The sequence below is a fragment of the Biomphalaria glabrata genome, chromosome 6, assembly GCF_947242115.1.
Source record: "Biomphalaria glabrata chromosome 6, xgBioGlab47.1, whole genome shotgun sequence".
Lineage (NCBI taxonomy): Eukaryota > Metazoa > Mollusca > Gastropoda > Planorbidae > Biomphalaria > Biomphalaria glabrata.
Window position 1 is genome coordinate 13,946,000 of NC_074716.1, and position 130,980 is coordinate 14,076,979.

At 37.8% G+C, this 130,980-nt stretch overlaps 4 protein-coding genes across 7 annotated transcripts in view; 1 reads left to right on the forward strand and 3 right to left on the reverse strand.

The window, feature by feature from the left end:
• LOC106073086 (arrestin domain-containing protein 3-like) overlaps positions 1–48,542 on the reverse strand; it is a 209,833-nt gene extending 161,291 nt beyond the window's left edge. The window contains exon 1 of one of the 2 annotated variants that reach the window (XM_056032067.1): positions 48,358–48,542. The gene's annotated coding sequence lies outside the window, so the exon portion shown is untranslated. Of the gene's footprint in view, positions 1–2,186; positions 2,531–48,357 lie in introns of those variants that run through there. The other variant, XM_056032066.1, reaches the window with a different exon arrangement.
• LOC129926682 (putative uncharacterized protein ENSP00000383309) lies at positions 13,153–14,394 on the reverse strand. Its single transcript, XM_056032203.1, has one exon. The coding sequence runs from the start codon at positions 14,392–14,394 to the stop codon at positions 13,153–13,155; it is 1,242 nt and encodes a 413-aa protein (XP_055888178.1).
• Positions 48,543–75,323: 26,781 nt separating the features above from the next.
• On the reverse strand, positions 75,324–113,539 carry LOC106062959 (15-hydroxyprostaglandin dehydrogenase [NAD(+)]-like). Of its 3 annotated transcripts, none has more exons than XM_056033432.1 (8): positions 113,351–113,539; positions 90,521–90,685; positions 89,411–89,534; positions 86,932–87,044; positions 82,011–82,107; positions 79,334–79,410; positions 77,942–78,093; positions 75,324–75,857 (listed from the first exon to the last, which is right to left on the reverse strand). In XM_056033432.1, exons 2-8 carry the CDS (start codon positions 90,611–90,613, stop codon positions 75,749–75,751), a joined length of 765 nt encoding a protein of 254 aa, XP_055889407.1. In that variant the 5' UTR covers positions 90,614–90,685; positions 113,351–113,539; the 3' UTR covers positions 75,324–75,748. The 3 variants fall into 3 exon arrangements, with proteins under 3 accessions (XP_055889407.1, XP_055889406.1, XP_055889405.1); XM_056033431.1 differs by lacking the exon at positions 113,351–113,539 and adding an exon at positions 109,726–109,913; XM_056033430.1 differs by lacking the exon at positions 113,351–113,539 and adding an exon at positions 91,154–91,192.
• Positions 108,505–109,053, forward strand: LOC129926683 (uncharacterized). The gene has a single exon (XM_056032209.1). It carries the CDS (start codon positions 108,505–108,507, stop codon positions 109,051–109,053), a length of 549 nt encoding a protein of 182 aa, XP_055888184.1.
• Positions 113,540–130,980: the final 17,441 nt, after the last annotated feature.

Below are 130,980 nucleotides of genomic sequence, written 5' to 3' on the forward strand. Positions count from 1 at the left end.
GAGCTTTCGAATTCTTCAGGCGTTCCAATTTCAACTGAAACCGTACATTAGTGGCGGGAAATACAATTGCCCTGGCCACATGACACCCTCGCCAACCATCGGTCAAAGAACACTTGAGATTTACATCATCAGCCCCCAGTGACAACAGGAGATAGGTTTACATCATCAGCCCCCAATGACAACAGGAGATAGGTTTACATCATCAGCCCCCAATGACAACAGGAGATAGGTTTACATCATCAGCCCCCAATGACAACAGGAGGTTTCGTGATGTTGATCAGAAGACTCGCTATGACATTGTATTTGACATCTGCACATTTGTCTCAAGTCACTGACCCGATGATGCTCCTAGTGAAAGACAGACTTCTGATCAATGAGACCGAGCAGTTTATCTTTAGGTATCGATCTCCAATATTGATAAGAACAGAAATAGAAGAAATACGGCAACACCAGCAGGCGGTCAAACAATGGGGGGGGGGGAAGGGGGGACACTTAAAACAAAGACGGAATCAATCAATCGAAAAACATTATCAATAAAAAAAAATTAACAGGACTAAAACCTGGGAGACAACGTCACGGTTCACTGATTTGTCAGTCCTGACGAGCCAGGGGCACCTTGACCATCAGGCGAAACAGTCATTAACTTAAATTATGTTGGGACTTGTGATAAATATGTATCATACATTTACTAGGTAACCCTGAATTAAATCAGTCATCAAATGTGAAGGAACTAAACTAAAGAGTTCTGAATCAATACTCGTCAGGTACAAAGGAAAATCCCACGTTAAGCCAAGATTTAAATCCACTCACTGTTAAGGGAATAGCTTACATTCAATCACTCACACTCAGTCACACACACACACACACACACACACAATCACACACACACAATTACACACATATACACACACAAACAGTCAATCGATCAAAAAAATGTATGCCTGTATTGAGAGCAGATAGAGGAATCTAATTATAGAACAGAATACACAGCACGTGCAGCTGGTAAAGTGAGGTAATGAGGACAGTGGCATAGAAGTGTCCTCAAAGTTAGTAATACAGAGGTCAAAGTTAGTAGCACAGATGTGTCCTCAAAGTTAGTAATACAGAGGTGGAAGTTAGTAGCACAGAGGTGTCCTCAAAGTTAGTAATACAGAGGTCAAAGTTAATAGCACACATGTGTCCTCAAAGCTAGTAATACAGAGGTCAAAGTTAGTAGCACAGAGGTGTCATCGAAGTCAGTTACACAGAGGTGTTCTCAAATTTAGTAGCACAGTGGTCAAAGTCAGCAACATAGAGATGTCCTCAAAGTTACACAGATGTGTCCTCAAAGTTACACAGAGTTGTCCTCAAATTCAGTAGAAAAGATGTCAAAGTCAGTAGCAATGAGATCAAAGCTAGAAGCAGTGGTCAAAGTCGGTAGCACACAGGTCTAAGTCAGTAGCAGATGTTAAAGTCAGTAGCACCGAGGTCAAAGTCATTTTGCGTGTGTACGATTTGGTATGTCGCATACATCTCAAGTTCAAAGTCAGTAGAGCAAAGGCCAGAGTCAGATGCACATAAGTCAAAGTCAGTAGAGCAGAGGCCAGAGTCAGTTGCACATAAGTCAAAGTCAGCAGTACAGAGGTTAAAAAAAATAGACCTATGACATGACGAGAAGAAACGTGTCATGTCACTCAACTATGTATTAGTCGTGCAGATTTGAAATGGAGTTGGTCCAATCTTAAGCTATTCTTTTCCCTTGTTATTTGGTTTAGATTGCGGACATTTCATTTTATTCCATACAGTGCTTTCTAAATTGTATTAATAGTTACGTTGATCTGGACGTATACTTTCTTTTGTAAGCTAATCGAGAAAGAAATGGTCACAGATAATTGATGCAATAAATCGATTTATACAGTTTATATACGTAAGTAGTTCACTTTGATTGATTTCATCTTATGGAGTTGTTGTTTTTTTTGTGCTTCACTATGTTTCACTTCAGTGTAGTATTAAACAAATCCCAATGTGTGCATTACATTGACAAAACTAACTCATATTCATACAATACTAAACTATCAAAACATACTCATACTGACTACAAAATATGCACATTTTTAAACTCCTTAATGATGGATAGGTAAAGCGTTAATTCTAATATAATTACTTTGTAACAAATCACCAACTAAACATGAGTTACTGCTCCTTACCTTGTCCAGTAAGTAAGTGAGTAAAGGCTGTTACATAAAGTCTAGATCAATGGTGTGATCCAGAAGTTATCCACTAGTAGAGAAACTGAATGAATGAGAAAAGGGCAATCCATGAATCCACTGAGCTAAGTCCTTCCCCGCGCCACATCCGTCAAGGGAATGAATTATGACACAGGTCACAACATTATCTCCCCTTCTTTTTTTTTTTTTTAAATCATTCAAAACATTCCTCTGCTCACCGCCTCCTCCACGTGAACAGTGTGAGGAAGTCAGGCACGTGAGTGAGCGGCTCTTGGGCTCTGCACACACTCGCAATGCACGTAACTCAGTCTAATGTTGCGATTTTTTCTAAACTATACGGATATCACGTGAAAGTGATGGTCGGTGGGGGGTGGGGGGAGGATCTACGACGGGGTGCCAGGACAAAGGGAGAGAGACCTGTTTAGAGTAGGCGCTACCTGTTGCTACTTACAACCTTCTTTTTTTTTTTTTTTTGCTGTCTTTTTTTTTTTTGAGCATCCTTGGATCTCAACAAGTGCTTAGACTGTGCATCCTTTTTCCATCCCATCCCCCCCCCACACACACACAATTTCGCCGTCTCTATCCTTTCGTCTCCCCTACCCTCCATTACACACACACACACACATGCACATAAACCTCCCACCAACAGAGAGTGAAACTAACAAAGCGCCCGACGGCGGAGAAGGCGTACTAGCCGAATCAGGTCGCCAACTTTGCAACGTATCAAGCGTGCGCAATCACTACGGAACTCAATGAAGACCATGTTTTATATTTTTTAATCCCCCATAGAGATCTGAACCAGTCTTAATTTTCTTTTAACTTTTTCTTTTGTTTTATATTAACTATAATAAACTTAATTATAATGGACGCAATTATATAAAAGAAATGCTTGACTTAATATATCTACTTAGTTCATATTTTAAATCAGAAACAAAATCACATTAAACGCAAATACAGAAATTAGCTGGCAGTATCTTTAAAGTAGAGATACTGAACTTTCATTTCATATGCATATTAATTTGATATCAGCTAAGAAATACAAAATATCCAAAGTTCTAAAATCTATCCTATGTAATAGTCCTCATGTGGAAAAGGATTTTTTAAAAACATTTTTATATTATTACACTCAAACGAATTAACTTTTATTCGGATTTTTAGCTATTTCATCTAAAATGGCCAAAATCCTGAATCTTTTTTTTTTTATATAAACTTTAAAAACTTCAGTTAAAGAAAAAAAAATTCTTCCGCAGACCTATAAATATTATATCTAGACTGGAAAAAGAGAAACAAATTCTTATCTGCAATTCATCAACTCACAGACCTAGATATATAGATTGTTATGTATTAATTACAGAACTATATATTCACGCAGATTCACGAAATAAAGTCGTTTCCTGTTTCCGTTAAGGTAATGTATCTCGAAATCCTAGATCGAACTAATTCACGTCTATTGATTTTAGTCATCTTATGTACATTTCAATAGATTGATTTTTTTATGTATCTAAAAATTGTAAAATAATAATTATGAGACGAGAGTGCTCATATTTTCAGTGTTTCATTACTAGATCTAGATCTAAAAACAAATTGTATGTTACATAGGTTAGGGTTGAAAAAAACCCTTTACTTCTTAAAATTACTTTACAAAACAACGCGTTGTTTCAGCTTTTTAAAACGTTTTTTTTTCCCCACATGTTTTTGTAGTGTTAAATATATATATAAGTCTGTGGTTTCTTCTATGAATGTATAGCCAGATTTTGGCACATTTTTAGTTTAAAGAATTGAATTTCAACCAAAGATATTTAACTTTTTTATTCTGAAGACAGAAATATATAGAGGCTTTTGGTGAGTAAGTAATCAATAATTTTTTTCTTATATATTCATTTATAAATCTTAACATAGAAAATGTCGAGTAAGCGAAATTGTTATGCCTAATAGTTCTACACGGAAATTATATATATATATAAAGTTTGTGCCGTAGCTTGTTGGCTCTACTGGAGAGAAAACACATTTTGTAAGGCAATTATTGGATTATCCCAGACAGTAGTAATTTGAAAATAACATTAATTATAAAGCGGACAATAAACTCAGGGTTTAGACAAATTTAACTGGATTATCCCAGAAAAATGTCAGTTGTTAAGAGTAACAAAAAAAACTAAAACAAATTAATTCCACTTATCTTATTCATGGTAAACCAGTAACACAGACTAAAAACGCAAAATACCTAGGTGTTATAATAAATGAAAAACTGTCATGGAATCCACATATTGATGAAACTATAAAAAAAATCAAACAAAGCATTAGGATTTATTAAAAGAAATTTCTATAAATCAAATAAGAACATAAAACTAAAATGTTATTTAACCTTGGTTAGGCCAATAATAGAATATGCATCCTCCATTTGGGACCGCTCAACTCAAGAAAACATTGGGAAACTGGAACAGACACAAAATAGAGCAGTGAGATACATAACAAACGAATTTTCACATTTGACTAGAGTAACACCTTTAGTAAAATCACTAAATTTAGAAAGCCTTCAGGACAGAAGACTCAAAAGTAAAGTAGCAATTATACATAAAACACTGAACCATAATCTTCAACTACAAAAACAAAATTTAATAAAATACTCTGAAAGACATAAAGATACAGGTACACTACTCATCCCATATGCTAGGACAAATTTGTACAAATACTCCTTCTTCCCTAGTGCTATTAGAGCATGGAATGGAAAACCAGTGACTTGACAGAGTTTAAGTCGTTGGTTAATATGCATGACTAAATGCATGAATGCGTAGGACGTAATCATCTTCTTTTTTGAAGTAACGTCTGTATTATATAAGATAAGATCTCCGCAGTCTAATTTATTGGACTTGTCTTCCAGACTTTGGAAACTTTCAAACTTTTGTATTAAGATTTAAAATTTAAAAACAATGTAAAATAAAAAAGGGTGGAAGCAATGACTTTCCCAATGAAAACCTGAAGTACAGAATTCAGAAATTATCATAATATATTATTTTCTTCCGTAATTATATTAAGCAGCAGAGATTCTATCTATATTAATTAATAAACTTTCATTGTCAAATGTAACGCTCTTTGAATTCAATTGTGTTAGTCGTCACAAGGAGAACAGAAGGGACAAAATAGAGTTTGCATTAAACTCATTCAGCGGACACAAAATCGAGTCTGCATTAAACTCAATTCAGCGGACACAAAATAGAGTCTGCATTAAACTCAATTCAGCGGACACAAAATAGAGTCTGCATTAAACTCAATTCAGCGGACACAAAATAGAGTCTGCATTAAACTCAATTCAGCGGACACAAAATTATTCACGAACTAAAGAAGAGTATGTTTATTATCTTGTAATTGAACTTTGACCTGTGTAGGAGTATGTAATGGTTTGTGGAATCAAAGATTCCCACTCCTTCCGATCAGAGAGCATCTGCCTATGAGTAATAAAAACAAGCCAGTCCCCTCCTCTACCATGTCCAGCCCGATTTTGTTTCTAGCATCGCTGTCAGCATGATCCATGAGTCCGGGGTTTTATGTAGGCGTTATAACACGGCCGGACTCGCTATATGGCCATTTGGGCTAATGCCAGGTGGGTCTCTTTGAATTGCAATAAAACCGTAATACACTAAAGATTTTTAAAATATTCTCTTGTCAAATAGGCTCATGTAGAATCGTGATTGGTTTTCACATTATATCCGTTTACATTGCTTTAGAAGAGCCACACTCCCTTGTACATAGTTACGACATAGTATGTGAATAACTAACAACAAAGTCTTTGTGTGTTGATAAGTCATATGTGAGTAACTAACAACAAAGTCTTTGTGTGTCGTTAAGTCATATAGAACATGCACGTATCATAATAAGCAATTCAACACAGACTTTGTTGGCTGGATAGTATGCCAGTTAATGCCAGGGCCCATATTGTCAGACGATTCGCATATGTATTAAAATAATCCTAAAAGTGACTCAACTTTAACTAAATTGTATGTAGGAATGTGTTAAAATGAAAACTGCAACAGAATTTATGTTCTTTTTGGCTTGTAGTTCACTCACATTCCTAATACGTTTTGTAAAGCTGCTTCATCAAGATACGAGTTCTGACACTAAATGAACTGTAAAAAAAATACAGTTTCTGAAGGCTGTATCTCTCAAAAAGTATCTGTCCTGTCATTGTACAACAAAGGTTAATGATGAATCTAATTGTCAATGTATTGAATGGAAACGAAATGCTTGGGGCTGTTTGGTAAAAACGTTTATACAAAGATCTAAAGATGATTTGATTTTTTTTTCAAACCCAAAGGAAGATGTACGCATTATGGTTAGGCTAACACATATACACATATTCATACAAATAAAAGATGGCACACGCGCATATAATTACAAACACAACATTTATACACACATACACAGTCAACAGACACACAGATGCACAAGTAAAGACAACAGACAGACACATTCACCCTTCAATAGAGTGTATGTGTGTGTTTCCAAGGTCACGATGGGGAAAGGAGAGCGAATGTTTTTGGTTGTGTAGACCGAAGACTTTCTGATGAAACCATGAGATGGTCTGTCATAATGGATGTTAGTGTAAGTCACAGGTGTGAAAGTTGAAGGGAATCTTGCCTTGAGACCTGAGACAGAAAAAGGCATGTTTTTGTCATAAGTTCTATCTTCTTTTATTTATCATTTCACATATAGATCTATATATCCTCAAGTTGAGTCTGTTCATATAAAGAAATAAATGTCATTCAAGTTTGTTGAAAAAGATTTCTGTTTGAGTTTATTTCAAGTTTACTTCATTAAGAATTTAGTACGCCTTCATCAGTTAAGATGTACTAGCTGTTTAGATGTACTAGCTGTTTAGATGTACTAGCTGTTTAGATGTACTAGCTGTTTAGATGTACTAGCTGTTTAGATGTACTAGCTGTTTAGATGTACTAGCTGTTTGTATGTACTAGCTGTTGGATGTACTAGCTGTTTGGATATACTAGCTGTTTAGATGTACTAGCTGTTTGGATGTACTAGCTGTTGGATGTACTAGCTGTTTGGATATACTAGCTGTTTAGATGTACTAGCTGTTTGGATGTACTAGCTGTTTGGATATACTAGCTGTTTAGATGTACTAGCTGTTTAGATGTACTAGCTGTTGGATGTACTAGCTGTTTGGATATACTAGCTGTTTAGATGTACTAGCTGTTTAGATGTACTAGCTGTTTGGATATACTAGCTGTTTAGATGTAGTAGCTGTTTGTATGTACTAGCTGTTTAGATGTACTAGCTGTTGGATGTACTAGCTGTTTAGATGTACTAGTTGTTTAGATGTACTAGCTGTTTAGATGTACTAGCTGTTTAGATGTACTAGCTGTTTGGATGTACTAGCTGTTTAGATGTACTAGTTGTTTAGATGTACTAGATGTTTAGATGTACTAGCTGTTTGGAGGTAAAACAAAACGACGAGCATCAACACGCAGATAAAAACAAGAGAAGCACTCATACACATCATAGAGCACACATAAAGACGCCTAAACACTCAAACACATCATAGAGCACACATAAAGACGCCTAAACACTCATACACATTATAGAGCACACATTAACACGCCTTAACACTCATACACACCATAGAGCACATATAAACACGCCTAAACACTCATACACATCATAGAGCACACATAAACACGCCTAAACACTCATACACATCATAGAGCACATATAAACACGCCTAAACACTCATACACATCATAGAGCACACATAAACACGCCTAAACTCGTATACACATCATAGAGCACACATATCACGCCTAAATACTCAAACACATCATAGAGCACACATAAACACGGCTAAACACTCATACACATCATAGAGCACACATAAACACGCCTAAACACTCATACACATCATATTGAACACATAACCACGCCTAAACTCATATACACATCATAGAGCACACATAAACACGGCTAAACACTCATACACATCATAGAGCACACATAAACACGCCTAAACACTCATACGCATCATAGAGCACACATAAACACGCCTACACACAGAAACAAAATGTGCACATGAACCATTTTAAAAAATAAAATAAATGTTAACAATAGACTGACAAGTTAGAGATAAAGAAATGCAGCTGTTAAACCGTTGACAGAGCTCACTCCCTGAAAGTCTGCACACACAATTACAATCTTATTGCTGAGGTTTTTCCCTACATCTACATCTATTTTATTAGAAAAATTAAAATTACTGTAATTGAAGTTTAGTATAAAACTGACTTTTAATTGATTTTTAACACCTAAACCTTTTCCCTCAACCATTTAGCACTTCCGGAATGTAAGCAAACTTCTGCCTGGTTTATTGACCTGTAGGAAAACGATTTTCTTTTTGCGCAATGTAGTTCCCAGAGTGCTCGAGTCAAGGTCATAGTGAGAAGTAAGTCGTGGGTTGTAAAGACAGGGACGACAACTAGAGTGAGCACCTGAAGCAAGGGAGGCAAATAATGTAATTATAGTTCGACAAGCTAGTGAGTACGTGCTTGTGGGGTTTCTCAGCTTTCTACACTTATATTTATTCGCTTCGAAGCAGTGGCGTCGTCAATATCTGTACTCACGCAGGGGATGGGCCCAGTTCGACCGAATTATCTTATAAGCAATATATGTTAATCTAGTCCAAAGGTAAAGAAGGTGTGTAGTATTGAATGTTGCTTCGCAAACCTAGCTGCAGTATACATACGTACATGGATATCAGTCCATCCATGGAGGTGGCAATCCATAAAATACAACTCTGAAGTGGACAATATCATATGGAGCTCACTTTGGATGGTTCCGTGCACCACCCGCATGGGGGACGACCATATGCCAAAGGCGATCTTATTATTTTTTGGGCGAGCTTAACGGAGGAGTAACAGAAGTGCCCCCCCCCCCATCCTCTAAACGCTATAAAGATCAACTCGGGCGTCATTTAGCCTTCGCTGAATAGAGAAAAGTAGCTGTCAGCAGATGACTACTGAAACTGACAGTTGGAGAGCTCTCAAAATGGACACACATTTGGTGCAGATGACGTAAATGAAACTTAAAAAAAAACACTTACGGACAACGGCTTTACATTTTATAACGAAGTCTACATTATTCATATTTGCGTTACCTGATTTGTAATTTTTAAAAAAGAGGCCAATACACCATACGGAGTAGTGCAGAATTGTACACATCGAAACCCTAAAGCAACACTAGAAACCTTATACCTCCACATGGCTACAAAAGTGATTGGACCAAAACACAATGTAGTTATAAAGATGGGCTAAGCAATTAAAAAATAATTTAAAAAAAAAACAACATATTTGGATTGGCTGAATGATAATCTCTAGACAAAAATTTAAATCAACTTTCTGTCAACGAATATTATTAAGGTATAAAAAAAACAACTAGTGTGCCGCCCTTGTAAATGTTTTAAAATAGTCAAAGTACGTGTGGGTGTTTGTGTGTGTGTATGTGGAGGGGTGTGTGTGAAGCTTTTTAATAGTTCAATGACGAAACAATTAGACCTGGCTTCCGTTGACAGTAGTTAACTATGAATAGGTTTTAAAAACAGAATAAGGAATCTTATTTTTAGTAACATAACGGTGTCGACCTGAAATTGTAACCCTGAACTTCGATCCATGTAAAAATAGTTAAAGCTATTTTGGTGCTTCTGGTTACAGAAAATAGGGAATGGTGATAAGCTTATCATTTTTAAATGGTGGTAGATCTTCACATCAACTTTTTGAAGTCATTGAGGAATTGTCAAATCAAATTTCTAAGCTCCTTTATGTGTAGTTCAAAGTCATTTGTAATATTTCAACATAGTTTCCATGAGTTTCTTAAGTTTGTCTATTTTTTTAGAATCACTCAAAATCTGACATTTTTTTTTATATCCTTAAGGTTTTTCTTTAGGCTACCTTATATCGCCTCAGCATTTCTCCATATGAACTTCTCTCTTTTTTCTATGCTGCTCTATTTTAATAATAAAAATAATGTATATCAATTATTATCAATTATCAACACTTGAAATTTAAACAAGGAGGCGACTGTTTTTTTTTTAAATATTTTAATGAAAATCTCCAATAAATGCATGGTTTCTATTCGATAATTTCAATTTTGAATATGAAAAATACCAAAGGATAGGATTTGTTATTATTTCTAAACCTTTTTACAAACCCTCTTATCAGCTTACAAATTCAAAGGTAGAAAATGGAGGAAGGAAGAACCTGGACACGAAGCTGGAAAACTGCTTTAATAATTTTCCTACAAATTTGCTAGCTAAAACAAGCTAATGTGTCGCACAAGGTAAACTCTGGTTTGACCTTTATAATTATGTACAATATCATATTCTAAAATTAAATTTTGGTCTGAAGGTCTGGAGATCTGGAGGTCTAGAGGTCTAGAGGTCTGGAGGTTTGGAGGTCTAGAGGTCTGGAGGTCTGGAGGTCTAGAGGTCTGGAGGTTTGGAGGTCTGGAGGTCTAGACAATCTTTGGCCTGGACACACATACGTCAGCGGAGATGTTCAGAAAAATTTTGCGCACCATCCTCTAATTCTAAATCAATAGGCCTATCACCAAACTAGAATTTTCCATCTATATTATATATCTAGATCCAGTATTATAGTGAAGCCGAATGTTACACAGTGTTTATAGTTTATAGTATATATAGACTTAGTCAGTTAGCATCATTAGTCATTAAAAGGGAAGTAATCCTATCATTAAAAGTAATCAGCTTCATAAAGAAGTTATTGCCTTAAAAAAATGTATCTTTTATATTCTCTGTATTTCAATTAAAGTAGTCACAAGACATCATTTAGGTAGAATAAGTCCTAAACTCTACTGTTAATGCAATCCTTTAATTCAAATAAAAATCTCGCACTTAGAAGTAAGGCTGGAGAGCTAAGTTGATAGTTCGCACTAATAACGCGAATGTCGTGGGTTCGATCCCACACTGGCCATTTGTTTGTTGTTGTTTGGCTCTTTATTTTTCAATGACAAATAAAATATACATTTTGAGTTATTATAAGATATTATTATTATTATTTACATTATTAGAGCACAAAGTAGGGATGGATTTTCTTTAGATACATTTTTGTGTAACTCTTTTTGAATTACCGTTCTTGGACAACAGTAAGAGACGGGGTGTGTGTGTGTGTGAAAGTGTGTGTGTGTGAGTGACTGTGTGTGTGTGTTTGCATGTCGGCTCCTAACACTCAAGAGGTTTTGGGATCAAAGTATTCATTTGACCTTCTGGTTTAAAACAAAGAGAAAAAAAAGGGCGATAAATAGTCTCCATAATTGATTGCCACTTAACGCGCAGACGAACTTAATTATTATGTAAATGTAAGTTAATCTGGCGACCATTAGTAAGCTAAATATTGTAATGAGCCTGCCACACACGCATAGATGTAGAGGCAAGCCAGTGTAAAGCATCAGTGGGCCATGTCGAATGTAGTCTGCAAAATTGAATAGCGTGAATGTATTGAAAGCTGACAAAGAAATACATCCATTTCTAAGCTGTGAAAGTTGTTATATTTTCATTGTATGTGAGGTTTGTATGCGTTAGTCTATATATCTTAACACCTTCGACAGATGTTATAGATCTGTCATTTATATTGCGCAATTAGTAATGAATGCACTGTAGCAGTAAGAAAACCAAACGGCCTGGGTTCCAATTTGAAGCACACCGCTGCTAGTCTTCCTCTAAGATGAAATTATCTTTCTTCCTAATGCCATTGGAGGATTAGAACGGGTTGCCAACTTTTTGCATAAGTTCCAGTTTGTTTGTTTTTTCGAGTTAAGGGATCCAAAACCAGATTGAAGCTCAAACATTGCAATCCTGATCTAACCAAATAATAGCATTCTAGTTTCATGTTCTTATTTCATTTTTTTTAAACATTTCTATTAACAAAGTTTCATGACTTCTTTGAATTTTAAATTAGTTCCTCAATATATGCTGAGTCATCCAGGAAGATAAGATAAGAAAGATAAAATAAGAAAGATAAGATAAAATAATTGTATTGGTATAAACAAATGGACATTCAATGGTCCATGTCATCTCATTTACTTGAACATTAACAACATAAAGGCAAACACAAAGACTACAGAACCTACACACGCACGCACACACAGCCAGCGCTTGATGGATCAGGCTTCAATGTACTTCCTTGCTATCTACTAAAGAAAATTAATTAGCGATCTGAAGCTAGGTGTCAGGGGCGATAATCTCTGATATTTTTTTTATCATCTTCTTGGTCTTCCTCTCGTTCGTCTCCCTTTGTTGGTGTGAGCTCGCAGGACTGGTCGATTGCTTGGCAATCTTATTCGGCGTTCCAAGCATTTTATTTTTTAATCTGATTTTAAAAGAAAAGATTTGTCTCACTAAAAGCAATGGTAATATTTGCTCATTTCTCCCAGAGTCAAGATGACTTTTTTATTGACTCATCGTCAGCTTATGAATGACCGTGGAGCTACTGCGGTAAAAAAAGAAAATTTAATCCACGGGACCAGTCGGTAACGATTCCAGGATCAGTAGAGACAAATAGTACTCCCCCCTCACCCTTATCTCTCCATATCTTACAATGACTAGCAGCCCGTCCAATCATCAGACCCTGACCACAAAGTCAACACATTGCTCATTTGCTGAGAATATTTGACAAACAAAAGTGAACAAAAGACTCAGAATAACTCAGACTAATATTTAAATCAGATTCAAATGACTGAGTTTTGGAGTTTGCACAGTAGTCTAAAGTAGTCTTCATAAAGTAACAGTACACAGGAAATGCAATATTTGTTTCATTTTGAAACATTTCTCAACTACTAACAAAAAGTTCTAGATACAATTATGAATACAAACTAAATATTTAGAGTAAATCTTAATGCTAGAAACATTTTTGGGCATTTATGATAGGCATAGTTTTTAGCTTTTTATAGTTTTGGGCAACATCTTGCTTTTTATAGTTTTGGGCAACATCTTGCTATCTATAGTTTTGGGAAAAATCTTGCTATTGATAGTTTTGGGCAACATCTTGCTATTGAAAGTTTTGGGCAACATTTTTCTTTCTATAGTTTTGGGCAAAATCTTGCTATTGATAGTTTTGGGCAACATCTTGCTATTTATAGTTTTGGGCAACATTTTTCTTTCTATAGTTTTGGGCAACATCTTGCTATTTATAGTTTTGGGCAACATTTTTCTTTCTATACTTTTGGGCAACATCTTGCTATTGGTAGTTTTGGGCAACATTTTTCTTTCCATAGTTTTGGGCAACATCTTGCTATTGATAGTTTTGGGCAACATTTTTCTTTCTATAGTTTTGGGCAACATCTTGCTATTGATAGTTTTGGGCAAAATCTTGCTATTTATAGTTTTGGGCAACATCTTGCTATTGATAGTTTTGGGCAACATCTTGCTATTGATAGTTTTGGGCAACATCTTGCTATTGAAAGTTTTGGGCAACATTTTTCTTTCTATAGTTTTGGGCAACATCTTGCTATTGATAGTTTTGGGCAACATCTTGCTATTGATAGTTTTGGGCAACATTTTTCTTTCTATAGTTTTGGGCAACATCTTGCTATTGATAGTTTTGGGCAACATTTTTCTTTCTATAGTTTTGGGCAACATCTTGCTATTTATAGTTTTGGGCAACATCTTGCTATTTATAGTTTTGGGCAACATCTTGCTATTTATAGTTTTGGGCAACATTTTTCTTTCTATAGTTTTGGGCAACATCTTGCTATTGATAGTTTTGGGCAACATTTTTCTTTCTATAGTTTTGGGCAACATCTTGCTATTGATAGTTTTAGGCAACATTTTGCTTTCTATAGTTTTGGGCAACATCTTGCTATCTATAGCTTTGGGCAACATCTTGCTATTTATAGTTTTGGGCAAAATCTTACTCTCTATAGTTTTGGGCAACATCTTACTCTCTATAGTTTTGGGCAACATCTTGCGTTCTATAGTTTTGGGCAACATCTTGCTATTGATAGTTTTGGGCAACATTTTGCTTTCTATAGTTTCGGGCAACATCTTGCTATTTATAGCTTTGGGCAACATCTTGCTATTTATAATTTTGGGCAAAATCTTACTCTCTATAGCTTTGGGCAACATCTTACTCTCTATAGTTTTGATCAACATCTTGCTATCTATAGCTTTGGGCAACATCTTGCTATTTTAAAGTTTTGGGTAACATCTTGCTATCTATAGCTTTGAGCAACATCTTGCTATTTATAGTTTTGGGCAACATCTTACTCTCTATAGGTTTGGGCAACATCTTACTCTCTATAGTTTTGGGCAACATCTTGCTTTCTATAGTTTTGGGCAACATCTTGCTTTCTATAGTTTTGTGCAACATCTTGCTATCTATAGCTTTGGGCAACATCTTGCTATTTATAGTTTTGGGCAACATCTTACTCTCTATAGTTTTGGGCAACATCTTGCTATCTATAGTTTTGGGCAACATCTTGTTTTCTATAGTTTTGGGCATTATCTTGTTTTCTATAGTTTTGGGCAACATCTTACTCTCTATAGGTCTGGGCAACATCTTACTTTCTATAGTTTTGGGCAACATCTTGTTTTCTATAGTTTTGGGCAACATCTTGCTTTCTATAGTTTTGTGCAACATCTTGCTATCTATAGCTTTGTGCAACATCTTGCTATTTATAGTTTTGGGCAACATCTTACTCACTATAGTCTTGGGCAACATCTTACTCTCTATAGTTTTGGGCAACATCTTGCTTTCTATAGTTTTGGACAACATCTTGCTTTCTATAGTTTTGGGCAACATCTTTCTTTCTATAGTTTTGTGCAACATCTTGCTTTCTATAGCTTTGTGCAACATCTTGCTATTTATAGTTTTGGGCAACATCTTACTCACTATAGTCTTGGGCAACATCTTACTCTCTATAGTTTTGGGCAACATCTTGCTTTCTATAGTTTTGTGCAACATCTTGCTTTCTATAGTTTTGGGCAACATCTTGCTTTCTATAGTTTTGGGCAACATCTTGCTTTCTATAGTTTTGTGCAACATCTTACTCTCTATAGTTTTGTGCAACATCTTGCTTTCTATAGTTTTGGGCATTATCTTGTTTTCTATAGTTTTGGGCAACATCTTACTCTCTATAGTTTTGTGCAACATCTTGCTTTCTATAGTTTTGGGCAACATCTTACTCTCTATAGTTTTGGGCAACATCTTGCTTTCTATAGTTTTGGGCAACATCTTGCTTTCTATAGTTTTGTGCAACATCTTACTCTCTATAGTTTTGGACAACATCTTGCTTTCTATAGTTTTGGGCAACATCTTGCTTTCTATAGTTTTGTGCAACATCTTGCTTTCTATAGTTTTGGGCAACATCTTGCTTTCTATAGTTTTGGGCAACATCTTGCTTTCTATAGTTTTGTGCAACATCTTGCTTTCTATAGTTTTGTGCAACATCTTACTCTCTATAGTTTTGGGCAACATCTTGCTTTCTATAGTTTGGACAACATCTTGCTTTCTATAGTTTTGGGCAACATCTTGCTTTCTATAGTTGTGTGCAACATCTTACTCTCTATAGTTTTGTGCAACATCTTGCTCTCTATAGTTTTGGGCAACATCTTGCTTTCTATAGTTTTGGGCAACATCTTGCTTTCTATAGTTTTGGGCAACATCTTGCTTTCTATAGTTTTGTGCAACATCTTGCTATTTATAGTTTTGGGCAACATCTTACTCACTATAGTCTTGGGCAACATCTTACTCTCTATAGTTTTGGGCAACATCTTGCTTTCTATAGCTTTGGGCAACATCTTGCTATCTATAGCTTTGGGCAACATCTTGCTATCGATAGTATTTGCCATTGACTGGGTAGATATCGTTGTAGGAACTAAATAGTTGCACAGATCACTTTGTAACAACGAGAGTAATCAATTATCGAACTCTAATTATTCTATTTTCAAAATGTTAAAACGTGTGTACTGCTCTGGATAGCTAACAAAATGTACGAGTCAGTAGATCTTTAAATGTAGATCGAGTTTTATTAGTTTTATCTTTTTGGAAATCATGTTTTAAAAAAAAATGTGTGTTGGACTGTCATTTTTTTCAAGTGTAGATTGACATTCTCTGAGACATTTTAACTATTTCAGAAATATTGACTCGTCGTCAAGTTTTACACGTTCCTTAGAGATTAGTTCTTAGAGATTAGTTCTTAGAGATTAGTTCATAGATATTAGTTCTTAGAGATTATTACTACTTAGAGATTATTACTTAGAGATTATTACTTAGAGATGATTACTACTTAGAGATTATTACTTAGAGATGATTACTTAGAGATGATTACTTAGAGATTATTTCTACTTAGAGATTATTACTTAGAGATTATTACTTAGAGATGATTACTACTTAGAGATTATTACTTAGAGATTATTACTAGTTAGAGATTATTTCTTAGAGATGATTACTTAAAGATTACTACTTAGAGATTATTTCTTAGAGGTTATTACTTAATAGGAGGTGCGGTGGCTGAGCCGTAAAGCACTTGGCTATCAAACCGGGGGTCCCGGGTTCAAATCTTGGTGAAAGACTGGGATTTTCAATTTAGGGATCCTTTGGCGCCCCTGAGTCCGCCCTGCTCTAATGGGTACCTGTCATAAGTTGGGGAAAGTAAAGGTCGTTGTGCTGGCCGCATGACACCCTCGTTAACCGTGGGCCACAGAAACAGTTGACCTTAACATTATCTGCCTTAAAGATCGCAAGGTCTGAAATGGGAACTGAAATGGGACAGCTAACTTTTGGTAATTCGACGTTGTCAGAAGTCCGACACGCTGGACTCTACTGTATAGCTAAATGGTTAACGATATCATATAGCTTTAGTGTTTCTCTTATTATACAAAAATATTCAGATTCTATATGTCAGTGAATTTTATTTTATCAAGTCACGTGCTTGACTTCGGGGGAAAATCGTGACAAACTGAATTTTAATGCAGCCGTATCCAAACGGGATCTATGCGTCAGAAAGTGGCATTCTGGGAAATGTAGGTCAGTGCATTCACTTCCTGTTTGCTCATTTTCATTCCCTGCTCGCATCCATCTCTTTATTAAGTTTTTTTTTTCTTTTATTTCATTTTCCTTTCCCACTTAAACTTATCTGGCAACGTATTGGCAACAATAACTATCACACTTTGATAACCCGCCCAATTTCCTTCAATGTCAAGGCTGAGAAAATTAGATTATGCAAACCTTTACATGTGGAAAGTCAATTATTCAAATCACGTGGCGCACTTCTGCGAAGAGATATGGGGAATTTTCTCTCGTGAATCAGCCCAGTCCACGCGAGATTTCCCAAATTTACAATTTTTTCTATTTCAGTCTACTCTGCATGCAGACGACGAATTAGAATTCCAGACGATTTAAAATCTTTAGCTTAAAATCCTTAAAGGGAAACATTTCAGAACCCCGGGGTTTAAAAGAAAAGAAGTACAATTTTAAATGTGTGTGAGTTTGTGTCTGAGCCTTTAGTGTGTGTTTTGTAGACACGTGTGTGTGTGTGTGTGTGTGTTTAAGATGCTAATGGAAAGAGGAAACAAAGATGATGTAGCACAATGTGAACAACCCAAGGTGGGAATCAAGTCTTTAGTTATGTTACAGAAGTCCAGCTTGTTCCAATGCCCAAGTCAATTAGTGTAGCTTCATAGCATATTGTTTGTATTTGCTTACAGCTATATCGCGATTGTTAAAGTAGTAATACTGAGGTGGACAATTATAGTTAAGCTGAATTTCCAATTGTTTGGACCAATATAAATATCTAATCTAATGTAAATGGCAAGCTTAAATTATGGGGTTAAAAAGACAGCGTAATAGAAACATGCCTAACAAACACTAGCTTAAATGGACAATCGATTAAGTGTATGTATAGATAGTACTTATGGCTTCCTTCAGTAGCGAAGTGACTATGGATCACCTGATAGAAATGTCTATGCATTAGCTACGGTCGAAACGATACAACCCAAACACCAGTTACCCCCCACCCACTCTCCAAGCAGCTGATATTTTCAAAGGAACGGTACGTTCTGATAGAGTTTAAGAACAGCAGAGTCGCAAAGCTCTGCCAGGGTGTAGCACTGTCGCCGGCTCCTGATTATTCGTCAAAGTTGACTCCCTAAGCCTTTAACATGTTTGGATATAGCTACAAGGCAGCAGAGGTTTGAATACAGAGTTTTCCTTCTCCTAGACGGATTTTCAGAAAATGTTACGTAGCCCCTCCTGCACGAAACTTACTGGTTTAGACGCTAATTACTAGCCTTTGCCCCTTCTCCTGTTTTTTTTATGTGGTGCCTCAACGGTATTTCAGACTAAGGCAGTGATGGTCAAACAACAGACACTGGACCTAACCCTGCCACTGAAAAGGTTTAATCCGACCTGCGACATGTTTTGTAATAATTATAAAAAGAAACACATTTCCCTTCACAATGTAAGAAATCAACTTTAATAATACCAGACGAACCATTGGAGTACTGTTGTGAATTTGAAGTTCTATGATTCACTCAAAGTTGTTATTATACAAGTAGAGTTTCACGAGTAAACCTAAACTCAGTTGTTAAATACGTCTTAGGACGCCTCTTAGGCCACCCCATTGGGTACCTAACATTTGTTGGGGAAAAGTATATGTGATTGGTCGATGTGCTGGCCACATGACACCCTCATGATCCGTGGGCCACATAAACAGATTTCCTTTACATCATTTGTCGCATGGATTGTATTTAAACACGTTCGTAAAACATTTCGCAAGTCGAATACAAAACGTAGAGCTCATAATAAATATATTTCTTAAGAAATGTGGGTGAAAAATGTGGGTGAAGTACTTTTTAAAAAAATATTTTTTTCAATGAAACCTTGGCCGTGTATATGGACTCTAATATATATCATCATATCATATCATATCATGTATCAATCATTATCATGACATTTTACTTTCCAACATAATACTCTTTATACTTCCATGATCATTGACAAAAGAAATCAAAACAAGGCAAAAGTCTCTGAAAAAGAATCATTAGGTCAGGGGAATAGCCGCTATTAGTTTTATGTGGTCTGTTCTTCCGTCCGAACATTCGTCTGTCCGTCCCGTTTAGATACAAAAAAAAAACAAAACTAGAAAAGATATTGAATATACGATATCATTATATTTGATATCTTTAAGAGTTCTAATGGCTACATTTTTCTTTTCTGAAATCAAAAAGTTTAGATTTGAAATTAGCAAATCACCATTTTTAGAACTATTCACTAATATTGGTAAACAAATAAATAAATAAAAAAAAGCCACCGGAGATACTACCACCACAAGCAATCACCGATTACATTTATATAATTTTATTTTTTGAACATATTTATGCGAACGGGGATAGTTTTTTTTAAATGTTTTGTACAAGAAATATGTATTGAACAAACTTGCTACTTAAAGAAGGCATCGATAAAACCTTTGATGTTACTGGCGAGTTAGCCATTCGTTCGTTGCTCAAATGTGGCATTATAAACATAAGGGACAAAGAATCTTTGATGCAGTTGTGGAAAATCCCAGTCTGCACCAGGAATAGAACCCGGGACCTCGGTTCGAAATTCAAGCGCTTAACCGCTCAGCTAGCGAGCCTCCATTTACTAGGAGTGCGTTCAGGAAACGAAGATCCGAAGAAAACAAAAAGTAGACTCTGAATGTAACATTTCGACGAGAAGTGGACAAGTATGGTCGGATGTCACAGCAGACGGTCAGCAAGAGTTATCAATTCTTTTTGTTGATGTGGCCCACGACATAAGTGTCACAAATTAAAATGGCCCGCGGAACGATCTAGGTTGGGTAGCACTTTTGTAGTTCGGATGTTTTCTTTCGTGAATATTATTTATGCTTTATAATTAATTTATTTTTTCAAGGTTAATATATGGTTGACACATTGTTGCTTAATTTTTAATAATGTCATTAATAACATCCATTTTCCAAATTTATAATAATTTAATTTAATATTTTATTACAAATCTCTAGTCAGCTTGCAAATTCTTCATCGAGTCAAAAAAAAATACATCTAAAAATAACTGGGTGGTCACGATTCTCGAAAACGACTCTGACGATTTTCATAGAAATTTGACAGTTGAAGTATATCTTTGGGAAAAGAATTAGTTTAATTGACCACACTGAGATAACTCTGGTTTGAACGTAAAACTTTTTGGAAATACTATCTTCTAAAAAAAGGTTTTGTCTTGACTATCTTTATTATCTAGGTCCTAGAATGATTACACTGAAAAGTATTCCGTATGTAGGCCCTAACCATTAAAGAGTTCACCCGTGTAACAATATTAAAGTAACAGCTACTTAGAGACATTGTCTATGCACCCTTTGTAACGCAAAACACTATATTCTACTAAATAAGGCCTCGATTGAAAAATGTATTACGTTAGAAACTTTTTTTTTTGTGGATCTTTTCAAAAATGTTCAGAAACGTTGTCATAGTTACATGTGCTAGATATCATTTATTACAATACCGCTATTCAAGTTACTCTTTTATAGAGGGTTGACGGACAGCTGATCTAAAAAAAATGGCTTTAACGATTCTCCAAGAAACTTAACAGTTGATGTATATCGCTGAGAAAAGAATTACTAGCTCGATGGCCTCATTGGGAAAAATCTAGTTTGACCGTTATAATATTTCATTGTAAAAATAAATAAATGCAAATTTGGCTAGAGACTAAATATAGGTCTAGATCCTACATCGGTTTTGAGAGGACTAATGCGTTAGGGAATCTCCGAATGTAAGGCTTTTATAATTAACAATTTTGCGTATCGTCTTTTCAGTCTAGATCTCAACTCGTATCATTGGAATATTAAAGGGTGTACTAGATCTCTACATTCTCTTCACCAGGAGTTTTCCTCGGGGAGAAGGGGTAAGGGGGCGGGCTAAGAAAATGTTCCATTGTTTTTTAATCTAACATTTATTAATTTTGAAGAGAAAAACAATCCCTCTATAAGTTGCATGAAGGAGGTATTGTCTTTTTTAAAAAGTATTTTTAATAGTTTTTCTAGTTATAGTTACAGATCTTCACACAAATGTTTTTTTTGGTCACCAAACTCGAATTCTATGTTTTCATTGCTTCCAGCCTTGGCAATTTTCTGCAACACCTGGTACATTCTTATGTGCTACTGATATAATAAATGATGAGTGCCTACAGCGTAAAATCCTTTTTTTTTTGTTGTAACAAATAAAATCAGTACACATTTCAAATGAAATCTATTCTTTGATTGAAGGAGCAAAGATCTTATAAATTACAAACGTTCTTCCTTAACAGAAGATAATTACGCCCTACGCGTATCTATGTGTAAGTCTACTGTATGTTTGTGTGGGTATGTACAGAAGATAATTACACTCTACCAGTATCTATGTGTGAGTCAGCTGTATGTCTGTGTGGGTATGTACAGAAGATAATTACACCCTACGCGTATCTATGTGTAAGTCTACTGTATGTTTGTGTGGGTATGTACAGAAGATAATTACACCCTACGAGTATCTATGTGTAAGTCAACTGTATGTTTGTGTGGGAATGTACAGAAGATAATTACACCCTACGAGTATCTATGTGTAAGTCAACTGTATGTCTGTGTGGGAATGTACAGAAGATAATTACACCCTACGAGTATCTATGTGTAAGTCAACTGTATGTCTGTGTGGGAATGTACAGAAGATAATTACACCCTACGAGTATCTATGTGTAAGTCAACTGTATGTCTGTGTGGGTATGTACAGGAGATAATTACACCCTACGAGTATCTATGTGTAGGTCTACTGTATGTCTGTGTGGGTATGTACACAAGATAATTACACCCTACGAGTATCTATTTGTAAGTCTACTGTATGTCTGTGTGGGAATGTACAGAAGATAATTACACCCTAAGAGTATCTATGTGTAAGTCAACTGTATGTCTGTGTGGGTATGTACAGGAGATAATTACACCCTACGAGTATCTATGTGTAAGTCAACTGTATGTCTGTGTGGGTATGTACAGAAGATAATTACACCCTACGAGTATCTATGTGTAAGTCAACTGTATGTCTGTGTGGGAATGTACAGAAGATAATTACACCCTACGAGTATCTATGTGTAAGTCAACTGTATGTCTGTGTGGGAATGTACAGAAGATAATTACACCCTACGAGTATCTATGTGTAAGTCAACTGTATGTCTGTGTGGGAATGTACAGAAGATAATTACACCCTACGAGTATCTATGTGTAAGTCAACTGTATGTCTGTGTGGGAATGTACAGAAGATAATTACACCCTACGAGTATCTATGTGTAAGTCAACTGTATGTCGGTGTGGGAATGTACAGAAGATAATTACACCCTACGAGTATCTATGTGTAAGTCAACTGTATGTCTGTGTGGGAATGTACACAAGATAATTACACCCTACGAGTATCTATGTGTAAGTCTACTGTATGTTTGTGTGGGAATGTACAGAAGATAATTACACCCTACGAGTATCTATGTGTAAGTCAACTGTATGTCTGTGTGGGAATGTACAGAAGATAATTACACCCTACGAGTATCTATGTGTAAGTCAACTGTATGTCTGTGTGGGAATGTACAGAAGATAATTACACCCTACGCGTATCTATGTGTAAGTCTATTGTATGTTTGTGTGGGTATGTACAGAAGATAATTACACCCTACACGTATCTATGTGTAAGTCTATTGTATGTTTGTGTGGGTATGTACAGGAGATAATTACACCCTACGAGTATCTATGTGTAAGTCTATTGTATGTTTGTGTGGGTATGTACAGAAGATAATTACACCCTACACGTATCTATGTGTAAGTCTATTGTATGTTTGTGTGGGTATGTACAGGAGATAATTACACCCTACGCGTATCTATGTGTAAGTCTATTGTATGTTTGTGTGGGTATGTACAGAAGATAATTACACCCTACGAGTGTAAGTCTACTGTATGTTTGTGTGGGTATGTACAGAAGATAATTACACCCTACGAGTGTAAGTCTACTGTATGTCTGTGTGGGAATGTACAGAAGATAATTACACCCTACGAGTGTAAGTCTACTGTATGTCTGTGTAGGTATGTCTAGTTACGAAATATTTAAGCCCCTTGGACGAACAGACGGTGGCAGAAAAATTGAAAGGCATGAGATCTAGATCTAGGAAAATTTTACTAAGCGTACTTTCTAAATAATAATATATACAATCTGGGTATATTCAAGACGTGAATACAGATTTAGGTAATTTTCCTTGTCGATAGTAGGCCCTAGATCTACAGTGTTGACAATCAATGTAATCAATGCTACTGACATATTAATAATCATATTGATAATAAATCTTGACCAGACAGACATTTAGACTAGCACTAGAATTCACTGGATTCTATTTACTTGATGCAGAGTTAGATCTAGTATTACTAATTTACTATAGACTACGGCATTTTACTTTGTAAAAACTGTAGATCTATTTCTGTTCCGTATAAAGTGTATGTAGTGAGTCTTCTTATGGTATTCGTGCAAAGAGTGCTAAAGTACCAGTTGATGTTTAACTGGTGCAGTATATAATGGTGTTCAGTTCATTTCAGTGAAGGATTAGTGCTAGGCACTATCAACTCAATCACATCACACTGATTGACTGTGACATTGACGTCAAAGCTGCTAGTGAGACTCAACAGAATATCTGACGGGTCTCGGTGTCACTGGGACGATTGACAGTTCTGGGGTGGTGGGCCTGCACTGACACTGTCAGGGGAGATTATTGGGGAGCTTGTCTCGATTTTCTCATTGCAGAAGAGTGATACCACAAATTCGCGAATGCTTTATTTTTTAGGGAGGAGGCTCAGGTAAGCAGATAAGATAAATCAAGACAGGTTGGCTGAGAGAAAGAGAGAGAAAAAAAAAAAGAAAGAGAGAGATTGAGAGAAAGAAAAAAACGGAAAAAGAAGGGTAACTGTCAGCGCACTATAGAGTAATTTTTTATTTATTTTTTAAATATTTTTTTGGTTGAAAAAAGAGGGAGATACATACTTGTGCAAAAGGAATACAAGGGAGACAATGACAATGTAAAATGTTAAATGTTTCAGCTTTGTTGTTAATATTGTTGTTTCATCCCAATTTTGACACGGGTGTAACAGTATAGTGTGTTTATCTCCCTTTGGATGTGTGCAATAAAGGTGGGTGCTTAGTGTTGGTAACCGTTGAGATAAGTATAACGCATTACATTTATTTCTTAAGGGAAGGACCATAAGTCGGCTGCAACCAATTCTTTTGAGAGATGACCTGATTGTCTACCCTACTGAGGATGTATATCTACATTATACAGCCTGGAGGTATAGTGACAGTATAGTCTACAAGTTAACTATCCAGCATATGATTCTTTAGACCAACCAGCGACCAAGATAAGCTTGATATTTTGTTCTTCAAGGTTTATCGAGTATAGAGCTGGCCAACAGAATGCAGTCCAAACAATGAAGGATGTCTGTCACACGAACCAACCAGATGTATCCCCATCAATGATTTCTAGCACATTGACCAACCCTAAGTAGCCCGAACGAAATTGAAATTGACTTTGACTTCGCTGGGTATTTATAATTAGCTACAGATTAAGCAACATGTTCCATTAAATGATATAAGATTAGATATAACATAATAATAAGGTTTGTCTTCATGTCCGAAGATTAATGAGGAGTGCAGTATTTCACATGGCTACGCAACCCCAGCTGCGACCTACATATTTTACCACATCCAGCGCAGACATTTCATTATTATATATATATATATATATATATATGTATGTATGTATGTATGTATGTATGTATGTATGTATGTATGTATGTATCTATCTATCTATCTATCTATCTATCTATCTATCTATCTATCTATATATATATATATATATGTTATGTATAGAAATCAAAACCATTTGACCAATGTCGAAAGAACTTAGCATTAATTTTTCTTTGGGTACTAACTGCAACCTGTATGTATGTATAGTAAACCGGTACTAAGTGATGGATTACCTAACTTTTAAGCACACACATTAATGATAAACGTTAAAACACAAGAAAGTAATATTTTATTTTCCCATATTGAAAAAGGTGCCGGTACGTATATATCACGTCTAAGATGCATTATTATGTAAATACTTAGACACCTATTTTATTTTATTATTTTTGTGTGTTACTTCTAAGCTTTCTTCTCTCTCCAGATGCCACTAATGAGATATAACCTCATACTCGCGCACGCACAATCAAGGAACTGGGTGTCGCGTATCACTAGCAAGTAAAGAAAAACCACCGACCACTAAGGTGCTTAATTAACCAATGGCTAGAGGACCAGGTACCATTATACCAACTACTTCGCTTTCTGGAGGGCACATCTTGTGGCCCCACTTGTAAAGGACGATGACCCGGGTAATGAGCAACTCAGGGAAAGGTAATGACGCTGATACAGCTAAATTAGTTGTTTGCCCCTTCCTACTACTGAACCACAAAGTAAGGGTTGGTTTTAATGGTCTTGCTGTTGTTCTCTCGATATACAATGCAACACTTTCGCTTTTGTTTCCTACTTTTAGAGTCTGTGTATCTAGCTAGCTAACGGTAGAGGTTATATACAGGGAGCAGAGAGTTGGTCTTAGTGTAGAGTAGACACTTTGACTTCAGGTCACTTTCATGGTTGTCCCTTCCATTCAAACTCGCTTATTTTATTTTTATATTGGGCAAAAAATGTTTGGCAGCAGTAGTGTTCCAACGCACGCTATGAAAGAGAATTTGATTTTTTTCTTTACAATACCTCTATTACAATACCTCTATTTACAACACCTCTATTTACCTCTATTACAATACCTCTATTTATTTCTATTACAATAATTTACCTCTATTACAATACCTCTATTTACCTCTATTTACAACACCTCTATTTACCTCTATTACAATACCTCTATTTACCTCTATTACAACACCTCTATTACAATACCTCTATTTACCTCTATTACAATACCTCTATTTACCTCTATTACAATACCTCTATTACAATACCTCTATTTACCTCTAATACAATACCTCTATTTACCTCTGTTACAATACCTCTATTTACCTCTATTTACAACACCTCTATTTACCTCTATTTACAATATTTCTATTTACCTCTATTACAATACCTCTATTTACCTCTATTACAATACCTCTATTACAATACCTCTATTTACCTCTATTACAATACCTCTATTTACCTCTATTACAATACCTCTATTTACCTCTATTACAATACCTCTATTACAATACCTCTATTTACCTCTAATACAATACCTTTATTTACCTCTATTACAAAAAATCTATTTATCTAATCATGATTACATATAGATTCTACATCTGTTTTTAGATTCTAGATCTAATTCTTTTTTAAAAGTCGTACAACCTCTGTTTATGCATTTAAAAAGCGATCACGCTAACATTCATACAGATACACCCCCCCCCCTTCTGCCCCTTTTCTTTCCTTGTCACAACTATCCAGACAAAAAAGCTAAAAGCATGACATTGCGCATAACAAAAACAGTTGGTAAAAATATTTGTAATCGCATAGACTTATTACTGTTAGTCTAGACAAAATGATCTATTACAAATGTATACGACTGATCCAAACTAATTGATACTACTACACTTTATATATGCATTTTTTAAAAGTGTTTTCATATTTCTCTTGTTTCTAACATTGAAACAATCACGAGGTTTCAACTAATACAACGAACGGTATTTAAAGTGTTCCATGGGAACATTTCTCAACCAAATGTTCAAATGAATGTCAAACGTCTGCCAATATTCAAACACAATACAGTATCCTAGAGAGAGGTCAGCGTTTGGAAACTATTGTACTGACTTAACTCAGGGATCTATTGGCCTACTTGTTGTAGATAAAAACGTCTGGTGGTTTCAGAATTGAACTCCAAGTCACATACTGCAACATCCAAATCAAACGGTTAACGTTGTATTTATCAATATCATGTAATGATTGCCAGCTACAATCTATCTCTTCATCTCTCTGTCTCTCTTTCCCTCCCTATCTATCTCTCTATCCTCCCTCATTCTTTCTCTCTCTCCCTCTCTTTCCTGAAATTCTGTTAGATCTACGAGAAACTCAAAAAAAAAAATTGATTGCTGAAGAATGCAAAACAAATATGTTTCAAATTATCAACCCATGATTGAACCAATTAGCCACCCACTCACACCCACCTAACGGTTAGCTCTAGCCGATACTGCAGCTGCTTTGCATGTCATTCATTGCACTGACATTTGACATGCAAAAAGGATCCACTCATATGCAAGCTTCGTATGGAAGCCTTTTTTTTTTCCTCCGAGTAAATTATTTGGTACTCTTAAACTGAAGAGACCCGCAGATAAATAGTCAGATTGATAGATCAAAGAGCCAAATCCTCATTTCCTATATTACTTATTATTCACACTTAATTAACATTTATTACTTTTACTGCAACCAATATGTAACAAGCACATAAAAGACTCTTAATATAACAAAAAAAATGTTTCTAGGGCAAAGAAAAACATTTAAAATCCGAATACATGGCTACTTGTCTACACCAAAGACGCTAGTCAACCTAATGATCGTCAAGTATTTACAGTATTATAAGGTCTGGACGTGGATGCGTTGACCTGATTGTCATGGCTGTTATTGTAAATGAAAGTTAACTCTGAATAAACCGTCTAAAAAAAATATACTTGTGATCAATGACGCAGTTTAGCGAATGAACTCTGTGGGCAGGATTTTTGTGGTGGCCCCTAGTCTAGTCAAAGATTCACACAAAATGCGCCTAATATTAAAAGCATGTCATATTTGTGAAGAAAGAGAGTAGTTCCTAATTTAGTCTCATTTCGTTGAAGTATTGAAGGTGAACAAGAAATACTAAAAGATGGTCGAAGAAATTGAAATGTGTATCATTTGCAGTTTTCTTTTAGCATACATTGATCATCAGTGCATCTATAACCATGAAATTCCCTCGGACCTTAGTGAACTGATCACTAGACATATCCATAAGAGAGCATTGCGATCCGTGGACTCTAGTTGTCCCGCGTATTTCCTTCAAAAGTTACGCTTTGAGACTTTTTTCGGTACATATGCCAAAAGTTTAGAACTACCTCCCCATTTCGACAAAGACTATTCAAGAAGAATATTAAGACCTACCTTTTCAAACCTTTTTTTAGACTAGTAAAGTTCATCTTTCATACCTTGCGATCTTGCATCTGTTTCTTTGGCCAACGGTTAACGAACAGGGTGTCATGTGACCAGCACAACAACCAATCGCCTTTACTTTCCCCAACTAAAGTCAGGTACCCATTAGAGTTGGGCGGACTCAGGGGCGCCCTAAAAAAATCCCGAAACTCAAGACGCGAGGTACGGAAACAAAGCGCTTAACCACTCAGCAACTGTGCATCCTTGTTTTTAGATTACTTTGTCCTTTTCATTCTCGATTGTGTGCGTCTTATGTTCCTTGTGCTTACATTTTGTTGGCTAACAACGCTATGTACATTACATGAAATAAGGATTGTTAATGTATCAATTTATTTTTTAAAAATTATATGAGTATTTCAATTCTGTTGGTATCTAACCTGACCTCTGTTAAAAACTCATTAAAAAAATCCCACACGCGCATTGAACTCACCCCCCCCAACATTATATAAGACTTAATACGTACAGCAAACATTGGTGGGGTGCTCACAAGTCAATGAATGAATCCAACTCTGTTATCTGATCTCCATGTCACATGGTTTATATACATCAGATTGCCACAAATATTGTTTGCAATTTAATGTGTCAATCCTAAGACTGATAATATAAACAAAAAGGAGCAGAAATCTATGGCAGTGCAAGACGGAAATGCTACAGGGTCGGCTCCTACTATCCCGACTGCCCATCACAACATGTTGACATTACAGAGAAGGGATTTCAGAGTTTCCCCCTCGAGGCGTAGCATCTTTCTCTGGACCGGAGTGTTTCGTCAATGATTATATAGGTATCCAAACATTAGAAGAACTGTTCAAACTATCTCATCAATGGCGTAGCGTCCATGGCGTGAAGGAGGGTTCAATGAACCCTGGGCCACGACATTACTGGCCCACAGTCTGAGGAGTAGCAACAATGGCGCAAAGGTGTTCATTGCACTTGGGCCCATGACTCTTAACTAGTTGGATCCCACGTGAGAACTTACGGATGACACTTAAGTCCTGATGTTCACGAATTAAAATTTCGACACAGCTGCTAATTATTCAATGTTCTCAAAGCTCAATCAGTTTCTTTACTTTTCTGTATTTAAAATGTTTTGTAACAACTTTAATTTGATGGAAAGAAAGAGTAACGTAAGACTTTATATAAGTCTGAAATCTTAACTGACATTCTACTTTGTTATATAAGTATCAAATTATCTCAACAGTTGTGATTCTAAAACTTTTGTATCCGAGCCAAAGAATTCGATACCTTGAAATGGTGACCTCAGAAGCCTTCATCCCATTGTTTTGTTGTCCCTTTATTGTATACAAAAATGTTAATGTAATCATTACAAAAGATTTTTTAAGAAAGGAGACATTATCTAAAAAAAAAGCTTTAATATTTAGCTACAAAACTTAACACCATAGTATGTTTCATTTGTCTCACTGAAGTTGAATAACTTGTTCCGCTAAAATGAACGGCGAAACCAGGCAGGCTTATAACAAAGATCTAGAAAATAGAGAGATGTCCAAATTAATCATGGTAAAGTGTCCTCCTCTGACCAATGCTCAGTATTTGGTTCATAATTCTTAAAGAAAGTTAACACCATTATATTTATACGAAAACGTCTGACCAGGGCCCAGGCTTTATTTAAAGTTGTTATGAATATTGAAATTTGACATGTCAAAACGACCTATTGGGCAATGCAGTTCTGTCTGCAGTTCTGTCAAAAATACCGTTAGTCCAATCCGGACCATTTTTCTCTTTCATTGTTGAGAGCACTCAAGACATAAAAGGTTGATCAAATTACCACCGTTTGTTTAAAAACTGTTTTGTGATCTCCGATGACGAAATACCCTACCCCCCCCCCCCCCAAAAAAAAAAGCAATTACAGAAACATTTCTAGGTTTTCGTATTTGTGAGAACTAGGCGTCTGCAGAACTATCTGAACAAAGGCTCCAAGTAATTAATGATTCCCATTTATCCTTAAATAAACGGCTAGGCTAAAGCTATAATAGTGCTTCCAACATAAGTGGATAGTAGGGCCTACATTGGTATTCGTGTACGGTTTCTTTTGATGAAACCGCTTGCGCAAGTTCGTTATGCTAACCAGGACTTAGAGTTGGTCCTAAATGATTCTGGCAGCTGTGTTCAAGACGTTGCAGATTTCTAGGACTTGGTATGTATTGGTTTTCTGCTCATTGCATCTCAAGATGGTCGCGTCTTGAATCCAATAGTACACTCAAATACTTGTGCCCGCTAGGTGGTCATCAAGGAACAATGAGATTCAAATAGTTCGATGTACTAAAACTGTTAACACAAATTACTTTGTGTTCCTCAAAGTAAAAAAAGAACACCTGGAAGCTGAAGCACTTAGAGAAAAATTAGAATTACTCGACAACATTGTCCTGCTTAATGTCAAGTACAGAACTGTTTGCGCAGTCAGCGTAGCGTTGAAAATGTTGGAAAGTGAGCAGCAAGATCAGAGCCGGTCTTAAGGCACTGCAACCTATGCGGCCGCAGTGGGCCCCGCACTTTCATAGGCCCCGCGCTAACACTAGTTGTAAATTAAATTAAATTAAACCATTAAAACATATAACAGGATTTCATGGTCTCCTCGTTCCATATGCTAGGACAAATGTGTACAAATGCTCCTTCTTCACTAGTGCTATTAGAGGATGAAATGGGTTGCCTGAGCTAGCTAGAAAACCAGTGACTTAGAATGACGCCTAGTACCTAATCATCGTTTTTTGAAATAAAGTCTGTATTTTAGAAGAAGAAGAAATTGCAAAGTATACCCAAAAAAAAAAATCATGAAAATCTCTTGAAATTATTAAATTATCCTGAAAACTCATACAAATGTCTTTAAAAATAGACACAATTGTCATTTTGGGGTGTCATTAAATGTTGAAAACTCTAATCCTAATCGCATTAAAAAAAACGGCATTGTCAACTTTCATTTAATATAGATAATAAAGCGAATTTAAAACCAAAATAGGAAGTTCCTACATAATAATTATGATAATAATAGTCTGGCATGTAAAATATGGATTGTAGATCTAAATCTGTCTTGATCTCTTAAAAAAATAAATCTAAAAGGCAGATCTGAATGTTTATCGGCTTTTAGTTGGAAAACTACCTTCTATTGTAGATGGCTCGTAATTTAATTTGACCGTGATTTTACACTAAGTAACATATGAATAAAATGCAATGACGAATTTAGTTTTTAAAATTCTTAATTTTCACTTATTATCCTTTTTCCTACCCAGACTAGGCCCCACGCTATTCGTTACGCATAGGGCCCCGCATTCTGTAGGACCGGCCCTGAGCAAGATCTACATAGAGCAGAAAGTAGTGGAATGTATTTTTGTGAATGTACCCATACATTCAGATTACTCACTCAATTGTTATGACGCACACTGCATTCGTTTTATTTGGAATAGGGGGGCCCACCACAATATTCTTGAACCCGGGCCCACGGATACCTGGCTACGCCACTGCATCTCATAAAAGTTAAAAGGATAAACAAAGTCACTGTATATGTAATGAACGATTGAGTTTTCGTAACACTATCAGAACAATGACTAAACTTAGAGACACTCCAGGACACTCTGTGATGGAGGACACAAATAAAACAATAAATAGAATACATAAAAAACTGAACCATAACTTACACATACAAAATCATAACTTAAAACAAGGTTACAAAGACAGCGGTCCAGCAGAGCAAAGGATAGGTGAAAGTGAATGTGAAGTTAAATGCGAACCTGGCCTACCTGATGTCTTATAATGAATATCCAATTGATCTAATTGTTTTTGTAAAGGGTTAATCTCTTATTCAACCAAAAAAAAAAAGAAAATGTCTAAAACCATATTTTTAAATGTGCTAAAAAATATGGCGAATGACGGTCTCCCCTACTAAAGAGCCTCCCGTGTTTGTTAGTATTAATAGTGAATAGTTGTAAAAGTGGTATATTTTTATGAGAAAACTGCTTGCATAAGGATTTTAAAAAATTGATTTTTTGCTTTAAGAAAAGAAAAAAGTAGCCGTTGCATCAGAACTTTGAATGGACTAAAATATTATTGTTGATATGGTGCGCAAAGGTGCACGCGTTCAATATAATAAAGTATCATTCTCCGCCATGACACTAATGGTTGTTGTTTGTTTATTGCTGACTGTGAACCTAGATCATAATTAACATGGTGGCAGCGGTATATTAATAATCAGAGGTAATCATTAATCAGTATATAAAGGTTAATTGTTTGCAATAATAAATAGGCAACAATTCAAGGCTACGCCGTGCAATGGCAGCTAGAAATTTTCTTCCTGTACCCGAGCCGCTCGAGGTAGAAGGAAACATGGCCGCTAATTGGCAAAAGTTTCACCGGAGCTGGCGAAACTATGAGTTAGCCACTAAATTGTCGGAAGAATCAGAGGAGGTCAGAGTGGCCACCTTTCTAACAATTATAGGGACAAAAGCGATGGACATATATGAAGGTCTTGAAATTGAGAAGAGAAAAGAAAGAAAGATGGAAGAAATAGTGAACAAATTTGAAAGTTTTTGCATTGGAAAAACGAATGAAACTTATGAGCTCTATGTGTTCAATACGCGTGAACAGCAAGAAGGCGAGGACATTGAAAAGTACATAACAAATCTGAGAAGACTAGCAAAAACGTGTTGTTTTGAACGCCTGGAAGATAGCTTGATTAGAGACAGAGTAGTTCTTGGTATTAGACATGAATGCCATAAAATGAAATTGCTACAAGATAGTAGTCTCACATTGGAAAGGTGCAGAGATATTTGCAGAGCATACGAGACCGCTAACAAACAGTTGAGACAAATGCAAGCCGACCCTCCAATCATTGAGAAAGTATCAACACCTTCAAGAACAAACATTCAGAAAGGTAAATGCAGGTATTGTGGAAAGATTCACGAATACATTAAAGAAAAGTGCCCTGCATGGGGTAAAATGTGCCTAGCGTGCAAGGGGAGACATCATTTTGCTGTAATGTGCAAAAAGAAAATTCAGCAGGTGTCAGATGATATGTCTAACGATGAAAGACAGATACAGTCGGACACAAGAGATGATGTCATGATGGTAAAAAATGAATGGGTGATGTCTTTGGAGAACCACAAAACGAAAAGGATGACAGCAGTTATGACAGTAAATGGTCACCGTGTAAGGTTTCAAATGGATAGTGGAGCTGATGTAAATACCATCCAGGAAAAATACGTAAATAAGAATCAGATAGAAAAGGCAACGCAAAGATTACTAATGTGGAATAAGACTGAAATGAGACCCTTAGGGAAAGCCACTCTAACGACGAGAAATGAGAAAACTAACGAAACATTTGAGGTGGAATATATAGTTGTACCAAATAATCTAGCATGCCTTCTAGGTCATGAAACTTTAACAAGAATGAAGTTAATCAAAGTCAATAAAGATAGGTTCATAGCATCAGTAGTGAATAACCAAGAAGAAGACTGTAGTCCAAAGTTTACTGGTGATTTGGGTGACTTAGGAGAAGTGTCTTTAAAGATTGATAGCAGCATTAAGCCCAAGGTTCTGCCGTGTAGAAAGATCCCTATTGCTTTACAAGAAAGAGTTAAGGAGGAGTTAAAGACCCTAGTGCAGAGAGGAATCATAGAACCAGTGATAGAGCCTACAGAGTGGGTGAGTCAGATGGCAATTGTGGAAAAAGCTAATGGAAAAATTAGGATCTGCATAGATCCACAAGCCCTGAATAAAGTTTTACTAAGGGAATTCTATAATCTTGCTACTTTAGATGACATATTGGCAGATTTGAACGATGCCAAAATATTCAGCAAATAGGATGTGCAAGAAGCTTTCTGGCATGTCAGACTAGACACAGCGTCATCTAATTTGACAGCAATGATAACCCCTTTTGGTAGATACAAATGGAAACGATTACCATTTGGACTGAAAGTGAGTTCAGAAATTTTTCAGAGACGATTAAATCTAGCACTAGAAGGACTGAAAGGCTGTTTCAATTACGTTGATGATATTATAGTGGTAGGAAGAGGAAGAACGAAAGAAGAAGCACTCAGAAATCATGGTATTAACCTAAGAGAGCTGATGAAGAGATGTCAAGAAAAGAAGATTAAACTGAATCATGAAAAGTCTGTTTTTAGAGCAGCTGAGATTAATTTTTTGGGTCATATTATTACAGAAGCAGGAATAAAACCAGCCCCGAACAAAGTATCTGCGAGTTTGAGTTTGAATGCTCCGAAAGATATTTCATCAGTCCGAAGATTCTGTGGCATGGTTCAATATCTGGCAAGATTTGTTCCAGACTTGTCGACAGATCTACAGCCCATAACAGAGTTGATCAGAAAGAACACACCATTTGTTTGGTCTGATCAATGCACACGAGCTTTCAACAAGATAAAACAGAAAATATCGACTCATGGCACATTGATATATTTTGACCCTAACAAAGAGCTTACATTACAAGCAGATAGTAGCCAAAATGGGTTAGGAGCAGCGTTATTACAAGATGGCAGTCCAATAGCATATGCTTCTAGATCATTAACTGATACTCAGAAAAGATGGGCACAGATTGAAAAAGAATTGTTGGCAGTGGTTGTTGGTTTGGAACGTTTTGACCAGTATACGTATGGCAGGACAGTTATAGTTCAGAATGACCATAAACCACTGGAAAACATCCTTCAAAAACCACTCAGTTCTGCTCCGAGAAGGCTACAAAGTTTAATGATGCGTCTTTATCGTTACGATATCCAGTTTCAATATGTCAAAGGCAAAAATTTGTTCATAGCTGATACTTTGAGTAGAGACCCATCAGAGGAAAAGAGTGATATCCCTGATGTTTGTGTCAATACAGTGGGACTGGCAATACCAGATGCAGTGCTGGAGAAAGTCAGAATCGAGACAGAGAAAGATAGAACATTGCAAACACTTATTCAGTATATCCTAAATGGATGGCCAGACAAACATAATAGTTTACCTGAACTCAAACAATATTTTTCACTTAGAGACATGTTAACATACGAAGACGGTCTCCTGTTGAAAGGAGAACAAATAATCATACCGATATCACTTCGCAAGGAAATAGAAGAAAAACTCCATGCAGCACATCTGGGAGTAGACTCAATGAAAAGAAGAGCAAAAGAAACAGTTTTCTGGCCTGGATTATCAGCTCGAATACAGGAAATAGCCAACTCATGCTACATTTGTCAGAAAAATAAACCAGCAAATCAGAGAGAAGAATTAATACAGCACGAAATAGGTTCTAATCCGTGGGACAAGATTGGAATTGATTTATTTCAAATGTGTGACCAACAATATCTAGCCATAGTGGACTATTATTCAAATTTCATAGAGGTAGAAAACATGCAGTTGACAACAACACACGCAATTATAAAGAAACTGAAAGTTTTATTTGCAAGATATGGGGTGCCCAAAGTTTGTATATCTGATAGCGGACCTCAGTTCACATCGGAATATTTTTCCAAATTTATGATGGAATGGGGAGTGACTCATTTTAAATCTTCTCCAGGACACCATCAATCCAATGGAAAGGCTGAGTCAGCAGTTAAAATTTTGAAGAACATAATAAAGAAATCTAGAGAATCAAAGTCAGATGCTTATGAAGCTCTTCTGGAATTTAGAAATACTCCAAGGCAAGACACAAATCTAAGCCCAGTTCAGATGTTTTTTGGTCGGATGACTCGAACACTGATACCAAACAAAAGGAGTAACATTAAGATTTCTACATGTCAAGAGAACATTGTGAGAAGGAAAGAAAAACGTCAGATGAGTGTAAAAACATCTTATGATAAGATGTCAAGAAATTTAAGTCAGCTGAAAACTGGACAGATGGTCTATTTCCAATCTCCTAATGACCCTACATGGAGACGTGGAAGAATCCAGTCTCAAGTCAATCAGAGAGCTTACATTATTCGAGGTGACAATGGTGCAGTGTACCAAAGAAACAGAGTGCATATTAACCCGAACAGAGAAACAGAAGAAGATATATTTCCCGATACTGATAACAACATACAGGACAATAGAACTCAGGATCAACACGTTCGCCACTCATCAACTCATCATTCCCTGCGACCAAGGGATCAGTTGAAGAAACCGACAAGATTCAATGACTATGTGTCTTAATGAACTATTGAATGTTGATTTTTAAATGTGATATGTTTCATATTGATTGAAGCGTATACATGTATGTTATGTTTAGTTGTTTATGTTGTGGTTTTGTTTTATTTTTTTTCTATGATACTCCCCGAAATGTTTTATTTTTTTTTATTTTTTTTTTAAAGAAATGGGGATGTTGATATGGTGCGCAAAGGTGCACGCGTTCAATATAATAAAGTATCATTCTCCGCCATGACACTAATGGTTGTTGTTTGTTTATTGCTGACTGTGAACCTAGATCATAATTAACAATTATGATGTCGGATTTTCACTATCTTTTCTAGTTTACGAAATCTATACGGGACGGACGGACTGACGGACAGACATTTCACACAAAACTAATAGCATCTTTTCCCCTTTCAGTGGCCGCTAAAATACACAAAAAATAGAAAAAGATCAAGGCACATTTTCTATTCCATACATGACACAAAACAGATCCAGATGACAAAACAAAACACTTAAACCTACTAAGCCGGAAAAGGCTATTGACTTAGAAAGTCATGCACAAACTATTATCAACTCGTGTTGATGAAGTGATACCGATAGTGTATCAGCGTATGGTAGATTTCATAAATGGCGGAAAATCTATAAATAGCAAGCGTTTTGGTGTATCCGGTGAGGAAAGTGAAGAAAGTGTTAAATAAACTATGATATTGAAAAGTTACGTGTTATATGGAGTGACGGTTTAGCACTGCACCACCAAATGTTTGAAGCTCCTTTTCTCGTCAATTACATTATGTTGCCAACTGCCTTATTTATTAAATATATATACACTTGTGTGTGTGTATGAACATATACAATCTTCTAAAGTGGATTTGTGTTGCTAAGATACTAGCCCACTATCTCCGGCATACTCTTAGATATTGTCTCACCAATGTTCCAATTAGAAAGTGACACATGGGCAACAATGTAGTTTCACTGTCCCTTTCTGGATGATATAGTCCTATAGATCGAAACCCTTTTCTAGGAGTCTGAAAATCGTAAATATTTTATTACGCGGATTGATGGATTGATTGAGAGAAAGAGAGGGGAGAGAAAGGAGTGAAAGGGGGGTGGAGGGGGTGGAGTAACACTGACAATGGAAATGAAAATAAAAGATGGAACTAAAAAAAAAACTATTCATTAAAAGCAAACATTTGTTCCATTCGTAATAAAATGTGCTGCAGTGTTTTTTGATCTAGGCTCCATTTTATCTTATTTTACTAGCTGGCGTTCGAAGCGCGAGCATCAAGCTACAGACTTTTAACTCAAGATAAGCTCTGCTGGGAAAACATTAAATATTGATGAAAGATGAGTCTACATCGTCTGCTGTAGACAACAGATGGCGCTAACGGCTTCGTATGCCATCGGCGGTGTTGTCATGGAGGTTCTCAAAGATGTTTATACCTGAGCTGTAGAAACTTGGCATTAGTGAAATAAAGGGTACGACACCCTCCCGAACAAACACACCTATGTCAATGACATAAGCATTGTCTTAGGCTACAATTATTAAGATCCACGTGACAACCCAGACTCAGTTGCGACACGCATCTATTTATATAATTCTCTTCGTGGCTCAACCTTGCGGGACACTAAGATGAAAAAGTCATGGAAAGATAATTCTTTTATTTCTGCAAGTCGGACTAGAGTTACCCGGTTTCGCGGTGACAGAGAACGAGGCTCAGAAAACAAAAAAAAAGGGGGGGGGGCGTATGCTGCGCCGGCTCGTACATTATATTTTACTAACCTGATACAGACAAAACTTTTGTCCCCGGGGAGGGGGTCTATTTACATTTTCTTTTCGCCGTCTGCCACTGTCTACGACTAAGATTTTATTTTTAGGTTTCAAAACCTGTGTTCCGCAACTTTGTAAGAGTTTAGCTGTTTCTTTCAGAAGTCATAGTCACCAAGATTTTAACTAGATAGATAGATAGATAGATAGATAGATAGATAGATAGATAGATAGATAGATAGATAGATAGATAGATAGATAGACTGAGATCAATACATGTACACTTGGGTCAGTCTAGGATCTAAATAAGAGTAGTAAGGTAAATATCTCCTTTAAGAGATTGTGGTCTTTAGGGCAGATGATGTTAAGTTCATCTGTTTCTGTGGCCTACGGACCGGTTAACGAGGGTGTCATGTGGCCAGCACAACGACCAACCGCCTTTACTTTTCCCCAACTAATGAGCTGTGTGAACTCAGAGCCGCCCAGAGATCCCGAAATTAAAAATCCCAGTCTTCACCAGAATTCGAACCGGGACCCCCGATTCAGAAGCCAAGCGCTTTACCGCTCAGCCACCGCTCCTCATACATGTTCACTTTGTCTCAGATTGGGCATTGTGCAAACACTAGATGTTACACAAACATTCTCAAGACTCGATGTGTTAGAAACAATTTGTTGATTGAAATGAACTGGGCACCTACAATGCTTAACAGTAATAAGAAAAAAAAGGCTGTAATGGTGTGATTCACTTGTATTTAGAACTGAGTGTTCTAGCTGCTCCAATGTGCTGTCTGTTTTGTTTCAATTAGGTTGACAGATTGCCTTGTCAAATATATGGGAGAGAAACCTCGACTGACGATTTCAGGATAGAGTGCATTGAACGTGTTTTGAGTTTTCTAGATTTAAGCTCGATAATAAACCCAGTTTAAACCCAAACCTGCCGTTTTGCATTTTATTGCCGTTATGGAGAACTTACGGTTCAGTCTCGTTTTAAGGACAATAGATATTAGATACTGACTAAAGACATGCAGTGCTTGATTTACTTATAGGTAGCATAAGGTATAGCTTAGAGCCGTTAGCAAAGGGGCCTTTTTACCTTTACCTATCCCTTAGTCTGTTGGACCGTTGGGCACCATGCAAGATTTGTCAACCGTCTTTCTCCATTCCTCTCTTCTTTCGCCTGAGAACGTCTTTGAATGGCAGGCCCGTCCAATCTTTTAAGTTGTCTTCCCATCGTTTTCTCTGTCTGCCTCTTCTTCTTCTCCTGGTACTGTTCCCTGAAGGAAGGTCTTTGCGAGCCCGAAGACCTTGTAATATGGCCATAGATTTTTAGCTTGCGTTTCCTTACGATAGTTAGCAGGTCATCATGGGGTCTAATCCCTGCGGTAACCCTGTCTTTAATCTCTTGGTTTGTGATGCGGTCTTTAAATGTGATACTTAGGATCCTTCTGTAGCATCTCATATCTTAAATAGCTTAGGGCCTTATCAAGTCTAAATCTGGCCCTGATTTTGTGTGAGACACATAGCTATTAAGGTGAAAACTTCTTTGAACCTTATTGTTGGTCGCTTTAACAATGTCGACGGCCCTTCATAAAGGAGGAATTTTCTTTCAGAAAAAAAAAGTAATTTTTATATTTTACTTGTTCAAATGAATGCTTATTTAAAAAGATGTAGTGCTCTCTAGAGATGGAGGTTTGAACACTGTATCTGACACATTGAAATAGTTTTCAAAACACGGCTTTGAACTAAGCGTTAGCCAGACTGATAAGAACTACTTACTGAGCAGAAGCCACAGGGAAAAGCTCTTGAAAGACAAAAATCATATTTACATCTCTGCAGGTAAAAAATATAATCTCTAAACTTTGCTCTAAAAGCAATTTTAATCTGAGCAATTAAAGATGAACTTTTAAAATATGTTGTTTTCGTGCCAATTTAAAATATTGAACGAAAAAAAAATCAATATTTTAAAGAGTTTTGATTTAAACAAAATTTAAGTGTTTAGTCCATGAGAAAATCAAAAAGGAGCGTAAAGAAAAAAAGATCAAAACGTCACTCTATAAACTTCTTTGCGTTTCAGGAATTTCTTATTTAGCAGTCAATAGTTATGTCCTATCAGCACGTAATAGAAGGGATGAGCCTGACTTTGTGGGTCCATAGACTTCGTTTATGGCATAGAAGAAGTTCTTCATGTCGTGCTTGTCAGCCAATTCCTGTATTGTTTCCACTTTCTTGCTGAGCCAGGTCTCTTGCATTTGGCGTAACTGTTTTTTGTACATTTTTTCGGATGTTGGTAAATGTATCTTTAATGAACTCGGAGTTTGGGCTGTTCAAATACTCTTACTCTTTTAGCTCTAAACCTTTTATTTTATTTTCTGTTTTGTGCCTAGAGCTCAACTAATCTCATTCTAAAATAACTCCCAACTTTTTCTTCACTAATTCACTCCTTCATTCACTTATTTCATCACTCACAATTTCAATTCCCAATTCTGTGCATTGGATTTAAAAACAAGGAAAACGAGGTTTAGAATCTGAAATCGCTGGAAAAGTTTCTTTTTTTTTTCTATCTATCTATCTATCTATCTATCTATCTATCTATCTATCTATCTATCTATCTATCTATCTATCTATCTATCTATTGTGATAAGTTTTTTTTCCTTTTAGTTATTGACGCCTGTCTGAGTTTCTTGTGCTGTTGTATTCAATGCGACTAACTAACAAGAACATAGACTCACACAAAGTAACAAGTAAAGAAGCTAAGCCCAAACCTTTGTAAAAACACAGATGATAGTTAAGTACTGGGAAAAGGCCACAGTCGAGTCTCTGTCTATAAATACTTGTTATCCCTAAGGAATCCTATCACCAACTGACTTGATGTCTCTAGGTAGTCTCCAACCCAACTAAGTCACTAGTCGCGTTCAAAGTTTGTCACTTATGGTGCGTCTCTATACAAAATACTAAGTGTCTCACACTTTCTTATCTATCTATCTATCTATCTATCTATCTATCTATCTATCTATCTATTTATCTATCTATCTATCTATCTATCTATAAATTTATGACCTTTTCTTTATTTCTATTTTAGATATTCAGTTAATTTTTACTTCTTCAAAATAATTCTTTGTCTTTCTCTCTATCTGCTTTTCACTAACTCCTCTCTCTCATTCCCTCTCTCTCATTCTCTCTCTCCCTCTCTCTGTTCCTTTTTTACTCAGATCCTCCTCTCTGGTCTGTGAGTGAGGTACAGAGATAATACCAACTTAATGGATATGAAGAGCACAGACAAAGTAAACACTGGCGCCCTCCCTGCCTCCACCCATCGCCGCTAGGGGGCGCTGAGATAAAGTAAACTTGCATCTTCTCTCTGCTTACATCAACATGTTCCTGTCTGAACACAGAAGGCAGGGGTGGCACCCAGAGGGGGAACCGGATTATCCGGATAAGTCACAAATTGACAGGGCCCTTCAGGCTATCACGATATCAAGATCCATAATAACATATTTACTTGTCGGAGGACTAAATACTTTCAGATTTATCTTCCCTTTCTTGCTCAAAGCTGGTCTACTCCTTTTTGATGTTAAAATCAGGAGCGTAGCAAATTTACGCGGGGCCCATTACAACATTCAAAGATCTATGCGTTGACCATAGGCGTAAATCTAAACCGACTAAAAGCACTCGTGCATGTCACAGAACCAGACAGATGAAGAGAGACTGACGACAGCCAACACTAATAATAATGTTGGCTAGATCTAGAATTAGCTCTAAAGTTTACAAGAATAGTAAAGGACGACGGACTTAAGTTGACGGTCCACATCGTAGCAGTGGCTGCATTCTGTAGGCAAACACAATTCAGATCAACTGTTTGGGTTCATTCTTTTTTTTATTGTCGCAACTTTTGAGACTAAATATATTTACCCAAACATATCTGTACTTTCTCAAAATAGATACGCGGTCATTAAAAACAGTGATTCCCAAACCAACGGCCCGACGGACATTTCCGATCCATTACGCGATGCTTTCGAACTTCTTGGAAACTTCTAATAGGGCAGAATGAAACCCCCAGAAGCTTAATTCCATTCAACGCAATCTTGATGATCATACGTCAGCCAGTAGTGGAGCCCATTACATCAAGGGATGTCAGTGTGTCTGCGTGTGTTTTGTTTTTCTTTTTCAATCTATATTGTTATTGTTATAGTAGCAAAGCTGAGGTGGGCTAGTGTGTAGTCAAGCTGAATGTCCATTTGTTAGGACAAATAAATGATCTTATCTTTTTATGTGATGTAGCGGCAAACAGTTAATTGAATCTTCCTACAGACAAGTTGGAATTTAAAAATTGGAAATTCTTCTTTACAACAAAATTGTCAATATCAGTGGAGTGATATTCAACATAAAACATTAAAATATGTTAGAAAATGTTTGATTTCTCTACCTACTCAAATCTAGCCGCTATCGCCATTTAGTTACTACAGGTGGTGGCTCTGATTTCATCACTTCTTGTTCAACTATTTAGGCTGAAAATTCAGTTTGACAAGGAAATGAAATTCTTTAATATGACAGTTCCTAACATCAGTTGAACTTTATAACATCAGTTGAACTTTATAACATCAGTTGAACTTTATAACATCAGTTGAACTTTATAACATCAGTTGAACTTTATAACATCAGTTGAACTTTATAACATCAGTTGAACTTTATAACATCAGTTGAACTTTATAACATCAGTTGAACTTTATAACATCAGTTGAACTTTATAACAATTACGTCCTTTTGTTGTCAACAGAATGCAGAGAAGGTTGGACGCTCACACTACTTACATTGGCATAGCTCTAGAAGTAGTCAGCTGTTAAAAGGTTATTGCTGAAAGTGAGTGTGGGATAAAAGAAAATACTGCAAGAAAAACATAGAAAATACTTTTTTGCTAGTCAATACCTCCTTTATACATCCTATAGAGCGATTTTTGGCTTTGAATAACTAATAAATGTTAAAAAAAAAAACGGAATATTTTTTTTACCCCGCTTCATTCATCCCCCCACCCCCACCCAGGAGATAGAATCCTGATTAAGCGAATGTATAAATCTATTAAACTTTATAATATTCTAATCATAGGCCTTTAGATCTAGACTTAGTAGACGATGCGCCAAATTTTCCTGAACATTAATTTATTAAACCATTGAAACAATGAGGAAATACTAAAAGACAAACTCCTTTCAAGATAAATATTTTCTAGTTCTCTAGCCATAGTCAAATATTTCTCTCTATATTTTGCTTTACTTTAAAAACTATTACGATTAAACCAAAGGTTTCCCAGTGTGGCCAACGAGCTAGTCATTCTTTTCCCAACGATATAAATCAGATGTCAATTTTGTATGCAAATCAATTGTTCCGTTTTCGAGATCCGTGTCCAGGTTTTTATGCCCACCCACCCACCCAGAAAGTTTTAATTTCTACGAAGAAGTATTTTTAGAAAGACAAATCCTGTTAAAAGAAACTCACTTTCCCCCAACTGAATATCGTTTATGTATGAACATTTCCTCACTTCTGACACCACCATCTCCGTGATGTTACAATAGTACAAGTACGTATGTTCTCAGACATAACGAGTGGTGAAAGTATATTGGCAGATGTTCAATCGAAGCCCGCGGGTCGCAGCTCAACTACCGCTAGTCTCGAATCAACAATGTATTATCTCCCGTCACTTGTGTGTGTGTGTGTGTGCGTGCGCGCGTGTGTGTCTTACTTTTAAACAGATGACACAAGGAAGAAAGTAAAAGTAAAGAAAATGAAGTTACTAGATCATTATGTAACATTCTGTTTTTGGACGCGGGGTGGTGAGAAAGTTCTGGGAAAGAGAAGGTGAGAGAGTAGATGGTAGAGTGGATTTCAACACTATCTCCCAGCAAACTTTTGAGTCATGTTTCATTTAGTACGTAACAGACGGCATGGGAAATGGTTTAGATCCAGCTTCCGCTTTCATTATGTAAAGGTTGTTTTGATACAAGCAACAAATTAGTAGATGTGTGTGTGTGTGGGGGGGGGGGGGTAAGTCATGGTGAAATATTTAAAAATTAAAATGTATCTAAAGGTAAGTTTCTTGGTGGTTGTTTTTTGTTGTTTTTTTTTAAAGATAACTCACATTGCATATTTTTGTTTTCTTTTTTCAAGGCATATATCAACTCACTCAGTCTGTCTGTCTGTCCAAAAGTTTGTACACGTTTTTCTCCCACACCCAATCTTGGATCAAATCGAAATTTTGCACAATTATTTCTTGTACCAGACAACACAAGAATCAATTTAAAAAAATAGTTAATTAACTATTGGTAAACAAAAATTTTTTTTTGGTAATGTACAAGGGAAAGAAATTCTACTTTACTAATGTGGTGGTATACATTGAATTAGTCCCCTTGAAGGGCCTTGAGCCTTGAGTAAGAAGTCATGTTGTACACGTCTTTTTTTTAAGCATTTAAAAAGCGATCACGTTAACATTCACACAGATGCTACATCTTCCCCTCCCCCCTTTTCCAACTTGTCCAGACAAGTGATAGGGTCATAGAGCATTGAGAAAGCTAAAAGAATGAAATTGCGCTAAACAAAAACAATTGGTAAAAACAGTTCTAATCGCACAGATTTATTATTGTTGTTGGTCTACTCTAGATCTTTTACAAATTTGATGACAATGACTGATCCCAAGTAATTGAAACAATGACACTTATAAATAACTTGTTTTTGTTATCCATTATCTCCTCTTGTCTCTCACTTCCTTCAATCATGGCAGGAAGGAGGAAGGATACAAAAACTTGATCAAAACGTCAAGTCTGGACATTCTCAAAACTGGCTTCGAAATTGATTGCGCTCGGAAAACGCAAATGTCGTGAGTTCGAAACCCAAACCTGTCAACTTTTTGTTTTCAATGACGATCCGATTTATTTCATTTATATCTTCCAAATGTCGGCATCCTGTTTAACATTAGCACTGCCGTCGCAATAGAGTTACACTGCTGATCCGTGGCAATGAGAGTACAATTACAAGCTAATCCAGAAATGTGTTCTTCATCCTCATTGCATTACAAAATGCTCCCAACACAAGTTGAATCTAGCCATTAATTACTTAACGTTAATTTATGCTTTTAGGTAAACAAAAAAAAAACAACTGAGGAAATTGCATTAATTTTTCTTTTTTTCTCCCGTTTAATAAAGCTCGCACATACACACATCTAGACAGAGCTACACACACACAGAACTACACACACACTTTAAACGTTGTGTTATCCAGGGAATGGTGGTCTATCCATGCTAAAAAGAAAAATGCAACTGTAGGTCTATTACATAATTATTGAACAGAATGGAAAAGACTTAATGCTGTGTAGAGTTAGTATTTGTGTGTTTAGTGTGGGCTAGTGTTTGGAGGTTGTACATGTGGGCTGGTGTGTAGATTTGGTATTTGTGGACTGGCGTTTGGAGGTTGCATGTGTGGGCTAGAGTGTGGATGTGGTACATGTGGGCTGGTGTGTGGAGGTGGTATGTGTGGTCTGGAAGTTGAGTTGGAAGTTATTGCTGTGTTACTGTATTATTACTGTGTTATTGCTGTCTTGTTAAATTGCTATTGCTGTTATTACTGTCTTATTGCTGTGTTGTCACTGTGCTATTGCTGTGTTGTCATGGAAAGATAAAACTCGTTCGTACTTTACTCGGTCAAACTATATCAACGCCATTCGTTAATTAGGAAAAATGAAGAAAAAGGCCTAACTGCCTGTGTGAACTCTTTATGTTGTGTCTGTTCTATTTATGTGTATGTTTCTGTTGTGTTATCTTTATATGAGAGAAGAGTCCTTGTAATCACAACAAATCTCCATAAGGATCAATAAATCAGTCTTAGTCTTTGTCTTAGTCGTGTTATTGTATTAGTATAAAGTTCATATTGTGCTGTTACTGTCGTGTTACAGATTTTATTTTTGTGCTGTCACATGACATGTTGAAAGTGCATGTGTTTGAGAACATAAGAATTACTTTTGATTAGAAATTAGAAGCTACTTTTGTAAGTACAGACATTGGAAAGTTTCTCGTGCTAGTGTAACCCGAACAAGTGTCTTGCACTGACCTATATTCTACATCCGTACACTGAGAAAGTAAGAGACAAAACATTAATTAATTGAACCTAATGTCTTGAGAGAGTAGCATGATAGAAAAAACACAGAATCTTGATCACATTGTTCACACCAGTCATATTGTTGAGAGTTTCTGTTGTACTGTGTACACTAGAGTACATGTTTCATGTCAGTCTACACAAAATTCTTAGAAGCAACCAAAATAAAGATAAGTTTACAGACACATTTTAATGTGCATACATAGCATGTAAGGGTTGATTGAAAGATAGTTGTTTATTACTATTATGATGTTCAAGCTTGTGATAAGTCGTTACTGAATACCTTGAAATGCTATTCAGTATTAACTAATACATACAGAAATACAATTGACTTTTGTCATACTCAACTCTTATTTTTAAGCTCGAGCTAAGTATCATCATTATTGTACAATAACGATTAGTTGCTTTATAAGTTTATTTGATTATGTTGACACGGAAAGCAAAGCCAAGTAAAATGTTACGTTATTGATATCTCTAATGTACACGTCCTACGTAGTAAAAGAGCTAGAAATAACGTACAATAGATAAGGGAAACATACAATTAAAAGTGGTAGAGAGGACTTGGAATAAATAAGGGGAATTATTGAGTAGAATAAAGAATGGAGAAAGGCGTGGAAAGTCTGAATGTTTTAAGAATGCACTTTTATGTTGGGTATTGGATTCTAAAGGAAAGTCAAAGACAAGGAGCTAAAGACACGATAAAGAAGAAGATAAGATCAAGGTAATTATCAAACACATAGTTTTTATTATCAAACACATAGAATATATTTTCTAATAAAGACTTTAGTCCGTTAATGGTACTGCTAAGCTGTTAATTTTATAAACTTTTTTCTCAATAGATACGTAGAAGGTTATAATTATTCCTATATTCCTAGGACAACGTTTACATGCGTTTTTTTGGTTAGCATTGCGTTTGTCACGGCCTGTTTGGTATGTTCCCACACATGCTTAGAGAGACAATCTTGTGCTGTTTGTAGCAACATCCGAAGATTAGGCTATATGAGGGTATTATATGCAATGTTAACCTATTCGTAACAAGTTCAAATAATTATAATTTTAAAAGCAACACTAGGCTTATATAATTGATAAGGGAAAGCAGCAAAAAAAAAACAAAAAAAAAACAGGCTAAGTGCGTACTGACCCTATTAAATGTCAATAATTTTGTTAGTACTAAAACAGGACAGAAAATCGAACGATTTTATCACAAAGAAATATCGACACTCAATTCCCCAGCAGCATACCTGCTATCATAGCTATCCCTGCTATCATAGCTATCCCTGCTATCATAGCTATCCCTGCTATCATAGCTATCATATATATCCCTGCTATCCCTGCTATCATAGCTATCCCTGCTATCATAGCTATCCCTGCTATCTTAGCTATCTCTGCTATCCTTGCTATCATATATATCCCTGCTATCCTTGCTATCATATATATCCCTGCTATCTGCCCCAGACACCAGACAAAACGACAGTTCAGACTTTGACTATTAGTAGAAAAAAAAATGAAAAGACTATGTCTACACTGGAAATGAAAAAATGTAGTTCAGAAAATCAAACCTAGTTTTTTGTAAACCTATCATCTTGGGTTTATTTTTTTTAACGAAGATACATTACTACGAACACGTCATTCAATGCCCCTGCTGGGGATTTTGAATATTTACATTGGGTTTTTACTTTTTAGGATCTTAAAAGAATGTTGACGTCTATTTACTATCAACATAAAACTTTCAAATCAAACGATGTCTTGAAATCATTAGTTTTTAACAAAGCCAATTATAAACAAAGCTAAAATTACTAGAGTCTTCATACAAACATCACAAACACAAACACAGAATGAAGGTGTTCACAACAAACAAAGGTTTGGCTACTCACAACTTATAAAAGTACACATTGAGTTGTTTCTTGAATCTCCTAAAGTTACCAGTTACTCCCACGGAACGAAATCGAAAACTGAAAACACTCACTTCTGAACGTAATCGTTACATGTTGATTCTTACTCCCTCTTTGTACCTCTCCCTCTCTCTCTCCTTTGTGAACCTCACCCAGCCCCCACCACCGTACCACCTTTCACAGCTTCATCCTCTCTCCCGCCTAAAAATTGTTTTTAAAAAAAGGTAGCAGGAAATGCTGGATTCTGCAGGAACTCTTTTTTCTTTTGTGTTTTTTATTTTCCTTTTTTAAACTTTTTTCTTTTTGTTTCCATTCATTTAATATCGTCTGCTCCGAACTTTTTTTTTCGTCGGTGGAGTATCTGCGAGAAAAAAAAAAGGGTATAGAGAGCAACGGGTGCCGATTTTCTGTTTTATTCATTCAGCGTAGTGATATTTCCAGTTTGAACAACTAAACGTCTGGCGATAAGCCAATGAATTGGTAGAAATTAGGCGCTGACAGAAAGTAGAGTTATCCGTGCGGTTGTTTCCCTTCATTTATTTATTTGTCTTTCTTTTGTTTCTTGTTATTTGGACGAAGGCGAATCATTTGTCGTGTCAAGCCAGCGTGTTCGTGTTAGGTTGGTTTTATAAGTTCCTGTTAGGTCATGCAATAGCTATTGCTTTACCTGAGATTTGTAAGGTCCTGTTAGGTCATGCAATTGCTATTGTTTGATCTGATATTTGTAAGGTCCAGTAAGGTCATGCAATTGCTATTGTTTGATCTGATATTTGTAAGGTCCAGTAAGGTCATGCAATTGCTATTGTTTGATCTGATATTTGTAAGGTCCAGTAAGATCATGCAATTGCTATTGTTTGATCTGATATTTGTAAGGTCCAGTCAGATCATGCAATTGCTATTGTTTATCTCAGATTTGTAAGGTCCAGTCAGATCATGCAATTGCTATTGTTTGATCTGAAATTTGTAAGGTCGAGTTAGGTCATACTGCTGATATTGTTACATCTGAGATTTGTAAGATTAATTTTATTCTGAATTGTGCAGGATTACTTTTAGCACAAAGATATTGAACGAAAACAAATATTTTCATTTGTAAATCAACAAAAAAATTATGAAGATGGAAGCTTTAATCAACACATCATGAACATTTTATCAACACTTCATGAACATTTTATCAACACTTTAGGAACATTTTATCAACACTTTAGGAACATTTTATCAACACTTTATGAACATTTTATCAACATTACATGAACATTTTATCAACACTTCATGAACATTTTATCAACACTTTATGAACGTTTGTTCTCTCTTAAAACACAATCTGCCACTCCCTAGACCTCGTGGCCGTGTTGAAGAAGAAATGGAAGGACAAATTATTGGAGTTAGTCAACTAAAGTGCCAGACCCTTCTAAAAGTACACGGGCCACACAGCAAGAAGAGGCGCGATGGATGAGAGGTAGAGAGCTTGGCTTCCTGGTGAAAACAAGGATTTTTAATATCGGTATCTTTGGGCGCCTCTGAGTCCACCCAGCTCTAATGGGTACCTGACATTAGTTGGGGAAAAGTAAAGGCAGTTGGTCGTTGTGCTGGTCACATGACACCCTCGTTAACTGTAGGCCACAGAAACAGATGATCTTTACATCATCTGTCCCATTGACCACAAGGACTGAAAAGGGAACTTTGCTTACTTTTACAAAGCAAGCTTAGTTCCAGACCGAATAAGAGCATGTCTATCTATGGCCTCCTTCGGTCGTAAATGGAAATGAGATGAATGCCTGGGCATTAGCTGTGGTCGGAACGATGTCGCCCACACATCAGTTCCCGCCTCTCAGCGGATGTGCATGTACCCACAAACAAAACGAATTTATTGTAGAATTAGGTGATGACGTCAAAAAAAAAGATCTCAAGCAAGTAAAACCAGCCACACAAATAGTTCTCCAGTAGTTTCACACTTCCCAAATGTTCATAGCTAATGACGAGGTACAAAATCTTCGTTTGACGCTAAAGAAAAGCTGCTGCAATGTTTGCAATGATTTTAGGGAAGCTAGATCGAAAAGAGGTGAAGGTTCTGTATCAACACACAAGAAAGAGTTATGGAGGGACCAAATTGTTCACGAAATAGTCATTCGTTTTGAGCAATCTCATCATGTCGCAGATAAATAAAAAGTGTTGCTGCCTTTCCAAATGATTGAATCCTCAGATCACATTCTCGAAAGTTTTGTTAGCGACATGGGCAAAAATAAATTTCATCTGGAGAGAAAAGAGATTTTAACGGTTGGTCGCGGTGTCCTCAGAGGACATCAAACTTACTAATTGAAAACAATTACAATAACAATAAAAAAATATATATATATTGGCTAGATGATTTAGTCCTGTATATTGTCTTCTTGATTTGCACAAGGAATGTTACTGATACTCAGTTCTAAGAAAAGTCTCAGAGGTTTTGACGGTAAATAAGGACAAGTATTGGTTAATTAATGCAGCCATCTTTCTGAAATGTAAACAAAAGTGTTGACACTTGGCACGATGTGCGAAATTTCAGCTCGATAGAAAAATTATGAAAGTGTATGTTTATAGGAAAGTGTATTTTTGTAAGAAAGTGTATGTTTGTAAGAAAGTGTATGTTTGTAAGAAAGTGTATGCTTATAGGAAAGTGTATGTTTGTAAGAAAGTGTATGTTTGTAAGAAAGTGAATGTTTGTAAAAAAGTGTATGTTTATAGGAAAGTGTATGTTTGTAATAAAATGTATGTTTGTAAGAAAGTGTATGTTTATAAGAAAGTGTATATTTGTAAGAAAGTGTATGTTTTTAAGAAAGTGTATGTTTATAGGAAAGTGTATGTTTATAGGGAAGTGTATGTTTGTAAGAAAGTGTATGTTTATAGGAAAGTGTATGTTTGTAAGAAAGCGTATGTTTGTAAGAAAGTGTATGTTTGTAAAAAAAAGTGTATGTTTATAGGAAAGTGTATGTTTGTAATAAAATGTATGTTTGTAAGAAAGTGTATGTTTGTAAGAAAGTGTATGTTTGTAAGAAAGTGTATGTTTTTAAGAAAGTGTATGTTTATAGGAAAGTGTATGTTTATAGGAAAATGTCTTCCTTATGTACACAGTAGCGACACAAACAGAGGACACTTAAACATAGATATTATTTTGTGCCACAAGTAAACAAGTTTAAGAATTTTGATGATGAGTTTCTAAAAATGTGCAAAAATATCATAAACCTTTTAAATACATCCATCAATACATTAACATTTCTTTTACACCGGATACACACATACAGCTCGACATTCTTAGTTATCCACCACATATGAAAATGTCCAATGTTTTTAAGTATCACTAATATTTTAAATGTTATTCACTGAATATATACTTGACAGAATCCAGATGACAGTGGATAACATTTCGATGGACATTCTTTGCTCTCATGCCATAAATATTGTTAGAACTACTGGAAATTACATGACGCGTGTTGGCTGAGTGGTACAGCGCTAAATTCAGATACCAAAAAGTCTTAAGTTCGAATCCCGATGAGGACTGGGACTTTGGCACGCCCCTGGGTCCATCCAACTGTAATGGGCACCCAATATACGTTGAAGAAGTTAAGGCGATTCTGCCGGCCACAGGACACTCTTGTTAACCGTCGGCCATAGAAATAGATGAGTTTTAGAACCTTTGCTCCCATAGATTGAAAAGTCTGAAAGGTGTCTACAAACTTATTTCAGTTCAACTTAACTCTAGACTCACGTTTAAAGCATTGACTGCGTTATAATCTCAGCTTCTCATATGTTCCAACTGGTCTCTATAAAAAGCTTGACGAAAATAACACTTGTTATATCTCAAACACCAACAGTGCATTGTAAGGTCATGACCCCTGGGTGTTTGAGCGAAATCATTTCACTTGAGGCCTAGACACTCTTACCTTGATAGAACTCTGATAGCGCTTAGTACCCCCAGTGAGAGAGACCAGAGAAAGTAAAGCGCTTAGTACCCCCAGTGAGAGAGACCAGAGAAAGTAAAGCGCTTAGTACCCCCAGTGAGAGAGACCAGAGAAAGTAAAGCACTTAGTACCCCCAGTGAGAGAGACCAGAGAAAGTAAAGCACTTAGTACCCCCAGTGAGAGAGACCAGAGAAAGTAAAGCACTTAGTACCCCCAGTGAGAGAGACCAGAGAAAGTAAAGAACTTAGTACCCCCAGTGAGAGAGACCAGAGAAAGTAAAGCACTTAGTACCTCAGTGAGAGAGACCAGAGAAAGTAAAGCACTTAGTACCCCCAGTGAGAGAGACCAGAGAAAGTAAAGCACTTAGTACCCCAGTGAGAGAGACCAGAGAAAGTAAAGCACTTAGTACCCCCAGTGAGAGAGACCAGAGAAAGTAAAGCACTTAGTACCCCCAGTGAGAGAGACCAGAGAAAGTAAAGCACTTAGTACCCCCAGTGAGAGAGACCAGAGAAAGTAAAGCACTTAGTACCCCCAGTGAGAGAGACCAGAGAAAGTAAAGCACTTAGTACCCCCAGTGAGAGAGACCAGAGAAAGTAAAGCACTTAGTACCCCCAGTGAGAGAGACCAGAGAAAGTAAAGCACTTAGTACCCCCAGTGAGAGAGACCAGAGAAAGTAAAGCACTTAGTACCCCCAGTAAGAGAGACCAGAGAAAGTAAAGCACTTAGTACCCCCAGTGAGAGAGACCAGAGAAAGTAAAGCACTTAGTACCCCCAGTGAGAGAGACCAGAGAAAGTAAAGATTTGTTTCCTTATTCTTCAGTTCAGAGGACACAATTTTTATATACCGCCATATTTATTTAAAAAAAAAAAACCACTTCCCTTCGTTTGCCTGTCTCTCTTTTGCAACCTATTTAGTTCAATCCATCATTCTCTCGTTTCTCTCTTTTGTTTCTATTTTCTCTTTTTTTTTTCTCTTCATTACGTTTTCTTTTATTTCTTTATTTTCCTCTGTTTATTCTTCCTTTGTGTCTTGTTTTCTCTCTCTCTCTCTTTCTCTCTCCTCTTTCTCTATTTCTCTCTCCCTCTCTCTCTCTTTCTCATCTCTCTTTCTGTCTCTTTCTGTCTCTCTTTCTATATCCCAATCTCCCTCTCTCTCTCTTTCTTTCTATTTCTCATTCTCTCTCTCTATCTCTCTCTCACTCCCTTTCATTTTCTTAATGAGTTTTAGATACATAAAAGCGGGAATGTCGACACATAAAATAAAGTGCAACTAAAAAAAAATATGATTTCGTGGAGTTTGCAAAAAGAAACTAAACAAAACAGTTTCCTTAAATCTTACAGTTAATTTCTTTTGCAGAAAATCTAGCAAAATTGTGATTTTGAATGCAGTATTGGGATAATATCGATTTAGAACAGTAACAAATATTTTCAAATCCGGCTAAATGGACCACCGGTTAATCGGACCAGCGAGTTATTCTGACCTATACCTAAAGTAGCGTAACTAATCTTGTTATAAACGTATAATGCTGTTCGCTTATTCGGAACACAATCTGGTTTCATTGGACTAAAGAACAAGAGAGATAGAAGCAAGTAAAATAATAAACAAAAATACTTTAAAAACAACAAAGCTTACATTGAGTGAAATTACATCCAATTATTTGGAATTAATCTTGAAATTATTTTTTAAAAACTAACAACGATAAATTTGTTCGATTGGAGATATTTCTACTTCATTGTTTTGTTAAGCGCAACTCTCGTGCTTCTAGAATGCTCACTGCTTTATGGTCCGATCACAAGTCAGAATTTGAACTCAAGGTTTCGAGCGTCCATGATGGAGGCCGACGCGTTACCTACTGGGCTATTCCCTCACTAATTAAAATAGGTTTTATAGTCTACAAAATTATAGTCTAAACTGCAGTGGCGTAGAAGGTTACGTGGGCCCGCTTTTAGGTAGTTGGGCCCCCTCCTTTAAGTTGAGTGTGACTGAACCCAAACTAGGCTCTACTGTATCTAATGAGAGAGTACATGTCAATGAAGACAAGCTTCTACGCCAGACGGTCCACAGGGTACACCTGTACCTCAGGGGTAAGGGAGAACAATTTCCTCAAGCTTTGGATCTGTCCTGTCTTGTCCTGTCTTGTCTTGTCCTGTCTTGGATTGTGTGTGTTGTTTTACACTACTTCACTTAGTCTAATGCGAGTCCAAACACATCCAAGGGACACAACAAATATCTATAACATACTTAATAAAACTTGTGAGGACTTTAACGGATGTTTATTTACAGATAGGGATGATCCGTCGTTTCAATAAGTTGTCTATTCACTCTACATCTTTCTACAAGCCCGAGCCATTCGTCTGTCTGACCACGTCATTACTTTTACCATCGCTGAATAGTAAAAACAACGTACAATATATACATTTAAAAAACTAGTATAATCTCTATCATGGGCGTAGCCAGGGGGGGGGGTTGGGGTCTTTGATTTTGTTTATTTTAGGTGAGATTTTAATACTAAACCATCAATAGCCCCAGCACAACCAATGGGGTTTTGAGTTTAAAACGAGGGGTTTTGAGTTTAAAACCCCCTACTAGGGGTTTTGAGTTTTAAACCCCCTACTTGGGGTTTTTGCAGTTAACCCCCCCTCTTCTATAAAACAAAACAAAACAAAAATGCAAACGAAAATACCCTAATTCCAAGAGCACAGTTAAGGGAGATTTTGATTTTAAAACCCCCTCCAAAATTTACGATAAACCCCCTCATCAATATAAAAAAAAGTTAATTACGCACTCAAAATGTTATGAGCGTAGCTAAATGGGTTTTGACTTAGTTTTTAGTTTAAACCCCACTTCAGCGGGGTTTGAAGGTAAAAAAAATACCTCTTTAATAATAAAAACAAAGCAAATTATACACTCAAAATGTTTTGAGTGTAGTCAAAGGGGTTTTGAGTTTAAACTCCCCTCCAGTGGAGTTTGAAGCTAAAAAGTACCTCTTCAATATAAATAAAAGCAAATTACTCACACTAAAATCTATGAACGCAGCCAAAGGGGTTTTGAGTTTAAACCCCCCGCCAGGGGGGGTTTGAGGCTAAAAAATACATCTTCAGTGTAAGAAAAAAAGCAAATTACGCACTCAAAATGCTATGAGCGTTGCCAAAAGGGGTTTTGAGTTTAAACCCCCATTCAGAGGGGTTTAATTCTAAAAATACCTCTTCAATATAAAAAAAAAAGCAAATTAAACACTAAAATTATTTGAGCGTAGCCAATCCAATCGGGGGTTTTGAGTTTAAACCCCTCTTCTACAGATGGCGTTTGTTTAAAGTTTAAAACCCCTCCAGATGGTTTTGAGTTTAAGATCCCCCTACAGAGCATTTTGAGGTGGAAAACCCCCAACAGATGATTTTGACGATAAAACTTCTCTTTTCGATATAAAATCTAAAGCAAACTACAGTCACTTAATTCCAAGAGCGTATTCAAGAGTGGTTACACATTTTTACCAGTGGCAGGGCTCCCTTAATAAACTGTAGTGAACAGTCATCTGCCGAAATTGAAAAACACTAAATGTGGCTCAACAAAGGTGGCTAAGACAGATTTTAGTAGTCAGTTATAGATATCGGGTTTAAATCAAGGAAATCCTATGCCGAACTGGGAGTCGACCCTTTAGTAAGATTGTGAGAGAGCGACGCATGAGGTTTGCGGGACATGTTCTCCGACAAAATTAATTACGCATAAGAAGAGTTGCAATGATATCCTAGTACAACTTGACGCCACTAATTCATTGAGGTCCTCATGGCAGGTGGGAAGAGGCTTCAGACATTACCAGTGACAGATATTTATGGAAACAGCTTGACGTCAAATGCACCGAACGTCGCGGTAGGGTCTAAGTCAGTAAGAATAGCACATTAGGTTTTTGAAATAAAATTTTTTAATAGCAGGAAAATGCACTGTAGATACCTCAGAATATGCATTTTGTTGGCTTTCAATATCAGAAATAGTGCTTGGCGTCGGGGCTTCGCCCCGCGCTAGCGCTCCCCAGACCCCATTGCTAGTAATGGCAGGGAATCTAAAATTTTATGGAAACAGCTTGACGGCAAATTCGCCAAACGGCGCGGGAGGGTCTAAGTCAGTAAGAACAGCACATTAGGTTTTTGAAATAAAACTTTTTAATAGCAGGAAAATGCACTGTAGATACCTCAGAATATGTATTTTGTTGGCTTTCAATATCAGAAATAGTGCTTGGCGGCGGGGCTTCGCCCCGCGCTGGGGGAGCCCCAGACCCCCTTGCTAGTATTGGCGGGGAATCTACAATTTTTCCACTAACTCATGGAAGAACCTATTCTAGGGCACAATAAACGTCTTCCGAAAGAATGAAGGGTCAGAATGCAATAAAGATTATGTACACACACACATACACAAAAATACAAATAATAAAAAAAATTCGCTGGGGGGGGGGGGGTCCTGGGGGGGAATCCCCCCCTTCCACCCCCCACCCCCCGAAAAAAAAATCCTGGCTACGCCCATGATCTCTATACTGATCTAAGTCACTACAGATCATTTTATGAAGTCTTTTTCACGTAATGTACGTTTTGAATGTACAATTAATACAATTCTAAATAACAATCACTTCACATCTACAGTTTACTCATACAATTAATTCAAGTATTTCAATTAGTCAATAGGTATTGTAATATTAAAGAAATAAATAACACGCCAACCAAAACAAAAGCAAATATAATTCGTCATAAGGAACATTTTCACAATGAGTAGGCTTACATGTTCCTGTTGTTATTATTATTATTATTAAATAAAAAGTTAGATTTAAATGAAACGATGTACTGACAATTTAAATTGTTACTTTGCTCGGACACCAGTAATAAAATTTAAGAAAAATAAACATGATTTAATTAAAATAATGTAATAATGTGATGCATTTAAACTTTTATAGTCAACAAATTCCCTTATATAGACCGTTCGGGCCCCTAGTGATCGTGGGCCCTTCGCGCCATGGTTGCTACGCCACTGGTCTAAAGTTTGTAGCGAATGATCTAATCCTCTACACAAGGCTTATCTCTCCTTAGATTAATACATTTTCTAAAATTAATTAATTACTAACTAATCGATTAACTATTTGGTTATATTTTTTTTTATTGATTCATGTATTGTCATTGAATTATTGTGCGAAAGTTTCAACTTGATCCGAGAATGGGAAGTGGGGAAAATAACGTGTGCAAGAATCTATCCAGAGAGAGAAAGAGTAATTTGATAGAAGCTTTGTAGAGAATAGAAGTCACAAGTTGGTAAGAAGCATTTGTATCCATCGTCAACAATGCTACGCTAAAAATGACAACGACACTTAATTTTGCACGAATCGCAGAAAAACACGTGCTGACAGCATTGGATGACCAGGATGACAATGATGATGACCCAAATGAGTTGGTGCAAGTGACTTGGCAGGATGCAGTGAATACATATGGCGCTGCTATTTCATGCAAGAAGAACATGAATGCAAGTCTCGTTGCTGAGTTACATGAGTGTGGAGGTTTTGGGTGCAGTCTCGTTGTTGAGTTACATGAGTGTGGAGGTTTAGGGTGCAGTCTCGTTGTTGAGTTACATGAGTGTGGAGGTTTTGGGTGCAGTCTTGTTGCTGAGTTACATGAGTGTGGAGGTTTTGGGTGCAGTCTCGTTGCTGAGTTACATGAGTGTGGAGGTTTTGGGTGCAGTCTTGTTGCTGAGTTACATGAGTGTGAAGGTTTTGGGTGCAGTCTTGTTGCTGAGTTACATGAGTGTGAAGGTTTTGGGTGCAGTCTTGTTGCTGAGTTACATGAGTGTGGAGGTTTTGGGTGCAGTCTTGTTGCTGAGTTACATGAGTGTGGAGGTTTTGGGTGCAGTCTTGTTGCTGAGTTACATGAGTGTGGAGGTTTTGGGTGCAGTCTCGTTGTTGAGTTACGAAGTGTGGAGGTTTTGGGTGCAGTCTCGTTGTTGAGTTACATGAGTGTGGAGGTTTTGGGTGCAGTCTTGTTGCTGAGTTACATGAGTGTGGAGGTTTTGGGTGCAGTCTCGTTGTTGAGTTACATGAGTGTGGAGGTTTTGGGTGCAGTCTTGTTGCTGAGTTACATGAGTGTGGAGGTTTTGGGTGCAGTCTTGTTGTTGAGTTACATGAGTGTGGAGGTTTTGGGTGCAGTCTTGTTGCTGAGTTACGAAGTGTGGAGGTTTTGGGTGCAGTCTCGTTGTTGAGTTACATGAGAGTGGATGTTTTGGGTGCAGTCTTGTTGCTGAGTTACGAAGTGTGGAGGTTTTAGGTGCAGTCTCGTTGTTGAGTTACATGAGTGTGGAGGTTTTGGGTGCAGTCTTGTTGCTGAGTTACATGAGTGTGGAGGTTTTGGGTGCAGTCTTGTTGCTGAGTTACATGAGTGTGGAGGTTTTGGGTGCAGTCTCGTTGCTGAGTTACATGAGTGTGGAGGTTTTGGGTGCAGTCTTGTTGCTGAGTTACATGAGTGTGAAGGTTTTGGGTGCAGTCTTGTTGCTGAGTTACATGAGTGTGGAGGTTTTGGGTGCAGTCTTGTTGCTGAGTTACATGAGTGTGGAGGTTTTGGGTGCAGTCTTGTTGCTGAGTTACATGAGTGTGGAGGTTTTGGGTGCAGTCTCGTTGTTGAGTTACGAAGTGTGGAGGTTTTGGGTGCAGTCTCGTTGTTGAGTTACATGAGTGTGGAGGTTTTGGGTGCAGTCTTGTTGCTGAGTTACATGAGTGTGGAGGTTTTGGGTGCAGTCTCGTTGTTGAGTTACATGAGTGTGGAGGTTTTGGGTGCAGTCTTGTTGCTGAGTTACATGAGTGTGGAGGTTTTGGGTGCAGTCTTGTTGTTGAGTTACATGAGTGTGGAGGTTTTGGGTGCAGTCTTGTTGCTGAGTTACGAAGTGTGGAGGTTTTGGGTGCAGTCTCGTTGTTGAGTTACATGAGAGTGGATGTTTTGGGTGCAGTCTTGTTGCTGAGTTACGAAGTGTGGAGGTTTTAGGTGCAGTCTCGTTGTTGAGTTACATGAGTGTGGAGGTTTTGGGTGCAGTCTTGTTGCTGAGTTACATGAGTGTGGAGGTTTTGGGTGCAGTCTTGTTGCTGAGTTACATGAGTGTGGAGGTTTTGGGTGCAGTCTCGTTGTTGAGTTACATGAGTGTGGAGGTTTTGGGTGCAGTCTCGTTGTTGAGTTACATGAGTGTGGAGGTTTTGGGTGCAGTCTCGTTGTTGAGTTACATGAGTGTGGAGGTTTTAGGTGCAGTCTCGTTGTTGAGTTACATGAGTGTGGAGGTTTTGGGTGCAGTCTTGTTGCTGAGTTACATGAATGTGAAGGTTTTGGGTGCAGTCTTGTTGCTGAGTTACATGAATGTGAAAGTTTTGGGTGCAGTCTCGTTGCTGAGTTACATGAGAGTGGAGGTTTTGGGTGCAGTCTTGTTGTTGAGTTACATGAGTGTGGAGGTTTTGGGTGCAGTCTCGTTGTTGAGTTACATGAGTGTGGAGGTTTTGGGTGCAGTCTTGTTGCTGAGTTACATGAGTGTGGAGGTTTTGGGTGCAGTCTCGTTGTTGAGTTACATGAGTGTGGAGGTTTTGGGTGCAGTCTCGTTGTTGGGTTACATGAGTGTGGAGGTTTTGGGTGCAGTCTCGTTGTTGAGTTACATGAGTGTGGAGGTTTTGGGTGCAGTCTCGTTGTTGAGTTACGAAGTGTGAAGGTTTTGGGTGCAGTCTCGTTGTTGAGTTACATGAGTGTGAAGGATTTGGGTGCAGTCTTGTTGCTGAGTTACATGTGTGTGAAGGTTTTGGGTGCAGTCTTCTTGCTGAGTTACATGAGTGTGAAGGTTTTGGGTGAAGTCTTGTTGTTGAGTTACATGAGTGTGGAGGTTTTGGGTGCAGTCTTGTTGCTGAGTTACGAAGTGTGGAGGTTTTGGGTGCAGTCTTGTTGCTGAGTTACATGAGTGTGGAGGTTTTGGGTGCAGTCTTGTTGTTGCGTTACATGAGTGTGGAGGTTTTGGGTGCAGTCTTGTTGCTGAGTTACATGAGTGTGAAGGTTTTGGGTGCAGTCTTGTTGCTGAGTTACGAAGTGTGGATGTTTTGGGTGCAGTCTTGTTGTTGAGTTACATGAGTGTGGAGGTTTTGGGTGCAGTCTTGTTGTTGAGTTACATGAGTGTGGAGGTTTTGGGTGCAGTCTTGTTGTTGAGTTACATGAGTATGGAGGTTTTGGGTGCAGTCTCGTTGTTGAGTTACATGAGTGTGGAGGTTTTGGGTGCAGTCTCGTTGTTGAGTTACGAAGTGTGAAGGTTTTGGGTGCAGTCTCGTTGTTGAGTTATATGAGTGTGAAGGTTTTGGGTGCAGTCTTCTTGCTGAGTTAAATGAGTGTGAAGGTTTAGGGTGCAGTCTCGTTGTTGAGTTACATGAGTGTGAAGGTTTTGGGTGCAGTCTCGTTGCTGAGTTACATGAGTGTGAAGGTTTTGGGTGCAGTCTGGTTGTTGAGTTAAATGAGTGTGAAGGTTTTGGGTGCAGTCTTGTTGTTGAGTTACATGAGTGTGGAGGTTTTGGGTGCAGTCTCGTTGTTGAGTTACGAAGTGTGGAGGTTTTGGGTGCAGTCTCGTTGTTGAGTTACATGAGTATGGAGGTTTTGGGTGCAGTCTTGTTGCTGAGTTACGAAGTGTGGAGGTTTTGGGTGCAGTCTTGTTGTTGAGTTACATGAGTGTGGAGGTTTTGGGTGCAGTCTTGTTGTTGAGTTACATGAGTGTGGAGGTTTTGGGTGCAGTCTTGTTGTTGAGTTACATGAGTATGGAGGTTTTGGGTGCAGTCTCGTTGTTGAGTTACATGAGTGTGGAGGTTTTGGGTGCAGTCTCGTTGTTGAGTTACATGAGTGTGGAGGTTTTAGGTGCAGTCTCGTTGTTGAGTTACATGAGTGTGGAGGTTTTGGGTGCAGTCTTGTTGCTGAGTTACATGAATGTGAAGGTTTTGGGTGCAGTCTTGTTGCTGAGTTACATGAATGTGAAAGTTTTGGGTGCAGTCTCGTTGCTGAGTTACATGAGAGTGGAGGTTTTGGGTGCAGTCTTGTTGTTGAGTTACATGAGTGTGGAGGTTTTGGGTGCAGTCTCGTTGTTGAGTTACATGAGTGTGGAGGTTTTGGGTGCAGTCTTGTTGCTGAGTTACATGAGTGTGGAGGTTTTGGGTGCAGTCTCGTTGTTGAGTTACATGAGTGTGGAGGTTTTGGGTGCAGTCTCGTTGTTGGGTTACATGAGTGTGGAGGTTTTGGGTGCAGTCTCGTTGTTGAGTTACATGAGTGTGGAGGTTTTGGGTGCAGTCTCGTTGTTGAGTTACGAAGTGTGAAGGTTTTGGGTGCAGTCTCGTTGTTGAGTTACATGAGTGTGAAGGATTTGGGTGCAGTCTTGTTGCTGAGTTACATGTGTGTGAAGGTTTTGGGTGCAGTCTTCTTGCTGAGTTACATGAGTGTGAAGGTTTTGGGTGAAGTCTTGTTGTTGAGTTACATGAGTGTGGAGGTTTTGGGTGCAGTCTTGTTGCTGAGTTACGAAGTGTGGAGGTTTTGGGTGCAGTCTTGTTGCTGAGTTACATGAGTGTGGAGGTTTTGGGTGCAGTCTTGTTGTTGCGTTACATGAGTGTGGAGGTTTTGGGTGCAGTCTTGTTGCTGAGTTACATGAGTGTGAAGGTTTTGGGTGCAGTCTTGTTGCTGAGTTACGAAGTGTGGATGTTTTGGGTGCAGTCTTGTTGTTGAGTTACATGAGTGTGGAGGTTTTGGGTGCAGTCTTGTTGTTGAGTTACATGAGTGTGGAGATTTTGGGTGCAGTCTTGTTGTTGAGTTACATGAGTATGGAGGTTTTGGGTGCAGTCTCGTTGTTGAGTTACATGAGTGTGGAGGTTTTGGGTGCAGTCTCGTTGTTGAGTTACGAAGTGTGAAGGTTTTGGGTGCAGTCTCGTTGTTGAGTTATATGAGTGTGAAGGTTTTGGGTGCAGTCTTGTTGCTGAGTTACATGAGTGTGAAGGTTTTGGGTGCAGTCTTCTTGCAGAGTTAAATGAGTGTGAAGGTTTTGGGTGCAGTCTCGTTGTTGAGTTACATGAGTGTGAAGGTTTTGGGTGCAGTCTTGTTGTTGAGTTACATGAGTGTGGAGGTTTTGGGTGCAGTCTTGTTGTTGAGTTACATGAGTATGGAGGTTTTGGGTGCAGTCTCGTTGTTGAGTTACATGAGTGTGGAGGTTTTGGGTGCAGTCTCGTTGTTGAGTTACGAAGTGTGAAGGTTTTGGGTGCAGTCTCGTTGTTGAGTTATATGAGTGTGAAGGTTTTGGGTGCAGTCTTCTTGCTGAGTTAAATGAGTGTGAAGGTTTAGGGTGCAGTCTCGTTGTTGAGTTACATGAGTGTGGAGGTTTTGGGTGCAGTCTCGTTGTTGAGTTACGAAGTGTGAAGGTTTTTGGTGCAGTCTCGTTGTTGAGTTATATGAGTGTGAAGGTTTTGGGTGCAGTCTTGTTGCTGAGTTACATGAGTGTGAAGGTTTTGGGTGCAGTCTTCTTGCTGAGTTAAATGAGTGTGAAGGTTTTGGGTGCAGTCTCGTTGTTGAGTTACATGAGTGTGAAGGTTTTGGGTGCAGTCTCGTTGCTGAGTTACGAAGTGTGAAGGTTTTGGGTGCAGTCTTGTTGTTGAGTTACATGAGTGTGGAGGTTTTGGGTGCAGTCTTGTTGCTGAGTTACATGAGTGTGAAGGTTTTGGGTGCAGTCTGGTTGTTGAGTTACATGAGTGTGGAGGTTTTGGGTGCAGTCTTGTTGTTGCGTTACATGAGTGTGGAGGTTTTGGGTGCAGTCTTGTTGCTGAGTTACATGAGTGTGAAGGTTTTGGGTGCAGTCTTGTTGCTGAGTTACGAAGTGTGGATGTTTTGGGTGCAGTCTTGTTGTTGAGTTACATGAGTGTGGAGGTTTTGGGTGCAGTCTTGTTGTTGAGTTACATGAGTGTGGAGGTTTTGGGTGCAGTCTTGTTGTTGAGTTACATGAGTATGGAGGTTTTGGGTGCAGTCTCGTTGTTGAGTTACATGAGTGTGGAGGTTTTGGGTGCAGTCTCGTTGTTGAGTTACGAAGTGTGAAGGTTTTGGGTGCAGTCTCGTTGTTGAGTTATATGAGTGTGAAGGTTTTGGGTGCAGTCTTCTTGCTGAGTTAAATGAGTGTGAAGGTTTAGGGTGCAGTCTCGTTGTTGAGTTACATGAGTGTGAAGGTTTTGGGTGCAGTCTCGTTGCTGAGTTACATGAGTGTGAAGGTTTTGGGTGCAGTCTGGTTGTTGAGTTAAATGAGTGTGAAGGTTTTGGGTGCAGTCTTGTTGTTGAGTTACATGAGTGTGGAGGTTTTGGGTGCAGTCTCGTTGTTGAGTTACGAAGTGTGGAGGTTTTGGGTGCAGTCTCGTTGTTGAGTTACATGAGTATGGAGGTTTTGGGTGCAGTCTTGTTGCTGAGTTACGAAGTGTGGAGGTTTTGGGTGCAGTCTTGTTGTTGAGTTACATGAGTGTGGAGGTTTTGGGTGCAGTCTTGTTGTTGAGTTACATGAGTGTGGAGGTTTTGGGTGCAGTCTTGTTGTTGAGTTACATGAGTATGGAGGTTTTGGGTGCAGTCTCGTTGTTGAGTTACATGAGTGTGGAGGTTTTGGGTGCAGTCTCGTTGTTGAGTTACATGAGTGTGGAGGTTTTAGGTGCAGTCTCGTTGTTGAGTTACATGAGTGTGGAGGTTTTGGGTGCAGTCTTGTTGCTGAGTTACATGAATGTGAAGGTTTTGGGTGCAGTCTTGTTGCTGAGTTACATGAATGTGAAAGTTTTGGGTGCAGTCTCGTTGCTGAGTTACATGAGAGTGGAGGTTTTGGGTGCAGTCTTGTTGTTGAGTTACATGAGTGTGGAGGTTTTGGGTGCAGTCTCGTTGTTGAGTTACATGAGTGTGGAGGTTTTGGGTGCAGTCTTGTTGCTGAGTTACATGAGTGTGGAGGTTTTGGGTGCAGTCTCGTTGTTGAGTTACATGAGTGTGGAGGTTTTGGGTGCAGTCTCGTTGTTGGGTTACATGAGTGTGGAGGTTTTGGGTGCAGTCTCGTTGTTGAGTTACATGAGTGTGGAGGTTTTGGGTGCAGTCTCGTTGTTGAGTTACGAAGTGTGAAGGTTTTGGGTGCAGTCTCGTTGTTGAGTTACATGAGTGTGAAGGATTTGGGTGCAGTCTTGTTGCTGAGTTACATGTGTGTGAAGGTTTTGGGTGCAGTCTTCTTGCTGAGTTACATGAGTGTGAAGGTTTTGGGTGAAGTCTTGTTGTTGAGTTACATGAGTGTGGAGGTTTTGGGTGCAGTCTTGTTGCTGAGTTACGAAGTGTGGAGGTTTTGGGTGCAGTCTTGTTGCTGAGTTACATGAGTGTGGAGGTTTTGGGTGCAGTCTTGTTGTTGCGTTACATGAGTGTGGAGGTTTTGGGTGCAGTCTTGTTGCTGAGTTACATGAGTGTGAAGGTTTTGGGTGCAGTCTTGTTGCTGAGTTACGAAGTGTGGATGTTTTGGGTGCAGTCTTGTTGTTGAGTTACATGAGTGTGGAGGTTTTGGGTGCAGTCTTGTTGTTGAGTTACATGAGTGTGGAGATTTTGGGTGCAGTCTTGTTGTTGAGTTACATGAGTATGGAGGTTTTGGGTGCAGTCTCGTTGTTGAGTTACATGAGTGTGGAGGTTTTGGGTGCAGTCTCGTTGTTGAGTTACGAAGTGTGAAGGTTTTGGGTGCAGTCTCGTTGTTGAGTTATATGAGTGTGAAGGTTTTGGGTGCAGTCTTGTTGCTGAGTTACATGAGTGTGAAGGTTTTGGGTGCAGTCTTCTTGCAGAGTTAAATGAGTGTGAAGGTTTTGGGTGCAGTCTCGTTGTTGAGTTACATGAGTGTGAAGGTTTTGGGTGCAGTCTTGTTGTTGAGTTACATGAGTGTGGAGGTTTTGGGTGCAGTCTTGTTGTTGAGTTACATGAGTATGGAGGTTTTGGGTGCAGTCTCGTTGTTGAGTTACATGAGTGTGGAGGTTTTGGGTGCAGTCTCGTTGTTGAGTTACGAAGTGTGAAGGTTTTGGGTGCAGTCTCGTTGTTGAGTTATATGAGTGTGAAGGTTTTGGGTGCAGTCTTCTTGCTGAGTTAAATGAGTGTGAAGGTTTAGGGTGCAGTCTCGTTGTTGAGTTACATGAGTGTGGAGGTTTTGGGTGCAGTCTCGTTGTTGAGTTACGAAGTGTGAAGGTTTTTGGTGCAGTCTCGTTGTTGAGTTATATGAGTGTGAAGGTTTTGGGTGCAGTCTTGTTGCTGAGTTACATGAGTGTGAAGGTTTTGGGTGCAGTCTTCTTGCTGAGTTAAATGAGTGTGAAGGTTTTGGGTGCAGTCTCGTTGTTGAGTTACATGAGTGTGAAGGTTTTGGGTGCAGTCTCGTTGCTGAGTTACGAAGTGTGAAGGTTTTGGGTGCAGTCTTGTTGTTGAGTTACATGAGTGTGGAGGTTTTGGGTGCAGTCTTGTTGCTGAGTTACATGAGTGTGAAGGTTTTGGGTGCAGTCTGGTTGTTGAGTTACATGAGTGTGGAGGTTTTGGGTGCAGTCTTGTTGTTGAGTTACATGAGTGTGGAGGTTTTGGGTGCAGTCTCGTTGTTGAGTTACGAAGTGTGGAGGTTTTGGGTGCAGTCTCGTTGTTGAGTTACATGAGTATGGAGGTTTTGGGTGCAGTCTTGTTGCTGAGTTACGAAGTGTGGAGGTTTTGGGTGCAGTCTTGTTGCTGAGTTACGAAGTGTGGAGGTTTTGGGTGCAGTCTCGTTGTTGAGTTACATGAGTGTGGAGGTTTTGGGTGCAGTCTCGTTGTTGAGTTACGAAGTGTGAAGGTTTTGGGTGCAGTCTCGTTGTTGAGTTACATGAGTGTGGAGGTTTTGGGTGCAGTCTTGTTGCTGAGTTTCATGAGTGTGAAGGTTTTGGGTGCAGTCTTCTTGCTGAGTTACATGAGTGTGAAGGTTTTGGGTGCAGTCTCGTTGCTGAGTTACGAAGTGTGAAGGTTTTGGGTGCAGTCTTGTTGTTGAGTTACATGAGTGTGGAGGTTTTGGGTGCAGTCTTGTTGCTGAGTTACATGAGTGTGAAGGTTTTGGGTGCAGTCTGGTTGTTGAGTTACATGAGTGTGGAGGTTTTGGGTGCAGTCTTGTTGCTGAGTTACGAAGTGTGGATGTTTTGGGTGCAGTCTCGTTGTTGAGTTACATGAGTGTGGAGGTTTTGGGTGCAGTCTTGTTGTTGAGTTACATGAGTGTGGAGGTTTTGGGTGCAGTCTTGTTGTTGAGTTACATGAGTGTGGAGGTTTTGGGTGCAGTCTTGTTGTTGAGTTACATGAGCGTGGAGGTTTTGGGTGCAGTCTCGTTGCTGAGTTACGAAGTGTGGAGGTTTTGGGTGCAGTCTTGTTGCTGAGTTACGAAGTGTGGAGGTTTTGGGTGCAGTCTTGTTGCTGAGTTACATGAGTGTGGAGGTTTTGGGATCAGTCTTGTTGTTGAGTTACATAAGTGTGGAGGTTTTGGGTGCAGTCTTGTTGCTGAGTTACGAAGTGTGGAGGTTTTGGGTGCAGTCTTGTTGCTGAGTTACGAAGTGTGGAGGTTTTGGGTGCAGTCTTGTTGCTGAGTTACATGAGTGTGGAGGTTTTGGGTGCAGTCTTGTTGTTGCGTTACATGAGTGTGGAGGTTTTGGGTGCAGTCTTGTTGCTGAGTTACATGAGTGTGAAGGTTTTGGGTGCAGTCTTGTTGCTGAGTTACGAAGTGTGGATGTTTTGGGTGCAGTCTTGTTGTTGAGTTACATGAGTGTGGAGGTTTTGGGTGCAGTCTTGTTGCTGAGTTACATGAGTGTGGAGGTTTTGGGTGCAGTCTTGTTGCTGAGTTACGAAGTGTGGAGGTTTTGGGTGCAGTCTCGTTGTTGAGTTACATGAGTGTGGAGGTTTTGGGTGCAGTCTTGTTGTTGAGTTACATTAGTATGGAGGTTTTTGGTGCAGTCTTGTTGCTGAGTTACGAAGTGTGGAGGTTTTGGGTGCAGTCTCGTTGTTGAGTTACATGAGTGTGGAGGTTTTGGGTGCAGTCTCGTTGTTGAGTTACATGAGTGTGGAGGTTTTGGGTGCAGTCTTGTTGCTGAGTTACATGAGTGTGGAGGTTTTGGGTGCAGTCTTGTTGTTGAGTTACATGAGTGTGGAGGTTTTGGGTGCAGTCTCGTTGTTGAGTTACATTAGTGTGGAGGTTTTGGGTGCAGTCTTGTTGCTGAGTTACATGAGTGTGGAGGTTTTGGGTGCAGTCTCGTTGTTGAGTTACATGAGTGTGGAGGTTTTGGGTGCAGTCTCGTTGTTGAGTTACATGAGTGTGGAGGTTTTGGGTGCAGTCTCGTTGTTGAGTTACATGAGTGTGGAGGTTTTGGGTGCAGTCTCGTTGTTGAGTTACGAAGTGTGAAGGTTTTGGGTGCAGTCTTCTTGCTGAGTTAAATGAGTGTGAAGGTTTTGGGTGCAGTCTCGTTGTTGAGTTACATGAGTGTGAAGGTTTTGGGTGCAGTCTTCTTGCTGAGTTACATGAGTGTGGAGGTTTTGGGTGCAGTTTGTTGTTGAGTTACATGAGTGTGGAGGTTTTGGGTGCAGTCTTGTTGCTGAGTTACGAAGTGTGGAGGTTTTGGGTGCAGTCTCATTGTTGAGTTACATGAGTGTGGAGGTTTTGGGTGCAGTCTCGTTGTTGAGTTACATGAGTGTGGAGGTTTTGGGTGCAGTCTCGTTGTTGAGTTACATGAGTGTGGAGGTTTTGGGTGCAGTCTCGTTGTTGAGTTACGAAGTGTGAAGGTTTTGGGTGCAGTCTCGTTGTTGAGTTACATGAGTGTGGAGGTTTTGGGTGCAGTCTTGTTGCTGAGTTTCATGAGTGTGAAGGTTTTAGGTGCAGTCTTCTTGCTGAGTTACATGAGTGTGAAGGTTTTGGGTGCAGTCTCGTTGTTGAGTTACATGAGTGTGAAGGTTTTGGGTGCAGTCTCGTTGCTGAGTTACGAAGTGTGAAGGTTTTGGGTGCAGTCTTGTTGTTGAGTTACATGAGTGTGGAGGTTTTGGGTGCAGTCTTGTTGCTGAGTTACATGAGTGTGAAGGTTTTGGGTGCAGTCTGGTTGTTGAAATACATGAGTGTGGAGGTTTTGGGTGCAGTCTCGTTGTTGAGTTACATGAGTGTGGAGGTTTTGGGTGCAGTCTCGTTGTTGAGTTACGAAGTGTGAAGGTTTTGGGTGCAGTCTTCTTGCTGAGTTAAATGAGTGTGAAGGTTTTGGGTGCAGTCTCGTTGTTGAGTTACATGAGTGTGAAGGTTTTGGGTGCAGTCTTCTTGCTGAGTTAAATGAGTGTGAAGGTTTTGGGTGCAGTCTCGTTGTTGAGTTACATGAGTGTGAAAGTTTTGGGTGCAGTCTCGTTGCTGATTTACGAAGTGTGAAGGTTTTGGGTGCAGTCTTGTTGTTGAGTTACATGAGTGTGGAGGTTTTGGGTGCAGTCTTGTTGCTGAGTTACATGAGTGTGAAGGTTTTGGGTGCAGTCTGGTTGTTGAGTTACATGAGTGTGGAGGTTTTGGGTGCAGTCTTGTTGCTGAGTTACGAAGTGTGGATGTTTTGGGTGCAGTCTCGTTGTTGAGTTACATGAGTGTGGAGGTTTTGGGTGCAGTCTTGTTGTTGAGTTACATGAGTGTGGAGGTTTTGGGTGCAGTCTTGTTGTTGAGTTACATGAGTGTGGAGGTTTTGGGTGCAGTCTCGTTGTTGAGTTACGAAGTGTGTAGGTTTTGGGTGCAGTCTCGTTGTTGAGTTACATGAGTATGGAGGTTTTGGGTGCAGTCTTGTTGCTGAGTTACGAAGTGTGGAGGTTTTGGGTGCAGTCTTGTTGCTGAGTTACGAAGTGTGGAGGTTTTGGGTGCAGTCTTGTTGCTGAGTTACATGAGTGTGGAGCTTTTGGGTGCAGTCTTGTTGTTGAGTTACATGAGTGTGGAGGTTTTGGGTGCAGTCTTGTTGCTGAGTTACGAAGTGTGGAGGTTTTGGGTGCAGTCTTGTTGCTGAGTTACGAAGTGTGGAGGTTTTGGGTGCAGTCTTGTTACTGAGTTACATGAGTGTGGAGGTTTTGGGTGCAGTCTTGTTGTTGAGTTACATGAGTGTGGAGGTTTTGGGTGCAGTCTTGTTGCTGAGTTACGAAGTGTGGAGGTTTTGGGTGCAGTCTCGTTGTTGAGTTACATGAGTGTGGAGGTTTTGGGTGCAGTCTCGTTGTTGAGTTACATGAGTGTGGAGGTTTTGGGTGCAGTCTCGTTGTTGAGTTACATGAGTGTGGAGGTTTTGGGTGCAGTCTCGTTGTTGAGTTACGAAGTGTGAAGGTTTTGGGTGCAGTCTCGTTGTTGAGTTACATGAGTGTGGAGGTTTTGGGTGCAGTCTTGTTGCTGAGTTTCATGAGTGTGAAGGTTTTGGGTGCAGTCTTCTTGCTGAGTTACATGACCGTGAAGGTTTTGGGTGCAGTCTCGTTGTTGAGTTACATGAGTGTGAAGGTTTTGGGTGCAGTCTCGTTGCTGAGTTACGAAGTGTGAAGGTTTTGGGTGCAGTCTTGTTGTTGAGTTACATGAGTGTGGAGGTTTTGGGTGCAGTCTTGTTGCTGAGTTACATGAGTGTGAAGGTTTTGGGTGCAGTCTGGTTGTTGAGTTACATGAGTGTGGAGGTTTTGGGTGCAGTCTTGTTGCTGAGTTACGAAGTGTGGATGTTTTGGGTGCAGTCTCGTTGTTGAGTTACATGAGTGTGGAGGTTTTGGGTGCAGTCTTGTTGTTGAGTTACATGAGTGTGGAGGTTTTGGGTGCAGTCTTGTTGTTGAGTTACATGAGTGTGGAGGTTTTGGGTGCAGTCTCGTTGTTGAGTTACATGAGCGTGGAGGTTTTGGGTGCAGTCTCGTTGTTGAGTTACATGAGTATGGAGGTTTTGGGTGCAGTCTTGTTGCTGAGTTACGAAGTGTGGAGGTTTTGGGTGCAGTCTTGTTGCTGAGTTACGAAGTGTGGAGGTTTTGGGTGCAGTCTTGTTGCTGAGTTACATGAGTGTGGAGGTTTTGGGTGCAGTCTTGTTGTTGAGTTACATGAGTGTGGAGGTTTTGGGTGCAGTCTTGTTGCTGAGTTACGAAGTGTGGAGGTTTTGGGTGCAGTCTTGTTGCTGAGTTACGAAGTGTGGAGGTTTTGGGTGCAGTCTTGTTGCTGAGTTACATGAGTGTGGAGGTTTTGGGTGCAGTCTTGTTGTTGCGTTACATGAGTGTGGAGGTTTTGGGTGCAGTCTTGTTGCTGAGTTACATGAGTGTGAAGGTTTTGGGTGCAGTCTTGTTGCTGAGTTACGAAGTGTGGATGTTTTGGGTGCAGTCTTGTTGTTGAGTTACATGAGTGTGGAGGTTTTGGGTGCAGTCTTGTTGCTGAGTTACGAAGTGCGGAGGTTTTGGGTGCAGTCTCGTTGTTGAGTTACATGAGTGTGGAGGTTTTGGGTGCAGTCTTGTTGTTGAGTTACATGAGTATGGAGGTTTTTGGTGCAGTCTTGTTGCTGAGTTACGAAGTGTGGAGGTTTTGGGTGCAGTCTCGTTGTTGAGTTACATGAGTGTGGAGGTTTTGGGTGCAGTCTCGTTGTTGAGTTACATTAGTGTGGAGGTTTTAGGTGCAGTCTCGTTGCTGAGTTACATGAGTGTGGAGGTTTTGGGTGCAGTCTTGTTGCTGAGTTACATGAGTGTGGAGGTTTTGGGTGCAGTCTTGTTGTTGAGTTACATGAGTGTTGAGGTTTTGGGTGCAGTCTCGTTGTTGAGTTACATGAGTGTGGAGGTTTTGGGTGCAGTCTGGTTGTTGAGTTACATGAGTGTGGAGGTTTTGGGTGCAGTCTTGTTGCTGAGTTACATGAGTGTGGAGGTTTTGGGTGCAGTCTCGTTGTTGAGTTACATGAGTGTGGAGGTTTTGGGTGCAGTCTCGTTGTTGAGTTACATGAGTGTGGAGGTTTTGGGTGCAGTCTCGTTGTTGAGTTACATGAGTGTGGAGGTTTTGGGTGCAGTCTCGTTGTTGAGTTACGAAGTGTGAAGGTTTTGGGTGCAGTCTCGTTGTTGAGTTACGAAGTGTGGAGGTTTTGGGTGCAGTCTCGTTGTTGAGTTACATGAGTATGGAGGTTTTGGGTGCAGTCTTGTTGCTGAGTTACGAAGTGTGGAGGTTTTGGGTGCAGTCTTGTTGCTGAGTTACGAAGTGTGGAGGTTTTGGGTGCAGTCTTGTTGCTGAGTTACATGAGTGTGGAGGTTTTGGGTGCAGTCTTGTTGTTGAGTTACATGAGTGTGGAGGTTTTGGGTGCAGTCTTGTTGCTGAGTTACGAAGTGTGGAGGTTTTGGGTGCAGTCTTGTTGCTGAGTTACGAAGTGTGGAGGTTTTGGGTGCAGTCTTGTTGCTGAGTTACATGAGTGTGGAGGTTTTGGGTGCAGTCTTGTTGTTGAGTTACATGAGTGTGGAGGTTTTGGGTGCAGTCTTGTTGCTGAGTTACGAAGTGTGGAGGTTTTGGGTGCAGTCTTGTTGCTGAGTTACGAAGTGTGGAGGTTTTGGGTGCAGTCTTGTTGCTGAGTTACATGAGTGTGGAGGTTTTGGGTGCAGTCTTGTTGTTGAGTTACATGAGTGTGGAGGTTTTGGGTGCAGTCTTGTTGCTGAGTTACGAAGTGTGGATGTGTTGGGTGCAGTCTCGTTGTTGAGTTACATGAGTGTGGAGGTTTTGGGTGCAGTCTTGTTGTTGAGTTACATGAGTGTGGATTTTTTGGGTGCAGTCTCGTTGCTGAGTTACGAAGTGTGGATGTTTTGGGTGCAGTCTTGTTGCTGAGTTACGAAGTGTGGATGTTTTGGGTGCAGTCTTGTTGCTGAGTTACATGAGTGTGGAGGTTTTGGGTGCAGTCTTGTTGCTGAGTTACATGAGTGTGAAGGTTTCGGGTTTAGTCTTGTTGCTGAGTTACATGAGTGTGGAGGTTTTGGGTGCAGTCTTGTTGTTGAGTTACGAAGTGTGAAGGTTTTGGGTGCAGTCTTGTTGCTGAGTTTGAAGTGTGGAGGTTTTGGGTGCAGTCTCGTTGTTGAGTTACGAAGTGTGGAGGTTTTGGGTGCAGTCTTGTTGCTGAGTTACGAAGTGTGGAGGTTTTGGTTGCAGTCTCGTTGTTGAGTTACATTAGTGTGGAGGTTTTGGGTGCAGTCTTGTTGCTGAGTTACGAAGTGTGGAGGTTTTGGGTGCAGTCTTTTTGTTGAGTTATGAAGTGTGGAGGTTTTGGGTGCAGTCTCGTTGTTGAGTTACATGAGTGTGGAGGTTTTGGGTGCTGTCTCGTTGTTGAGTTACGAAGTGTGGAGGTTTTGGGTGCAGTCTTGTTGCTGAGTTACATGAGTGTGGAGGTTTTGGGTGCAGTCTTGTTGCTGAGTTACATGAGTGTGGAGGTTTTGGGTGCAGTCTTGTTGCTGAGTTACATGAGTGTGGAGGTTTTGGGTGCAGTCTTGTTGCTGAGTTACGAAGTGTGAAGGTTTTGCGCACAATTAGGTGTTACAAACATTTCATATGTTACATAGATTATACCACTACTGGTTCGTGTAATAGGACCAGCTGGTTATTATAATAAACAAAAACGCTCACCATGAGTTCCGATTAAAAAGATTCGATTGCAGTTTAGATAGATAATTTTTAAAATGTCATTAGTGCAAAAGTTCTTCCCATATTTTACCATAGGGGTAAGCTTCAATTAGATGATTGCTCAATAACACCAGTTATGTCAGGCTCACACTGAACCATATCTGCTAACAATCAACTCATTGAATACATATGAATATAAGCAATGTAATAATAATGATAACAGTAATATATCTCCGTTCCCTGTTATATCCTGACCTCAGTCGGCCTAACAATTCAATAACATACACCTCTCTTCACGCTCATGTCTCTTCTTTTCGTCTTGACAGAGGCAAAGTTGTTCTTGTTGATCAGAACTACGCCAGGTCGTCGCGAAGTGGGCGACTGCTGTCAATCAAAACAAGAACGGAGCGGTACAAAAACTCGTTCGTACCTCACTCGGTCAGACTCTATCACCGCCACCTATTGATCAGGGAACATGAAATGCACCAAGATACCTGTGTGTAGTCGCTGAATGAACTCTTCATGTTGTCTGTTGTATTTATGTGTATGTTTCTGTTGTGTTGTCTTTATATGAGAAACGAGTCCTTGTAATCACAACAAATTTCCGTAAGGATCAATAAAGCAGTCTTAGTCTTAGTCTTAATATTCTAGCTGAAAATATTGAAAGCTGCTTGTATACCTGCCTGGACCAGTTTGAGGGCCGATCCTGAGTTTGTGTTTCCATAATAACTATCTTTCAATATTATCTTTTTTTTTTTCTGTATTACCTTGACCTTTCCCATTTTGCCCCTCACGTCTAGGCACTAGGAAGTACTTCCAGATCCCAATTTAAACTCAGAATATTCATGATTACATACACACACGCGCACACACACATACATATATATTTTTATGTTAAACTAGCCGGACATTACCAGTGGCCTGCGGACCTTAGTTTGTGTTTACTAATCTAGTGGATTGGATTTAGATGTATGTCAAACTAAGCTAATGTTTCTTTCATGTTTTTCTCTTTCGCCACGAAAATAAAAGTAGTTTTGCGAAAATGGGTTTACCCGTTAAGCCGATACATTCATATCTATTAAAATCGAAAGAAGCGATAGATGAATAGGATATAAAGTATAATTAAAACGGGTTTACCCGATTTGTTAAATGAATGGGATTATAAAGTACGTCAGGACATCTAAATTCGCAGATATAAGGAACACATTTATGTAAAAATACTTTTGAAACACAAATTTAAAGATTAATTTTATTAAATAATGAAATCAATAGACATATATTTTGTATTTTCATGTAAAAAAAGATTATCTGTGCAAAGTGTAGTTTTAAAAATTAGATCTAGACCCTTTTGATCTAAACATGGTAAACATGGCCTAGATCCATGAAATAGTAATACTTAATTTTTTTTTAAGGTCTTAAGTTTGTTTTAGGGCTGCAATAAATACGTTACGGTTCCAGTTAGTACTCAAGGAACATTTATGCCAAGTTTTATGACGATTGATCAAACGGTTTTGATTTCTGTGCGGGTCATACATACATACATACATACATACGCCTTACTTTCTACTTTATAGTTTAAGAAGATACAGGCTATGCCGTTGATTTGTTCTCAGGTGTATATTGTTTATTTACACCGTTTTTAACCACTACCAATAAAAATATTTATTGCATCCTGCGATCTCCCACGTAGTAATCGGGCCTGGACCTCCTCCATTTTCCAATGAAGCAAATTTATATGTAAGGAAACAAAGAAAACTATCTAAAAAACAAAAACAATCATAAGACCAGAAGTTATGTTTGCAAGTGAAACCTGGACGCTGAAAAATAAACAACAGAAAATCTGCTCAATACTTGGGAAAGGAAAATCCTTAGGAAAATTTATGGTGCCATACATGAGGAAACCAGATAGAGGATTCGCACTAACGAAGAAATAGACCAGCTCTATGAAGACCCCTCCATAGTGACGGAAATAAAAAGGAACAGATGACGTAGGACAGGTCACTTAGAAAGAATATCAGAAAATAGAGGAGCAAAGATTGTTCTCTTGCAAAAAACCAAAAGGCCGGCGTCCCAACGGCAGACCACGAGCACGGTGGCTTGATGACGTAGAAGCAGATCTGCAAACAGCTAAGAGTGCGGGCTTGGAGACGTAAAGCACAGGACAGATCAGAATGTCAAGATGTGCCAGAGCAGGCTAGAGCCCACCATGGGCAGTAGGGATGGATGGAATGAAACTGGTCACATTGTCACGCTTCCCTTACTTAATTTTGGTCCGCATATTTTAGCATCTGTTACGATGAATTGTATTATATAATTGAATAAATGATATAAGTAGAACTAAACAATTTAGACAATTCTATTCAAGAAATACCACACCAGTATTTATAAATATAACGACAGTTTAATAAGATAAAAATACTGTAAAGGTTACTGTGGTTACGTAGCAAAATATACACATTGACATCATTAAAAATAATTACTTCAAATCATTTGAAACATACTAGTGTATTAACATTTTTGTCCATCAATACCATATTTTTATATGACTAAGTATCACAAATTATTATGTTATGCATAATGGTAGCAACTTTGTATTATTAATGTCCAAAAACAGTTTGTCCAGAAGTAATGTCGTAAAGTGTTTTTTTTTTATAAATATTTATTTTTAAAGAATATCATTTCCATTTAACTATATCTCCCTTTCACCCGAGTTATAAACAAGGGCTGTAATCTATATCTGGAGTGTACGCTTTGACTGTTGCCCCTTGGACTGACGGAAGTCATCTGCTCTGACCTTTCATTATGACTACATGGTATGATACTGTTTTCCTGTTGTCTGGGCAACCTTCAAGATGGCGCCTGTTTTTGTTTGGTCTTCGACTAGCTCATAGAACGCTTCTGCTACAAACTCAGGTCTGAAACATTCAGAGAAAAAAAAACGTCCATGATTATTGATAAATAATGTTACATTGGTACTTATTACGTCATTGTAATGGCAGAAGTTAAATCCGATTACCCAAATACCAAAGTAGGTCAGGTAATATCTGTTTAAGTAAACTAATAACAAGATTTATCTCTATGAAATAAAAAAATAATAATTTTAATCCTCAAGTAGAAATCATCAAATCATGGATCACACACTATAAACGCAAAATTCACAAAAGTAGACTTAGCGTGAAGCTTAAAACTTATTGACTGAGCAGTCTGATTTGTCTTGATCTAGGTTTTCAAAACGAAAGTCCTCTAGGCGGAAATAACATAAAACCTTTTCGAATAAACTCCCTTTATATGTTTCCTATTCTGTGTAGAAACTCGAATCTTTCAGAAGCAAATGAATAATTAGACTTCCTGTTAACACTTCATTTGTGACCTTGACGCATACACCACGTGACAGTAGAGATTTGCTGAAAATTGTTTTAAATCTCAATAACATATCAAGACAATTATGATGACTGGATGGTATTCATGTATCAGCTGTAGTCAGTTCTTGGTGAAAGCGAATCTAACATTGACAAAAATATCACTTTAATTGTATAAACCCAAACTAGAACTACAACTAACCCAAACTAGAACTACAACTAACCCAAACTGTAAGCATGAAGCAGAAATCAAGTGCTCTTTATTATTTACTCCTATTGTTCATATTGAAAGTTGATTATGTATAGCGTCACAATAGCGTGTAGAATCCTTTAGAATTTAGAGCTCATCATATTTTAAAATATTTATTATGGTGTTGTATGCAAACGCGACATGAAGCTTTTCAAAATCGACACTAGCAGCTGGGAAGAGGTGGCACTGGATAGATCCACATGGAGAGCGAGCATAAAGGAAGGGTCTCGGATTGCAGATGCCATACACAACAGAAGCAGAAAGAAGGGTGAAAATACAACGGCGCCTGGTGATTACATATGCCCAACCTGCGATCGCAGCTGTGTATCAAGGATTGGCCTCTTTAGTCACACAAGAAGTTGCAAAGGGAAAAGATCTTCTCTCGAGACGTAAAATGCCACAGTGTTGTTTTAAATAACGAATACAGGTTTAATTAAAAGAAGCAAGACAACAGCGTGTATATTCACTAATGTACACAATATTTATTTAGAAGCTTACAAGAATGGGGCGAAAGGGAGGTAAATCTCATTTTATAGTTTGTAAGTGTTAATGACTGAGTAACATCCCTTAGTTTATATCGTTGGATAGTCTATTAGTACATAAACAGATAGAGGCGTATCTGGTCAAATGTATTAATTAATGTTTATGAATTAAAAATAAAACTCCAGGTGCAATCAGACGAGTTGGAAATGGCCTCTCCCTTTCTTACCTTAGCTAAGCAAGTATTATGGAAGCCTGAATTTCATAGAACGAACAACCAACCAATAACTAAGAAACTCTGACTTAATATTTTATTTCAATTTAAAGTAAAGTGAAGTTTTCTTTTCATACCTTCTGATCTATAGGGCAGATGATGTAAAGGTCGTCTGTTTCTGTGGCCTAAGGTTAACGAGGGTGACTTTTCCCCAACCCAATAGAGCTGAGTAAACTCAGAGGCGATCAAAGAATCCCAGTCTCCACCAGAATTTGAGCTCTACCGCTCAGCCACAGCGCCTCCATATTTCAATATAATCTCTCCTTAAATATCTTAGAATTTAAACTCTTTTTATTGCTAAATCTTTTTTTTTACTCACTTTCCAGTTCGTAGTAAACTAGTTCTTATAGTCTCTTATAGTTGTATGGGAGCCAGGTTCTATACCATTAATACAAGCTGTGGATGTCCCATGCTCTGATATAAATCTTATATTCTTGTATGTTGAAAATGTTATTATCTGTTTTGAGTAGGCTTATAGCTGAATTACTTAAATATAAAACATAAAAGCATATAAAACTTTTTTTGTGATTAAAATTATTTTTATTCAAAAATTAGAACAACTTTGGAAAGGTCAAAGTATAGTACAAGGTGAAAGGTTAGGGTCATCTAAAAAAAATATAAACCTTATGTACTTACGTCATAATGCCAACTTTCTGTTTGATCATTTCCACTATGACTGGAGCATGGATGGAACTTTTGTCGGATAAACCTTTCATCATCTCTGTCTCAGCGAATGCAGGAGCCAACACATTGATGCGGACTCCATTTTGTAAAAGTTCTGGGTTTTTCTGGACAATACATTGACATCATGTAGAATAGAGACCCAACTAGGAAACGTACAACTACTACAAACCAGGAATGCGTCAATATCTGACTTGACCTTTTTTTTTGCCATGTTTTTTTTAATAAGATGCAAACATTCTTTGTTAGTTGATTTATTTCATTTGAGCTAATTGTTTTGTTTTTTACATTCCAAACTTGCCTTTGATCCAACAACAGATCCAAAGAATTGTTGATCTAAAGACCAGTTGATCTAAAGACCAGTTAATCTAAAGACCAGTTGATCTAAAGACCAGTTGATACAAACACCAGTTAAGCTAAAGATCAGTTGATCTAAACACCAATTAATCTAAAGACCAGTTGAGCTCAAGACCAGTTTGTTTGGGTTTTTTTTAGTTTTTTTTTTATTTTTAAAAATTAAATTTTTCGATTTCAGAAAAGAAAAAAGTAGCTATTTGCATCAGAACTTTGAAAGGCCTAAAATATCATGTCGGAATTGTATAATCTTTTCTAGTTCATGAGATCTAAATAGGACGAACGGACAGACAGACAGACCACACAAAACTAATAGCGGCTATTCCCTTTTCGGAGGCCGCCAATGCAAACGTAAAAGAACTGGTTGGTTTTCCTACCAAGACTAAATCTGTACAGAAATAAAGTAGTTAATGAAGTAGTTAATGAAGTAGTTAATGGCTACATTGGTTGCTATGATCATAGAAAAAAAAACAGCAAGCTATAGAGGGACTTTGTAGCCAAATAAATAAAGCAAAAAGCCCAATATATCATTGAAAGGCTTAAAGGCGGATATTTTGACATAAATATGTAAGGAAAACAATTCTGATCAATGAGACTGATTACTTCAATTTGTACGAGTTCCGAGATTTTCAAATATTTAGACAATATCAGAACGAAACATTAAAAATGAATGGATTCCTAACACTGACGTATCCACTCAGCTCAGTTTGAACATGCAAAGAACATTGTTAGTGCTACTACCTAGAGTCGGTTCTTAGGTCATGTATAAAGTTGCAACCAAATACACAGAGGCAAGCGTACAAGCACACACACACACACACACACACAGGCACACACACACACAGGCAGACACACATAGGTACTCATATAGTCACACACACACACAGGCACACATACAGTCACACACACACACATAGGCACACATACAGTCACACACACACACACTCACAGGCACGCACCTACATGTCATATTCAAAACTGTCTGTCACTTACCGCCCAGCACTGAGAGAACGTGATGATTGCACTTTTGGTAGCTCCGTAAACTGGCCCACATGGATTAGGGTTTATACCTACAACACAGACGGATGAACATGATTAGGGTTTATACCTACAACACAGACGGATGAACATGATTAGGGTTTATACCTACAACACAGACGGATTAACATAATTAGGGTTTATACCTACAACACAGACGGATGAACATAATTAGGGTTTATACCTACAACACAGACGGATGAACATAATTAGGGTTTATACCTACAACACAGACGGATTAACATAATTAGGGTTTATACCTACAACACAGACGGATGAACATAATTAGGGTTTATACCTACAACACAGACGGATGAACATGATTAGGGTTTATACCTACAACACAGACGGATTAACATAATTAGGGTTTATACCTACAACACAGACGGATGAACATAATTAGGGTTTATACCTACAACACAGACGGATGAACATAATTAGGGTTTATACCTACAACACAGACGGATTAACATGATTAGGGTTTATACCTACAACACAGACGGATTAACATAATTAGGGTTTATACCTACAACACAGACGGATGAACATAATTAGGGTTTATACCTACAACACAGACGGATGAACATGATTAGGGTTTATACCTACAACACAGACGGATTAACATAATTAGGGTTTATACCTACAACACAGACGGATGAACATAATTAGGGTTTATACCTACAACACAGACGGATTAACATAATTAGGGTTTATACCTACAACACAGACGGATAAACATAATTAGGGTTTATACCTACAACACAGACGGATTAACATAATTAGGGTTTATACCTACAACACAGACGGATTAACATAATTAGTTTTTATACCTACAACACAGACGGATTAACATAATTAGGGTTTATACCTACAACACAGACGGATTAACATAATTAGGGTTACGTATACGACTGGTTGTTGACTTACTTCAAAGATTTGTATTCTATACCAATATGACATTGAGTTTTAAGAGACTTAGAGTCGTGTCTAATAGTTAAGTCTGACTGCTAGAGTACCACAATTGGTTGTATTATTCATCTATATAACGGTGCATTAAGTCTGGTAAACGACTGACAGAAACAATTAGTTGTATGATGCATCTTGACAACAATGTCTTCTGTAAATGTTAGCCGTTACTTTAAAAAAAAAACGACCAAGTGCTAGAGGCTAGACCAAGGTAGGCCTCTAGTAATTGGGTCATAGCTTGAGCTTTATAAAAGAGATCATAGAAGAAGTGTATACATTTGTGGTTTAGTAATGCAGAGACGTTTAGTCAACTAGTCACCTAATGACCCCCATAGTACCAACCATACTTGCTACATTGACCCCATGTTACCGGCCATGCTTGCTACATTGACCCCATGTTACCGACCATACTTGCTCTTGACATTGACCCCAACTTACCGGCCTTACTTGCTCTTGACATTGACCCCAACTTACCGGCCATACTTGCTACATTGACCCCATGTTACCGACCATACTTGCTCTTGACATTGACCCCAACTTACCGGCCATGCTTGCTACATTGACCCCAACTTACCAGCCATGCTTGCTACATTGACCCCATGTTACCGACCATACTTGCTCTTGACATTGACCCCAACTTACCGGCCATACTTGCTCTTGACATTGACCCCAACTTACCGGCCATACTTGCTCTTGACATTGACCCCAACTAACCGGCCATACTTGCTACATTGACCCCATGTTACCGACCATACTTGCTCTTGACATTGACCCCAACTTACCGGCCATGCTTGCTACATTGACCCCAACTTACCGGCCATGCTTGCTACATTGACCCCATGTTACCGACCATACTTGCTCTTGACATTGACCCCAACTTACCGGCCATACTTGCTCTTGACATTGACCCCAACTTACCGGCCATACTTGCTCTTGACATTGACCCCAACTTACCGGCCATACTTGCTACATTGACCCCATGTTACCGACCATACTTGCTCTTGACATTGACCCCAACTTACCGGCCATGCTTGCTACATTGACCCCATGTTACCGACCATACTTGCTCTTGACATTGACCCCAACTTACCGGCCATGCTTGCTACATTGACCCCAACTTACCGGCCATACTTGCTACATTGACCCCATGTTACCGACCATACTTGCTCTTGACATTGACCCCAACTTACCGGCCATACTTGCTACATTGACCCCATGTTACCAACCATACTTGCTCATGACATTGACCCCAAATTACCGGCCATACTTGCTTCATTGACCCCATGTTACCGACCATACTTGCTCTTGACATTGACCCCAACTTACCGGCCATGCTTGCTACATTGACCCCATGTTACCGACCATACTTGCTCTTGACATTGCCCCCAACTTACCGGCCATGCTTGCTACATTGACCCCATGTTACCGACCATGCTTGCTCTTGACATTGCCCCCAACTTACCAGCCATGCTTGCTACATTGACCCCATGTTACCGACCATGCTTGCTCTTGACATTGACCCCAACTTACCGGCCATGCTTGCTACATTGACCCCATGTTACCGACCATGCTTGCTCTTGACATTGACCCCAACTTACCAGCCATGCTTGCTACATTGACCCCATGTTACCGACCATGCTTGCTCTTGACATTGACCCCAACTTACCGGCCATGCTTGCTACATTGACAATGACCCCTCCTTGGCCTCCTTTATCTTTCCTCATGTTGTCCATGGCTAACATTGTCCCTTTGATTGTCCCTTTCTGGGGAGACAAAAAAAGGCAATGAAGTATATCAAACATAACAGAATCTTTTGTTGATTGTAGTTACCCTCCTACCGCTTGAGTTTCAAATATAAGTGCAATCAGATAAGTGCAATCAGATAAGTGCAATCAGATGCGTGCAATCAGATACGTTCAATCAGATGCGTGCAATCAGATAATTGCAATCAGATACGTTCAGTCAGATGCGTGCAATCAGATACGTGAAATCATATAAGTGCAATCAGATAAATACAATCAGATGATAAGTGCAATCAGATAAGTGCAATAAGATAAGTGCAATCAGATAATTTCAATCAGATAATTGCAATCAGATAAGTGCAATCAGATAATTGCAATCAGATAATTGCAATCAGATAAGTGCAATCAGATAATTGCAATCAGATAAGTGCAATCAGATAAGTGCAATCAGATAATTGCAATCAGATAAGTGCAATCAGATAAGTGCAATCAGATACGTGCAATCAGATAAGTGCAATCAGATAAGTGCAATCAGATAATTTCAATCAGATAATTGCAATCAGATAAGTGCAATCAGATAAGTGCAATCAGATAAGTGCAATCAGATACGTGCAATCAGATACGTGCAATCAGATAAGTGCAATCAGATACGTGCAATCAGATAAGTGCAATCAGATAAGTGCAATCAGATAAGTGCAATCAGATAATTTCAATCAGATAATTTCAATCAGATAAGTGCAATCAGATAATTGCAATCAGATAAGTGCAATCAGATAAGTGCAATCAGATAAGTGCAATCAGATAAGTGCAATCAGATACGTGCAATCAGATACGTGAAATCAGATAAGTGCAATCAGATAAGTGCAATCAGATGCGTGCAATCAGATACGTGAAATAAGATAAGTGCAATCAAATAAGTGCAATCAGATAAGTGCAATCAGATACGTGCAATCAGATAAATGCAATCAGATAATTGCAATCAGATACGTGCAATCAGATAAGTGCAATCAGATAATTGCAATCTGATAAGAGCAATCAGATATGTGCAATCAGATATGTGCAATCAGATAAGTGCAATCCAATGAGTTCAGAACCAAAGTGGAACACGACGACCAGGTTGTGGAGGGGGGGGGAGAAGGGGTGATGTAAAATCTGACTGAAATATTTCATTCTTCTAAAATAAATTTTCTGATTCTTCAATGGAACGGGGAAGAGGGGGGGGGGGTACTCAATGCTAGGCTATGTAATTAGGTCAAAGCAAGTCATAATATGCACACAGGAAGTGACTTAAATTGAGGCGCGGGAACAAGAAGCCACATCTGCGTTTGACCCCTTTTCTTGTTGACCTTTGTTTGATATATGCTTGGTGTATATGTATAGGCAGCATTGAAATACATTATTTTTTAATGGGTAACACATTTTAAAAGCACGTTGTGTTCAAATTAAAAGCATAGACAAAGTATCATTCCTTACTTGACTGAAACATATTTCTGCGGACCACGTCGTTTCCTCACCCAACGCAATTTGTTTTGTTTAGACTTTTTAGAGCATCCATCCCAAATTTGTTGTTTTCTTTTTTTTCAAATTTAAAATTTCGATGTCTAACTTTGAATTTTAATAGGCACACTAATACAAACAATTTCGGATAAAAACTAATACACGATAGTGCCCAGGGGCGTAACTAGGGATTTGGGGGCCCGGGGGGATTGACCTCTTTGGGGGCCCCTTACATTTTGACATTCGACATATGACATGAGATAATGTACGCAAAAATATATACGTCCCAAATCCAATTGGTTCAGTATATCAGTAAACTTAACAAAAAGTAATCAAGACTCTTTTAATGAAGAATACCTTTAATTATTAGTTAAATAATGCACAAGTGACAAATCTAAATTGATATCGCTTCACGTCGTGCATTCTGTGCAGCAAAGACATCTATAATATCAACTACATCGATACTTTCTAGTATTTGTGACTTCACTGACATTATAGCCATGATAAGCCTTTCTTGTGTCATTGTGCTCCTGAGATAGCTTTTGATGAACTGGAGCTTTGAGAATGATCTCTCACATGACGTAATGGAAGTGGCCTGAGTTAGCAGTATTCGGAGGAGGTTGCAAAGTTTGAGCACACGTAATTACCATATGAAGCCTGTTTCCTCAATATGTCTATTGGTGATTGTATTACTGGTTTGTTGATGAAAAGTGCTCGTGCATCAATGACATCATTGAAAAAGCGATTTGCCATTTATTTCATCATACAAACAGGAAAAGTAGCACAGTTTGTCATAAGCGGGTCTTCATTTGACAGGTGTCTTGGTTCAAGAAGAAACCCAAAGGTATCCATTTTCTTTCCAACCTCTGAAATGTGCTCTTCATCTCCATTTGAAATCTGTCCAGCACTTCTGTCGCAACACGTTTGAATTGCAGTTCTATTGACAGTCCTACATTATAACTCAACTTCCCATCAAGTCTTTTCTTTCTTCTGGTTGTTTTGATTACAGGGAATCCATAGTATTCACTACCTTTTTTTGCTTTTTCGATGGATTGGTTTTTTCTCAGTTTCTCATCATTTTGCAGAAAGCATGAAAGGGTACTAATTTCTTTAGCAGCTTCCCGTATATGCAGTCCAGACTTTGTAGTTTCTTCTGAACTATATTAATTGGGCGCAAGAGCTTTGACCAGAATTCAAGATAGGCAAAAAATTCTTAATTTTCCACTGCATTAAGAAGATTCTGTGCTAATATTATATGGTATTATGTCATTGTTGGTTGTTTATGTTTTGTGCGCAAGAAAAAGGATTCAGAAAATACAAAAGTGGGAAAGATCCATATCTCGTTATGCTCGAGTATAGAAATACTCCGATAAGTGGACTGCCGTATTCACCATCACAACTGCTAACTAGTAGAAGACTCAGGGAATCATTCCAACTGATCCCAAACTATTGAAACCATCGGTAGCTGAAAATGCAGAGACATTACTCAACGAACGACAGATGAAAAGCAAAGTGAAATACAATGCAAAAGCAAGACTACCTAAAGATTATTCTGTCGGAGAGTTAGTCTAGGTCAAACATGGCAGAAAGCAGTTGACATAAAAAAACATTCAGCACCCAGATCTTACATCATAAAGACAAACGGAAAAACATACAGAAGAAATCAAAGCTTTTTGAATAAGAGTTTCGATGAAGACATCTCTGGGTACTATGATACCGAGGAGACAATGAACTGCAAACTGTTGGAACAAACGAAACAGACAGTTATAGACCAACGTCTAGAGAACTTGTTGGGCCAGTCAAGACTACCAGAAGTGGACGAATTGTTAAAGTTCCTAGTAGACAGGGCCGGCCTTTGCGGTGGCAGTGGGCCCCGCGCTTTCATAGGCCCCGCGCTAATTCTAAGTGTACATTATTAAATTAAACCATTATAATGTATATAAAATAACAGGGTTTTCGTGACCTCCTGATTTTCCAGGGCCTCCAGGAAATCTCATGAAAGGCAAAATATACGATAAAGTCCTGAAATTTTTTTGAATTTATTCAAATCTCCTGAAGAATAGACGAAATTGAAATTTTGGGGTGCCTATAAATAAAAAGTGGCATTGCGAGCTTTCATTTGATAAAAATTTATTGCAAAGACGAAAGTAATCCTATTTTCTAATTAAAAAAAAATAATTTTGACATTATGCTCATCACTACCCAGATTAGGCCCCGCGCGATCCGTTTCGCATAGGGCCCCGCAAATGCTAGGGCGGCCCTGCTAGTAGATATCACTTTTAAGAACTTTAAAAGGAAGGATGTGATAATAACTTCAAAAGGATGTTATAATAACTTCAAAAGGAATGATGTGCTAATATTATATGATATTACGTCATTGTTTGTTGTTTATGTTTTGTGCGAAAGCAAAAGGATTAGATGGAAATACAAATAGAGTTTCCATTGGATTGAGGAACGATGAATAGAAGGGTAATAACTCGAGTGTGAAGTTTAATTCTGAAATTATAGACGCCAAACCCGAATAATGGTCTATTCTAGCATTATTAACAATAACTTTTGGATCTGTTATACTCGATTCTATAAATTTTAATTCCAGTTTAATTAGTGAAGCCATAAAATACTCGTTATTTAGATCTATTATTAGTAAAGGTAACAAGATACCTGGAATTCGCTGTATATCATGCAGTTTTATTCGTGGCAACAAAATTTAAAATGTAAAACTAACTTTAAAAAAAAACTTTGACCTCTGTGGGAAATTTTTTTTTTAAATGTCAACAAAGTCAACGTACTGATAGACCTAGATCTAGGTTTAGTCTTTGTGATAAATGTAATCCATAAATGTTGAAAAAAAAAAGACACCCGTTGACACTATTTGTCAATCAAATATATTAATTTATGTATTTACAATAAATTTTGGACACCCATTTGGGGGCCCCCCCCTAGGTGGGGGCCCGGGGGGATTTTAAAATTCTCCCCCCCCATCCCCCTCCCCTTAGTTACGCCACTGATAGTGCCACCTTTTTATAGGAATGAACAGAGAGAGCAGAATAAAATATTGATTCTCAAAAATGGTGGAGGGAAAATGCATAAGAAATATAAATACAAAATTCAAAATTTTATGAGACGAGGAAACATACGAATTGTTGTTGTATTATTTTAAGAAGTGCACATGCATTTTGTGCACACTGCATTAAACATGTTTTTTTAAATTGAGGTTCTCAGAAGACTTTATTACAACTGATTGTTGTTTCTAGTTGAGAAGAGCATAATAATAAACAAATAAATGAAATACTATTTTTTTTATGTTTTATTTCCTAGGTCATGGCGAAGGGAGATAACTGGACCTACCACATTAATATCGACAGTCAGCTCCCATTTATTTCCCATTTCAAATCCAACACCGGCATTATTCACCACAATGTCTAGGCCACCAAGCGTCGACTTGATCTTCTGAAAGGCATCTGAAATGACGAAGCAAGGTCGTCAGCAACACATTCTAATTGATATTTAAACTCTCAATCTAATTGATATTTAAACTCTCAATCTAACTGATATTTAAATTCTCAATCTAATTGATATTTAAACTCTCAATCTAATTGATATTTAAACTCTCAATCTAACTGATATTTAAACTCTCAATCTAATTGATATTTAAACTCTCAATCTAATTGATATTTAAACTTTCAATCTAATTGATATTTAATTGCTATTTAAACTCTCAATCTAATTGATATTTAAACTCTCAATCTAATTCATATTTAAACTTTCAATCTAATTGATATTTAAACTCTCAATCTAACTGATATTTAAACTCTCAATCGAATTGATATTTAAACTCTCTATCCAATTGATATTTAAACTCTCAATCTAATTGATATTTAAATCTAATTTATATTTAAATGTCATTGATATTTAAATCTAATTGATATTTAAGTGTAATTGATATTAAACTCTAAATCTAATTGATATTTAAACTCTCAATCTAATTGATATTTAAACTATAAATATAATTGAAATGATGTTTCTCATTAAAAAAAACAAAACAAGAATACTATCTGAATAGTGAGCTATGGAGTACTAAGAAAACTTTAGGATGGTCTGGTCACTACATCTGAGCTGCCTGGTTTCATGTTGTCTTGATTCTACTATCACTAAGACTAGACAACCTAATGTCTGCAGACTCACAACCTAATCCAAGGGCTGCAACTCATATAGCACTGACAAGTACAAGCATTCTAATTATGTTCCTTGATTAAAAACAGATCACGAGACAATGACCAAATGTCTTTATTACACACTAGCATTTGAATTTCTGGTCTGTCCGTTTCGTCTGTCTAGTCAAAGTGGGTAAACACTTTTTGACAGAAGTAGGATTGAAACTCACGCCATTCAGGTGCATTCAGACAAAGCCATTGATCGCTCAGCAGGGCTTCTGTTATAGTGAATTATTATTTTTATGTTCAATACAAACAAGAAACATATACCAATAAACTACCGCTTTCATACCAATAAACTACCGCTTTCATGCCAATAAACTACCGCTTTCATACCAATAAACTACCGCTTTCATGCCAATAAACTACCGCTTTCATGCCAATAAACTACCGCTTTCATGCCAATAGACTACCGCTTTCATACCAATAGACTACCGCTTTCATGCCAATAAACTACCGCTTTCATGCCAATAAACTACCGCTTTCATGCCAATAAACTACCGCTTTCATGCCAATAAACTACCGCTTTCATGCCAATAAACTACATGCCAATAAACTACCGCTTTCATGCCAATAAACTACCGTTTTCACCAATAAACTACCGCTTTCATGCCAATAAACTACCGCTTTCATGCCAATAAACTACCGCTTTCATACCAATAAACTACCGCTTTCATGCCAATAAACTACCGCTTTCATGCCAATAAACTACCGCTTTCATGCCAATAATATTAATAATTTCACTAAGGTTAATAAGCATCTTTTTTTTACTTGCGCCTACATTAGTTTGGTTAATGTAAATTAAATAATTATTATTTTATTAGAGTCTTATTAGAGTACATTAAATAAGTTCGGAATCAAATGTTCGGAGTGGCTAGTTATTACTCCAAGGCACTTTTATTTAATGTATATAGGTCACTTAGTGTACGCGTTAATTAGAAATACAAAGATGTCATAATTGGAGACTTTCAAACAGATATAATATATATAGGTCTGTGGGAATAGCATTGCATTTAGAAACTACATTTAGAGTTTTGTTGTTGTTTTGTTGTTGTTGTTTTTGTTGTTGGCCAGTGCTTTAAATCTTATGTAAAGAATATATCGTTATGTATTTTAGAACTATAGTCAGTTTAGTGCATTCATAAAAACAAAAAATATTAAGAATTTCAGCATTCTGCGCTTTTTATTTAGTTGCAACTTTGAGGGTCAATTTATTGTCCTTGACATTTTTTAGTTGTACTTGAATATCTCCAATATTTCCGCTACGAGAATTTTCGATTTGAAAAAAAAAAAAAAAAACTATATACAGAAGAGACGAGCTTAAAGAGAATTGGGGGAGGGGGGTTGGAAGTTGGGCTTAATTTCAAGAACTAGAAATAGGGCTGGGTCTGTACACTAACTGGGTATTTAAAGTTATTGAACTCTTCATGTCATTCTGCATCGTACTTTTAACCACAGTGCGACCCCTCTTGCTAAACTGGTAAAATCTAAAACCAATTGTAGTGCTTCGGTCGAAGTTCAATCAATGGTTGTTATGTTTATCTTAAACATCAACACAAATACTAGCAAACACGCACACGTGCACACACACACACACATACACACACAATTACCAGTGAAATCGGAAGTGCTGGTGACGTCACACTTTTGAAAGACAACACGATTTTTCCCGTATTTCGATTCAAACTCTGCTGCAGTTCTGGAGCCAAGCTCTGCGTTGACATCTGTCAAACCAACCTGGGGACATGAAGTGACACAGTGTACGATGACAAGTCCAATCAAAATAAATATCAATATCCGCGAAGCTAAACTGTCACCGTTAATGACGTCATTTTTACATGCGTTTCTGTTTGGTAAATATTTATTGACTGCAAAGTATAGAGCAGACAACTGCTCACTAGCGTTACTAGAGACTCTACTTAACCTGATTCTAGCTACCTACTTTAAAGAAGGAGGCTTTAAATATTTGTTTTTGAACTGTAAAAGTGTAGGTAGGCGATCAATACATGATTCTTACACAGATCTACATGAGATGTTGTGTTTTGTTTGTTTGTATATCAGTGGACGTCGTATTATCGCTTTGTGAACATGGTATTCAAAATTATTTGTAATTTAAGGTATACTTACATGAAACAGAAACTATATGAATGCGAGAGAGAACAAAAAGGACGTAAAGGAATAAATGTCTTGATAGTTTCATCGTTGTTAGTTAAAAAAATAAACAAGCAATAGAAAAAGAATACTTTTTAACAACAAAGGGAAGGAACCGCTAAGTACTGACATTTATATGAAAATTACGGGGTCTATCTCCCTTACTGCTATATATAGTACTAAATGATTAACTAATTGGTTAATTTTTGGATGGATTCCTGTATTGTTGACTATGAAATAATTTTGTCAAATTTCAACCTGTTCCGAGAAGTGGGAGAAAAAACGTGTCAAAACGTAAATGCAATTATATCTCTATCTCTAATTAAGTAGCATTTATTTCCCTTATTTTGTACATCAAACAAAATAATTAATCACCAACAATTAAAAGTTAATTTTTTTTTGATTGATCCATGTCTTGTCAGGTTTGATTGTGCAAAGTATTAACTTCATCCAACAATGGGAAAAAACATGTTCAAACTTTTTACCAGACACACACTCAGACAGAGATGATATTAGTTTAAAAAAAAAAAAGATGTATAACCATTACAAAAGTATGAAAGATGTTCACTGACCTTGGCGCCATTTTTGAGCAAAATTTCGCAGAAAGCTTTCCCGAGTCCCTGAGCGGCTCCAGTAACCAAGGCAACCTTACCAGTGCAGCTCATGTTGCAACGGTTTCTGGAATGATGTGAATAGACGCCAAGAAGTGCCCGGACCAGGCCGAGTTTGGATGTTGCCTGGAAGAGAAACATAAAAAGATCATGAATTATAATGAATGGCCATGTTCAACAAAGCTTTTCTCAATGCTTATAGAGTCTTTATTTTCATTCTTTGACTCAGTACCCTACATCCAATCACTTTTTACAGAAATACATTTTTTCAAGAAAGGTCATCATTACAATTAAACGTGACCAATCGTGTTAGGGTATCTAGCTAATATCATTCTGAAATTTTTCTGCTTCTGGAATTAAAAATAATATTAATAATTTTTATTTTATTTTCTTTTGGTTTCACCAGCTGTCCATCCCACCAGGTTGCTAAATGATGCGTCACTGAAGGTGACAATCTGAATATGTTCAGGTCTAGCTATAGACAACATTCTAGATCTAGATGTAAACAATCTGTAATGAAAAATAAACAAAACAACACCAACAAACACAGACTTCACCCACAACTTTAGATCTAGATGTTTATTGAATAACAACCTGAAACATCATGATGCTGATGATAGGTAAAGATGTACGCCAACAGTTCTACTTTTTAAATTACCTACTTCATTTCCGCCGTTTTGGACTCGAGATTAAAAAGAATCCTTCACATTATTGATTACCGTCTTATTTGAAAATTATATCTTCGTTGACGAAATAAGATGAAGGCACCCGAGCGGTCAGATGAGAAATCAAATATAGAAAATAAAAAGTAGCTAGTTTTAACCAAGGCCATCCTAAATAGAATATAGTTCAAATCTCTTAAGGGGCGGATGTTACAGTCTTTATACTAAGTTAATGATCACTTGAATCACTTAGCAGTTAACGAACTTTCTTGTTTGAGAACTAAATTAGTTGATGACTGGGTTGTGGAGCTGGTGAGGAGCTACGTACTCATTGAAGTTTTATCTCCCTTTTAAGCAGGACTCTATTAGCGAGATTTGACATAATCCAAGCGCTAGGACAACTTTGTACAAGTGCTCCTTCTTCCCAAGTGTCATTAGAGCATGGGTTGCCTGAATCAGCCAGGAAACCAATGACTTAGTAGATTTGAAGTCTCTCATGAACATGATCGAATAGGATTAGGATGTAGTTTTCTTCTCTTTTGAACTGACGTCTTTACTTTATAAGGTACACTACGAACTTACCCCCACAACACATGTTGGCGCGTTTATCATTTTTAGGTATTTATGAAGCCAAAAAAAAGGTAACAGGGTTATTGTATGTCAAATACAAGCCAAAAAGAAATATATCTACGAATTTGGTCGAAGCGTTTACTTATCAAATCTCAAAGCAATCTAATTCATTTGAATCTGAAATACTTCCTACTTAACGAGGAGTAGTGATTTCCCTTGGTTTTAATCTTAGATAATTATAGCAGCTCTGTCGAAGTCCTGTGTTTAATTATTTGGTCTGTTTATTAAATACAACTTTCAAAAAAAAATCTTTACAAGTTTATTGTTTGTTTCGACCATGAGAAGAGAATAGATCGTTCTCCAATATGGAAAAAAAATTAAGATCATTATTTTAATAGTAGGGATAAATTGTAATCTTGAGCCAAAATGCTGGCCCTTAGATAATCTTAAATATGTTGGTCAGTATCGGTTTACATAGTTGTAAGTTATTTTCACCTGTCAATACATAGCGAAGTGCCGAACAGATTATTCAAGCAAAGAATTAGGTCGACATAAGCACAACGACCTGTCCCGCAGCAAAAGTCCCAAACTCATTAGACTTTGAAGTCTGCACCATAACGTCCATTTTAATGGCATTCTCCTGAACACTTCCAGTTTGAGACCCACGAGTCGCCTTCAAAAAGCTTCACCACTTGGTCAGCAAGTTCTAAAAACATCTGTCAATGCCAAACATCTGTTGCCATATTGGCTACACACATTAATAACAAAGAATAACAAACACCGCCATTTTTATTTATTTTTTATATGTCTTTCGGTCTACATATATATTTTCTATGCAAATAAGATAAACCAAAAAAAACTCGTATCTTAAAATATTATCTTCTGTCTGTATTTATTTTGTTTATTTTCCGGGATATTTACAAACTTCAAAAAAATATAAATCATGTCTTATACAGACGTTACTTCAACAAAGAAGATAATTACGTCAATGCATTTCATGACTGGATGTTGGGATACAGGATAGCACAGAGGGTCGTTTGGGATACAGGATAGCACAGAGGGTCGTTTGGGATACAGGATAGCACAGAGGGTCGTTTGGGATACAGGATAGCACAGAGGGTCGTAAGAAGTTGGTGGGGGATGACGTGAAATAGGGGAAACAGAAAGAAATGTGCTAGAAAATCTGTGGTGAAATATCTGGTGAAAATGTGTGCTGAAATGTATGAGAAATGTTTGGTGAATTATGTGGTGAAATGTTTGGTGAATTATATGGTGAAATGTGTGGTGAACTATGTGGTGAAATGTTTGGTGAATTATGTGGTGAATTTGAGGTGTATATGTGGTGAAATGTGTGGCGAATTATGTGGTGAAATGTGTGGTGAATTATGTGTTGAAATGTTTGGTGAATTATGTGGTGAAATTTTTCGGTGAATTATGTGGTGAAATGTTTGGTGAATTATGTGGTGAAATGTGTGTAATGAAACACTTCACACATCTGAACATTTAACGGAACAATTTCCTTATTTTTTTAGAGAAATTAATTCACATGGTTAATCAGTTCGTTATTTCAGTGTTCGTGGTACACATGTTTGGGCCTCGCGGAACTGTTGGGTTCCGCGGAACACAGTTTGGGAAACACTGATGTAGTTTAATGGATCTACTGAGATGTATGTTCATCATGGCTTGTCACTCTTTTCCTTTTGTTTTTTTCAAAATGTTTTGGTAAGAGAAAAAAACAACAACTCTGCAATCCGATAATATAAGCAATCGTGTCCTAAGTAACTGCCTTGAAATGGAGCTATAAGAGTTGAATGTGTAAGTGGGTCATTGAATTGACAAAGTCAGCCCGTCTTAGGGCAGCAGGAAGAGAACACTTGATGTTCAATGACTTTCATACATCAAAGTCATAGTTGCCCTACTTTCTTTTGGAATAATTCCCATTCTCTTTCTCTGTGACTCTCTCTTTCTCTCTCTCTCTCTCTTGCTCCACTATATTTACAGCTTTCATCACTCCCCCTCTCTGTTCCTCTCTTGTTTTATGGTGCTGTAATGCCCCCCTCTCCATAATGTCAACAAAAGATTGTCTTCAAGTCGGCTAGTCGAGCACCAGTGGATCTCAATCCAGCCCATCCTTGTCATGACACTACACGTAACAACCCTTAGATAGATCTGGCTGAAAAACCTGCTACGATGATAAGCTGAGACCCACTGTTTTACGAGAAGAAATGCGTTCGTCCTCTAGAGTCTAGACATGTCAAGAGTCTGGAAGTTCAAGACTATTTTACAACTATTAGATCATTTTGTTCTCGTTTCAAGAATTAATTCAAAGTGTAACGGTGGCCATCAAGTTTTTTTGGGGGGTGAGTGTATTTATTGGGGGGGGGGGGGAGGAATCACTTTTGAAACAAATATAATCATGATCATAAATTTGTTTTGACATGTTAGTTTAGTGAGTCACAGTAATTGTTGTATTGATGTAGCCCCCAGGCTGCCCACAGTACGGTTCGTGCGAGTCAAAGCGAGACGAGTCGTTACAGTAGGCCTGAAGACTGACCTCTGACATAGCAACGAACTGTTGGTCTCTACTGACCACAGGCTGCCACATCACATGTCTGTTGTCAGGCCTGCTGTAACTATTGGTCTCGTTAATGGCGATTCATGTAGTCCTTAGATGGAATTGATGAAAACCACAGAAGCTATTCACGAAAACTACACAGGTGATTCACGAGAACTACACAGGTGATTCACGAAAACTACACAGGTGATTCACGAAAACTACACAGGTGATTCACGAAAACTACACAGGTGATTCACGAAAACTACACAGGTGATTCACGAAAACTACACAGGTGATTCACGAAAACTACACAGGTGATTCACGAAAACTACACAGGTGATTCACGAAAACTACACAGGTGATTCACGAGAACTACAGAGGTGATTCACGAAAACTACACAGGTGATTCACGAAAACTACACAGGTGATTCACGAAAACTACACAGGTGATTCACGAAAACTACACAGGTGATTCACGAAAACTACAGAGGTGATTCACGAAAACTACACAGGTGATTCACGAAAACTACACAGGTGATTCACGAAAACTACACAGGTGATTCACGAAAACTACAGAGGTGATTCACGAGAACTACAGAGGTGATTCACGAAAACTACAGAGGTGATTCACGAAAACTACAGAGGTGATTCACGAAAACTACACAGGTGATTCACGAAAACTACACAGGTGATTCACGAAAACTACAGAGGTGATTCACGAAAACTACACAGGTGATTCACGAAAACTACAGAGGTGATTCACGAGAACTACACAGGTGATTCACGAAAACTACAGAGGTGATTCACGAAAACTACACAGGTGATTCACGAAAACTACAGAGGCGATTCACGAAAACTACACAGGTGATTCACGAAAACTACACAGGTGATTCACGAAAACTACACAGGTGATTCACGAAAACTACACAGGTGATTCACGAAAACTACACAGGTGATTCACGAAAACTACACAGGTGATTCACGAAAACTACACAGGTGATTCACGAAAACTACAGAGGTGATTCACGAGAACTACAGAGGTGATTCACGAAAACTACACAGGTGATTCACGAGAACTACACAGGTGATTCACGAAAACTACACAGGTGATTCACGAAAACTACAGAGGTGATTCACGAAAACTACAGAGGTGATTCACGAAAACTACAGAGGTGATTCACGAAAACTACACAGGTGATTCACGAAAACTACAGAGGTGATTCACGAGAACTACACAGGTGATTCACGAAAACTACACAGGTGATTCACGAGAACTACACAGGTGATTCACGAGCACTACACAGGTGATTCACGAAAACTACAGAGGTGATTCACGAAAACTACACAGGTGATTCACGAAAACTACACAGGTGATTCACGAAAACTACACAGGTGATTCACGAAAACTACAGAGGTGATTCACGAGAACTACAGAGGTGATTCACGAGAACTACAGAGGTGATTCACGAGAACTACACAGGTGATTCACGAAAACTACAGAGGTGATTCACGAAAACTACAGAGGTGATTCACGAAAACTACACAGGTGATTCACGAAAACTACAGAGGTGATTCACGAGAACTACACAGGTGATTCACGAAAACTACACAGGTGATTCACGAGAACTACACAGGTGATTCACGAGAACTACACAGGTGATTCACGAAAACTACACAGGTGATTCACGAAAACTACACAGGTGATTCACGAAAACTACACAGGTGATTCACGAAAACTACACAGGTGATTCACGAAAACTACACAGGTGATTCACGAAAACTACAGAGGTGATTCACGAGAACTACACAGGTGATTCACGAAAACTACACAGGTGATTCACGAAAACTACAGAGGTGATTCACGAAAACTACAGAGGTGATTCACGAAAACTACACAGGTGATTCACGAAAACTACACAGGTGATTCACGAAAACTACAGAGGTGATTCACGAAAACTACACAGGTGATTCACGAAAACTACAGAGGTGATTCACAAAAACTACACAGGTGATTCACGAAAACTACAGAGGTGATTCACGAAAACTACACAGGTGATTCACGAAAACTACAGAGGCGATTCACGAAAACTACACAGGTGATTCACGAAAACTACACAGGTGATTCACGAAAACTACACAGGTGATTCACGAAAACTACACAGGTGATTCACGAAAACTACACAGGTGATTCACGAAAACTACAGAGGTGATTCACGAAAACTACACAGGTGATTCACGAAAACTACACAGGTGATTCACGAAAACTACAGAGGTGATTCACGAGAACTACAGAGGTGATTCACGAAAACTACACAGGTGATTCACGAGAACTACACAGGTGATTCACGAAAACTACACAGGTGATTCACGAAAACTACAGAGGTGATTCACGAAAACTACAGAGGTGATTCACGAAAACTACAGAGGTGATTCACGAAAACTACACAGGTGATTCACGAAAACTACAGAGGTGATTCACGAGAACTACACAGGTGATTCACGAAAACTACACAGGTGATTCACGAGAACTACACAGGTGATTCACGAGCACTACACAGGTGATTCACGAAAACTACAGAGGTGATTCACGAAAACTACACAGGTGATTCACGAAAACTACACAGGTGATTCACGAAAACTACACAGGTGATTCACGAAAACTACAGAGGTGATTCACGAGAACTACAGAGGTGATTCACGAAAACTACAGAGGTGATTCACGAAAACTACAGAGGTGATTCACGAAAACTACAGAGGTGATTCACGAAAACTACAGAGGTGATTCACGAAAACTACACAGGTGATTCACGAAAACTACAGAGGTGATTCACGAGAACTACACAGGTGATTCACGAAAACTACACAGGTGATTCACGAGAACTACACAGGTGATTCACGAGAACTACACAGGTGATTCACGAAAACTACAGAGGTGATTCACGAAAACTACACAGGTGATTCACGAAAACTACACAGGTGATTCACGAAAACTACACAGGTGATTCACGAAAACTACAGAGGTGATTCACGAAAACTACAGAGGTGATTCACGAGAACTACACAGGTGATTCACGAAAACTACACAGGTGATTCACGAAAACTACAGAGGTGATTCACGAAAACTACAGAGGTGATTCACGAAAACTACACAGGTGATTCACGAAAACTACACAGGTGATTCACGAAAACTACACAGGTGATTCACGAAAACTACAGAGGTGATTCACGAGAACTACAGAGGTGATTCACAAAAACTACACAGGTGATTCACGAAAACTACAGAGGTGATTCACGAAAACTACAGAGGTGATTCACGAGAACTACAGAGGTGATTCACGAAAACTACACAGGTGATTCACGAAAACTACACAGGTGATTCACGAAAACTACAGAGGTGATTCACGAAAACTACACAGGTGATTTACGAAAACTACACAGGTGATTCACGAAAACTACAGAGGTGATTCACGAAAACTACAGAGGTGATTCACGAGAACTACAGAGGTGATTCACGAAAACTACAGAGGTGATTCACGAGAACTACAGAGGTGATTCACGAAAACTACACAGGTGATTCACGAAAACTACACAGGTGATTCACGAAAACTACACAGGTGATTCACGAAAACTACACAGGTGATTCACGAGACCCACGAGAATTGCGAAACTATAAAACCTATTTTCCGTGGCACAGTGGTTAGTGTACTGGTTTCATTAGATTTTAGCATTCGAGTTCCGGTCGTTCACTTTGTTTTATAAATGCTTTTAAAAAGCGATCACCCGAATATCCCTGTCTTTCTCCCCACACCCTTTACCAACTGATCCAGACAAGTGATAGAATCATTGCATATTGAGAAAAATAAAACCAAGAAATTGTGCTAAACAAAAACAGATGGTAAAAATATTTCTAATCGCACAGATTTGTAATTGTTAGTCTAGATCTATTAACAATTGAATTACATGGATGATACAAACTAATTGATACAAACTTTACTTAATATAGGCTTTCTTGTTTTCCTATGCCCATGAAGAAATTACAATATTTACACGAATGACATCCAGACTGTGTGAACATTTACTGAGACAGCACGGCATCAAGACAAAGGTTGTAATTTTGTTAAAAAAACAAACATCAGTGGTGACCCTCCGGGGATATACATCTGGTGTCGTCATACTTCTGATGGTCATCATACTGTTGAAATCATACTGCTGATGTCATACTGTAGATGTCGTCAACTTAAATGGGAGGGTTTTTATGCAAGTTGACTGGACAAAACACGAGTCTTGGAATTTATGAATAGATTTTCCATGAAGTGCCATGAAGAAAGGTTTGAGAAACGTTGTACTAAGCTCAACATTTTAAACTCTCTAAATGTTTACACTGAAAGCGAGAAGTCAAGAGGACAACGTACGTTTATACACTCGCGGCCTGCAGATATCAGAGTCTGAACAGAAGATCTCGTTTACTTTTAATAACTCGCAAGTGGGCGTGGCAGTGAGTGAAGTCTTAGAGAAAGTGATATTGTCTGCTGCTCGCTAGGGGCTGATGTGGTGATGCTCCAGCAGCCCGTGTCTCCATCAGATGTGTGTATAGGATTTTCACCAAATGTTTACACCTTAAAGACAGGCAGAACAAACAAATGAACTCAAGATGAACTCAAGATGAAACAAATCCAGAGATGAACTAGTTGGGGACAGCACTTCGTAGTTTGCAATGTTATGGGGGAAAGAGGGAGGGCTGATGGCTAAATGGTAAAGGGCTTGGTTTTCTAACGGAGGGATCTCGGGTTTGAATCTCGCCTGGGATTTTGAATTTTCAGATTTTTAGGACGCCCAAGAGTCCACCCAACTCTAGTAGGTAAAAATAATAAGTTGTTTGTCGTTGTACTGCCAAAATGACACCCTCGTTAACCGGCGATCATAGAAACAGATTTGTTTGACATCATACACTCTATAGATCGCAAAGTCTGAAAGGGACATTTTCATTTTTTCCCTTACGTCGCACAGACACACACACACATGTAGCACGTGCAAAATGTTGCAGACCAGCGCAAAGTGAAGAGAACTTCAACCAGACAGCAAAGCCGGCACACTAGAGTAAGGTTCTAGTAGAGACTAGATGTAGACGCTAGTACATCGAAGATGGGCATCAAATTATTGGTTAAATGGTTTTGTAGTTTCCTGAGCATGTAGATATATACGTTGGGTAGGGCACGAATCCCGTATGGGGATGAAACGTATGCCAAAAAAAGTTTTTGTTTTTTGGTGACCTGAAAGGTGATCGATGTAACAGAGGCGCCCCAAGGTATAAGTTGAATTAGTCGCAGGAGGAGCTCATTAGTCTTGGCTGGTTACTTACCTAGGAGACAAACTCTGAATCCAAACCTCTCTTACGGCTGTCAGTATCTTCAAACTTATTTATTAGTCTATTTATTAAATGAGCTTTTTTTTCCCTGAATGACTCCAATGGACCTCTGTTGTGAATGACTCCTTAATATTTTATTTTGAGAGAATGACAAAAGTGTAAATTAGCATATAGAGGGAAGATAGCCCTGTAGTTTGTAAATAGAGGCCATTTATATTTTTTTCAGTTTCTCCCTTTTTCTTCAATGTATGAAGCAGGATATATATCAGAGTAGGCTTTTTTTTTTGTTTCTTTTATCTGAGAGTCATTTCATACAACTTGCCAATAATCAGGTCAAATCAATATTCGATCGAATCCATCACTCCCCTAAGTGTTTGAGACCTAAGTCATGAAGATGTCTGAGGCACGAGCCTAAGTCATTCATGGGCCTAAAACTTTTTCTTTTCTTTTCTTTACATTTAGACGATATTAATATTGAGGCAATGTTCGAACTCTTGTACACAAAAAACAATATGCATCTTAATACTTAAGCCTCATTTATTAATTAGCAATTTTACAAAGAGAATTAGATGAATTGCAAAAATGGGAATCATATTGGAGCAGCATTTCCAATATGGCAATAATTAAGAGTAACTAAAAAAAAGAGATAAATAATACTTATTACAATCATAGTAAACCAAAAATACTACACACACTAAAAACTCCAAAAATCCTAGGTGTTATAATAAATGAATATGCAAGACATACACATACTGATGTAATAATTTAAAAATCAAACAAAGCATTAAGATTTATTCGAATAATGTCTGTTACAAATCAAACACAAACATAAGACTACAATGTTTTGTTATTTTTGACATTGGTTAGACCTGTATGTCTCCATTGTTTGGGACCTCTCAGCTCAAGCAAAACAAACAGAGATTAGTTCAGACGGAAAATAGAACCATGTGGTCTATAATAAATGAATATTAAAATCATTGAACATAAACACTCAGCAATAGAAGAACAAAAAGTCAAGTAACAATAACACCTACAATTTTAAAACATAACTTACTTAACTTACTAAAGCAAATCAAACAACACACGAAGTAGTAAAAAGACACAAAGTGACGTTTCTTATTCCATATGCTGGGACAAATTCCTGCAAGTAGGCTTTCCCTAGTCCCAGAGCAGTGTTTCCCAGTGTTTTGTGAATTGTTGTTTCACGAACTACTGGAATAATTAGTAGGCAAACACGTGAATTAAAAAAACTAAGCAAAGCGTTCCTCTAAATACTCAGATTATGCGATATGTTCCGTTAAGTAAAAAGTTTGGAAAACACTGCATTAGAGCATAGGGCGGGTTGCCTCAATCAGCCAAGAAAAACAATTTCAACAGATTTCAAGTCTCTAATTAACATGCACGACTAGATTAACACATAGATACGCGTAGGACGTAGTTATTTTATTTGAAGGCACGCCTCAAATCTATAAGTTTAGATTCAAAAGTCTAAGTCACTTCAAACCTATTTCTGTTATGATTACGAAGACAAGGTAGTAACCAATCAAGTTTTTGTTTACTGTCACGTGCTGTGTTGCCATTTTGTTTTTCGGTCATTACATTCACCGAAACTGAACGTTGTGTTTACATTGTATGGGGTAGGTCACTTCACGTTTTTCCCAGGCTTTCCATGAGTGGCACTAGGAGACTTCTGCTACAAAATAGTCCACCTGGAAAGGTTAAATGTCATGACAACAGATTTGTACGGAGAGTATGTGTGTGTGTGTCCTGAAAACCAAAAGGGAGAGGGGTATAAATGTATCTGCGCGTGAGTCTAGCTGGAAGAGAAAAAATGGAAAGAGAGGAAACGCGTTTTATAGTAATTGTACCTACAGAACCTGAAGGGATAGAAGATTGTATTTGGATAATTAAGATCTGAGGCATCGCAAAATGTTGGTGCCCCGATACGATCAGCTGGTAATGTCACCATAACCTGCAGTCGCACAATGGACCTCATTCACCAATCGTAAACAAACAACATTTAGCCAGGTGGTGCTCTATCTCTTCTATATGATTTACGATCTAATGTCTAATTCATGATAGTTGTTACGTGACAGTTTTTTTCCGTTCTTTTATCAATAAGATCACGTGACTAAATGTTGTTTATTTACGATTGGTGAGTGAGGTCCATTCTTAGTTCTCCATAATAGAAAACAAACAAACAAAAATACTTTTAAAAAAAAGCTTATATCAAGTGCAATATTTGTAGCTCCACTCAGGTCGTCGCGGGGGAAGTTTTCTGTGCTCCCAGGACCATTCTGATGGGGGGGGGGGATCTGCTGCTATTCCAATGTAGTTGTATTCTAGTGTTAAAAACACTTAGAATAATATTTCCCCCCAAAAAAAGCGTACTAGCTTTAATCAACATTCGTTACATATGGATCTGGATCTCAAATGTTCTTTGAATATATATTTGTAAAAATTACTGATGGTAAGGTGACAGTTTTAGAAACACTGGTGTGTAAGGCTTACATGCCAAAGTAGTGCCGCTGTAAAATAAAAATGTAGTGAAAAATATTGGCAACTTAGGTTGACATTTGACCTAGTCAATCTTTATGATAACATTGGGCAAAGATGGTTTATGTAGTCAGTTTCTAGGTAAGCAGATAACATCAATCTTGACTTAAAAGATGGCTGAACTTTTCTAATCTTCTAAAAAATGAGGCCAAAAAACTAGATTCGTCCTGGAATTTTTTTTTATGGGGAAACCGATTGTTATAAAAGATTAAAAGTAGAATATTTAATTTTCTTGGATATAGCTTACTCCTCTCCCCCCCTCTCTTCATTACATTTTCTCTATGTCCCCCCCCCCCCTCCAAACCTCAGGACAAACACTAAGATCTCAGCACAAAACCTACAAGAGGAAACAGAAAGACTGCTAACGAAAGATCAATGTAGAATCATTAGCGTAAAAATGATAAGCAAACGAAAAATGTACATTATTATAATAACACTTTGTCTCCATCACAGTGACAGACGGATCCACGAACCATTGTCTCCCTTGTTACACAATAGCAACTATTACAATGTTGATAAGTATGTACATAAACAGATCAATAGTAAAGATAGAGAGACTATAACCAAACGATGCTTCTTCTTGATACATAGGGGATTGGGTATATAGAAGAGTGGGTGTAAAGAAGATAGGTATATATAGAGAGAAGTTGTATTTAGAAGATAGGTATATATAGAGAGAAATTGTATTTAGAAGATAGGTATATAGTACAATAAAGTTGGCCTATATAGAAAATAGGTATATATAGAGAATAGTGTATAAAGATGTTAGGTATATAGAGTGAGAATGGTGTATAAAGAAAATAGGTATATATAGAGAGAATAGTGTAGGCCTATGTAAAAGATAAGTATATATAGAGAGAAAGTGTATTTAGAAGAAAGGTATATAGAGAGAATAGTATATATAAATAATGGATAAGGTATATAGAATAATAGAAGACTGTCATGTTTTATGCGCTCAGGACTGTCGTTAGGTGGTCTCGATGGTCCCGGGTTCGAATCCTGCCCGCTGCAATCCCCCGTCGTTTTGTGGTAGGTATGGGCTGAGATGTAATTATCTTCAACTTCTGAAGGAACATCCGAAGCATCTAAACATTTTACAGATAAGGTACCTACAATTGTCAGGAATCTGAAATGGTTGAGCACTACCTCAGAAAAGTTTGAGAACAGTTGGTCTGTGAAACTAACGAGGAATTTTACAAGCTTGAAGTTGACAAAGACTATGAGGTGACCTACTTATGTGTACAATTGTATTCACGTAAGCGCCTGGAGTTCCTCGAGATTTGACGAGACAAAGATTGACACAGTGGACATTTAATCCGACATGAAAGCTGCAGTCATTGATGCGGAATGGCTTATTGTGCTGCGAAACAAATAGATCTAGATCTAAACGATAGACACAAGAACTAATTTTGAAAAAGTAGAAACGAGAGAGACAGGGAGAGGAGAGACACAGGGAGAGGAGAGAGACAGGGAGAGGAGAGACCCTGGGAGACGAGAGACACATTAGTAAAAGTGTTTACTTTTGTTGAGAAGTTGAGATAATGGAGTTACAGATAGAGAGAGGGAAAGACCAACAGAGAGACGGATATAGAGGGAGATACAGAAAGAGGAAGAGACTGACAGAGAAAAAGAGAGAGATGAAGAGAGAGAGAGAGAGACTGAGAGAAATAGACACAACATATTGCATGTAGAGAAGCTAAGGTTGCGTTAAAATTAGATTTTAAAGTTACTACAGACAGCTCAGATGTAGTCAGAAATCTGTTTTCACTACCTAGTTAGGCAGTAAAGAGCTATTACAGAGTTACGACTTGTTTTACAATTTTACTTCATGTTACACTTGTTACAGACGCCGCATTATGTACACGGTATATTATTGTATATATCGAAACAAACAAAAATATAACAATACAATTTTAAATACTTATTTCAAAAACAAAGGGTATCTTTGTAACGCTTATGTTCCACCATCACCCCACCCCCAAGAGTGATTTTATGCACACAGCTCCCTATTTTAAAAAAAAAGCCGTTTGGGGAGTCGATTATCAGGCATACGGACTAAATGTGCCGACCATCGTAATTGGGACCTTTTTTTTAATGTGCATGGATACTGTTCGTGTGTGACAGCTCTTAGATGTCAATGTCTGCTATGTGGTCAAATCATTTTTTTTTCTTATACAGCGTCGTAGGAATATACTGCACAGCATTCTGAACTCTGAAACATATAAGAGTGAAAAGAGAGGGGGGGGGGGGAGTACAGCACTGATGACTTTCAAAAACAACACTTACTTAGACTGACTGTAGACTTTTAATAACAACGCTTACTTTGACAGATATGACTAAGCCAACATTTTTTTAAAGATTATATACCTTTTTTAATTTTACATTGTCAAAGAAGAGCTCACTTTAAAAGGAAGGCTACTGATATTGACCACCAAGACTGAATGATGTGGTCAGTAGGCAGACGAGATAACATGTCCACCAAAGGATGTTTCTATGAAGCTCTTCTGTTGGCTCACTTTCCTCTCGTAAGGTTACTTTGACATTAAGTAATGAAATAAACATGTCTCCTAGCTACGAAGAGATATGAGGTTATTGTGAAAGCTAGAGCGATATGCAGTGTTTAAATTAGGACTTAACACAGAACCGGTTTATCGTGAGTTATCTCTCTTTAATAAGCCACATGGTTGACATTTTTAAACTTGTTAGCGGACCCGGTAGTTTTTATTCTGTGCGTCCGTCTGTCGAGATTTGAGCTTGATACTATAAGAACTATTTAGATTCACATTTCACAAGCTTCCCCATCGGGTTCAAATTAAGTGCAACAGCTAGATATAATTTTGAAACTTAACTTCCTTTTCTAATTAGTAAATATGCAATTTTTTTATTTTTTTATTTTGGTTCTATTTTTAAAAAATCGGATATACACCACTTTTGAAGCAAGATTTCGTAATGTTATATTGGTATATATGTAAATGTAAATTATGATTCACAACTTCGATACACACACCAAATAGATGTGCTGTCGTATGCATATTATATGTAGCCTACAGTCCCAGATGAAGCAAACTTCAATACGTACTCAAGATCAGACACGTCCCCTGGTGTTGTATAAAACTGTGTTTAACTAAATTTGTAAGATGAAACCCCGAAGTCACCAACGAGTTTGTTAAATATCAACTCCAATATTTTTCTTTTATTATTGTTACAACTTTGCATTAGTCATATTTGTCAATGTCCTACAGATAAATGCCTTGTAACTGCAGGGATACAAAGTGGTCTAGTGAATGATCCAGGACTATGTTCAGACGATTTGAATTTTTAAACTTCACGATAGCAAGTGAGACGAAAAGATTATGGTAAAAAGAAATAGGGAGATAGAGACTGAAAGAGAGTGTGAGAGATAGAGAGTTTGAGAGATAGATAGGGAGAGAGAGAGAGGAAGAGATAGAGAGGGAGATAGAATGGGAGATAGATGGAGAGGGGAAGAGATGGGGAGAGAGAGATATAGAGGTAGAGAGATAGAGAGTAAGAGAGAAAAAGAGAGAGAAATAGAGAGGGAGAGAGATGGAGAGAGAGAGAGTTTTGTTTAATCATTGGCTGGCACTATTCCTATAAATCCTTTCTCTTTTATTTGTTGTTTGTTTGACATCTTTCGGATGTTCCATCCTAGCCCAAAACCTTTCTGCGGGAGCATGGCAGCGGACAGGGTTCAAACCCAGACCATAGATACAACAGTCCAGAGCGTATACCACACGACCAGGCAGCCGTCTGATGTCATTCGATCATGCTGAGTGAGGTAGAAAACCACTGGCTTATTGCAGTTCCTAATGAACACATATGACTTGTTTAACTCATGGATACGGGTAAGATATAATTATCTTATTTTTACAATTCACGTCACAACTTCATGGAGGAACTTGGAAGAAAACTGGACAAGAATCTCAAAAACGGCTCAAACGATCTTCTTAAAAATGTAACAGTTGATGTATATCGCTGAGAAAATAATTACTAACTCGATGGCCACACCTGGAAAACTCGAGTTGACCGTTATAATTTTTGAAAGAAAATTAAATAAATTTAAATTTGGCTAGAGAACTATGTCTAGAACTAGATCCAACATCGGTTTTGGGGTTTTGTAAGGACTATCGCGCTCGTGAATTTCCAAGTGAAAGGCATTATTTATTCAAGATTTTAATTAATTAAAGCTCAGAAAAAAGATTGCGCATCGTCGTCTAAGTCAGGATCTAGAGTATTAGATCTATACATCGTCTTCTAAGTCAGGATCTAGAGTATTAGATCTCTACATCGTCTTCTAAGTCAGGATCTAGAGTATTAGATCTCTACATCGTCTTCTAAGTCAGGATCTAGAGTATTAGATCTATACATCGTCTTCTAAGTCAGGATCTAGAGTATTATATCTATACATTGTCTTCTAAGTCAGGATCTAGAGTATTAGATCTCTACATCGTCTTCTAAGTCAGGATCTAGAGTATTAGATCTATACATCGTCTTCTAAGTCAGGATCTAGAGTATTAGATCTATACATCGTCTTCTAAGTCAGGATCTAGAGTATTAGATCTCTATGTTCGCTGTTCCAGGAATGTTCAGGATTCTCTCTGATTTAGAAAGCAGGGGAGGGTGGGGTGAGTAAAATATGTTCTCTTGTTATTTAATCTAACATGCATAAGTTATGAAGAGAATACCAATCGCTTGATAAGCTGTATAAAGGTGGTATTGTCTTTTTAAGTATTTTAAATGTTATTCTTGTTAAACTAAAATCTGTAATTTGTAAGACAAGATCTCTTCAGCCTAGTTTGAAGAATGTACAAGCTCTTCAGGTCGAGGTGGTAGAATGACTTTACCATGGTCTATAAAGGTCAAAGGTCACTAATACATGTCGGTCTTATCAACAAGCAAACAATACTTTAATATATAAAAAAAAAAAACTGTGTTCAATCGAAATCTATACATTTTGTACATTCGATAATCAGTTATTTCTTTTTTATTTGGCTTACGATAAAACTGATTTTAAAAACCTGGCCAACATATTTGTTTACGTTTAATCTTCCTTTAAGGCCCACTCCTTAAGGCTTACAATACAAAAATATGTATGAGGACTACAAGGATTATAGGTTTGACTGACAATTTGATGACGACGCCTATATTTGAACAGCTCGAGGTCACGATGACTAAGTGCTAAACTACACGACCAACAAGCCAAGTCAAAGTTGTTGACGTAGACATTTGCCATATCTCTTGCAAGTACTAAAGATTTGTATTGTTTTGTTGCAGTGCCAAAGACCTATTCAATCTTACCTGTAAACAGTGCTTTTTTTTTTTGACGGTACCCACCAGTACGGAGTAACGGCACCTTATTCAATGTTATTGATTATGATTTTCTTGTATTTTAACGTTTATTCTTAATTTATTAGTAGTTAAAAGTTAGGCAATCCATCACTGATTACCGGCGCTTATTTTTATACTATAAAGGCACTGCCTGTAAATGTTTGTCGAATTACAAACAAATTTAAATAGAAGATAAAGATGATTTTAAATTGAAACAAACTTATTTTGTAGGCCTATTTTAAATTGTGTAGAGCATATAGACTTTCCATATTAGCAGACTCATATAGGGTCATATTCAAATTAAAAAAAAAATAAATTGGGATACATTGTAAGGTATAAGAGAATTTTGAAATCTATTTTCAGCACGCTCGAATTTACTTGCAGTTGCCATTAAGTCTCCATCCATGTTTAGTTTTTTCCTCTTCCGGTCTCAATGCTCGCTCGAACAGTTTAAAAATAGACTATAGGATCAATTTTGTAAAAAAAAAATAACATCTGAGTTGCTACACAAGCGTTTACCCAAGCAGCGCTACGGTTTGAATAGTTGATGTTTGATATAGGATTATTTTATCGGGAACACTCTTAACACCCCCCCCCCAATAAAACGGCTCACATTAGGCCTACAGCTTTTCTTTATCCCAAACACAATTTTTTCGCCCTCAAATTCTATGTCTTTTTTTTTTCTTTAAGTCTACAACACCCTATCATAGAGTATGCACAAACACTTCTTAGGCTTATCAGTTTGGTCATTGTCCTTGAATTCTAAAAGCGCATAGCTATACCTGATACACGTACTACGCTACTGATGAAATAGTTGCAATATGTGTATATTGCCTGGAACACTTTGAAATCCATCCCTAAAACGGCCCACATTACAACGCTGGCCCACATGACAACGCTGGCCCACATGACAACGCTGGCCCACATGACAACGCTACCCCACATGACAACGCTGACCCACATGACAACGCTACCCCACATGACAACGCTGACCCACATGACAACGCTGACCCACATGACAACGCTGGCCCACATGACAACGCTGGCCCACGTGACAACGCTGGCCCACGTGACAACGCTGGCCCACATGACAACGCTGGCCCACATGACAACGCTGGCCCACATGACAACGCTGGCCCACATGACAACGCTGGCCCACACGACAACGCTGGCCGACATTACAACGCTGGCCCACATGACAACGCTGGCCCACATGACAACGCTGGCCCACATGACAACGCTGGCCCACATGACAACGCTGGCCCACATGACAACGCTGGCCCACATGACAACGCTGGCCCACATGACAACGCTGGCCCACATTACAACGCTACTCCACGTTACAACGCTGGCCCACATGACAACGCTGGCCGACATTACAACGCTGGCCCACATGACAACGCTGGCCCACAAGTTTTCTCGCCTTCCAAGTCTGTAAGTTCCCGTTATATTTGTTTCTTTCCTCCTTCCATCGAACGGCCCCCAAACCCTCGTCATGGAGTCTACACACACATTTCTTACAGCCCACCAGTCTTCATAGGATAATGTCCCCACCCCAACAATACACTTTTTGGCCCTTGTATATTTAGTGAAACAGCCAGTATTAAGATCTCTATCCGCAGCTCAGTTCAATATTTACATATTTTTATTTAGTCTTTACAGAACTAGATCTAAATTCGGGTAGCATATTATATAGTATCTCCCATCTTTCCAAACTGTACATACGTACATACACTTTTAATAGGCCCTTATATTCACTGGTGGTATAAGATATTTTTATAATTATTATTTTTTGTTCAGCCGGTAGCAATAAATGTTAATTCCCCACCCCGTCTCGGCCACATCATTTCCTTCTGCCACCTTTTGAAATGACGCTGCTGTGTTTTAAAAACTGACCTAGTAAATCCTAATTGTATTTCATAGTTACCGCCCTTTAATTTCATTCATTTATATGACAAGTTATAAAAATAGAAATATTACAATTGAAAAGTAGGCCCAAGTAGCAAGTGTTCTTATTGATTTGTAGGGTTACAGTTTGGTAACAAGTATCGTGATGTGTGCTATAGGCCTATGTAAGCATTTATTTAATTAATTTAGATTTATATCCTACCTTGAATCAATCGTCTGCCGAGCTGGTCATATAGAATATAAACAATGTGATAACTCCGAGAAGTAGTTCCGTGAAATCCAATGAAACATGCACTCAATGGAAAGGTTTGAGAATAGAACTAGCACTCTGTAGCAGACTTCAACCTCCGTGTCCAAGGACGCTTTGTTACGGTACGCTCGCAATACTGCGCGTGAACAGAAAGTTCCGACAGCCGGTTTGAAGTTTTGACCGACATAGCGAGCGAAATGAGAAGCACAAACACTCGATGTAGCGACAAGGATTCAATATACATATTTATACATATATACAGTGTTTTTTTACAGATATATATATATATATATATATATATATATATATATATAGTGCGTACCGGCACCTTTTTGAATTTGTGAAAACTATTACTTTTCTTGTATTTTAACGTTTATTATTAATTTGTTTATTAAGTTGTTTGAGCATATATGTATACAAAGTAACGTTCTCTTTCCTCATATAGGTCTATTATATAAGTAAGTGGACAGTCGACATACTGTGCAACTTCTTCTAGATCAGCCTGTATATATCTATATCTTTCATCTCCGGTCTTTTCATCTTTGGTCATGTCATCCCCGGTCATTTCATCTGTGGTCGCTTCATCCCCGGTCATTTCATCTTTGGTCATTTCATCCCCGGTTATTTCATCTTTGGTCGCTTCATCCCCGGTCATTTCATCTTTGGTCATTTCATCCCCGGTTATTTCATCTTTGGTCACTTCATCCCCGGTCATTTCATATTTGGTCACTTCATCCCCATCTCTTCACTCCCAATTACATATTTTTTTCTTAGTCACTTTGTAGTTGTACTTGTAGGGAATTGACTTTAAGGAATGATTTCATCTAATATATATATAAATTTGTTTATATAGAATGTTTGATAGCATGTGTGAGTCTTGTTGAGAAATCAAATAATGTGTAAATAACTAGATATATTGTAATGCGGGTTTGGTATGTATTTAATGTAGGGATGTCAATATTATCCTGCGCATATTGCATAAGTAATGATCAAAGTCCAAAGTGTGGTGGAAGTAGTTGAAATCTTTTGAGAGATGAAAACAATTAGAATACTTATGATCATGTTAACTATAAATTATCTCCCTGACGGCCATTTTTTTCACTTTATCTTAATTGTCAATAGTTCTTTTATGAATATAGGCGCGTCATTTTTGACCTTGATATACAGTTTTATTGCTTCAAATAAACGCAGATTTCAACGCTCCACTGAAGCCGATTCATATCACCGATTTATATCATCGATTCATATCGCTTATATACGCTTTGTTTTGATCCCCGTTATAATATTAAAGTTATACAAATTGTCGCTGACGAACTTCCAAGGAAGAAATAAACAACCCAATTACAAACGATGTACAGCAATAGGAATCTTCTGTACCTACTAGATAGCCAATATATGTATATATGTTAAATATATTAATCAATTATTAAATCTAATTATAGCCATATGTGTGTATCTATTTATAAATATAGATAAACAGACAGACAGACAGACAGACAGACAGACAGACAGACAGATAGATAGATGATAGATAGATAGATAGATAGATAGATAGATAGATAGATAGATAGATAGATAGATAGATAGATACTGTTTTTATTAGCTAAAGTATAGCTGTCTAATCAATTCGTATATAATCATCAAGCTAGCTAACCAATTAGATAAAAAATAAAAATTTTGCCAAGACTCCCGCCGTTATATCACCAGGTTATTGAGGAAAAATATTAAGACTAATTTAGTTTTAACAAGATTACAAAGACAGTTTGTGAGGATACACAAACTCAAAATTAGCCCCAGAATTGGTCCGCCACAGGCAGGTTTCAATGTTTTCAGATAGAATATCAGAAACCACAATCCTAAGTTTGTCGAAAGAGATTTGCACGTGTGGTAAGTGTTGCCTATACTATTCTATTGTTAGTCCGACTAACGACTTGATAGCACAGGATACGGAGATGTATTAATTGTATTATTATGACATTGTTTATATTCATATGTATTCAATGAACTGAAAGTTATGTTCAATGTGAAACTGACCTAAGGGATGCTACTGAATGAGGATCTAATTGATTTAATTGTTTTGATATTGGGCAATATTTCATTCAAAGCCTCAACAAAGACAATTTTTCTTCACTAGTAATAATGGTGAATAGTTATAAAAATGGTGCCTTTTTATGAATACAAAATGCTTGCATACAGGCAGGGCCGGTCCTACAGGTTGCGGGGCCCTATGCAAAACGGATTGCGCGAGGCCTATTATGGGTTGTGATAAGGATAATAAGGGGAAAATAAGATTTTGTATTAGAAAATAAATTCGTCTTTGCATTTTATTTATACTTTACTAAGTACAAAATCAGTGTCAAATTAACTTTACGAGCCATCTACAGTAGCCTAGATAGTTTTCCAACAAAAAGAAGATAAACATTCAGATTTGCATTTTAGATTTAAAATCGACTAGCGAGTAGGATTTGCGTTTTCCATATTGAATGACACCCCGAAATGACAATTTTGTCTGTTTTAAGGAGATTTATAAGATTTTAATAATCTCAGGACATTTTCATGACTTTTTCTTATATTTTTTAATTTCAGGAGAATTCCTAGAACCTTTTAATAATAAGTTAAATGGTTTAATTTAATAAATTACAACTAGAATTCGCATCGCGCGGGGCCTATGAAAGTGCGGGGCCCACTGCGGCCGCATAGGTTGCAGTGGCCTAAGACCGGGTGCACATACAGGGCCGGCACTAACAATTGCGGGACCCTATGCAAAATGGGTTGCGCGGGGCCCAGTCTTGGTAGGGACAAGCATAACATCAAAATTAAGATTTTGTATTAGAAAATGCATTCATTATTGCAATAATTTTTTATAAATGAAAGTTGACAATGCCATAGGATTGGCATCCCGAAATGACAATTTTGTCTATTTTTCAGGAGATTTTTAATTTCAGGAGATTTCCAGGAGCCCCTGAAAAATCAGGAAGCCGCAGAATATCTGTTATTATATATGTTACAATCTTTTAATTTAATAATTTACACCTAGTATTAACACGGGGCCTATGAAAGTGCGGGACCCACTGCGACCGCATAGGTTGCAGTTGGCGTAAGTCCGGCCCTGCTTGCATAGTTGAATTTAAAAGTTAAATTTTTCGCTTTTCAGAAGAGAAAAAAAGTAGATGTTTCGTCAGAACAAAGCTCTAGAATATCATGTTATCGGCTTTCAATATTTTTTCTAGTTTTTTGAGATCTAAATGGGACGGACGGACAGACAGACCACACAAACCCAATAGCGGCTTTTCCCCTTTCGGGGGCCTCTAAAAATGACAAATACCCCAGTGATTTATAAATAACTGTGACAAGTGTATTTGATGTATCTGCTATTAACTGGGCATTCTAAAAAAAAGCCCAGAGACTTATTACAAAAAAAAAAACAGATCAGTGTGTTATTTAACCTGAGCCCACGGATATTACACTATTACAATGTATATAATAATAGGAAGTGCTTACACCATCTTCTGTTTCACGTTCGTACTGAAAAGACAAAGACATTTACAAGATGTAATAACAATATATAATTACTCACGAATTATGGGGCATGTAATAGATCTGAGTCTCTCCTAATTGTTAGCTTCTTCAACTGCAGTTGTATAATCCATCACAGACTTTGTTGCGACTTCATAATGGATATCAAATTTCTTTGCAGTGTTGTAGTTGTTATATCCTGAGCGTGTTGGTATTACAACTGTAGGCCACATTCATAGGGCTAGAGCCTCTGTACCAGTGTGTGTGTGTGTAAGTGTGTTTCTGGTGTGTGTTTAATGTCATTAAGATAGAAGAAACATATGTGACCTCGTCTACCTGTGCTGGACTTTGTGTATTGAAGTGTCGAGAAAGCGTGACCTTAATAATTCAGACCATCTGCCACCGTGGACAGCGGCGTTTAAATGGGAAAAGCAAGAGTTAATGTCTCTTAGTTTCTAGTCCTATTTCTTTGACAACGCTATTAGATATAAATCCCTTCATTTCTTTCATAAATATTTTCCATTGTTTTTTTTCTTAACACTGGCCACTCATTAAAGCCATTGTTAAACATTCCACGTCTTTAATTGATTAATTTTAAGACAAAGATGATATCCAGTATAACAGCGACGCCCAAGCCTTTTTGACCCGTAGGCCATAGCATTTCAAACACATGTCATAGGTCGCATCGTGACAAAAACAAAATGTCGAATCCAATGGAGACGATCGTCTGAGACTTCATTGTGCATTCTGGGTCAGGATAGCATCACGTGACGGGCCTGATATGCCCCTCGGGCCGTAGTCTGGGTATCGCTGGTATGCGACACCCAACTCTGAATGCGTGGAGAGGTCAAAGGGAAGTGACTGGTGTTTCAGATGTTAGCAGAAGTCGTGTTTCATCTACTTGTCGTAATTGTCCCCCTTGGATCTATTAGAACACAACATTCTTTCCCTCCTAACACGTCTGAATGTATCAATAAACTCTTCCCACTAAGTCAGTGTAATAGCATGTCACCAAGAGTGCACATTTAGAGTATTAAGGTCAGTCATGCCTGACAAGTGTGTGTGTGTGTGTGCGTCTTTTATATCTAAATAATAACGTACAGTGAGGGGTAACTGCAGCACACATCGCGCCACTAGGTGTGACGCAGCATTAACGATTCCAATCTTCACACTGCGCAAGGTTTGGTTTCAAACCTCCAGCCTTCTTGTGTATTCTGACCAGGACTTAAAAAGATTCTCACCAGACTTTAAACAGCTTTATTGTTCTCTTTGAACTATAGGGCACAAAACGTTTCATTAGGTACGTAAGGGCCTAAGTCAAGTGTAGACAACTCGCCTGTACTGTTTCGTGTCCTCGTCGGCTGGGGTTTGTGAACTGACTGCTGATTAGTTGCACTCTGACGCAATCACGTGTATGTCAAGACTTAGTGTAAGGATGTGATTTACATTTCAAACGTACTGAAATTATTATAGGCTCACAGTCTTTAAACTGCTAAACACTGAACATTTATCTCTAGTCTAAGTTAAAGATGGTCTCTAATAAAATATAAACACTATGAGATACATTACACCGATAGCAAAGACAAACAGACACAAACACACTTTTGTTCCCCTGGCAATCGAATCATTAAATAAGAACAATCTGATATAAACTTTGTCACATGTAAATTATGAGTGAATCTGGTGTGAATGTACACTTTGGTTTCTTATAGTTATAATGTTTTTTTTGTTTGGTGTAATGCACAAATTGTAAGACAAATTTCCATACGGACAATAAAGAATATTATTATTATTATTATTATAACAATAGATTTGAATATTTTGTAATATTTAGCACAATTGCCAAGTTGAAAACATAGTCGCTCAGTAGGGAATATTTGTGACAAAATATGAAGGAAGGAAGCTTGGACTTTGATGTTCTAGACTGGACACTTGGGAGCCTCTCGAGTTCGAACCTCACCCTCTTCCTCTCCGTCTTGCAGGAAGCTTAAATTATAGCGGAAAAGAATGAGGTCAAATCAGGTTCCGTCTAGATCTACACGATTTAAAGTGTTAGCAATCTTATAGATTTATATTCTATTGTTCTTTTTATCTAAAAATAAAGAATTTCGTTTATGCTACTTAAAATTTGTATGTCAATCTTATTCAAAATGAAAACTACACACACTAAAAACATCATTTAATTTTTTTTACACATTTTTTTATTGAGAATTTCTTTTCTGAAACGAAGAATAATGGCTCTAGTGTACTTTGATCATTTTGGCTTGAATGAATGGGACATAACAAAAGTCGAACATTTTCTATTTTATCGGTTGCATCCCTTGCCTATCATCAGTAAGGACATTTCTTCTTTCGGTTTTCTCTAGTTGTCCCCGCCATCTTCACCCCCACAGCCAAAATATGTAAAGTCCATCTGATGATTCAATACAGGTTGACTCCCTCAGAAAAAGGTTACAAAAATATGTCACGTTTGGGAGTACCCCAGGATGCAGAACATCAGGGTAAAAAAAAAATATACTGCCTGGAAATCATTTGGGGCTATATCTATTAATAAATACATTATATAAAATACAAAAATACTAAAGACATACTTAGCCCAAAGATCTCCAGAGCAGAGCACACTTCTCCGAGTACCCCATGACACACGACCAATAACAGAAAAAATACTATACTATTCACAACACAGGTCAGTACCTAAGTCTAGCTATAATTCTAATTGAATTTTTTTATCTATACCCGCTACTAGGTAATGTGAACTCATATTGGTTCATGAATCCTCTTTAGGTCACATAGATAAATTACTGTTTGACTTTCAATGTCATCTTTTAATTGTCCGTTTTGTAAACAAACATTAAACTTCCTTGAGTCAAGTGGTCAAGCTGGTTACTCAGGAGCAAGTGGCAACTAAACACAGTTTGCAAGGCCTTTTATAAACTACATAAGGGGAATCACTCCTAACTATACAAGTTATCAAAAATAGTTATTTCCCCATTATGTCACAATCTAGATATAGTTTGTTTGTTTGTTTGCTTTTTTTTATAATTTTACTTGTTTTGTTATCACCAGCTCCTTCCAAATAAAAACTTTTCTTCTAGATCTTAATCAATATCAAACAAAAAGAAGCACATGTTGACAGCCACCAAACCATGGCCCCTGGTGCCAAGCATAACAAGTCATGCCCCACAGGGCTGCACTATAAGTCTGTACACTCTATCGCATAAATTAGATTATTTCATGTTATAAATCTTGAATGTAACACTGTTTGTGAAAAATTCTCAGCATTAAGTATCAACTTTATATAATGAATAAAAGTCTGATTTAAAAAGATAAAGCTAGAACCATTCAACACAGTGTGTGTGTGTGTTTCTATAGAGCAAAGCTCACAATGTTGGAGGAATGAAAAGTTTCAATTCATAAGTATGATTTTAAATTGGAATAAAACTTGAAAAGTTGGTAATGTAACACTTCCCATTGACGCTATGTTATTGGTATGATGGCATTATTTGGATTGATTATTTATTAGCTGCTTGAGCTGAACAAACAAGTGAACATCAATGATTTTGTAACTAAACTATTAAAATAATATTTCGTTAAATCCAAACAGTAAGTTCTAAGCAATAAATATTTTTTTTAAAGTGCAGATTCAGACTACTTCTTAAGCCTTATTGTTGCAAGGTTGACGTCTCATAAACCATCTCAATTAAACATATGCATATTTATCTTGTTGACCGACATGTTGATATAACTGAAGAGTTCGATTAAACGCCAAGTCACTACAAGTTTCATGTCAAAATAGAACAAATGTGTTCATAAAAATATAGCATGCAAAATGTGTGATTGAACGGATAGCATTTATTAATCTTTTATATCTCTGTCTAATAAGGTGAATACAAGTTATTTAGAAGCGGGACTTGATTTTATAATTATTGACAAAGGAAAAAAGAAACGTTTGAATAATTAAGATCAACATAGACAACAAATATAGGTTTTGTGTCCATACTGTTATCACAAATGCTTAAAAAAAGAAATTTACTAATACTGATGTACAAATATACAATATATATATATATACTTTATATACTTTACTTTCATTTAAAATAGCCTAATAACAAATTTAATTAGTTTTCATTTTGTATTAGAAATTTTCAAAGAAAAAAACATTTATTATGAACTCAATTAAGGATGCATTAACGTAATACCAACCATTAGTGACACAGGGTACAATATATAGCTAAATAATCATATGAATTCTTCTTACATCTTATAAAAAAAAATTTAAAAAAAAAGGTTTTTAACTGTTTTTCTCAAAAATAAAATAATAAACAAAATTATAAAGACATTTTGTATAGAAACTCGGAAACAGTCCCCTAAATGGTCAACAAAAAAGGTCAAAAGGCAGGTTTCAAAATGTACAACAAGAATATATAAACTATCAACAATCACAACCCAATCTCTAACAATCACAACAATATCTCTGTGCCAATAAAAAAAACGTGCTAAGAAAGTCTTGTCAAGACGGACACTATTGTAATGCAGACTGACGACATGATACCACGGATATTTATTAATCTTATTATTATTATTATGTGCTCCTACGTTTTCACAAACATAGCCCTCGGTTTTTTTAACCATTAATAATGAATAATTGTAAAAATGGTTTATTTTTATGAAATAAATATTTGTAAGGTCAATTTTAAACATTAAATTTTTCACTTTCGGAAAAAAAAACAGTCGTTGCATCAGAACTTTGAAATGCCAAAAATATCATGATATCGGATTGTCAATATCTTTTGTAGTTTTTGAGATCTAAAAGAGGCGGACGGACGGACAGACCACACAAAACTAATAGCTGCTATTCTCCTTTCGGGGGCGGCTAAAAATTGGACTTCATTTAATGTTTAATTCATTTTTAAAAAATTACAATGTTACCAGGCAACTAAACTCTTGTATATTTACACCTCAATTGATCCAGTCTGATAGCCTCTGAAAGAAAGACAAAATACACCATTTGTAAAAACAAAGAGTACTTTTACAATACCTCTATTCAAGTCAGAACTTCGTGGAACTAGGAACATGGAACCAGGAACCTTCAAGGACGCTGATCTAAAAAAAAGTTTTTTTGGTATCTCGAACAAGGGAAAGATATGACTGAGCCTCGTAGTATAATCTGAATTAGTCCCCTGTATAGGTTTGGCTCGGGAAAAGTAAAGGCAGTTGGTCGTTATTCTTGCCACATAACACCCTCGTTAACCGTGGGCAACGGAAACAGATGAACTTAGCATCATCCCCACCATAAATTGCAAAGTCTCAAAAGGGATTTTTTTTTAGGCTATGAATATATTTTTATTCACAACTCCTGTTTAAATTGTATATTAAATAGTTTAAATTAAATATTTTAAAGCTATTTTAAATACAATAGCTAAAGACAATAACATACTAATGAAGTATGCCTATTAGTTTTGTTATTACATTATGCCAGAAAAAAAAATTCTATATGAGAAAATCACTTTGCACACATTACTTACTTGACATCGATGTTTGCTGAAGATCTAAATACAACACAAAAGTCATTCTCAGCTTCTAATGACTCCATATAAACAACCAAAACATATCTCCCAGATGGTAGAGAATATTTATTGGAGGCATCGCCAAAAATCCAATACTGACCCCTCTTTCCTTGTAAGTTCACTTCAGATGTGTTGTAATTGTGATATAGATAATTCATGTCCAATGGTGGAGATTCACTCTCACTCACCTGTTTTAGAATTTAAAAAAATATATATAAAATCACAAAACTTTTTTTCATTAAGATCACAAAGCATACCATAATTTTTCATTCATTTTCATTTTAGTTTATTGAAACTTACACTGTAGCATTTTAAACATGAGGCTCACGCGCCTTCTTCAGTTCAACTAACTTTGTTTTGGTTTCCCTAACTTAAGCACCCTTCTAAGAGTGGCACAAAACATGAAAAATAAAAAAATAAAAAATAAGATAAGATAACATAATTTTTTATTGATCCAATCAAATGGAAATTCAGTTTGACTACAGTTGACAACGTTAGCGTAACTACTGTACAGTAACAATATAGATGAAAAATTCGAACAACATTCACACATGAAACACATTCACATTCACAACCAGCGCTTTGTGAGTTTGACTTCTATGTAATTCTCGATGACGACAGATGATCTTGTAACACTCTGACTGAAAGTGGGATGAAGGAGTTTTTAAATCTTTCTGTTTTCTTCCTAATGGATAGGAGACGACCACTTCGTTCAGATCTTATGTAACAGTGGTTTAATGGGTGCAGGTTGTCCTTAAGAATCGTGAATGTTTCGGAAAGGCATCATTCAAGAAAAAGCTCTTCAAGAGATGGTAGCTGTGTTCGTGTGATATACGATGCTTTTTTTTTAATAGTCTATTTAGTCTAAATCTTTGTGCCAGTGAAGCATTACCATACCAGCAGGAGATGGCAAAGTTAATTAGACAGCTGATGGTTGCTGTATAGAAAAGTTTAATTATTGTTTTGTCGATGTTACATTTTCTTAGCTTTCTGAGATAGAAGAATCGTTGGTGAATTTTTGTGTAAAGGTTTTGACAGTGTTCACTCCATTTCAGTTTGTTGTTGATAGTTGTACCTAGATATTTATATTCTTATACTTGTTCTACGGTTTGGTTGTTTTTCTGAATTTCTGCAATATGGCCTCTATGTTTCCTAAAATCAATAATCATTTCTTTAGTTTTCTGAATATTTAAAATTAGAAAGTTATCTATACACCATTGGTAAAAGGTGTTAATTGTTGAATGGTACATATTTTCATCACTTGCAATAAGGCCAATGATTTGTGTGTCGTCAACAAATTTTATGATGGGAGTGTCAGCTGATAGGCTCTGAATGTCATTTGTGTATATGGTATACAATACTGGTGACAGGACGCACCCCTTGCTGCGCTCCAGTGTTAAGTTCTTTCGTGCTTGACACATGCTCTTTCGCTTTTACATATTGTGAGCGTTTGATAAGAAAGTTTAGACTCCATGCTTGTATGTTTTTGCTAACGTTCAATTCAGATAGTTTTTGTATTGGATGTGGTTGGATGGTGTTAAATGCGGATTAAAAATCTACGAATAATACTCTGGTGTTGTGTCTCTGAGTATCAAGATGATAGTATAGACAATTCAGCATAAATAGTATTCGTCTTTTGTACTTCTTGGCGGTTTGTAAGCGAACTGGTGTTTGCATCTTTAGCAATCCCTGGGCTTAAATACTCAAAATGATGTGTTCTTATAGGTAGATAGGCCGCATTTTTAGAGTCTTACACCAACTCTAAAAGAAATCAACTTTTAAAAAAGAAAACATCAAATATGTTTTTTCTGCATTTTATCATATTTATCAGTCAAAGTTGTACATTACAATTCAGGTTCCAAAAATGTTATCTGTCTCTGTCATGATATTTATCAGTTTAATTCCAATATTTATCCATGATAGTCAAACTATTTGTCAGACATTATCATGATATTTATCAGTCGCAATATTTATCCGTCACTGATGTCTTCATAAAAATATAACATAAAAAATTTAGAAATGAATGTATTATGTTGAATCTAATACTTGCTTTGTACAAATTTATCCCTAAAGGAAGCTTCGACTCAACTGGTTTTTGCAGAACATTGACTGATAGGATCACATTTTTACCTGCAAGTTAGAAAAATTATCTGACAATGGTAAAGAGCATGCCCCAGTAGACATTTATTTTTGGCAAAGGATTCAAATTAGCGCAAAAATCTAATTAGAACTAATATTAGCTAAACGTATAGTTATTCCTCGGTTTTGTTTCTTAATAAAATAAATAAAAAAATTATGTCTTTGACACATGAATTTTAAATAACTAATTTTATCTTATATTAAGTAAATCATTGTTCACAATTGTGTATACTGTATCAGTTTGTCATTTTCATTGGTTCGATGGATCACACTGGCATGACTGACTATTGGTCTGGTATGCGCCTGCTAAATATAGCCTTGTTGTTTCTTTCCACCAAAATATGATGGACATTGTGCAGTTCAATGAAGCCTGCTCCAAAAGTTTTAGCATTAACAGAGGAGTTCAAACAAGGATGTGCCCTGGCCCCAAACTTTTTCGGAATACTCTTTTCAATGCTAATCCACCACGCATTTGACAAACCCACCGATTCCATTCCAGATTAGATGACAAATTTTCTAATATTGCCAGACGGATGGCCAAAACGAAAATCAGAACCACACTTGTAAGAGAAATGCAATACACACACACACACACAGGAGGGAGATTCAAACACTAATGTCTCGCTGCCATCAGGCCTGCAAAGAGTATGGGCTAAGTATTAGCACGAAGAAAACAAACGTTATGGAGCTACCTTCTACAACATCACCCTCCAGCCTTACTAATGGAGAAAATTTAGAAACTGTAAGAAATTCTGCCACCTAGATCCACAATTCAAGTCCTTCGCTAGACTAAGAACAAGAGTTTGGGAAAACCTTAATCTCACTACAATGACCACAACATAGGTCTTCAATGCATGCGTACAGTGGTGTAGCTAGGGTGGGAGAAGAAGAGGGTCCAAATTTGAAAATCCCCCCGGGACCCCAATTGAGGGGTCCCCATAATAATAATTAGAATAATTAGAATAATAATAATCTTTATTATCCATAAGGAAATTTGTCTTACAATTTGTGCATTACACCAAACAAAACAAACCAAATGTACACTCACACCAGACTCACTCATAATTTACTTGTGAAATGTTTATGTCAGATTGTTTATATTTAACGATTTGATTGCCAGGTAAACAAAAGAGTGTTTGTGTCTGTTTGTCTTTGCTATTTGTATCTTGTATCTCTTTTGTGATGGTAAAATTACAAAATTATGAGCCAAAGGGTGAATTTTTTATTACTAGAATCTTTTTAGCTTTTTTTATAAATGTTTGTCTCAAACAGCTGCCCAAATAGGTTTTTTTTGTTTGTTTGTTTTTTTTTTGACAATGATTTTACCAGCATAATTCAGGATACTATGAAGATTATTTTTATTTTTAGCGGTCCCCGAAAGGGGAAAAGACTCTATTAGTTTTGTGCGAAATGTCTGTCCGTCTGTCCCGTTTAGATCTCGTAAACTAGAAAAAATCTAATTTTTAAAATCAGTTATGCAAGCAGTTTTTTAAAGAGAAAAGGCTAATTAGTATGCATTATAGGTTTGACCTAAATTAAAACGAATAGTAATCTTGTAGACTTCATTTTCGTGAACTATGTTTTATGTTACTATTAATGTATATTTTCTTTTGAGCATTCGAATAAGAGATTGAGCCTTTTGAAATCAATCACATCAATCATAAGACTTCAGTTAGGCCAGGAGAGGCGCGGTAGCTGAGCGGTAAAGCGCTTGGCTTCCGAACCGGGGCCCCGGATTCGAATCCTGGTGAAGACTGGGATTTTCAACTTCGGAATCCTTATGCGCCTCTGAGTCCACCCAGCTCCAATGGGTACCTGATATTAGTTGGGGAAAAGTAAAATCGGTTGGTCGTTGTGCTGGCTACATGACACCATCGTTAACCGTAGCTACATCAACCAATGAACTTTACATCATCTGCCCTATAGACCACAGGGTCTGAAAGGGGAACTAGTTAGGCCAGGTTCACATCTAACTTTGCATTCACTTGCACCTATCCTTTGATCTGCTGTACAGTTGGGTCACTGCACAAGATCTGTCAACCTTCTTTCTCCATTCTTCTCTCATTTGTCTTTGATATAATTTCATTTGGATGTTCTTTCTGAAAATATTGAAGCCTGCCTGGGTGGACCACTTCGGGGGCCGATTTTGAGTTTGTGTTTGCACTGCGATACTTCCTCGAAACGGATTTCGCAGCCTCCTTACAATCCTCAAACAACTCTGCCTCGCTGACTCGGTCATTGGTGGACAATCGTATCCCGAAAGTCATCAAACGAACCTCAAAGGACTGGACATTCTTGCTGGCTACTGGGAAGACATTGCCCTGGACCTCTGGAAGAAAAGCGAGCCAAACGGAAAATTGTTGGCTCCTCTGCCACGAAAGCAAAAGCTACATTAACCTGCGATATATGTGGACGGGAATGTCTCTCGAGAATAGGCTCCAATGTCACATGAACAATAGCTCAACGAGATGAGCCATAGCCAGTAATTCGTTCAACTCATAACTTCATGGAACCTTGAACCTTCTGGGTGACTCAAAAACCTAGTCATGGATCTCGAAAACGGCTCTAACGATTTTCCTAGAAATATGAAAGTTGCAGTATATCGTTGAGAAATAAATTACTTGTTCGTTGGCCACACTGGGAAAACTTGTATTCCACCGTTATAATTTTTCAAAGTCCAAAAGAAATAAGTTTAATTTGGCTAGAGAAGAAGAAATTATTGTAGGCCTACACGTCTTCGTGTCTTTCAGCATACAGACCATGGGCGTAGCCAGTGGGGGGTTCTTGGGGTTCAAACCCCCCCCCCCCGAAATGAATCCCCCCCCGCAAGGGGGGGGGATGGAATTAAGTCACTGATTTTTGCTTTCATTTTGTTTATTTTAGGTGATATTTTAATACTAAATCATCACTTACCACAGCACAGCCAAGGGGGTTTTGAGTTAAAAACCCTCTACCAGGGGGTTTTGAGTTTAAAACCCCCTACCAGGGGGTTTTGAAATTAAAAAAAACCCTATCAGGGGGTTTTGAGATACAAATCCCTCTACCAGGGGGTTTTGAGTTTAAAAAAAAACCCTACCAGGGTGTTTGAGTTTAAAAACCCCTACAGGGGGTTTTGAGTTTTAAACCCCCTACCAGAGGTTTTTGCAGTTAAATCCCCCTCTTCTATAAAACAAAACAAAAAAAAATGCAAACAACAATCCCCAAATTCCAACAGCACAGTTAAGGAAGATTTTGATTTTAAAACCCCCTCCAAAATTTAGGATAAACCCCCTTTTCAATATAAAAAAGCAAATTACACATTCAAAATTCTATGAGCGTAGCCAAAGGGGTTTTGAGTTTAAACCCCCCCCCCCTCCAGTTGAGGTTTGAAGCTAAAAAGTACCTCTTCAATATAAAAAAAAGCAAATTACACACTATAAAATCTATGAGCGTAGCCAAAGGTGTTTTGAGTTGATGGCTTTTTCTTTAAAGTTTACAACCCCTCCAGATGGTTTTGAGTTTAAAATTCCCCTACAGAGCGTTTAGAGTTGAAAACCTCTCTCTTCAATATTATTTTAAAGCAAACTACAGTCACCAAATTCTATGATCGTAGCTAAATGGGGTTTTGAATTAAAAAAAACAACGAAAAAACTCCAGAGATTTTTTAGTTTAAAACCCCTCAACAGATGATTTGACGAAAAAACTTTCCTTTTCAATATAAAATCTAAAGCAAAATACAGGCATGTAATTCCAAGAGCGTAGTCAAGAAAGGTTACAAATTTCTACCAGCGGCTTGGGCTCCATTAATAGGTTTAAAGTGTGAATAGTCTTCTGCCGAAATTGAAAAACATTAAATGTGGCTCAACAAAGATGACTAAGACAGATTTAAGAAGTCAGTTATAGAGATCGGGTCTAAATCAAAGAAATCATATGCCGAACTGTGAGTCGAATCCTTAGTAAGGTTGTGACAGAGCGTCGCATGAGGTTTTGCGGGACATGTTCTCCGACAAAATGAATTACGCAAAATAAAAGTTGCGGAAACAGCTTGCCGGAAAATGCGCCGAACGGTGCGAGAGGGTCTAAGTCAGTAAGAATAGCACATTAGGTTTTTGAAATTAAACTTTTTAATAGCAAGATAATGCATTGTAGATACCTCAGAATATGCATTTTGTTGGCTTTCAATACCAGAAATAGTGCTCAGCGGCGGGGCGAAGCCCCGCGCTGGGGGAGCGCTGGGAGCTCCCCCAGACCCCCATGCTGGCAAAGGCGGGGAGTCCACAATAAACGTCTTCCGAAAGGGTCAGAATGTAATAAAGATTAATTATGTACACACACACATATATTTTTTTTCCGCGGGGGGGGGGGAAGCGGGGCGAATCCTCCCCCCCCCCCCAAAACCCCTCCCGAAAAAAAATCCTGGCTACGCCCATGATACAGACATTATTCATTCAAGGAAACTTCAGCTCATCGTCTTCTAAGTCTACTTATAAAGGCATGTTATTGGACTTTAGTCTAGTAGATCTATACATTCACTAAACCAGGATTCTTTCTTTCTTGAGGGGGGGGGAGTGTGGAGGGATAAAAAATAATTTATTTTTTATGAAAGCTAACATTCATTAGTTATTATGAGAAAACTAAGCGCTCTATAAGTTGTATATAGCCGAAATTGTCTTTTTTTTTATAAGTAAAAGTAAAAGTAAAGTTCCCCTTTCAGACCTTGCGGTCTATAGGGCAGATGATGTAAAGGTCATCTGTTTCTGTGGCCCTCGGTTAACGTGTGTTTCATGTGGCCAGCACAACGACCAACCGCCTTTACTTTTCCCCAGCTAATATTAGGTACCCATTAGCGCCCGAAGATCCCGATAGTAAAAGTCCCAGTCTTCACTAGGATTCGAATCCCGGACCCCGATTGGGAAGTCAAGCGCTTTACCGCTCAACCACTGCGCCTTCAAATGATTTATTACACACAAAAAAACAACAACATTTAAAAAATTACTTACCTTTCTCCGTCATCGGTATAGTTATCAAATACTGGGGATTTTTAGAATGATTCACTAGATCATTTATTCGACCACCTGAATTTACATCTTTCATAAATTTCCCAAGCAGAATTTTGTCATAAGCTGATAAATACATTAAGCAATAAATGTAAAGATATTCAAATGGTAGTATTAAGTTGCTGAAAATTGTCTTTATTTTTATCTTTTTTTTACTATTTAAACTATTTTGTTAGGAAATACGTAACATGTCCAGATATTCTACATGTCCTAGCTGATACAAACATAGGGCTGACCTTTGGCCGATTTGACCGATTGCTCTAAATTGGGCCCGGTAAATTGAATTGATCATTTAGCTGTTAGGATAATCAATAAAATTGGGCATTGATTATTGGTGATCTAATCCTTCCAATCCTTTGCATCACCAAACCAATATGGGATGATATCATTGCAACACTGTCGGTCCAAAAAGTGTCACCAACTAATCACGTTAAAGCATATCTCTATGACTGAGATACGTGTTTACCCAGACCTACCACAGATAAGACTGAGATACTGATAACTCTCTGGTAAGACGTGTTGTCATTGCCGGCCTTAGGTAATACGAGGCTCTAGGCGAAGTAGGTTTTTGTTAATAATCAGGGCCGCCGGGAGGGTTGTGGCCGCCTGCGTGCGAAAACAAAAAAATGCCGCTCCTTGCATAGTAAATAAATGTGTATTTTGATGTTTCTCATTATTGTATATAGATGCAATATGTGATCGTTTATGCGTAAACAGTTGATCACTTGCTAATAATCTAATTAGTCTAAATATAAATTTTCACAGTAGGCCTATAAATGTCTAATAAAAACACATTTTCACAGTAAGTTCTTACAAAAAATACAAAACTATAACTTTTTAAATAAGCAAAGAACCGAGTTTAAAACACTTCTTCCTTCTTTCTTGTGACATTTTGGGTAACTTCTAACAGTTTCATTTTGAAAATGACCGTTCGCTGTTCGCTGATCACCGCTGACAGTGGTAGAGTTAGAAAAATTCGCAGTCATCATCATCATCATCATCATCCAACTCCATTTGAGTGAGGGCTTGAGAGGCTCAAATCCTCTCTTGCAAAAGCCTTAGACATAAATCCTGCTGTCTTGCGTAGTGCATACATGTCACCAGACAGATCGAGAATTTTTGGTTTCCCAGACCTGTCTCGGGCAGTCAAACAGGATATGAGGGTTAATCTTCTTCCCCGCAGCGGGGGCATTGTGAATTGAAATTTGGCCTTAGCGTGAGAAATATGAGCCAACAGGACAATGGCCTGTCCTGCACTTTGCTATAATAGCTTGCTCAGGCCTGGACAGCCTCCACTACGGGGAAGTGCGGTCAGGGCGCCTCATGCGCTCCCAGACTCCACGGGCTTTTTGGGACTTGTCCCAGCACTCAAACCACTTTTCCATTTCTGTTTTTTGAATTATAGCCAGAGCATGATGAACACTTACAGTCTGTTCAGTGGGTGGAATTTGCCCTCCCTGGTGAGCCAAAGAGTCTGCAATAGTGTTGCCAGTTACACCAATGTGACTCGGTACCCACTGCATTATTACAGGGGTGCCATGCGTTGTTTTATGTTGCGTGAAGCCATGATGACAGTGTCGATATAGGGTGGCCATGGTCCGGGGCTTTGCAAAGCCTGTAGTAAAGATTTTGAGTCAGTGACGACAACAATTTGTGTTGCCCTCTGTGACGAACCGTTTTAGCTCACTCGAGGTATCACTCAGGTCTAAGCATTTAATTAATTTATTTACTCGCTATTAATCATCAATTTTATTAATTTAGCCAATCAAGCGCTAAAAACACAGCCACCACCCCTCCAATCCAACCCCACCCCTTTGGCATCGATGTCACATTTTACTATCCCCGCCTTGACACGTGTCACACTAGACTCTTGACAAGATTACACTCCCTCCATCTATCGTGGCAAACATCCGTTGACCCCCCCCCCTTTCCGGGAGCGGCTGGTCACTTCAAAGTACCCATTCAACTTAACTCCTCGGGCAACGCTGTTCGTCTAGCACTAGCCATTATCAAGGTATAATCTCCCTTGATTTTGGCCGAGCTCCGATAATCTCCCTTTCATAATCCACCTGACCACCTGGGCTGATTTCCTGGACTTTCAACTCGCGCCTTCGCGCAATGTCTATCTCCCGGAAACTCTCGTCACGGTCAAGCGTGGACCCCCTTTGTCAAAGACGTCAAATAGTCTAGACCACCTTTGCACCTATCTCCCGCCACTCAACCCCCCCTTCTATCCACGTGTATATGGACAAACTTCATCGTCCGATCTCATTCACGCTGGAGAGCCCACAGGGAGCACATCTAACTCTTGCTTGAGCTCTAGACTATTTTCATTCCCTTATTTCACTTTGGATTGGTGGTATGTAACTTTGTAAAGTGCTTGAGAACCATTTTACTTAGTAATGTATATATATTTTTGTGCATTTATTACTACATTATTTGTGTACCTATTTGTGCATTCTTATCATGGATAATGTAAGTAGATTACTGTATACTTATATTTTATATCATGACTTTGTAGCTAAATGTTCAAGCCATCTGATTGGTAGACGTAGCTTAGCTCTGCAACCATACAAGTTGGACTGCACCCGGAGCCTGGATCCACTACGCCAGCCCATCAGCAGACAGCATCAGTATCAGCCACACCCGTCTCACCAGTGCAGCACCGGACCAAAAGCTAAGCAACCAGCCTAATGACACTCAGGCCACTTGGTTCTAATATCTGATGATGATAGTCCTATATATGTAAATACGCTAGATCCCATACTAGCAACTGTACAGCATTTCACCTTTCATTATCTTATTTTGTATAATAAACTGTACATAAGTTTACGTATAAATATAGTATTTGTTGCCTGCATTATAACGCTGTGCTTGTAGCTTATATGTGCAAGTAAGGATTCTCAAACCATAAAAATCCCCTAGACACCCAAAACGGCCAAATCTTAATCCGACTTGTCACACCCTCAAATGTCCTCGCCGAGTTGGGAGTCAATGACTTTTAAGGCTTCACAGACTGCCATGGTCTCCGGTTCGAAACTGCAAACACTTCCACATGGTCCAAAGATTTTGACTGTGTGAGAGCAAAGAAAGTCGATATAGGCTCCATTACCTGCTCTTCCAGAATCTATCGATGCGACCCATCAGTGTATGCAACATAGCACTGGGCTTGAAGGTATTAATGGTCTTCAATGCTAGAATTTGAAGGTCGTTAGATGAACGACTTAGCTTAGTGGCATTAGGGTCTACTAGTTTCAAACATATGTCTGGGGTCGTTGGGCGACACCAAGGGGGAAGGGGATGAAAGCGTTGAATGTTTTGTCGGTTGGTGGAGAGGCCAGCTTTATCAGATAGTCTAGTGGCATGGTGCATAAAAGACTGCATCTGAATACGTAACAGGCACAATGCAAAGGCAAATAACAGCAGGTAACACTGCCAGACAGGCTCTAGACTTCCACAGGGGAAGAGAAAGTTTTGGAGACCAAAGTAAATATGAAGGAGATCGGTAGAGCAAGAAGCAAAGATGGCAGGATGGACATGGGCCAACTGAATGGAATTACCAAGAACAGAGTCCTTTGGCAAAGTAGTGTTGAGGACCTTTGCTCCATGCTGCTCCACCGGAAGTCAAGTAATTTAATTTAATGCTGTGTCGCCCTGAAATCTTCTGCCGAAAAATGTGAACACTTAAATCCATTTCTCCTCATTATTAGAGATGTACTTAGACGTGATGAGAGAGCGTTTGAAATACAATTGAGCTGGAAATATATAGCCATATATAGAGCAATAGGCCCGAAGCCAGAAATATCTGGGCTCAAGATAACTGAATACCCTTGGGCTCGTCTGCCACTGAAATGTCAATTAAATGCATTTTTCTTATTTTAACAATCAATATCTGAACTTCAAAAGGTATAAATACATTGTAGGAGAGATTATTTATCTAATAGATAGTACTAAATAAGTGTTAATTATACATATTTATACATATTTATTCAAATTTTAGCAAACCACATACTTAAATCCAAAGTTTCTCCATTAAGTTCAATAGATTCTTCCTTTTTACAAGGTACGGTATTTACACTGCTTGGTATTTCACTGTAGACACCAAAGATGAATTTGATTAACTACAAACAATAAAAAAAAATATTCAACAGTGTTTATGATGAACTATGTACCCGATATCATGTAGAATATATGATGAACATTGAAGCCTACCTGATATCATGCAAAGGACCTGAACTAAACATTCGAAGCAAAAATGCTTTCATTACTCCTTTATGCTCTGTTGTTGGTACAATGACGTACGTGCCTGGTTCTAGGTTGTATCTGTTGGTGTGTTCTAAGCTTCTACTGTGCAAGAAAACCTCCCGAGGCTCTTGCTCCAAAACTATCAGTGAACTCTTTTGAAGATCCTGATTTTCAAAAACCTGCACCAAGAAGTGTCGATGAAATTTAATTATTCTAGTAACTGTCCCATCGCCCATCATTCCATACTTGGGAAGTATCATTGAAAGTCAATGACCATGGGTGTTTATTGTAGTGGGCAATTAAACAATGGCGTAATAAACTAGATGTATAAATGCAGTCTAAGCATGGTCGTAGCCAGGATTTATTTTCGTGGAGGTTGTTGGTTTTTTTTTGGGAGGAGGGATTCCCCCACCCCCACCCCGTTTTTTTTATTGGGGGGGAGCATTTTTAAATATATATTAGTGTGTGTGTGTACATAATTAATATTTATTACGTTCTGACCCTTTATTCTTTCGAAAGTTTATTGTACTCCAGAATAGGTTTTTCCTGGAGTTGGTAAAAAAAACTGTAGACACCCCGCCGCCAGGCACTATTTCCGATATTTAAAACAAAAAAAATGCATATTTTGAGGTATCTACAATGCATTATACTTCTGTTAAAAAATTTACTTCAAAAACCTAATCTGATTTTCGTACTTACTTAGG

Coding starts and splice junctions, on each gene's coding strand:
- LOC106062959 (XM_056033430.1), bottom strand. Junction 87,045..89,410: donor CAGCACTTCCGATTTCACTG/GTAATTGTGTGT, acceptor TCGTCATTTCAG/ATGCCTTTCAGAAGATCAAG. Junction 82,108..86,931: donor TGACTGTCGATATTAATGTG/GTAGGTCCAGTT, acceptor TTGTCTCCCCAG/AAAGGGACAATCAAAGGGAC.
- LOC129926682 (XM_056032203.1), bottom strand. CDS start 14,394: ATGTTGCCCAAAGCTATAGATAGCAAGATGTTGATCAAAACTATAGAG.
- LOC129926683 (XM_056032209.1), top strand. CDS start 108,505: ATGACAACGCTGGCCCACATGACAACGCTGGCCCACATGACAACGCTA.